Genomic DNA, 120175 nt, shown 5'->3' with positions numbered 1-120175 from the left:
TTTTGCTACACTGAATGTAATCTGGAATGACAGAATTAGGATCTAAAAGCAAACAGGCAAAATGGCATCCAAAGGTTAAACAAGGGATTGAACTTAACAAGGCAAGTTTGAAATGAGACTGGAGAAGACAGCTGAAAATAGGCAGAAATGGGTCTTATTCACCCCTATAAGGAGCCAGACAGTTACTGACATTTTGGGAGGGACAGTTCATCATTAGGGCATTCAGGTTAGGGTTTTTAATGACAGTGTTAGGGATGAAGGCTGCAGGGGGCCCGATCAGCTTGTGGACCTTCTTCTGATTGGCTGGTGGAGGGGTAACAGGGTAATGTCTCAGGAATCTCAGTCATCAACCTTCTGGTTCCAACCAGTCTGGGGTCTAGATGCTCGTGGTCAGCATGTGGTCACCATCCTCCACTAGGTGGGAATGGTAGGAGGGTCTTAGTTTCTAAAGAACATCTCAAGATCTGCATCAGATTATTATCTCTATCCCTTCAGGAGGCACTAGGGGTCCTGTGACGCTACTGTTCCATTCACTACTGGAGTCTGCTCTTTGGAACTGGGGAACACCTAGGATATGAAAGCCTTTCTTCTACAAGCAAGAAACAGGGGGACACGGAGGGGCATTTGTACCCAGGAAGGCCCCTCAGTGTCCTGCTTGGTTTCAAGCCAAGTTCAATTTTCTCTTTAAAATTTTTAATCAGATTTTATTTGGGAATTTTAAACAGATTCAATATTTAACATTTTCCTGAATACTTATCATTTTATTTTTCTTTTAATCGTCCAATGCAGAGAAAATGCAGTGGTGTTTTCACCAAGTCCATCCGGACGCCATCTCCTCATCCCCTGCAGGTGACCCGTGTGTAGATGACTATGCTACTTTCCATGACCACCGACCGGGACGTGAAAGGGCTGAAGAGCACAGATTTCCTTTGGTTGTTAGATAGAAACTTGACTGACGCATTCTGCTCCCAACCCTTCCATATGGCAGGCCCCAGCTCTACGCTGGAGATGCAACATGTGGATGTCTTCTGCTCATGTATTTTTCAAGGGTTGATGGTTATTTTTGCCTGCAGACCCTTTACCCCCGCCCTCCTGGTCACTTCCCATGTGACTGAGCTGCCTCACCCCAGGGCCCCTCCCTGGGACAGCCTGAAGCAATGGGGTTTTGTATGAACCTCACTGTGGATGTGATCCCTGCCTGGAAGCTGCTGACCTGCTCTTCTTCCAGCCATGAAAGCAAGGGCCCAGGTTTCCAAGAACCTGCAGCTGTTGGGAAAATTAACTCCTCTTTTCCATGGTGCACACATGCCCTTACTGTGCCAGGAGTGGTAAAAAACTAATTCCCCTAATTCTCCTCTTTGGCTAGGAATTTTCTCTTCCTTTCCCACTGGGTCTCTGAAGGGAGGGGAGGTGGCAATGAATTTGCTTATGTATTTATCACCAGTTGCAAGGCTGAGCTCTGTGAACCATTCATCTGGCAGGATGACTACACATTAGGATCACCTGGAGAGCTTTAAAACCTTACCAATGCCTGGGCCAAACCCCAGACAAATGGGACTGGAATCGCTGAGGGTGGAGTTGGGGCGTCAGGAGATTTTAACAGCTCTCCTGGTGTTTCTAGTTTTCAGCCAAGGTTGAGATCCTCTGCTCTTAGGGGATCTCAAGAACTAACTTAGAAAGATCTAAATTTCAATCTCCATATCAGTAGCGTAAGATTACACTTTAGAACCCTCGTCAAAAATGTTTACAGAGGGACTTCCCTGGTGGCGCAGTGGTTAAGAGTCCGCCTGCCGATGCAGGGGACACGGTTCGTGCCCCGGTCTGGGAAGATCCCACATGCTGCAGAGCGGCTGGGCCTGTGAGCCATGGCTGCTGGGCCTGCGCTTCCTGAGCCTGTGTTCCGCAATGGGAGAGGCCACAGCAGTGAGAGGCCCGTGTACTGCAAAAAAAAAAAAAAAAAAAAAAAATGTTTAGAGAATTCCCCTTCTTGAGCACCGTGTCTTTTTTTTTAATTAATTACTTAATTAATATTTATTTTTTGGCTGCATTGGATCTCCATTGCTGCATGCAGGCTTTCTCTAGTTGCGGTGAGCGGGGGCTACTCTTTGCTGCAGTGCACAGGCTTCTTGTTGCGGTGGCTTCTCTTGTTGCAGAGCACGGGCTCTAGGTGCACAGGCTTCAATAGTTGCAGCTCGTGGGCTCTAGAGTGCAGGCTCAGTAGTTGTGGCACATGGGCTTAGTCGCTCTGTGGCATGTGGGATCTTCCCGGACCAGGGCTCGAACCTGTGTCCCCTGCATTGGCAGGAGGATTCATTAACTGCTGCGTCACCAGGAAGTCCTAACTGTGTCTTTTTCTTGTCTCTAAACCTTGTAGGGGATTTTTGCACACCTCCCTTACCTTGCAGGCCTAGTCTTCTGAGATAGACACAAGGAGTATAACTAACCTAAGTTAATGCCAGGGCAGTGTCAGACGGGTAAGACATTCCCTTTTTCAATTCATTCATTCCCTTTTCCAATTTCACTCATTCCCCTTTTCAAATTTGTTATCAGTTTATTCCACGAATATCAAATTATGTGCAAGGAAGTATTCTCATCTAGTGTGGGATAAAAAAGATCCTTGGGACACTTCTGTGGTCTTCAAGGGTGCTTCTGGTCCAGCTTTCTACAACTAGCTAAACCCACAGCAGTGTGTGATGGCTTGAGTGAGGTTCAAAAGTTTTCTACTTTAGGAGTGGTGGAGTGAAGATAATAAGTAGAATTATGACTGATAACATTATACGAGGACATCAAAATTTCAGGAATTTTATAGTTTCTAGAAAATTTATATTAAAAAAGTCACCCTTATACTATGACCTAAGAAGGTTTATCATTATTTATTTTACAATACTTCCCATGTAATTCAATATACCAAGTAAGCTAGTTTAACATCTCTTCCCCTCCCCCTCCTTTTTTTTTTTTTTTAAATAAGGCAGGAGAACAAATCCTTTAAGATGTTCCAAGGGCCTTCTGGAAATCTCAAATTAGTTCAAGGGCAAAAAGACTTCATTTAGAATTTGAATTTGGGGAATTTTATCAAAAATATCAAAAAGGTTTGCACACTTGACGAAATAGGATCACAGACTATTATGAAACAATAATTATCCATTTAACCAAACTGACAATAAAAGATTTCAAAGGCAAATGCAGAAGGTTACATAATTATGAGTAAAACCAATCAAAGACCTGATAAAGCACAGAAAATAATTTTGATAAGACACAAAATCTTTGCTTTCTAGGCAGATCACTTAAGAGGTAAAGAAAAACTTTTAATAATCTCTTATCAAGACCAGACCAATAATCTAAAAAAACTTTGTCCTTTTACAGAGAGAGAAACTAATTTTAATTTTGTACCACCTTACTTTTGATATTAAACTCATTTTTTAACTTAAATACATTAATTCCAATCTTAGCCAGCTTGACCACACATAAAATTCCTATCCCAAGATTTCAAAAAATAAGCCTTCTGTAATTTTCTCTGTCTATTTTAGTTTGTTCTTCATTTTCTTCCTTCTCATTCTGAAATAACTGGCTTTTAGGACAAAATCACTTTTATTTCCTCAACAAAAATGCGTCTCCATTCCTTACACATTTTCTTGCCAAAAACACGTACCCTACTTTTCTTGCATACAGAGATATTTCCCTTATTATTTCTAGTAGTTTTGATTACATATATTAATTAGAATTTTTAACCCTTAGAAACCTTAATTTCTAGTGAAAACTAAGAAGTAAGCAATTGTGTACTGTCTGTTATACCAGCATTCTTTAGGTGGACAAATTTATAAATATATTTCATAATTTCTAGAAACATGCCTTTTCACGCTGTGGGCTTTCAGTGTAGCACAAGACATGTTTACTAATAAACCCATATATCTTTAGTTTCTCTGTAATAAGACAAGAAAGAGTAGGTAATTAATGCTTCATTATTTTATCTTATTTGGAAATGATCTAGATATTTAATTACTATTCATCATTTAATCTAAATTAGCAAAAATTCTAAGGTTTCAAATTACCAAAGAGATGTGGAAAACTATTTTTAAGTACGCATACCGTAAAACATAATTACTATTAAAAACTTCACCTAAAAACTCTTATCCCACTTACATTTATCTAAATTATTTGCTCCCAGCAGTTATGTTTAAACTACTCACGAAAACTTCATGAGTCATTAGACAGAGTCAGCTATCATCCTAAGCTATTTTTCCTGCAGAAATATTTTTGCAACGGAAATAACGTGAACTTATTTGCCTAACAAACCCAGGTAGACTGTAAGTTGTTTATCTGCATTATATTGAATGCTGATAACTTTGAAAACATGTTTAATTAAACCAACAAACTTAAACTAGCTTTTATTTACCAAAGATTATTAGGGTTAAGTTGTTTTTGTTTTTTTAATTTTAATTTTATTTTTTTGGCTGCGTTGGGTCTTTGTTGCTGTGTGTGGGCTTTCTCTAGTTGTGGAAGGACCTGGGGGTGGTTTCCAGCTTTTGGCTATTAGAAGTAAGCCCGTGTGAACATTTAATTGTTTGCTGAATTATTTTTATGGTCGATGCTTTACAATCATGGTCAGATCATTCTGACACCTAATTCACTTTGGAGTTAGTGTCACTTGATCGTCTTTTCTCATTCAGGTTGTGAATTTCCTGGTTCTTTGTATGAAGGATGATCTTCCACTGTGTCCTGGACATTTTGGTGTCGTGTCAGGAGACACTGGGTTCTGTTGGAGCTGGGTACTGTAGCACAGGGGTCCCCAAACCCCAGGCCGAGGACCGATCCTGGTCGGAGGCCTGTTAGGAACCGGGCCGCACAGCAGGAGGTGAGGGGCGGCCGAGGGAGCGAAGCTTTGTCTGCGGTTTCCCACGGCTCCCATTACCGCCTGGACCACCCCCGCTCCCCCGTCCGTGGGAAAATTGTCTTCCATGGAAACCGGACCCTGGAGCCAAGAAGGTTGGGGACCGCTGCTCTAGCTTGCAGTCCCCCTGTTGAGGTTTGGCGAGCAGGCCCTGGCCTCCTGCCGTGGGCTGCGCTTGGGAGGACAGCATGAATTTCCAAGCCTCTGCGGTGCTGTTTTGGTTTGCTTGGTTTACCGCAGGCTGCTGGGGATGCTGCCTGGGGAAATGGAAGGAGCTTCCCCAGGCCGGGCCACCTTGGGATTCTAGGCGGGGGAAGGGATTCCACCTGCTGCCTCCACGAAAGGGATGCTTGCTGTGTGGGGAGCTTCTGGAGGCAGGAGCCCCTGCCAGTGGGCAATGGGGAATGTTTCCTGGGCCTGGGCTCTTTGTGGCCGGTGCCTCCCAGCAGTAGAGTGTCTCTTGGGGGCGGAGAGGGCAGGTTCAGGGCCAGCAGAGAAGCAGTGTGCTTGCTTGGCAGGCACTTTATTGTGATCCAATCCCCCCTTTGTGTGTCTTTGCACGGAGGAATGGAGTCTCAGCTGTGAAGGAAAGAATTTCCCAGGTTGGGTGCTCCTTTTGGTGACCCGTCCCTTGCCAGTGCCCCCAGTTACAAGATTTCTCTGTGTGAGGGAGGGGAGCCTCAGACCGGGTGGGGAGAGGAGTCCTGTTCAATGTGGAGGGAGGGCCCCTGGATGACAGGAGCCCTACAGCCAGCAGGGAAGGATGGCCGCTATTCCTTTACTGTGACCTCACCATTTGGGATATTATTAAGCCCCAGTTGCCTTCTCTTTTTAGAGTGTTTAGTCCTAAGGAGCAGGGACTGGGTTTGGGCGATGCTGTTGTCATTGTGATTTCCGTCGCCTTCAGCATTTTCTGTCCCCAGACTTCCTCTCCTTCCTCCTGAGGGAACCATGGAAGACAAAGTCATGATGGCCCCGGGTGGTGTGACAGATGCTACTGCCTCCCCGCAGTGCCCTTCCCCCTCCTGAGTGCTCCTCTTGGGGGGTCCTTCCTGCCACTTGCAGAGGGTCCTTCTTCTGTCACCCACACGTGTCACCCCACCCTCCTTGTTTGTCTCCCCCCATCTCAAATGCAGGCCAGGCCTGCTCCCCTTCTCCCCCATGAAACCTGTTCTCGGCCCAACCATTTTGTCCCTTTACCCCCTGCCTCTTTTATAGAACTGTTCTTGATGGATCTGGAGCTGAAGGGGACTTTGTGCTCTTTCCGGTGACTATGTACTTCTCCCAGGAGCCATGGGTTGTCAGGGTCCCAGCAAGAGGGTCCTCTCCAGGGACACGGTACAGGAGATTAATGGGAATGTGGACTCAGTGGGTGAGGACTTCTTTTCCAGGGATGAAGACTGGGCTGTTTCTGACCAGGATCCTGTCCTTTAGACACCCACCTCCTGACATCAGCTCTGGGTTGGGCCAAGAAAGCTCCACAGGAGGTGTCCCTTGATGTGATGTCCCCTTGACTAGGATCAGTTCAGCATCAGCTAAGCAGCACAGTAGCCTCAGACTCAAGCCCCAGCCACCAGAGCCCTTTAGATTTTACATAGTTTCTCTTTTTTATTTTGTGTTTCAACCATATTAGCCAAGACATTACTATGGATGGGATCTGGGTGTTATGGGTTTAAATTATAAACCTTTAATTTTGTAGAGTTTTATAAAAGAAAACATGACTCAGTGCATGCTTTTACCACTAACCATATTAACAATATGTGATGAAATTTGTTTTAAGTGAATTACAACTTGTCTTCCTGGAACCTCTAGTCCTTCTCAAGAATTTTCTCTTTTCTTTGAAGCGTAAAAGCCATAGTAGGCTACAAGAAAAATTGAAGAGATCATTATATTTATGTCCATATTCGTTCTAAATGGCTAACTATATAATCTATAGATAATTTCTATTGAAGACAATTACAAGGGATAACTGGCAGATTAATATTAAACTCCACACGGTTTAAAAACCTAACTATTTCAAATAAAAAGGAAAAAGAAAACAAAAAGAAAATGCCTTTATCCGACCGTCCTCATTGGTTAGTGACTCAGCTGAAAGGTAAGCCTGGGAATTGTCCAGAAGCAACAGTGCTCTGACTTCCCCTTCATTGTCCTAAAACATTCGGTTGACAATGCCTGACCTCAGGAACAGAGCTTTGAAGGAATCATTCTGAAAATGATTCTCTGGTGAAGCAAACATCTTTACTAGGTTTACAATCACAGACAACGCAGTGTCCTCTCGCACACTTCTGGGCAGCTTTACTTTGCAAATATGGATTGACCTTATCTTCTTAGAGTAATCTTCATTTGCATGTAAAAAGGTGGACAGGTGATCCTTGTTTATTTTCCTCCCAGGCATGCAGAGCTCTTGTCCCCTAGCCTGAGTGGTTTCTCACACTGATTTACAAAAGACGTCAATTTCATCCCCACTGTACAATTGAGCTACATACAGTTTCTCCTCTTTGATTCATACGGATAACTTCTGTCCAGATGGCTCAACACTAGGTAAACACTGAAAATTTGGAGACACTGACAACCCGAGATATTCGGGTTCTTAGAAAGAGGCCTTCTCCAGAGGACTATGCTAAGCATTACAGAAGATATAAGACGAAACAAGGTTCCTCTCCTTCAGGGAAGCATAATGTAGTAGCAGAAACACGGGGTATGCCAACAGGAGACCAAAATTGGTCTAAAATCTGCCACCGGTAATCCAAGTGACCCTGCGGACGTCGCGTCCTGCATCTCAATTTTTTTATATGTCAAGGAGAGATATAAATGGAACCCACACCATACGGTTAAAACCTACCTAACAAGAATAAAATAATAATAGCTGGGAAGGAAGTGCCAGCGAACCAGACAAGGGATTTAAAAATATAAGGGGCTGTTATTCCTGATCTAGCGAGGGGTCTGACTAGGAGGACCAAAGGCCTCTTAACTTAAGGAGTCCCGGGACAAGCCTAGGGATGATTTTCGGGGTTGGTGGCCCTAACCAGGCGAACTTCCCGGGAGAAAGGGAAACCGACTGCCAGAACGCGACGCAGGAGTAATCTGGACGCCACTCCGCAAGTCGGGGGTCCGAGATCACGGCGTCGCGCGTCAGCAGGCTGCATCATTCCCAGGAGACGAGACGCCTATTGTGGCATAGCTAGGCCTCCCGCGGGCCCGAGACGCGGTGACCAAAACTCTTTTATTTGCATCCGGGGCTAAACCCGAGATGGGAAGGACCCGCGAGCCCTTCCGGACTCGCTAGGCTGCGACTCCCCAGACTGAGGGAGGGCGAGGTTGGGCGTGGCTGTCACGGAACCACCGGAAATGCATTCTTCCTTTTCCGGTTGGGGCCAGTCCACAGCCCGCGACCCCGAAATGGCGGGTTGCGGAATGTTCTCGGACCGCTAGTGGGATTGGGCTGGGGACTGAGCTGCCAAGGCCCCGCGCTCCCGGACCCCGGCGTCTTGGCGCGCCGCTCGCGGGGCCTCGCGCTTTCCCGACATCGCCCCCGGGAGCGCGGGAACCCGGACTTTCCTTCCTCCCCGCGGGGGCGAGAGGCGTGGCGACTTCATAGCCGAGCCCAGAAAGAGGGAAGTGGCGTCCACGGAAGCCGGAGCTGGGTGGAGGTAATTTGATTTTCCTTCTGGGTTTGGTCAGGAGGGCCCCCGAGAGATGCCGGCCGCACGCGCCAGCTGCGTGGTGGCGAGCTGGGGTGCGGGCGCGCAGCCTTTTCCTTTTCGCGGTGGCGTCGCTGCTGGGCGGCGGGTCGGCCTGAGAGCCGGCGGGACCTGTTCTCAGCGAGGCCGGCACTCAGTCTCCTACAGCCACATCTAATCTCTGGAAGCAACCTCTTTGTACCCTGTGTGCAGATATAACCCAGGGCTGCTGCTGAAGCACGCTCGGAGGCTGCCGGTGTGCTGAGTGCACGCGGGCGCCCTCGCGGTCGGTCCTCACATGTAGGTGTAGATGGGGGATGGGGCGTAAGGCCTACCAAGGAGCCCAGCGAAACGCCCGTTTCCGCTGGCTTATGAGCATATCCCTGGAGAAAGGGTCATTTCAGCTTCCTAGACATTAGTTTTGGCTGACAAAGAAAAACAGGACGTGTCCCTGTACCTCCTGAGCCTGTACAGGCAGCAAGGAACCAGCCAAATTATTTCTTTGAATACCGGTGACATCCTTGAAAGAACTTTGTTGTTTCTGCTGGATCACCTCCGAGAAAATCAGACTCTCAAGGCCGTCCTCAGCCTTGCTTAAAGATCTCTATGACCCTGAGGAAGTGTAAAGTCAAGAGAAGGCTTACGTTTACAAGGACCCTTCCTGTCTCTGAAGAACCTTAATCGTCACCGTTTCTCCTTTCCTTTTTTATAGTTTGACGTTTGGGTATCTTGTAAACAAAGCCAACTGTCAGTTTTTCCAGTAAAGTAAGCAAAAATTTTCAGACACAGGTACAGAGCTGCTCAGTGCCCTTTATAAGTCTTCCCCCAGAAAAACAATGTTGATGCCATCTTATTGCTTAGTGGGGGGATACTTGCTGAGAGGAATAAGGTTGCTTTTTCTCTAATTACTTCTTTTCTGATCTGGCCGCCTCAGTTTCCTTTCCAATATTAATATGAAAAGAGAATATCAAATGTTCCATGAAGCAAAGGCGTCAGTCTCCATAATAGGATGAAGGGGCAGAGAAGTTGTTTTCACCCTGACTAAAGACAAAAAACTGGGGTGATCTATTACAATTTAGAGAAAGTCAAATATGCCCCATTTGTAAAGGTGGGACAGGAAGCACACAGATTAAGTATTGGATAATATCAAAGCTCGTTTTAGTGAATGGGTGCCAGTTTTTTCACCCATCAACCTTAAAAAAAAAAGTGATCAACTGACTTTTGTCTTCCCTGAGCTGTGCTTTGTTTCAGAGTTGGGTAACAAAGGAAAGGGGAAAAACATGTCCAGAAGTAGTCTTGAGTCATCCTGAGTGGCAGTTGATTTTAAAGGCGAGGCAGGACAGGAACTTTTCTGTTCTTTCTTCTCTGATAACTATAAATAGCAAGTAAATATTTGTCATGTGGCTTTCTTCTTGACGTTTACTTTTTTTTTCTGCCCTCCCTCAGTGACCTTGGGGAGAAGATCCACTCATTGGTTTTGTACCAAGCCTGACAAGGCCTCAGTTGTCAAAGGTGGCACCAGGAGGATGTCACACATAGGAGTAAAACTATTCCTAGAGCAAATGATGATGAGACATCTGAAGGTGAATGCATGCTTGTACCCACACGTGGAGGCTTTGTGGGAGACTAAGGGGTCTGTGAAAGAGAGCTCCAGTCAGAGTAAGAAATCCAGCCCACAGATGGACAGTCTTGGTCCTGAGAGCGCTCGCCAGCACTTCCGGAGCTTCTATTATCATGAAGCACCTGGACCGCTTGAGGCTGTCAGCCAACTGCAGGAATTATGCCATCAGTGGCTGAGGCCAGAGATCCACTCAAAAGAGCAGATCTTGGAATTGCTGGTGCTAGAGCAGTTCCTGACCATTCTGCCCAGGGATATCCAGAACTGGGTGCAGAAGTATCATCCACAGAGCATCAGAGAGGCTGTGGCCCTGGTAGACCGTTTTCAGAAAGAACATGGTGGAATAAGTAATGAGGTGAGCAGAAAGATTCCTTACGGGTACACTGAAATAGGGTAAAGGTCCGGGGCGGGGGCTGCTAATTGGATAATGGGATGGATTAGGTCATTCTTCTGTTGTTGCTTTAGAACAGCTAAGTGCGATCTGAAATCACAGACTGGCAGCCACAGTCAGCCTCCAGGTTTCGGAGTTCCTGGGAGTCTTTCCTGGCCTTCGAGAAAAGAAATGCATTTCGCCCTCTTCAGGGCCAGGGTGAATTGAGGGTGATGGGCCTGGTCTAGCATGGCTGAGGAGACAGGACTTAGCAACAGAGAAATAAAAGGCAAGAAAGACTTGGGGAAGGAGAAAAAAACCTGAAAGCGTGGACAGCACTTAGAGATCAAAGGCAAGAGAGGGTAGCAACCGAAGTATAAATCAAACATCTCTGGGGAGACTGCAAAGGAAGAGAAGAGATAGAAAAAAGGGAAACAGGGATACGGAAAGAAGAAAAGTGCCAACAGAAAAATGGAGAGAAAGTGCTGAGGGGTGGTGCCCTCTGTGGTGGGAACACACATCTCAGGGCCAGGAGGAAAGAGCCCTGTGGCCTCCCTTAGTGCTTGGCCTTGGCCTTGCTGGTGAGTGGGGAACCAAGGTCTGTCCTTGGGAGATGGCAGCACACTTCCTTTCCTCGAGAGTCCACCTTGAGGAACACAGGTGTCTTATTACAACTGAAGCATATGGAGGAAAGTTAGAGTCCCAACTCTTCCCTCATTTTTTCCCTCCGCTGCATCCCCTTTCTCCATTAAATCGTTCCCTGGACATGGGAGGATTGGAAAATCTGACTGACAGGAAAACCTTTTTTCTTTGCGTCCTTATTTTGTTTTAGAGAAAACTAGAAGATACAAATCCACTAGGTCAAGGATCCAAGTCTAGAAAGCAAGAGAGTGGAGGCAGCAAAATGACAGGCAGCCTACCCCACCCTGCTCGTGGCCTGAGCTGTGGCCATCTGTGGAGGGGTGGAGGCCGGCAGCAGTCACAGCTTCTCTCATTTTATCCTAATCTTCCCAGATCACGTGTATAGTTCCTTGTGAGGAAACCATGGTGCAGTATCTCTTTTTAAAAATGACTTCCTGGGCTTCCCTGGTGGCGCAGTGGTTGAGAATCTGCCTGCTAATGCAGGGGACATGGGTTCGAGCCCTGGTCTGGGAGGATCCCACATGCCATGGAGCGACTAGGCCCGTGAGCCACAACTACTGAGCCTGCGCGTCTGGAGCCTGTGCTCTGCAACAGGAGAGGCTGCGATGGTGAGAGGCCCATGCACCGCGATGAAGAGTGGCCCCCGCTTGCCACAACTAGAGAAAGCCCTCGCACAGAAACGAAGACCCAACACAGCAAAAATAAATTAATTAATTAAAAAATGACTTCCTTTAACGTTACACGCTCCCCAAACCTGGGCTCTAGTCTTGTTTGTTCCTCCACCACCACCCCAAGGCCAAAAGTTCTTTGCTAACGAGGATGGGGATTATTTCTAGGTCACAGCCCATGAGCTGGGAAAGGAGGCATTGCTCTTGGGAGGAACAGCAGTGGCCCCAGGCTTTAAGTGGAAGCCAGCAGAGCCCCAACCAATGGGTGTGTTCCAGAAAGAATGTTGGAATACATACCGGGTACTGCAAGAACAGCTGGGCTGGAATACTCAGAAAGAAACCCAGCCTTTATATGGAAGAGGTGAGGAGCTTCATAATAATTCTCTTCTCCTGGGAGCTGTGATAGTAATTGGTTCAGCTAGAATGTCACGGAATTTTCCAGCTGCCCAGCCCTGCTGGCACTTAGGATGGCTCTCTGGTGGGAGTATAGTAGGCCAGTGGTGGGTGAAGGTGAGGGTCATTCTGTGGTACAGAAACATCCCAACCACAGAACCCTGGTATTTACAATGTGGACCTTGCTCCTTAGAAATCTGAGAGGAGAGAGGAAGATACAGCAGGAACAGGCGGGGTCATCTCACCCTTACAAGTTAAAGGAGAAATTGGGATCAGAAATGGACTGTCATTGGCAGAATGGGAAGATAATTGTACACCAGGAAAAAAGTAATAAATCTCCCACATTTCCTACCGTACACTGGAGGACCTGAGGCTTTCATTTTCAAACACCTCTAATTCTTGCCCAGCTCAGCAAACAATTTATTTTATGAGAGGAAAAACATAATGGATTTCCTTTTATTTCATGAAATCTGTGGAAAGAGTCAACTGGGAACCAGTTCTGCGGAGTGGTGGATATTTGGTTCTTGTTTGCAAGGAGAAGGCCACTTCTGGCACAGCACATCACACACGCACGCACACACACGTGCGCGAAGATGAGCCATCTTTACCGAAGGAGTCCTATATTGTAGAAATTGCCTCAGGGTATTCATAAATAGAAAAGAGAAAGTTTTTCTGGCTCTTCCCCCCACAGCTGTGCCTGCTCAACAGATTCTAGCCTTTTCTGAGCAGGAAAGCACCCCAAGCTGGAAGATGGCATCTGAGCTCATCCTGCCTGAGTCCCAGGTGAGCTGTACTTTCCAGCTTTTCCAGGCAGCCTGAACGTGACCTTGTCTGCTTTTCTCTGCTACCCATGACCCACCGTACCTGGCAGGTGCTCTGAGGTGCGTTAGCCCCAGGTGTTCTCTAGGCAACGAGGCTTGGCCCTGTGGGAATTGGGCACCTCCCAAGCTGTGTACTGATCTCTTTGGTGCCTTCCTTTTCTGCCATCTCACTTCTTTTCCCTTAAATATTATACTCTTAAGGTCTTCAGTGACTGGCCTCCCGTGTCATTCGGAGATGAGTGATAGGATGGCTTTTGTCGTGGCAAGTACTGAACTACAACTTATTCTCTTCTTTAGAGTCTGTTGACATTTGAAGATGTGGCCTTGTTTTTTACCGAGGAAGAATGGCAATTACTGGACCCTGCTCAGAAGATCCTCTACCATAATGTAATGCAGGAAAACTATGAGACTGTCATCTCTCTAGGTAAAGATTCTTCCTTTCCTTTGTGTAGAACTTGTGTAATCTGTCCCGTCCTCAGTTCATGAAAAATGAACTCCTGTGAGAAAGTCCCAGTGTTCCAGTGGCGGGTTGGTTCTCAGCTTGATGGTGTGGGGAAAAGGAAAGGCATATCCAGACCACCCGGAGAGCTTTTTACGAATACACATCTCACTTCTTTATTCTAGGTAGAGTTCTTAATCTCTCATACTCCTGCCCCGCCCTGCAAACCCACTCTTCCCATATCTTTTCCATGTCAGTAGCGGGCACCACGACTTACCCAGTTGCTCAGGCCCAAAACCTCTCAGTTATCCTTCTTTCTGGTCTTTTTGTTACACCCCCCAGCCGATCCGTCAGCAAGTGCCCTGAGCTCTGTCTTCAAAATAGGTCCTGCAACGCCGTTAATCAACTATACTCCAGTATAAGATTAAAAAGTTTTTAACAAAAGGTGCTGAATACAACCACGTCTCAACCTCTTCTGCTCTCACCATCTGGTCTAAGCCACCTCATCTCTAAGTAGGTCTGCTGGAATACCACTGCACTCCCCGCCCCCTCCACGTCGTTTCCATCTGTCCTCCTTATAGGTTTAGTTCTTCGCTTCCTCATTGCATATCCACCTACAACCACAGTAGAGTATAAAGAAGATGTGGAATCTAAGATTCTGCCCATTTAAATGTTGGGAGTAAATAAAAGTATAAAAGAGTCATTCACTTTTCCTGAAAATAGTCTGGAATTAAGATGGCAGTCCATGACCTCAAAGTTTTATTCTCAGAACATTATCATTGCACCCTAAACTTAAAGCGATCTGTTTAGCACAAGGGCAAGAACCATAGACCCGAGGTCCCCAAGAGTTCAAGGACAGTCTTAGAGAGTCTCCTTGAGGTAAGTGTATACATAGGAAGAGGAGAAGATTCCTTGATAGGAACCTTTATAGGAGCGTAACATTTTTAAGATTCTGTTCCTGTATTTTTTCTTTTTTTTTTTGTGGTACGCGGTCCTCTCAGTGTTGTGGCCTCTCCCGTTGCGGAGCACAGGCTTCAGACGCACAGGCCCAGTGGCCATGGCTCACAGGCCCAGCCGCTCCGCGGCATGCGGGACCCTCCCGGATCGGGGCACGAACCCATGTGCCCTGCATCGGCAGGCGGACTCTCAACCACTGCGCCACCAGGGAAGCCCTGTATTTTTTTTAATTTAACTTTTAATTGAGTTAATTGTAGATTCATATGCATATTTAAAATGTAATACAAAGAGAACCCATGTACACTTTACCCATTTTCCCTCAATGATAACTTTTGCAAAAGTATATAATATCACAACCAGAATATTAATACTGATATAGTCCACTGACCTTATTCATGTTTCCGTTTTCCCTTGTATGTGTGTGTGTTTAGATCTATAAAGTTTTATCACATGTTGAGGTTTGTGTATTCGCCCCCACAATCAAGATACTGGACAGTTACATAACCACAAGGAGCCCTCCTGTTGCCCTTTTATAACCACACACATTTCCCTCCCACATCCCACCCCATCACCAACCTATGCCAACCACTGATCTGTTCTACAGTTTTTTAATTTTGCTATTTCAAAAATGTTATATGAATAGAGTCATGCAGTATGTAGCTTTGGGGGATTAACTTTTCTCATTCAGAATAAGTCCCTGGAAATTCATCTTAGCTATTGCGTGTATCGGTAGTTCAGATGAACTGCTGAGAAGCATTCCATGATATTGATATGCCACAATTTGTTTAACCATTCACCCATCGAAAGGTATTTTTGCTGTCTTCAGTTTTTGGCTATTGCGAATAAAGCTGCCGTGAACGTTCACGTACAGGATTTTGTGTAGAGATAAGTTTTCGTTTCTCTGGGATAAATGCCTTTAAGGGTGCAATTGCTGGTTCATATGGTAATTACATGTTTAATGCCAAACTGTTTTTCAAAGTTGCTGTACCATTTTACATTCTCAGCCAGCAATGGATGTGATCCAGTTTTTCTACATTCTTGCCGTTATTTAGTAGTATCACCATTTTTTAAAATGGTGCCTTTTGCCTTTCTGCTAAGTATGTAGTGTTATCTCATTGTGGTTTGGATTTGCATTTCCCTAATAGCTAATGATGTTTTGTAGCTTTTCATGTGCTTATTTGCTATCTCTATGTTCAGTGAAATGGCTTTTGCCCATATTTTAATTAAGTTGTTTTTTAACTGTTGAGTTTTGAGAGTTCTTTATAGATTCTAGATTCTAGTGCTTTCGTGGATATGTGGTTTGCAAGGAGTTTCCCCAAGGCTGTGTATTTTTCTTTTTATCCTCTTCCCATGGGCTTCCACAGAGTAAAAATTTTGAATTGTGATAACCAATTTTTTATTTTTTCCTTTTATAGATTGTATTTTTGTTATCAAGGCTAGCAGTCTGACTAGCTATAAATCCCTAAAATTTTCTATGTTTTTCCTAAAAGTTTTATAATTTTACATTTAAGTCCACGATTCTTATTGAGTTGATTATTATATAAGGTATGAAGTTTAGGTTGAAGTTCATTTTTTTTGCCTATGGAGGTCCAATTGCTTCAGCCTCGTTTGTTGAAGAGACTGGCCTTCCTCCACTGAAATGCTTTTGCACTTTTGTCAAAGATCAGTTGGGCATATTTGTGTACATCTATTTTGTTCCATTGAGCTATGTGTCTATCCTACTGCCAGTATGGCACTGTCTTGATTACTGTAGCTATACAATTTAGGAAGCCTTAATATCTATCAGGTAGAGTGATTCTTCCCACTTTATTCTTTTGTCAAGATAAAATTTTATTTTAGCTATTCTAGGGCCTGTTCCTTTCCATGTAAATTTTAGAATAAGCTTATCTATGTCTACAATAAACTTTGTTGGAATTTTGCTAGAAATTACATTAAACCTATATATTAATTTGAGGGGGAGTGATATCTTTACTATGTTGATCTTTCTAATCAGAGAACACAGTATGTCTATTTATTCGGGTCTTCTTTGACTTCTTTCATCAGCTTTTTGTAATTTTCAGTGTACAGATCTTTTGCATGTTTCTTACGTGTATGTAGAAGCTAATTTTCATTGGAGCAATTGTAAATGGTATTATTTTAAATTTGGTTTCTGCATGTTTATTGTTTTTGTATAGGCGTGCCACTAATTTTGTTTTGTTCTCTTATCCTGTGACCCTACTGAACTCACTTATTAGTTCTAAGAAGTTTTTTAAGTCTTTCACTATTACCTATGATGTTAGTACAGGTTTTTTTGTTGATACTCTCATCAGGTCGATATAATTCCTTATTTTCTGAGTGTTTTTTATCGTGAATGGATGTGGGGTTTGTCAAATACTTTTCTGTGTCAGTTAATGGGATTATGATCTTTGAAAGCTCGTTGATATGGTGGGTTATGTTGATTGATTTCAAATGTTGAACCAGCTTTGCATACCTGCAGTAAATCCTACTTGATCATGGTATATAATTCTTAATTATTGTTACATTCAGTTTGCCAGTATTTCGTTGAGGATTGTTGTATTTAAGTTCATGGGAGATGTTAGTCTGTAGTTTTCTTTTTTAGTACTGTCTTTGTATGATTTTGCTATCAGGGTAATTACTGGCCTTATAAAATGACTTGGGTAGTATTTCTTCCTCTTGTCTTTTCTGGAAGAGATTATATACAAGTGGTGTTAATTCTATAAATATTTGGTAGAATTCTCCAGTAACACTATATGAACCTGGAGCTGTCTTTTTTAGCAGCTTTTAAATTATGAATTCAGTTTCTCTAATGGTCAGAGTGCTATTCAGATTATCTATTTCATATTGGTTGAATTATGGTAGTTTGTGGATTTTGAGAAATTGGCCCATTTTTCCTAACTTTTAAAATCCATGAACATAAGTTGTTTATAGTATTCCCTTATTATCTTTTTTTTTTTTTTTTGTGGTACGCGGGCCTCTCTCACTGTTGTGGCCTCTCCCGCTGCGGAGCACAGGCTCTGGACGCGCAGGCTCAGCGGCCATGGCTCACGGGCCCAGCCGCTCTGCGGCATGTGGGATCTTCCCGGACCGGGGCACAAACCCGCGTCCCCTGCATCGGCAGGCAGACTCTCAACCACTGCGCCACCAGGGAAGCCCCCTTATTATCTTTTTAATTGCTTCAGAATGTGTAGAGATATACCCAGTTTCCTTCTTGACACTGATCGTTTATATCTTCTCTCCTATTATTTTTGTCAGTGTTGATATAGGTTTATCAATTTTATTTTCTTTAAGAATAAGCTTTTTGTTTGATTGTGATTTCTTTTGTGATCTTTATTATTCCTTTCTTCAACTTTTTAAAATTTTATTTTGCTTTTTTTCTAGTTTCTTGAGTTAGGAACTTAGATTATTTATTTGAGACCTTTCCTCTTTTTTATTGTAAGCATTTAGGGCTATACATTTTCCTCTGAGCATTCCCTTAGCTGCATTCCACATATTTTGATATATTTTAATTTCATTTTCATTTAACTATGTATTTTTAAATTACCCTTGAGACTTTCTGTTTGAATCATGGATTATTTAGAAGTATACTGTTTCATTTCCATATATTTTTAGATTTTTCTGTTGTCTTTCTGGTTTTGACTTCCAGTCTGATTCCATTTTTGTCAGATTGCCTTTTCTCACTCAAGCTGTGATTTTTTTTTTTTGGTTCTAGGTGTGATGTGTTATTTTCTTTATTGCATCCTGATCATTTTGTCTATTATGTTAGGAGAGTCTGGGTCCTATTTAAATATTTTATTTTAATGGGCAGTCACTCTTTTAATTTAGCACACAGGTTCTTTCCTACTTTTGTGGAGTATGTGTCTAGTGACAGTTTAGTTTTCAGAGCCTTTATAGTGTTATTGTGGTCTCCTTGGTTTATATGGTACTGCTAGGGTTCCCTTGCGTCCCCGCTGGTGCTGCCTGATGGTGAGGAAGATACTTACCTAGGCCAGAGTGTCTCTCAGTGGGAATCTCTGACCTGTAGGGATGAAAAGGCTTCCTGGGCCCGGCCACTTGTGGCTAGGTCCCTCTTGCTAGTTCTGCATGCCTAATTTGGTGTCTCCTCACTGGAGTTCTAGTGTTGTCAGAAGGTTTCCCATTCAGATTTGGGAAGGAATAAGCCTATCCAGGTAGCCTTCTGTTGCTAGGTTGCGGTTTGGAAAACACTAGATCTGGTTTGCCTTCTTTTTTGGGTGTGGGGATGTAAGACACCTGCTGTGTTACTCTTGTAGTTCTGGGGTCCCAAACCATTTTGCCTTCTTGTTACCACTTTTTAGAATTCTCTGTTCATTGTGTCTTGCATTCTTGAATGGGTTTGTTGTTGTGCCTAGCAAGGAGGATCAGGGAGAAATGGGTCTATGCCATTTTGTCCAGATTGGACCAGAAATCACTTGTTCTTGTATTTTTTAAAAGCTGTCATCATTGATTTTTCTTTTCATTCCTGTAGTTTTCTTGTTCTGGGATCAGATGTCTGATTCTTCTGTTTATTCCAACAGGGTTAAAGCTCAAAAATGACACTGGAAATGACCAACCTATGTCTCTTTCTACATTAGAAATACAAGCATCAGGATGCAAAGTATTAAGAAAGGCCAGAATGAAAGTTGCCCAGAAAACAACGGGCAGAGAAAATCATGGTGGTACACACAGGGTACGGAAACGGCATCGAGCTTTTCCAGGGAAGAAAAGAAAGAAACTTACAACTTGCAGACAAGAGCTTCCAAAACGTATGGATCTTCATGGGAAAGGCCATGCAGGAGAGAAACCTTTTAAATGTCAGGAATGTGGGAAAAGCTTCAGGGTTAGCTCTGACCTAATTAAGCACCAGAGAATTCACACTGAAGAGAAACCCTATAAATGTCAACAATGTGATAAGAGGTTTAGGTGGAGTTCAGATCTTAATAAGCACTTACTGGCACACCAAGGAATAAAACCATATAGATGCTCATGGTGTGGGAAAAGCTTCAGTCATAACACAAATCTACACACCCACCTAAGAATTCACACAGGAGAAAAACCCTTTAAATGTTATGAATGTGGGAAAAGATTCATTCAGAACTCCCACCTTATTAAACACCAGAGAACCCACACAGGTGAGCAGCCTTATACTTGTAGCATATGCAGGAGAAATTTTAGCAGGCGGTCAAGCCTTCTTAGACACCAGAAACTCCACAGGAGAAGGGAATCATGTCCAGTGTCTCCAGTCTGAAGAAAGCCAGCAGCTAGAGCTTGACCCTAGAGGTGATAAAAGAATACAAAATGATGAGGCACCCAGTGATAGGAATCTATCATCAACAAAATTTGGGAGGGGCACATGTTATGTTTCATAAAAAGGAATCTAAACTCTCTTTTATTCAGCATTGTATCCTCAGTGCCTCCTAGCACAAGACTGATCCATAATGACTTCTTTATAAATAAAAGAGTGAAATAGTTCTCATATATCTAAAGTTACCTATCTATTTCTAACTATCTGTATCTGTCTGGTTACTCAGCTTCCCCACCCCCCGTGATCTAAATTCTTCAGGTATCAGGTGCTCAGCAAATATGTGATGGCCATGAGTCCTACTCCCATTCTTTCTCAGGAGAGACGGAAAATAAGAGTATTCAGGTCCTCTGAAGGGAGCTCAGAGAGAATTACTAAGTTTGAGGCAGTTTCTGTGGCTACCATTCTGGCTACACGAACAACCAAACCAGGGTTCAGGGAACTTCATTCTGGAATAGGAAGAGAGGGTTCAGTGTTTGCCCTGGGAGAAGTACCCCCATTCTAGTTGCCTCTCTCCTGAGCAGCCACTACTGCTGCAGTGTTTTCTGTCAAAGGAATTCCAAGCAGCACGCAGAGGCCTGAATGCCAGCACAGACCTAGGGACCCTGGAAGCACTTGATATCTTTCTTCCTGCTGGTCCTCTCAACACTGAGGTATTCAGAATGAAATGATGAAGGAGGTAATCGGGGCCCTCATCCAGGTATCTGTAGAAGGCAGAGGGCAGTGGTGAATGGCCTTTTTTTGACTTTCACTATGTGGACTGGAAGGCTTTCAAGTTGATGCCACCCTGCTCCAGGACCTAACAGGAGGCCCATTTTTATGGCTGTTCAGCCACAGCCCCATATACATGGATGCTTTGCAGGAAGGTCTGGAGATTTTGCAAACTGATTTACTAGAGTGGTAAGGAGAGCCATGTGGCCTCATGGCCTCGTAGCCTCGGTGAACATTGGATGTGAGGAGGGAGTGTCCAGTCAGAGCAGGGTGAGGCCTGTGACTTAGAGTGATGGCTCAGTGAGAGCCAGGTCAGACAGAAACTGGTTTGTTCATGGTGGTTCCTTTTCCTTCCCCATTGGCCTGAGGTTGCGCAGTTGGCCCTCTATATCCACAGGTTCCACGTGCACAGATTCAACCAACCGCGGATCAAAAAAATTCCAGAGCTTAGGAAAGGTAAAACATGAATTTGCTGCATGCTGGCAACTGTTTACATAGCATTTACATTGTACTAGGTATTGTAAGTAATCTAGAGGTGATTTAAAGTATATGGGAAGATGTGTGTAGGTTATATGTAAATACTGCACCATTTTACATAAGGGACTTAAGCATCCTCAGATTTTGGTAGCTGCAGGGGGTCCTAGAACCAATCCCCTGCAGGAGAGACAACTGTATCTCCTGAGAAGACGATGTGATGTCAAGGGAAGGGCAGGGAAGTTGGAAGACATGGGTTTATACCTGTGTCAGATCCTAGTTCAGGATGTTGGTCAAGCCTTCTATATACTTATTATTTCATAAAATTTTACTTTTTAAATGAAAACGGCATTTTGTTTCACATGAGATTTAAACATCAGACAAAATTCCATTGTTTCCATATTACCCAGAGATGACCAACGTTCACTTTTTTAGAATAGGTGTCTTCATATAATTTTTCTCTTTTTTTCTTCTTTTTTTTTTTTGGCCACACCGCACGGCATGCGTGATCTTAGTTCCCCAACCAGGGGTGGAACCTGGGCCCCGGCAGTGAGAGCGCTGAGTCTTAACCACTGGACCACCAGGGAATTCCCCAGATAATTTTTCCATGAAGAGTCCTTTCTAAGCTTGTTCACATGTTTATAAAATGGAGATAGTGATTCCTTCCTATCAGGGCTGCTGTGAGAATTAAGAGAGACTGGTGAGAATGCCTAACATTGGTTACAGAAGATGGTCCATAAACATTTGGAACAGTCTATGTTCATGGTCCATAAACCATGTTACAGAAGATGGTCCATAAACATTTGGAACATCTTTCATCTTGTTTTAAAAAATCAACTCTGTCTACTTATTCAGCTTTTAAGCATCCTTACTGAGTTTTCCATCATTTCCAGCTGTTTTTTTTTTTATAAATTTATTTATCTTTGCTGTGTGCGGGTCTCTCACTGTTGTGGCCTCCCCCGTTGCGGAGCACAGGCTCCGGACGCGCAGGCTCAGCGGCCATGGCTCACAGGCCCAGCCGCTCTGCGGCATGTGAGATCCTCCCAGACCGGGGCATGAACCCGTGTCCCCTGCATCGGCAGGCGGACTCTCAACCACTGCGCCACCAGGGAAGCCCTGTTTATTTATTTTTGCCTGTGTTGGGTCTTCGTTTCTGTGCGAGGGCTTTCTCCAGTTGCGGTGAGCGGGGGCCACTCATTGTCGCGGCCTCTCCCGTTGCGGAGCACAGGCTCCAGACGCGCAGGCTCAGTAGTTGTGGTGCACGGGCCTAGCCGCTCCGCGGCACGTGGGATCTTCCCGGACCGGGGCTCGAACCCGTGTCCCCTGCATTGGCAGGCGGATTCTTAACCACTGCGCCAGCAGGGAAGCCCCTCCAGCTCTTTTTAAAGCTGGCTCATGATGGTCAGAAGGGTAGCCTTCTGGTGTGACATTCCTTTCTAGAGATGCTCCTCTCTAGTCAGTGGTAAGCAATAAGCTAATGTCCCCATTCAGCTAGATACACTGCTAATGAGTAACAACCACAATATATTAGATTCCTTAAACTTGAGATGCTTGAAAAAGGAGGGCAAGTGATGGCTAGGGGTGGAATTTTTGTGGACAGTATTTACACTATTAGGTGTATCCTCAAACTCATAAGAGGTGGCTGTAGAACGGCCACTAAAAAGAATGAAAGAGTTAATCTCACAGGAGGAAGTGACCCGGAAGGAAAGGAGACCATTATACTGCAAAAGGCTTGGAGAAGGACTGCCCCACCATCCCTTCCAGGTCTCTCTGTGATTGTGCCCTTGGAACTAAGGGGAAGTTCAGCTTCCTGCAGAGGGCACTTTCTGTGTGAATCCATGTTTGGTAGCACCCTAGATAGCTGGTATCATGCTGCCACGGAAAGGGCATTTATTTGTGTAGCTTTTTTTTTTTTTTTTTTAGCCGCGACACGTGGCTTGCGCGATCTTAATTCCCCGACCAGGGATCGAACCTGCGTCCCCCTGCAGTGGAAGCACGGAGTCCTAACAACTGGACCGCCAGGGAATTCCCTGTTTAGCATTTAGAAAGAAGAGATGGATTCAAAAGTTGAAGGAAGTACCGCGTGGATGGAGCCCGCAGTTACTGCCCCTTCATGAGATTCAGCAAAGTTCCTGAAAACGGGTCAGCAAAAGGGCACTCTGTTTTCCCAAAGCTGCCATCCTCAGTTACAACACCTTTTAGCTTCAGAGCTCATCTTCCAGGTCCTCGTCTATGCTGACCTTCCCAGGAGAGGTCAGAAGCATGGAACATGGGTCCTGTTTTAGAGATTTTTTTTTTAAGGCAAGTGGCAGGAAGACCTTTAGATGTGAATGGGCAGAAACAGGAAAAGAATCGAGGATTCCTGGTTCCAAGTTCAGATACTCCAGCACCCTTTGAACACAGGGGCTCCAGGAAGAATGGACATTCTTGTCCCAGCTGTTGTGGCACAGGATGTAGAAGTTGGGGCTCCTAGCTGACTCATTAGTACCTCTTCTTCCCTATCAACCCTCTGCCACAGCCTCGCAGGGGCTCCTTGCTCATGCATCCTGACCACTCACATCAGCCCTCATCATCTCAGACAAAGAAGAGACGTGGGCACTAAGGAAGGAAATGGCAGGAGGGAATGGAGGGGAGATGTCATTCTGCTTCATACTCACCTGCCACCTCCCCAGCATGTGGCTGAAAGACGAGAACTCTGATGCTTTTCTGAGGACACAACAGGAAGACATCACACAAAAGCCCAGGGGCTGGAGACAGAGGCCGGATATTCACTCGGGACAGAACGGAGAGGCAGAGCACTCCAACTTCAGATCCCACAGGCGGAGATGGCACTGAGGAGACGAAAGCTGACCTGAGCCAGGTGTGAGGGGTGTGGGCTCCTATCCCCACCCCTGTGCTCCGGCCCTCAGCAACTGAGGGACATCAGGGAAAAGATGGGCTGAGCAAAGAGGATGAGAAAGGAGCCAGGAGAGCAGAGGCCAGCGGTCCTCTTGCACTCTGATCGGTCTGCGTTTGTGATGCCTGAGGTTGGGAGTCAAGGGGTCGGGGAGCAGGGGGCCACTGCCTGCTGTGGCCGAGACGCTAGGGCGTGTCCGCGTGTCCAGGCCAGATCTGTCCAGCCGCGTGCAGGGCCTGGCTCTTCAGCTTCTCCCTCCCAGAAAACAGCGAGGTGACTGCTACTCAAGAGCCTGTTGTGTGTGTGTTGGGGGGGGGGGGGTCCCTTCCAGCCCTTCCCCCACTCCAGCGGCCTCTTCCTCCTTCACTGCCTGGCTCCCTCTGCCATGGCCACTGCCAATAGTGAGTGTAAACTGTCCCACTGTTCCCAGAGGAACGGCCACGGTGACTGAGAATGGGCAGGCAGGGCGGGAGAGAAGAAAAAAGGAATCATGGTCTCATCTTCGTCAGGAGATTTAAATGCTCTCCTTGCTACCTTCTCTCTGTGTCCGTTGAAAATCATTAAATGTTAGGTTGTCGGTCACGTAAAGGAGGGGACTCCCTGCCAAAGTCTGTCCCAGGCTCGGCAGCCGGACGTAGTCGCTTCTAAGCCCTTCCATTCCCGTGGCCGTCTTTGCCTCTCTTCCCTCCCTCTGTGCCCCCTGCTTCTTACTACCATCGTGGTGCCAGGCAAGGGATGCAGCTGTGGACAAAGTGACAGGGAGTCAGGGAAGCCCTCCCCAGGGTCAACAATCATGAGCGTATGAGGGGGAGAGGGCGGGAGGCGAGGTGAGAGGAGTGGTGGTGAGCACCCTTCACCCTCAGATCTGGACAACCCCGGGGAAGGAGGGAGGGAGGTGGCCAGGCCAGCTTCCGGAGGGAGCTCTGCTCCAGGGTTGGGATTTAGGGGGGAAGTGGAGAGGAAGAGCCACGAAACACCAAGAAACATTTCCCTCGTCCCTCCTTAGGCTCTGGTATGGCCGTGTGCGACTTGGGGTGACAAGAAGGAACTGACTCCGACCCAAGGACTGCAGACACCTCAGAGGAACTCGAGTTTGGTAGCAGAAGATGTCATGGCTGGGAGCATTCTCTCTTCAGGTAGTACCCATATATCTGCCATCCCCAGGCCTCCCTTGGGGAGGCTCTCAGCTTTCCTAAAGGGTGTTATTCTGGGTTTTCTTCTTCACCTCGTGCCCCATTCACTGGAGTGTCAGCACCTTATATTTTGGGCATTCCCCCTGTTGGAGCTGGTGCAGGATCTCACACAGAGTAGAGGTAGTATGGGCGAAAGCTGTCTGCAGATTTTTGTGTGTGAGAGAAATAAACCTAAAGGGATAAATGTAACCCCCTGCCAAGATTGAAAAATAATCATCTCAACTCTATACATTGTTTGCTTTTAAAATCCTTGCTACAACAGGGCATCGGGAATGTGAGCTGAGAAAAATACAGCAGCATAGGGCGGTCTATATGGATTATACTCTGCTTTGTCCAGTCCCCACTCCCACAGATCCTGACACAGTGGGTGAAATCTTCCTGAAAATTCTCAAGAATGGAGAAAATTCTCAAGTCTTCAGGCTCAGTGGACATAGGCCTACCCAGGGCCAGGCTCCTAATGGTCCTTGTGCAAAGACTCTCCCCCTCCCCTGCCAAAGGGATCCAAAGCCTTTTCCACCCATTTTGCTGGCAAGGGCCCCTCTGGGAGCTGGGCATACCCACGGGATAGATCAGCACACAAAAAAACATTGGATTGGCCAAAAAGTTCGTTCGGGTTTTTCATAGCATCCTATGGAAAACCCGAACGAACTTTTGGGCCAACCCAGTATATCAATATCTTTCCTTCAGTGGTCTTTGACCAACCTGGGAAGCAAGGCTTCCTCATCTGGGGGTCCATGGATGACTTCAAAGGGCCTTCAAAGTTTTGAGTATGTGGGCAATTGTCCAAAAAGCTAGCCCGTACCTTTTTGGGGTTATCAAAAGTCTTCGTGACCCCCAAGCATTTAGGCACAATTACAGCTGCAGTAACTTAAAGCTGTATCCCCGACTCCCTCAAGTCTTGTAGTGCATTAGGGCTGAAAGAGCCCTTGGAGAAGCCGTTAAATGGGTTAGGGTTAAATGTGATCTTAATCTGCGCTTTATTTCTTTCTTTTATAAATTTATTTATTTTTATTTATTTATTTTTGGCTGTGTTGGGTCTTCATTGCTGTGCATGGGCTTTCTCTAGTTGCAACGAGCGAGGGCTACTCTTCGTTGCAGTGCGCGGGCTTCTCATTGCGGTGGCTTCTCTTGTTGCGGAGCACAGGCTCTAGGCGCGCAGCCTTCAGTAGTTGTCGTGCGTGGGCCCAGTAGTTGTTATGCATGGGCTTAGTTGCTCTGTGGCATGTGGGATCTTCCCAGACCAGGGCTCGAAGCTGTGTCCCCTGCATTGGCAGGCGGATTCTTAACCACTGAGCCACCAGGGAAGCCCTGTATTTTTTAAAGTTATTTTCTAAGTGTTTACCCTGGGGACTACACTTGACATATTAAACTTTTAACAATCTAGTTTGAATTAATAACAACCTAGTCTCAATAGTATACAAAAGCTTTGCTCCTATACAGCTCAGTCCCCACTCTTGTAGTTATTATTACAAGTTAAATTTCTATTTATTGTTTCCATTAACATAGATTTGTAAGTATTGTTTTATGTGTTTGCATCTTAAATAATGTAGGAGAAACAGAGGTATTACAAACCGTAAATATGATAAAAGTGGCTTTTATATTTACCTGTATTGTTATCTTTACCACTGTTCTTTATTTCTTCATATGACTTACATTTACTGCCTAGTATCCTTTCATTTCAGCTGGAAGAATTAACTTTAGCATTTCTTCTAGGGTAGGTCTACTAGCGATGACTTTTCTCAGCTTTTTTAAAATATGGGGATGTCTTAATTTCTCTTTCCATTTTTTTTTTTTTTTTGGTACGCGGGCCTCTCACTGTTGTGGCCTCTCCTGTTGCGGAGCACAGGCTCCGGACGTGCAGGCTCAGCGGCCATGGCTCACGGGCTCAGGCGCTCCGCGGCATGTGGTATCTTCCCGGACCTGGGCACGAACCCATGTCCCCTGCATCGGCAGGCGGACTCTCAACCACTGCGCCACCAGGGAAGCCCTCTCTTTCCATTTTGAAGCATAGTTTTGCCAGATATAGAATTCTTGGTTGAGAGATTGACAGATTTTTTTTCTGTCAGCACTTTAAATATGTTATCCCATTACCTTCTGGTCTCCATGGTTTCTTCTGAGAAATTGACTGCTAATCTTATTGAAGATTCCTTTTACTTGATGAGTCACTTCTTTCTTGCTGCTTTCAAGATTCTATCTTTATCTTTGTCTTTTTACAGCCACTGTGTCACCATGAGAGAGTTCTGAGTTGGGTGAAAAAAAACTTGCACGTTGTATCTGTCCTTAGGGAAACCCTAGACGGGTCAAAATAGACAAATACAATTCCTTGGGAACAAGGTCTACGCTGTTCCTCCAGAACAAGATACCTACATCAGGAATGAGGGCTACTGTCTTCAAGACTATCACCATGGAGGGGAGGGGAAGGGGGCAAGGCTCAGTTAAAACACCACAAAGCCCTCCTGTCGAAGGCTTCTTTTTGTTGATTCAGCATTCATTTGGTTGCTTCAAACCTTTATTTCCTAGAGTCTGACCAATTTAGTTCTGACAGTGTTTGCTCATTTTGGTGTTTCTGTGGAAGGACAGGCCCTTCAAATTCCCTACTCTACTACTTTTGTTGATGTCACTCCTCTGTATTCTACCTGTCTATTCTTGCCTGTTGTCTATTTTTTTTCCATTATAGCCCTTAACATATTAATCATAGCCATTTTTAAATTTTTAAAATTTTTTTTCTTTTTGCTGTACGCGGGCCTCTCACTGTTGTGGCCTCTCCCGTTGCGGAGCGCAGGCTCCAGACGCGCAGGCTCAGTGGCCAAGGCTCACGGGCCTAGCCGCTCCACGGCATGTGGGATCTTCCTGGACCGGGGCACGAACCCGTGTCCCCTAGCATCGGCAGGTGGACTCTCAACCACTGCGCCACCAGGGAAGCCCAATCATAGCCATTTTTTTTTCTTTTGCAGTATGCGGACCTCTCACTGTTGTGGCCTCTCCCGTTTTGGAGCACAGGCTCCGGACGCGCAGGATCAGCGGCCATGGTTCACGGGCCCAGCCGCTCCGCGGCATGTGGGATCTTCCCGGACCGGGGCACGAACCCATGTCCCCTGCATCGGCAGGCAGACTCTCAACCACTGCGCCACCAGGGAAGCCCAATAGCCATTTTTAATTCCCTGTTTGACCATTCTAAACTCTGTGCCATATCTGAATGTTGTTCTGATGTTTGCTTTGTCTCTTCAGACTCTGAATATTATTTCATTCTAACATGGATTGTAATTCTTTGTTGAAAGCTGTAATGATATATTAGATAATAGGAACTAAGGTAAATAGGCCTTCAGAGTGAGGTTTTATGTTAATCTGCCTAGGAGTTGGGCTTTGTTTAGTGCTTGCTCTAGCTGTAAGTGTCAGACGCATCAATTTCCTCTAGCATCCTTATTTTTATCTCCCTTGTTGGCTTGGTTGTCCCTAAAAACTCCTTCTTAGAGTCTGGACCTTGCAGACTTTTCCACTGCAGTGTAACAGTATAATAATCCCCTGTTATTATACTAGAGCCTGTTACTGTGGTGTCATTATGTGGGGGGAAGCGAAGTATTATGTTATCAATCACCAGATCCTATGGATTCTGCTTCCTTATGTTTTCCTTATCTCTTTTCCCTCTTCATCTGCTGTAGCACTATTTTTTTTTTTTTTGTGGTACGTGGGCCTCTCACTGTCGCGGCCTCTCCCATTGTGGAGCACAGACTCCGGGCGCAGGCCCAGCGGCCATGGCTCACGGGCCCAGCCACTCCACAGCATATGGGATCTTTCCGGACCGGGGCACGAACTCGTGTCCCCTGCATCGGGAGGCGGACTCTCAACCACTGCGCCACCAGGGAAGCCCTGTAGCACTATTTTAATTCAGGTTTTCACTCTATTTTCTGTCTAGATTAATGTAGTGGACCTTATCTTAATCAGAACTCCGTGCTTTTAGTCTCAGAAATCAGACTGTGCATAGTAGTGCACAGAAATCAACCACCTTGTTTTCAATGGCTGCAGTGTAGTCCATGGAATGAACTCACCATGACTCATTCAGACAGGCCCCTATCGAGAGACATTGTATTAATCCCAATTTATATCTCGCTGGCAAGAGGGACAGGCAGGTTCCAGGAGGACGGCAAGAATGAAAAAAGAGAAAGTGAACACAGTCTAGTTTTTTCATTGAAGAAAGTAAACAAGGAAAAAGCATCTCGAAGGGTAGAATTCTTACTAATGTTTTGTTGAAAGAGATAACACAGAGAGATCCTCTAACTTGGTGTTTCTAAACTATTTTCTGGGAGAGTGGGGCCCACAACACACTTGGATCAAATAAAATCTTTCTTGAAGGTCCAATATGCAAAAATAGTGGACAATAGGAGCTGCTCTGGCAGAAGGATGGGCTAAGCTTAGAGCCACCCCTACCAGCTTCCTGCAGATAGACTTCAGGTAATCTATGAAACCTAAGAGAGAGATAGGAAGTTATTGGTGCATGTGCTTTTTCACTAAGGAAATTCATAATCCCCATGGCCTATAATTTTCATTTGATTTTAACAAGGAACACTGATATGCTAAAGTTTAAGGATCTGTTCTCTAGGGGTTCAAGGGGCATATTTTGAAAACCAATACTCTAGTCCAAATCTCTACCCATTTATAAATTAGAAGGCTAATAATGCTTGCATTTGGGTTGAATGGCTTATTTCGTTCATAGCTCTTGCTGTAATTGGAAATTGCTGTTTCTTTATGTATGGTGTGTGACCCCCCTCCTCGCCCTAGCCTGTGTGTTAAGCTCACTGGAGCAGGGATCTTGCCTATCATGTTCACTGTTAAACTCGTGGAACATACAGCTGGCAGTGTGAGGGGTACATAGGAGACTTTCAATAAATATTTGAGGTAAACGTGAATGAATAAAGGGCATTATCAAGAAAGTGAAAGAGCAACCCACAGAATGAGAAAATATATTTGCAAATCATATCTATTAATAGAAGCAAGGGTCTAGTATTCATAGCATTATTATTTGACGAGATTGGGGTGTTCCCTGGAAGGTTCCATTTGCAAACCTGATTTTATTTGTTCTGACTTGGAGTTAACCCAGGGTGAAAAGCCTTTCCTGAGGCCATTTGTCGAAAAGAAAGTTACTGGCAATTGGCTAATTTTATGGCTGCCTGAGGCTATGGTACACTTGAGAAGGCTGATGCTTTTGCTCTGGCTGATCTTGAGTTTCTGTGTAAGCAAGAATTGAGACTAAAGTAGACTTGTAACCGGTCTACATGTGCATTGAAGGTATGACCTAACATGAACACAAAAGTTGGGAGACTTATTGATTCAAGATATTTAATAAAATCTATTTCCAGTTGTTGGTTCACCACAAAGGTAACTGAGAAGAAACTTCAGTGACCGCAAGTGACAAAGAATACAAACAGTAAAAATTCATTCGGGAAAGTCACTAAACAAACAGCAACAACAAAAACGATAAAACAAACAAACTCCCAACAACAACAAACCTGGAAGAAGGGGAAAATGTGACTTCCAGAGTTGGCACATTATAGTATTTGAAATGTATAATTTAAGCAAAATGATCGAGGCATGCAAAGAAGCAGTAATGTGTAACCAATACAGAGGGGAACAAAGCAGTTCATGGGAACTGTCCCTGACAAGGCCCAGATGTTGCCTTACTAGATAAAGCCTTCCAAGAGCTGTATTGAATGTGTCCAAAGGTATAAATTAAAACATGCTTAAAAATGAAAGGAAAGTAGGAGAGCAATATCTCACCAAACAGAGAATATTAATGAAGATGGGGAAATTATTAAAAAAAAAAAAGAACCGAGTGAAAATTCTGAAGTTGAACAATACAGTATTGGAAATGAAAAGTCCCTAGAGAATCTCAAAAGCAGATTTTTGCAGGCTGAAGAGAGAATCAGCAAGTGTGAAGACAGCCTAATGGAGACTATCCAGTTTGAGGAATGGAAAGAAGAAAGGATGAAGAAAAATGAATAGACCCTCAGAGCACAGCAGAAGTGATGCTTTATGAATTCCAAGGTGAGGTCATGTAAGACCATGGAGTGTGCATTTTATTTTTCACTAGGTATACAGTGGAGAGATTTTGTGCCCCAATTAAAGAGTCTGTGGCTACATTAACTTAATGCCTGTTCTTAATCTGTATGTTTATATTTACTTTGGAGGTAGAACCACACTGTTTTGATTACTGTAGCTTCGTAGTAAGTTCTGAAATCAGAAAGTGTGAGCCCTCCAACTTTTCTTCTTTTCAAGATTGTTTTGGCTATTCAGAGTCCCTTGAGATTCTATAGGAATCTTAGGATGACTTTTTCTATTTCTGCCAAAAAAAATGTATTTAGGGTTTTGATAGGGAGTGCCTTGAACGTGTAGATCACTTTGGGGAGTACTGACATCTGAACAATATTAAGTCATCCAGCCCATTTACATGGAATGTCTTTCCATTTATTTCTTTAATTTCAGCAATGTTTTATAGCTTTCTGTGTACAAGTCCTTTGCCTTCTTGGTTCAGTTTATTCCTAAGTATTTTATTCTTTCCGATGATGTTGTAAATGGAATTGTTTTCCTGATTTCCTTTCTGGACTGTCCATTGTTAGTGTATAGAAACACAATGGACTTTTGTGCTTTGGTTTTGTATCCCGCAACTTGGTGAACTCAGTTATTTGTTCTAACTGTTTTGTGGGGGAATCGTTAGGGGCCTCTGCTTTTTAACTGTCTTCATATACTATACCTTCAAGAGAGATTTCTTTGACCCAAGTGAACTGCAGCCTTTACCCATCCAAAAAGTAGCTTAAAAATACCCACCTAGATATATACCCACCTATCCCTCTCTACTTATAGTTCCAACATTCCATTTGTGAAACTCCTATGCAGCAAGATATTTTCTCTATTTACTTTCTTCTTTTAAAAAAAAAGATTGTGTTCACCTGCACTTTTTCAATGGCCTAATGGCAGTCTCACTGGCACTATTTCTCTCAGATCACTCATCCTGCTAGAACATGCAGCTGCCCACCACCCTGGCCAATGTGTTACAAATTGGAAACACTTAAGTGAATATCAACAGAGGCCTCCCTGAATAAACTATAGTGAATCCATTCCACAGACTACACTGAAGACACTGCAAACAATGTGATGGATTTCTGTGCACTAATGTGCAAAGATGGCCATATATATTAATGAATGAGAAAGCAAGTTTGGAAGACAATGTACATAAAATAATACCATTTTTCTTATACTGGAAAAATATTTTTATGTTGAAATATCTGCATAGATACCCAAGATATAAAAAGGGCCCCTCTAGAGAGTAGAATTGGCAGGGGTGGGGTTCAGCTTGTACTTTTCACTCTGTGTTCGCTACACATTTGATATTTTTCAGAGCTACTGAAAGTTTTATGTCATGCTAAACATAGCCCATGAATATACATATATTCAGTGTAAACCAAAAACTATAGCCAGCTAAATGTCAGAGGGGACCTTTGATGTTTTTCTCTGTAGCTCATATAGCCTTAACTTGTTAAAATCTCATTAACTGAGATATTTGCTGCACTAGGATGCAGAGGATTCAGAAAGTGATTGTGAAAAGCAGACAGTGCCCATTGAGAAACAAATTTGTGAAGTTTTCAAACTAGGATGTAACTGCGTCTCAAGCTCAAATAAGTGACTTTGAGCCATATGGAAGTAAACAGAGCACACACCTACCTCCAAATTGTCAAAGACTCTCCTGTGTCTTTCCGTTGGTAAAAGGGAGGGTGGCAGTTCGTGGACGCTGCAGTGAGAGATGTCAGCTAAGAGCTCCGCAGCAGCCTCGCGTCGCAAACTTCACTAAGCCTCAGCCACCTCTGCGGGGCTCCAACTCCTCGAGCTCTGCTGGCAGAGAAGCTGCAGGGAGATTCCGGCACCTGGAAGCCGGGGCCCTGCTGAGGGAATAATGCTTCTCAAAAGCTGTCTCTGGGGGCTTCCCTGGTGGCGCAGTGCTTGAGAGTCCGCCTGCCAATGCAGGGGACACGGGTTCGTGCCCCGGTCCGGGAGGATCCCACATGCCGCGGAGCGGCTGGGCCCGTGAGCCATGGCCGCTGAGCCTGCGCGTCCGGAGCCTGTGCTCCACAACGGGAGAGGCCACAACGGTGAGAGGCCCGCGTACCGGAAAAAAAAAAAAAAAAGCCGTCTCTGGCAAACTGCCATCCTGAGCAAAAGTCCGGCGCACGGACTCCCGCGCAGTAGGCGCCTGGGGCGAAGCGCAGAGGTCAGGAAGCGGCCGTGGGGCTTCGGGACCGCGTGAGACTGGCCTGTGCCTGCCCTTCCCTGCCTGCGTCTCCCCGACCCCGCCGTCAAATGGACTCGGAAACACTGCGACTTGTCTCCGGGAGTTGCTTGAGGGTTAAAGGACGTGGATGCCTCTCAGGCCCTGAGCCCAGTGGTTGGCACAGACGAGCGCTCAGCACCCACGGAATCAATGCAACCAGAGCACGGACGCCACCCTCCCCAGCAAACCTCAATTTAACAGACGCCCGCCAAGAAAATGACGTCTTCTCAGTGTCCCCCGAGTCATCCCCTCGGTGCCAGACTCTGGGGCAGGTTTCTAGGGCAGAAAGGTGAGCAAGTTAAACACGGCCCCTGCCCTCCGACCGGGGACAGGTACATGATTCCTCCACTTGGCTTCAAATACGCGCGCGTTTGTCAAGTAAAATCAGGGTCACCCTCAGATCGGGCCGATGCACCGTAGGGGAAATCTGGAAAGGCATCTGCTGCAGGAGCAGCTGGGGAAATGCAGGGTCGGGAAGCGCCCCCATGGGCCTTCTCTGCGAGGGTGCTGTGGGGGGACAAGGGGACTGAGAGGTACCTGGTGGGAGCGCTGGCTGGCCGGGGCACTCCCCCTCCGCGGGGTCCCCCTCCTCCGGAAGACGGGCACCGCCCTAGTCAGAGGCCTGAGCGTGGTCACCGCAGCCTGGGCACGCGCCACACGAGATGATGCACGAGGCTGACGCCGCTGCCTCGTGGATGCCCTCTGGTCACAGCGACCTCTCGCGGCCTGAGCCTCCTGCTGTCTGTCCTCAGCCTCGGTGCCCCCAAGGGACCCTGCTTCCACCCTAGTAGGTGACACGGGCCCCGTGCTCCAGTGTGTGGGTTCATCACATGCAAGGCCCACCCCTGTGGCCGTCCAGCCAATGAGGGTGCAGCTGGCGGGCTCCTGTGGCGGCTCTCTGGAGCTATCCAGATGCAGGAGCAGCCTGTGCAAAGCTTCTGAGGCCAGAGTGTGCCTGATGTATTCAAGGAAAAGCCAAGTGCTTGGAGCAGAGTAGGTGAGAGAGAGAATAGTAGGAAATGTGATCAGAAAGAGAATAAGGATTCAGGCTTCTACTGTGCATGAGATCTGAAGTCCCTGGAGTGTTTGGATCCTTAGAGAGGATTCTGTCTTATGTTTTGGAAGGACGCCTGTGGCTGCTTGACTGTGAACAGGTTATAATGGGCTGAAGAGTGAAGCAGGAAGGCCAAGTAGAAAGGTACTGCTTCATGCCTGGGCACAATGGCGGAAACTGTGTGCCCTTCATGCCCTGCAGAGGGAGACGGCAGAAGAGCTGCAAAGAGGATCATCTGATGGAGGAGATGGAAAGGGAGACGCCCGAGAACCAGGGGAGAGCAGTGTTCGGACAACGAGGGGAGGTCTATGGGGCGTGGGGGGCATGGTGTTGAGTACGGGGGGCTAGAAATGTCTACTGGGCTTAGGTGATCACCAGTGGCTGTGGGATGGATTTGGGCAGCAACAAGTCACAAGGGGAGAATAGAGAGTGTGGTCTGTCCTTTCAGCAAGTGTCAGCATGAAAAAAAAATGAGATGGGGAAGAATGAAGGCAAGGTTTTTCCTTAACGTACTAGTCATGGTTGAGCCTATAGAGTGTGTGCTCTGTGCTGGTACCGTGCTGAGCACTTGACGTGCAGCCACTGATTTCATCCGCCAAGTTTTTCATGGTAGGTGTTATTATTATTATCCCCACTTTATAGATGAGGGTCCTGAGGCTAAAGGAAGTGGAACAACTTGCCTGAGGGTGCCAGCCAGGGGGAAATGGGATGTGGGCCTGAGCAGTCTGGCTCCATCATTGGTGCCCATGAGCACAGGGTCACGCTCAGCGGCCAGAGCCTGGAGACACCCATCCTTCTACTCCTTCCCCCTTCATTCCAGAAACACTCCCCAAGAGAGTGGTAAAGACCCGGGGGAGAGGGGTTGGTTGACAGATCAGGAGGAGGTCTGGGGTGTGTGCTAGCATCTTTCCCTGGCTTTCTGATCCTTGTAAGCTGTGAGTTGGTGCATTTGCTTCTTGCTCCAACTTTAGGGGCAGTGGTTTTCCTTTAACATCTGATGTATGTGAAAAGAGTTGTTGATTTTCAATTTGTTCATCTTTTTTCTTGTTATGAGGATGAGAGTCATGACTTCCAAGCTCCTTACTTGCTGGGCAGGAAACCTGGTTTTATTTTTATGTCGGAGAATGTTCTGGTTTTTAGGAGATATGTGCTAAAAACAAATTTAGGAATGAGGTGTCATGAGGTTAGAACATGTCGTTGAAAAGGTTCAGCATGTTGGGGAGGAAGAGATTTTCCTCTACCCTTCTAGCTTTTTGTGGCTGGTCTAAGAATTAAACTTTTTAAAATTTTAATTTTATTGGAGTATAGTTGATTTACAATGTTGTGTTAGTTTCAGAAGTAATAAGACTTAAATTGACGTGAGACTGATTAACAAGAGAAAATCACAGAAAAGTTTAATAATGTGTATCCATGGGAGAGACCCCAGGAGAACTGAGTAACTCCCCCAAATGGACAAAACCTTCATCTTAAATACCAACTTCAGCTAAAGATAGAAAAGGATGTTGGGGGTAGGGGCTTGGAATGTAAAAGGGGAGGAAGGCATTTCACATGAAGATGGAAAAGCAAATGTTTGGTAAACAAATGTTTGCTGGGCCCTGCAGAGACAATGGGACCCGGGGTGGACTCTTATCTCTAAGAGTTGCCCCCCCAGACCCAGCCCATATTCTTACAGATGTCTCTGGTGATAGTTCTATTCTGAGAACAAGCCCTGTACCTAAATTCTTTAGGTGGTTAGGGGGAAAGTCAAAGTTTCTTCTTGAGTCTTTTGGACCTAAGAGACATTTTGGAGTGGCAAATTTTGCTCTCCTATGTGCACAGTGTTCATGGCAAGAATGTTAATGATAGTTGTGTTTAGATGGTGAATATTTGGGTGTTCATGGTGCTATTCTTTCAAGTTCTCTGTATATTTAAAATTTTACATATCATTTTGAATTTAAAAATCAAAAGGAAAATAGGAATCTAATCATGTGAAGGAGCTTGGTAGTGACTATTTCCCTAAGGGAAATTGTCAGCCCGGTGAGGTTTGACATCCTTAACCGACAAGGTGAAAGAAACCAGAGGCACACAACATGGGGATTCTAACTCTGCCAGAAATGATCTGGGCCCCCAAGTTGTTATGGTCTAACGGCTGGGAGGAACAGGAAGTGGACTTAATATCGGGTGGAATTATAGATTAGTTTCAAATACCCTGGTTTGTGTAGGGGCCTCAAGTTTTGCACTTGGTTTTCTTGGCCCCCATCTAGAATGACCCCAGGCATCTGGCAGAAGCAAATGAAAATCCTCTCTGGAGTAAGCTGCTAGCATTCTAGGTCTCAAGTTATTCTTACAAATATATTTGAAACACAGTGGACAGCAGGAGTGCAAAAACACGTAGGCACAGATAGAAACAAGTCTCTGTGAATGCAACCCAGCAGAAACGGAGTCACTCTGCCCAGTTTGACAGGCACTTGCCAGTAGGTTTTGGTTTAGTCTGTTCAGGCTGCTCTAACAGAATATCATAAACTGGGTGTCTTATAAACAACAGAAATTTATTTTTCATAGTTCTGGAGGTTGGGAAGCCCAAGATCAAGATGCTGAGAGATTCGGTGTCTGGTGAATGCTCACTTCCTGATTCTTACACAGAGGTCTTCTTGCAGTGTCCCCACATGGCAGAAGAGAGCTCTGGTCTCTTCAGCTCCTTGTATGGGCACTAATCCCATTCATGAGGGCTCTACCTTCATGACCCAATCACATCCCAAAAGCCTCACCTCTAAATACCATCACACTGGGGGTTAGGATATCAACATCTGAATTGGGAAGAGGGGGAACACAAACATTCAGTCCATAAGTTTGTTTTGTTTACTCTGTGAAGGTCTCTTTGCCCCTAATATTTTATTTTCTCATTATCATATTCTGCTTCACAGCAAATAGTTTGCATAGTCAAAGAAGGAATTACTTTGATGATTAAAGGCTGTTTGAAAATGCAGATTTTAAGTAGGTAAACATCAGGTAGATCTGGGCGGGCCATATTCCAAGTCTGGCAAAATCCACTATTAGACAAATTGTAAAAGAGGCAGAGAAGAAAAAGACATTAGGTAATAAACTTCTAATTGCATATTAATTACATGTTGATCATATGTAATATTTACTATGCCTGGAAAGCATCTCCAAACGACTTATTCTGTAATGACTGAGTAATAGTGATGTGGTTAGTGCTTTCATTTGCAAGAGCGTATCTCCAATACTAAATAAGATAAGCCTGTTCTAAACTTTTAAGGTATAAGTAATATTTTAAAAATATTATACTTGATTATACTTACCAAAGGAACATTAATTTTTTTATAATTCGTTTTTGAATTTTATTTTTTTATACAGCAGGTTCTCATTAGTCATCCATTTTATACATATTAGCGTATACATGTTGATCCCAATCTCCCAATTCATCCCACCACCACCCCACCCCACCCCCCGCCACTTTCCCCCCTCGGTGTCCATACGTTTGAGGAACGTTAATTTTTTCCCTTTGTATTAAATATGGGTTTAGTCTTTTACCTAAAAAGGAATTAATGTGATCAAAATGATTAACTCCCGGGACTTCCCTGGAGGTCCAGTGGTTAAGACTCCGCACTTCCACTGCAGGGGACGCAGGTTCCGTCCGCAGTCGGGGAACTGCAATCCCTCATGCCACGCTGCAAAAAAAAAAAAAAAAAAAAAAAAAAAAGATAAAAGAAAGATTAATTCCAGCCATCACTGTTGATTCATAGCTAGTATCCAATCAGTCTCTGAAACTTTTGCTTCTGTCCTCCTCATTGCACAGTTGCCGGAGTCAATGCGTTCAGGTGAATTTGGGGGAAGACCAGTAGGAGGCTCCACAAGAGCTGCAGGAGGTCCTTTCCTCAGGCTGCCCTGGTGTTCCAGAACCTCTGGGTCTGCATAATGGCTCATGGCTGGTAATCATGTGTAAGGATGATTCCAGGGCAAGGTACACTTAGTCCTTGTACAGTTGACTTATAATTTGCACCTGACTATACTCAGCTGGCAGAAAAACACGGACACAGTGGGTTAATACTTCCACATATTTGGGGGGGGGAGTCAACCCATAACCCCCTGTTTTAATTTATATTGGGCTGTATTAACTATTTATGTGGGATTGAAGGTCCAAGGGCTTGCATTTTGTAAAACCAGTTGTGCCAAAGACTTTATCTTTCATTGAATCAGAGCATAGTTTTGGGTAATTTGACTATGGGGGAATTTATGCAAGGCAACAGTTCTGATGTCCTTTATTTTGTGTTTGATAACTCTCTCCTAAAAGTATAATTGGTACCTTTTTAAGATCTAGTGAGAATCTCCAGGTATAACTGTATTCGTGTTCTAAGTCTGATGCTGATTAAGGCTATGAAGCTTTGCCAATTGGTGCATATCAACAGATGCTAAAGTTAATTCAGAACCTCTCTTGTAGAAGTACAAAAGCCAGTTAGCATAATTTAATCTTTTGTTGCATAAATTCTTTTAGTAAATTTTGGATTTCCAATTGGGTAAAACTATGAACCTCTATTTTAGTTTTTTGTCCCCCTCACCATCCAGTGTTTTGCTTTTTGAGTAGTTACTGGATACTTCCAGGGTCCTCTCTGTTCTACTTAACCCCAAATTTGGTTTAGATATCAAGACAGGTTATGCCTTACATGCATTAAAGCACTAGTAACAGGATCGTTACTCACATATTGAGGCTTTCTTGGGAGACCAGGGCAGCCTCCCCAAGTAGGTCTGAAAATGGCTTGAGTGAACAGGGAAAGGAAATTGACTTTGGGTGTTTATTATGCTTAGGAGATGGAGCTGGGGTGAGGGATTTTGCTTCCACTGGGTGGGGCTGGCATGGTTTGAACTTCTGGCTTGCATCAAAGGAGGGAATATATGTACCACATCTTCTTTAAAATGATGTGGTCCATATATACAATGGACTATTACTCAGCCATTAAAAAGAGTGAAATAATGCCATCTGCAGCAATATGGATGGACCTAGAGATTGTCACACTGAGTGAAGTAAGTCAGACAGAGAAAGACAAATATCGTATGATATCACTTATATGTTGAATCTTAAAAAAAAATGGTACAAATGAACTTACTTACAAAACAGAAACAGACTGATAGACTTAGAGAACTGAACTTATGGTTACCAGGGGGAAAGCGTGGGGGGAGGGATTGGCTGGGAGTTTGGGATGTACACACTGCTATATTTAAAATAGATAACGAACAAGTACCTGCTGTATAGCACAGGAAACTCTGCTCAATATTATGTTTCTAAGTGGGAAAAGAATTTGAAAAAAAGTTGTAATAAGAGGGAGAAATTGGGAAATGTATTCCACAATGAATGCATAATCCATGTACACAAAATGCTAAATAAAAACTAAGAAAAAACAGAGACATATAAAAAAAGGAGGGAGTACTCAGGCTCTCTTATCAGCTTGCCCACATGTAGGGTAGAAGGGGAAGGGGTAGTAGGAGGGCTTAAAATCTCTCAGCAAACATTAAAACCGAAGTAAAACACGTTACTACAGACGTTTCCTTGACAAACTCTGGGGTAGGAGCAATTATGACCTTCACTTTACAGATGAAGAAATGTGGCTTAGATAAATCATATTCTCACGGTGATGGGATTTGAGCACACATTTATTTTATGTCAGTCAGTGCTTGTGTCTTTAACTGATATAAGGTAAAGTGGGGAACATTTGCACTAACAACAAGTTGATTTCCAAAGCAAGTGAGCAGAGTGTTCTTATTTTGTCTGGATTCCTGTAAATTAATGAAAAATGTTGCACCAGTTATGTACAGTATACAATTATCCTTTAAATTTCAGGATGTTGCTGCTGGTATATGAATCCTTATTCCAGTTGGACATGAAGTTCACCTTTACATCAGTGCCTCGTACTGCATTAATGAAAATGTTCTGGCCTGAGGACACACATGTCCCTCTCTGCCACCAGCAATGCTGTAGACAGAGGCTGTAGGTTGGTGTGTCTGTAGGCTATGGAACTTCACAGTCTTGTGCCTGACTTGGGGCAGTGACTCCCTGAGCACCATTAGTATCACCAGCAGCAGTGCTTCTGGCCTAGATGCCCATACTGGCACCCATCCTGGTCACAGGCAGACCTCGGGATCCCCAGCGCCAGCGAGAACTGGAATTGAGGTCATGCATGGCTGCAAGAGTAGTTGTCCTAGCTCTCTGGGAATATGGCACATGCCGAGTTATTCCAGCAATGCTTCTCAATAGCAGATGCTAGCAGAACTTTCAGGGATACAGATGGAATGTTCTCTCCTGAGAGAATACAAGTAATTTCATAGCCAAGGACCTGACCATCAGCGTGATGTGGAGACCAGCTCAAGACTCGGGAGCCCCAGGCCTTCTGATACTGCAAGGAGCATGAGCTTTGCCTCACTCCAAGACCTCTTCTTTGGAAATGGGCTGGAGAGGAGGGGAACAGTGCCACTGGGGAGATGAACTTTGAAGGGATTGAATATACAGTAGATCCAACCAAGACTGAGCCAAATCAAAGAGGTTGGCTGAGATGAGCACAGTGATGAATGCTAAGGTCATCTGAGCACTCCCTGCATGCCAGACACTGTTCTGAGCACTTTAGTAGTATCGTCTCATTCAATCCTCACAAACTCTTAAGGAAGGAAGTGTTGTCCTCTCTGTTTTACAGAGGAGGAACTTGTGGATCAGAGAGTTTAAGGGACTTGCCCGAGATCCCACAGAACCGGGATTGGAAATTAAACAGTCTGTCTCCTGAGCTTGTACTCCTAACACTTCTGTGTGCAGCGTCATTTTCCTAATGTGGACAAATGGTACTCACATAACTATTACCGAGCAGGGCTGGAGTTTATCAAGCCGATTCATTTTGTGATGGCAGATAAAGATGCTACGTTAGCTAGATGTATCTGAGTGTTTTATCCCAGGAGTTGTTCTGATAAGCCACATTTCTCACAGCAGTAACAATTGGTCTGGAAGAGAGAGCAAAAAAGGGGAGAAAAATTCTTTTGCCCCTTCTCCCACTACCTTTCTCTAAGTCCCAGGACCTGATTCATTAGACACCAAGAGGAGTCATGGTGACGCACAATGGCTCAGAACACTGTGGCCACATGCAATGGCAAGATCTGACAGTGGCTGCCACCACCTGAGTTACTCCATGTTCAGGGCTGAATACACTGAATTAGAGGTGCTGGAAGGCAGGGCAGACATTACCTATGTTTGGGTACCACCTGTGTATCTGTTGCCTGGACACTCAGCTCTCTTCTCTCAGGCTTTTCCTTGACTTGAGCAAAATCTCTCCATTAAAACTTCTCCCATGGGAGGAATTACAAAAAGTGTCCTAACAGTGTTCATTGCATTTCAACAGGTCCACTGGGTAATGTCAGCGATTGTGGTCTCAAGATCCAATTACCCCATGAAAGCTGCAAGGCAATTCAGTCCCAGGTAGGATTCTCTACACTTCCTTGATCTCTGGATCCAGCCTTGGCAATGACTCTCAAATGACTGCTTTTTGTTAAACACCAATTCACATAAATGGGGTGTTTAATTGTAGAAAATATGGCTGTGAGTGGTCAGACTTCTCACGCCATATTACCTTGTGAGTGTCCGATATAGAACAAGTATATAGTTAACATTAAAGTGTGTGACCCATGTGGATATTGTCTAGAAGTAGGACATGGATTTTTACAGGATGTTTTTACTAACAGTGAGGACAGGGCTTTGTGTTTCTTACAGTGCTGCTGTTTAAGGAACTAAAATGACTATTATGATGAAATGTGCCTTGCCCCCATTATGGCTGTCCTACTCAGTCTCACATAACAACTGAGGAAATTGAGACACGTATGTGGAAGAGGGATCCAGGTCACACACCCCCTTCCTAGAGTGCAGGGAAGGCTCAGTCATCCAGGTTTCTTCTCACCCATGTAGAACCATGTAAAGGCACTAAGATACTGTTTTCAGTGTTCAAAACAAATAGAAGGAGGGGAATTGTTTCTTTGTCTTCCACAAGGATCAAGAGGAGGCAAACTGAAGGGGTGGAAGGCGGGGGCTCTGAAGCCAAACAAATTGGGTTTACACCCTGGTTCTGCTACGCACTAGCTATGTGACCTTGGGCCAATTACATGCCTTTCCCGTACCCCAGTGCCCTGCTCTGGGTAAATGGGCATGACAGTGGCACTCACCAAACCTGTTGAGACATGAAATGAGCCAGTGTATGTTAAGCCCTTTGGAGAAGTGCCTGGCAGGCAGACTCCCTGAGCAGACGTCTGCTGCTGCTGCTGTTGCTATTCTTATCATGAGTGTATTCCTGGTAAAATGGGGAGGACAAGGAAGCCTAAGAGACTGGAGAATGGGTGTCATCACCTCCACTTTCCCTCCTGAATGAGAACCTCTTAAAGCCACAGACAGGTAGAGAGTCTTCCCTGGCTAAGTCTGTGCTCTTATAGGTTGGTTGACTGTTTGTTTGGGGGTTTTGATGTCACTCTTCTGAGCCCCAGTGCCCTTCCCATGGAGAAAACAGGCTGAATCTGCGTCAGTCTGCCTTGGTGTTTGCACCTGTCTGCGTCTCAAATGTATGCTTCTGAGGAATCTTGTTTTATTTAAATAATTTTACAGAATTGACTTACATTTTTACATTCCTATAGAAAATACAAGTAAGAATTACATTTATAGAGATCAACTAATAATCCATCTTCCCATTCCTTTCTTATATTCCCCCATCTTACACACCTACACCAGAAGAACTGCCGTTAGCAGTTTGCTGTAGAATTTTCAGATCCTATTCTTTGCATTTACTTTTATTGATATAGATGACTCTGAAGAAAGACAAATGGGATGATAAGACACATTGTTTTTCGAGTTTCTTTCTTCAACTACCATTTCTTGGAGATCTTTCCAGGTCAGTACGTAGAGGACCCCTTTATCATTTTCAATAGCTGTAATTTATATCATATTATTGATATACTATAATTTATTTACATAGGAAATTGAAAAAATTGCCTTTGTCTTCTTAAGTGAGTGTCTCTTTAGAATAACAAGTCATTCAACCAGATATTTTGCAAAAAAGTAAGATTGGATACAAGTTAAACACAGAAGATATTATATACTTGAAGAATAAAATATGAAATAACAGAAATGATATGTCCATTTCACACTGGCCCCAAAACACATGTGAATATCATTTTTTAAACTAGAGGGAAATATGCTTGAAATGTTTTTATGTTTCCTGTTTTGAGACTAAAAATACCATTTCTTGCAGGATAGGAAAACTAATTATTGTCATCCTATCAATTCTTCCCAAAATACATCTATGAATTCAGTGCAAACATAGTCATGAACCTCAACAGGATCTTGCCATGAAATGAGCCGACTGAAGAGACTCTATGTGGAAACAGCCATGATGGTGAGCTGTTTCAAGATATGAAAATCTACATTATAGATTTAGCAATTAAAACAGGAATCAAAAATTTGTCCATGGAACAGAACAGAGATTCTCGACACAGACCCATGTATATGACAGAATGAAAGAAATGATAAGGTTGACATTTCAAATCAGACTATGCCCCAAAGCAAGGTCTTATGACCACTGCTGGAAACAAGTGTGTGTGGTGGGGAGGTGGCCGGGGGGCGGGGCAAGAGGCCCCAGGGTCCACTGGATTAAGTGGGTTTCATCATCTCTTTCAGGCCACCTCGGTCGGTCGTGCTCTCTTCCTGAAGCCATCTGTGGCGTCAACCAGTCGTGGATAAAGGAGCCTCTGAAGTCAGTCCCAGGACGCCCTACCCATCGTCAGAAGGATGGCAGATGAATACCTAAAACCCTCCCTGGCCTCCAAAAACATAATGAGTGTTTTACTCGGTAGGCAACTGGGGAGGCACAGATATGATGTGGATTTGTCCAAATGGCTATGGATGCTGACACGAGCTGCACCAGGATGGAGCTGGCCATTGCCAAAAAGTTGTATAACCTACCTGCTTATGCCTATCTGTAATTTTGGAAAATGAAAAAAAAATGTAGAGGACTTCCCTGGTGGTGCAGTGGTTGAGAATCCACCTGCCAATGCAGGGGACACGGGTTCGAGCCCTGGTCCAGGAAGATCCCACATACTGTGGAGCAGCTAAGCCCGTGCACCACAACTACTGAGCCTGAGCTCTAGAGCCCACGAGGCACAACTACTGAGCATGCATGCCACAACTACTGAAGCCCGTGCACCTAGAGCCCGTGCTCCACAATAAGAGAAGCCACTGCAATGAGAAGCCTGCGCACCGCAATGAAGAGTAGCCCCCGCTCGCTGCAACTAGAGAAAGCCCGTGTGCAGCAACGAAGATCCAACACAGCCATAAATAATAATTGTAGAATAACAAACTCTTCCCTTGTTTCACCTGTTAAAATAAAAGGTACCTGTCACTCCTTTTCATTTGATATGTTGTTATGTCGATACAGTTTTCCTGGGTTACACTGGAGAGGGGATTCTATTCCTCCTAACAGTCTATGCAGGGGCTCTCAGACACAGCGGAGATGGTGAGATCACACTGCATGTCAGATTTCTTCCACCTTTAATCTGAAAAAAAAAATGGAATAGTTATGTAGTTCTAGGTCACTCAAGGAAGACATCCACTGCAAAGCAAGCACACTGCTTCTCTGCTGGCCCTGAAACTGCCCTCTCCGCCCCCAAGAGACACTCTACTGCTGGGAGGCACCGGCCACAAAGAGCCCAGGCCCAGGAAACATTCCCCATTGCCCACTGGCGGGGGCTCCTGCCTCCAGAAGCATCCCTTTCTCGGAGGCAGCAGGTGGAATCCCTTCCCCCGCCTAGAATCCCAAGGTGGCCCGGCCTGGGGAAGCTCCTTCCATGTCCCCAGGCAGCATCCCCAGCAGCCTGCGGTAAACCAAGCAAACCAAAACAGCACCGCAGAGGCTTGGAAATTCATGCTGTCCTCCCAAGCGCAGCCCACGGCAGGAGGCCAGGGCCTGCTCGCCAAACCTCAACAGGGGCACTGCAAGCTAGAGCAGCGGTCCCCAACCTTCTTGGCTCCAGGGTCCGGTTTCCATGGAAGACAATTTTCCCACGGACAGGGGAGCGGGGGTGGTCCAGGCGGTAATGGGAGCCGTGGGAAACCGCAGACAAAGCTTCGCTCCCTCGGCCGCCCCTCACCTCCTGCTGTGCGGCCCGGTTCCTAACAGGCCTCCGACCAGGATCGGTCCTCGGCCTGGGGTTTGGGGACCCCTGTGCTACAGTACCCAGCTCCAACAGACCCCAGTGTCTCCTGACACGACACCAAAATGTCCAGGACACAATGGAAGATCATCCTTCATACAAAGAACCAGGAAATTCACAACCTGAATGAGAAAAGACGATCAAGTGACACTAACTCCAAAGTGAATTAGGTGTCAGAATGATCTGACCATGATTGTAAAGCATCGACCATAAAAATAATTCAGCAAACAATTAAATGTTCACACGGGCTTACTTCTAATAGCCAAAAGCTGGAAACCACCCCCAGGTCCTTCAGTGGATGACTGGTTCAACAAACTGTGGTACATCCATACCATGGGATGCTACCCAGCAATAAAAAGGAACAAATAATTGTTACACAGAAGGATGTGGATAAATCTCCAGTGAATTATGCTGAGTGGGACAAAAAAAGCCAATCTCAAAAGGTTACAGACTATATGATTCCATTTATAAAACATTCTTGAAATGACAAACTTCTAGAAAAGGAGAACAGATTCGTGGTTGCCAGGGGTGAGGGGTCTGGGAATGGGCAGGAGAGGAGTGGATGGGAAGGACAAGATGTGGGTGCGTCTACAAAGGGGCAGCAGGAGGGCCCCTTGCAGTGATGGACTGTTCTGTATCCAGACTGTATTCATGTCAATATCCTGGTTGTGCCTTGTGCTATAGTTTTGCAAGATGTTACCTACCACTGGGGAAAGGAGGGAGAGGGGAAAGGAGACCTCTCTATTTCTTTCAACTGCCTGCCACTCTACAATAATGTCAAGATTAAAAGTTTAATTTAAAAGAGGGACTCTACTAAGAGATATTCCCCAGCCCCCTTCCAGAAAAACCCCAAACCACCATTTCTGAGGTCTTTCTCTCCGCACTGAGGAACCTTGACTTCAGAAACTCTTTCTTGTTAGCATCCATGCTCCACCCTCTCGGTGTCAGTGAGGCCATTCCACAGCCCTGACTGCTGACCCTAATATACAGCTAAAAGATTTGGCCACGCGGCTTGTGGGATTTTGGTTCCCTGACCAGGGATCGAACCCGGGCTCTCGGCAGTGAGAGCGCAGAGTCCTAACCACTGGACTGCCAGGGAACTCGATGGCTAAGAGTTTTGTTTGTTTGTCAGGGCAGGGGTCTTGCTCTGTTGCCCAGGCTGGAGGGCAGTGGCTAGTCACAGGCGCCATGTGGCTACTGATCAGCAGGGCAGTTTTGACCTGCTCCATTTCAGACCTGGGCCTGTTCACCCCTCCAGAGGAAAGCTGGTGGTCCCCCGCTTCCAGGAGGTTCCCAGATTGAAGCTGAACTTAGTGCAGACACGCGATCACAGAGCGCCCTACAGCCCGGAAGTCCAGGGCTCAAGCGGTTCTCCCGACTCAACCACCGGAGTAGCTGGGACCACCGGCGTGTGCCGCCGCACCCGGCCAGCTTACAGTTTTAAGCACTGACTACGTGCCAGCAGTGTGATCAAAATGTACGCGCTGCTCTCCCTTTAATCCTCAAAACAATACCAGAAGCCATTTTACCAAAGGGGAAACTGAGGCGCAAAGAGGAAAGTAACTTGTCCCAAGCCACGGAGCCAGTGGGCAGAGCCAAGATTCGAACCCCTGTGATCCAAGCTGACACTGGCTATTGCAGCAGTGACCTGCCTCCCTGTGGAAACAGGCCCTCTTCACTGTTCCCTCTGTGCGCTTGGGGGGAAATCTGGAGGATGGAAGTTCCAGACTAAACTACAAAGTCACTTGCCCGTGTAGGTCTACTCAGGGCAATCAAGAGACTCCGGGTGGGGAAGTACGACACCGTGATGTCCCAGTCGCGGCCACCAAACCGCACACAAAACATCTCTGTCGCACTCACTCACCTATTCCCTCCCCTCCGTCTCGCAACCTCTGTCTGCATGTATTTTAAAAGACTCACAGCTTCTTGGCAAGCTGTGCGGGTGCAGCTTCTGCACGCTGTTGTGGATCTCCTGGGACAGGATAGTCGGCAGCTGCTCCAACACCAGCAGCGCCAGGACCTGCTTCATGGTGCGCATCTCAAGCCAAAGCCACCCAGCCGTGGCAAAGCTCCAGAAGCCGCCTGAGGGTTTCTGGGGGACCAGCGGCAGAACACATAGAAGCGCAGATGACACGCTTCCAAGCTGGGCCTCGCATGGCTCCAGGCGCAGAAACTACTCTGCTATCACAATGAGGACTACTTTTTGCTCCTGGGAGTTGGGGTCAAACGCAGACCATCTTGGTCCGGAAACCAGCTGCGACAGCTGGCGAAGGCGCCTGGCGCCTCAGCCAACAATACACGGAATCCGCAGGAGTCGGCGTACCCCTGGGGCCACCCAGTCCATGAGCCCAACTCCAGCCCAGGCGGAGCAGATTCAAGTGCCTTGGCCTCTGTAGGCTCGCGACAGCGGGGCGCCTGCCCCAGGTCTCACTTCCACCAGAGCCTCTGGGAGGCACAATCGCAGGCAGCTCTTTCTTCTCTGTCTTGGACCAACACTAAACTTTGGCGTCCAGAGACACACACACTCACAAACTAGCTCGGGACGAATGTGAGGACTACATCTCCAGAATGACATCATCGCCTCTGGCCTGGCCACAACTCACGGCTGACCACCCAGAAGGGAAAATTTGACTCCAGGGGCGGGACCTGCGGACGACCAATTGGAAGACAAGAGGAGGGGCCATATGGGCTAACCTAAAGACCCAAGAGCCCTCTGGTGGCGGCCGAAAGCAGAGAGGAATGCACGGGGTAGTTTCGTCGAAGCTCGGTTCTTTACGAGAAGAAAATACAAAGGTAGCTAGGCCACTGTGACCCGGGAGCGGAAGATCAGAGTCATTATCCCCAGAAAAGTTTATTGAAATGCAAATTCTCGAGTTCATGCGAGATCCAATGAGTATGGGTGTTGGGGTAGAGCGCAGAAATCTGAATTTTTAAGATTCTCGCAAAAAAATTCTTCCTAAAAAGAGAGGTTTGAGAATCACTGATACAGTCATAACAGATTTAAGGATGTCCCCAGTCGCTCCGGTTACTCTAGGGCTGACGGGAGAGAAGCCCTCACTAGGATCTAGAACTGGAGCACGCCCCACCCAGTCCCCGGGAATCTAGAGTCGCTTAAGACCGGAAATGGGATCGCTTCCAAAAGCGGCCTCAGGCCGAGGGGAGACCAAGGAAACTCCCAGCCTCTCCCGCGTCAGCATCCTTAGGGGCCGAGATCTTTAGGCGAGTGGCGTGTAGCCTGCCGGGGGTTGTAGTCCGCAGCCTGGCCGCGCGCCTGCGCCCTGGGCAGCTGCCCCCGGTGAGCCTGGGAGAGCCGTGGGCGCTGAGGCGGTGAGTCCCGGAGCGGTCAGAGGGCGTGGCCGTCCCTGGGGCGCGGGCGCGGGGAGCGGGGCTCCCTTCCCGCTCGGGCTGCGCTAACCGGCCGCTTCCAGCCCCGGTCCGGGTGCGGGCACGGGAAGGAGCGACGGGCGGCGGGCCCCTGTCCGGCCCGGATCCCCGCCGCCGCTCCCTGCGACCCGGCCGGGCCTTCCCGGGCTTCTCCTGGGCGGGGAGCGCCCCTCCGGGCGGCGGGACATCCTCCCCGGGGAGCACGCTCGGGGCGCGCCGCGGCCCCCCGATTTTAAGCCGGTTTTTAGGCTTGTCCCCCTATCCTTTCCCCGAGTGCCCTCTCTTTACACCCTTCTTCATCCACGGGCCCTGTGGGCCGGCTTCATTCAGGAGGCTTTGAGGAGAAGACATCAGCCCCGGGGTGGAGTGAAGTTTTCATCCGGAAGGGCCGACGGGGAGAAAGGCGGAGGGTCAAGTCCCTGGTCGGTGTGGTGGAAGGTTGGGGACCGTCCGCGGAGGGCTGCCCAGCTGTGAGGCTGGAGCGCATTCAAGGCGGGTCCATAGCCCAAACCAGCACGGTCCCTGGATGCCCTCCAGCGACGGTTAGGTGCCTTGGCGGGGTGGGGTGGGAGGAAATAGAAGCTTCCTAGGAAATGAGCTTTCCTGAGCGCTTCCTCTGTGCCAGGCACACTGCTGTTCCTTTCCCTGCGCTGGGATCCGCCTCAGGAACTTCTATGAAAGAGATGCCGTGATTATCTCGTGTTAGCGACAGAAGCCCTGGGCGTCAGGGACTCAGAGCTAGCATGTTATCACGAGATGGGTCTGCCGCTGAAGCCCAGGCTGCCATCAAGATAACGGTGCTATGGGGGCAGTGCCCATCTGGCATGACTGGGTGAGATCATGAGCATATTTTTCCTTGTCCCACCACCCCAAGGAAGAGGACAGGTACATGAGGCGTCCTGGCAAATGCAGACAGAGTGCAGCCACAGCACACGGGGCAGTGGGGGGAGTGGGCACCGGTGCTGAGACCTGTGGGGACATGTACGTGACGGCCTCTGTGACCTCAGAGGCTGCACTCAGAGAATATGTGGATGTTTGGGACGTGAGCAGTGCGGGAGTCTGTAGATTCCAACCTCCTCCCCACTTCCCTCTGACGTTTACTGTGTGACTTGGGACAAAGTTATTCCATCCTCCTCAGGTTCACCTCAGTCCCCTCATCTGTATTCAGGGCACAGTACTAGAGCCCACCTCCTAACGTTGGGTGAGGGCTAAATGAACCGATGCGTGTGGGAGGCTTAGAACAGTAGCTGGCACAAGGCGTGATGAATGTGACAGATGTTCTTGGTTATTAATGTAGAACTGATTCCTGCTGGCCTGCCCTGTTGCCATGTGTTTTGCTCATGAGAAAGTCACTTAGAATGCTGTTTCAGGATGAGTGTCACGGTGATGTTGCCTGAACTATGCATAACCTCCAGTGGAGAGGAATTAGGGACTGATTGGTGGTTTGTTGTCTTTGCAAGGCATGGCCCTAGCCAAGATGCCCATGGTTGAAGGTGACTAAGGGTTACTCAAAGGTAGATGGACTTTCATGGTTCTTCACCATTGTAAGTATTGCTCCTCCATTTCTTCTGTGGCCTAGCTATATTCAGAAACACAAGACATTTGAAATTAGGCTGGGACTGGGTTTAAAGGCCACTAAATCTGTAGGGGTTCACTGGGTCCATGGAATTCTAGAGCAGAGCTGTCCAATAGAACTTTCTGCAAAGATGTCTCTTTTTTAAAATTTTTATTGGGGTATAGTCGATTAACCATGTTGTGTTAGTTTCATGTGTACAGCAAAGTGAATCTGTTATACATATACGTATATCCACTCTTTCTTTAGATTCTTTTCCCACATAGACCATTACAGAGTACTGAGTGGAGTCCTCTGTGCTATACAGTAGGTCCTTATTAGTTATCTATTTTATATATAGTAGTGTGTATGTGTCAATCCCAATCTTCCAGTTTATCCCTCCCCCACCCCTTACCCCCCGGTAACCATAAGTTTATTTTCTACATCTGTAACTGTATTTCTGTTTTGTCCATAAGTTCATTTGTAGCCTTTTTTTAGATTCCACATATAAGCGATATCATATATTTGTCTTTGTCTGACTTACTTCACTAAGTATGACAACCTCTAGGTCCATCAATGTTGCTGCAAATGGCATTATTTCATCCTTTTTTATAGCTGAGTAATATTCCATTGTATATATGTACCACACAAAGATGTCTCTTGAGCACTTGAAATGTGGCTAGTATGAATGAGAAATTGAATTTTTAGTTTTAATTAATTTAAACTTCCACATGGGACTATTTTATTTTTACTGAGGTGTAGTTAATTTACAATGTTGTATTAGTTTCAGATATACAGCAAAGTGGTTCAGATATATATGTATTGGGTCAGCCAAAAAGTTTGTTCGGTTTTAAGTGAAAATAAAGGACACATTTTTCATTTTCACGAGAAACCTTATGGAACAACGTATTCACTAACCAAACGAACTTTTTGGCCAACCCAATATGTACATATATGTGTGTGTGTGTGTGTATATATATATGTTCTTTTTCAGATTCTTTTTCCATTATAGGTTATTATAAGATATTGAGTATAGTTCCCTGTGCTGTACAGTAGGTCCTTGTTGTCTACTTATTTTATATATAGTAGTGTGTATCTGTTAATCCCAAACTCCTAATTTATCTCTCCCCCGACCCACACGGGACTATCGAATACCATATTGGATAGCACAGTTCTAGAGAATCCGTGGATGGTCTTGAAGATTTTGTAAACTTTTTGAAATTGAATTTGCTGTGTAGTGTATCTTTCTAGAAATTGTCCATGACTTTCATCAGATTCTCAAAACCCCCCAAAAGATTATGATCTGCTTCTTTAGGGCTTTGGAGAAAAGTAAGCAAGTTAAGGGAGGTTAGTCTACCCTCTGGTAACCACTGCTGTTTCTCCTTCCTCATTTTGTCCCGTCCTTAGCTTGTAGGTGGCTCTGCCCGGAGGATAACACAAAGAAAGAAATTGGAATCTGCCGCTTCGGGACCCAGATAAATTGTACAGTGCTGGAAGTTGGCGATGGCTGTGGCCCTGGGTTGTGCAATCCAGGCCTCCTTGAATCAGGGCTCGGTGTTTCAAGAGTATGATACCGACTGTGAGGTCTTCCGCCAGCGCTTCCGGCAGTTCCAGTACAAAGAAGCATCTGGGCCTCATGAAGCTTTCAACAAACTCTGGGAGCTCTGCTGTCAATGGCTGAAGCCAAAGATGCGTTCTAAGGAGCAAATCTTGGAGCTGCTGGTGTTGGAGCAATTCCTAACGATTCTGCCCACAGAGATAGAGACCTGGGTGAGGGAACATTGCCCGGAGAACAGAGAAAGAGTTGTGTCACTGATAGAAGACTTACAGAGAGAACTTGAGATACCAGAGCAGCAGGTGAGAAAAGAGGTTGGGATCTTGGGAATTAGACCAAAAGAAGTAGCAGAGGCAGCTGGGACTGGATCAGACGTTCTGTCTGGTGCCTTAGGATTTCCCTGCAGGGCTTTCCATTTTTTCCTTTCTGCTGGAATTGGCATATGTTTCCTTCTGCTGGAATTGGCATATGTTTCAACTATTAAACCCAACTCCACTTCTATAACAGATATTTGGTAATGTCCCCTTTACTGTGCTAAAATGAAATTTATAGATAATATAACCTCCTTATATACACCGAATTAGAAAAAAAATCAATATAATAAGTGCTCTATGGGCCAAATATTGGACAAAGCCTGTTTTTATACAACCCATGAGCTAGTAATGGTTATTACCTTTTTGAAGAGTGGTTTAAAAAAAAAGAAGAGGCAACAGACCAATACTACCCACAAAGCCTAGAATATTTACTGTCTGTCTCTTTACAAGAAAATTTTGCCAACCCTGAGTCAAGTAGAGTCTAGAAGGAATATAAAGGAAAAGGAGTGTGATTTCTTATGAATTAATAAGCATGTGAGCGTGCACATATTTGGGCTTGACTGCACCAAAACTTCAGGAGGTTGTCATTTGCTTGAATCTATGCACAGATACATTGGGAAGGCGACAGGCAGAACTTCTGACTGATGTGATACAGCTCAAACACTGTGAGCGGTGTTGCTGTTGGTCATATGATTTCTCAAAGTGGCAAACAACTCTTGGTCAGTCCAAACAATAAGTAGTATAGTCTTCATTTGATTTCCAAAGTAATGCTTTCCTAGAGCATTCAAGTCATGCTAAAATATGCAAAAATATTTTGTGTTTATATGACCAACAGAGTGAGGTCCTTGAAAGGTTCTTTTTACGTACATGAATGTTTGAGGTAACATTCCTAAATTGTTTGGGAGGTGGAACAATTCTGCCCTGTGAATTATTGGGTTGGCCAAAGAGTTTGTTCTGGTTTTTCCATAAGACGTTACAGCAAAACCCGAACGAACATTTTGGCCAGCCGAGTACATAGACTCCCACCTCTGGCTCGTTACATTCTGATAGCCACCACCTGCCATCATAGGCAAAATGCCCCATGGGGGCGGTGGCGCTGGCCTCTGTTCAGAACCATCCAGTGAAAGCCATAGCTGAGCACGGACAGAATCTTTGGGAGAAGAAAGTGTTTGTTGGTGGGCATTAGGGGCACTTCTGCCTGGTGTGTTGATGGGGTCAACTCTCCTTGGAGTCATCCAAGGGTCCCTGTCCCCCTAGGATAGAATGAATTTATGGTTTCCCTTCCTTTCTCCATCTTCTCGGTTTAGCTTACTTTGTATGGTCTAGTCGCGCACCACCCAGAACAGCCACTAGCCAGGGGTGGCTCTGGGGCACTTGCAATGTGGCTAGTCCAAATCGCGATGTGCTGTAAGTATAACATGCACAGCACATTCCAAAAACTTAGTATGAAACAAAAGTCGGTGTAATATCTCGTAACAATTGTTTATATTGATTACATTCTGAAATTATGATATTTTAGATATTTTTGGGTTAAATACTGTGTGTTATTAAGATCAACTTTACCTATTTCATTTTTTGTTTCATATGGCTGCTGGTACATTTAAAAGGACATGGGTGGCTTGCATTATATTGCTACTGGGCAGGGCTGGTCTGGACTTCAGTGACGGTTCTGGCATTTCCCCCAGCTCGATAGACAGGAAATGCTCTTGGAAGAACTGGCACCAGTGGGAATGGCACACATACCGCCAAACATCCACCTGGAGTCACCCCCACTCCAAGTAATGGGACCTGCCCCGGAGGTCCCAGTGGCAGAGGCGTGGATCCCACAGGCAGGGCCGCAGGAGCTGAGCTTCGGTGCTGCTGGGGAAGGCCAGCCCTTTCTGGACCCTGGTAAGGCAAGGGTTTTATTTCCTTTCTTTGGTTTCCATTTTGAGAGCTCAAGAGCTCTCCAGGGTTGAGGTTGCTTAGAATACCGATAACCTGATGGAAACAGGCCACTCTGATCAAGAGTAGAAGGAGGAGGGACTTCCCTGGCGGTCCAGTGGTTAAGACTTTGCCTTCCAAATGCAGGGAGTGTGGGTTTGATCCCTGGTCAGGGAGGTAAGATCCAAATGCAGGGAGTGTGGGTTCGATCCCTGGTCAGGGAGCTAAGATCCCACCGGCCCCGTGGACAAAAAAACCAAAACATAAAACAGAAGCAACATTGTAACAAATTCAGTAAAGACTTTAAAAATGGTCCACATCAAAAAAATCAAAAAATAAAAAAAGAGCAGAAGGAGGAAATATCTCTCTGGGGATAGCTGGGCACAAAGCACCTTCAATCGAATGGGATTGAAAACCCCTTAAGCTAATGACCCTGCTCAGGAAGCCTATTTTTCTCTTTTCAATTTTTTTTATTGTGGTAAAATACCCACGACCTAAGGTTTGCCACCTTAACCATTTTTATGTGTACAGTTCAGTGGCATTGAATACATTTATAATTTTGTGGAGCCATTACCAATATCCATCTCCATAACTATTTTCATCTTGTAAAACTGAAACTCTAGACCCATTTAAACAATAACTCCCCATTTTTACATTCCACCACCGCCCCCCACCCCCGGCAACCACCATTCACCTTTCTGGCTTATTTCACTTAGCATAATGTCCTCAGGGTTCAGAATTTCCATCCTTTTAATGGCTGAATAATAATCCTTTGTATGTATATATCACATTTAGCTTATCCATTTTCCATAAACGTATACTTGGGCTGCTTCTACATCTTAGCTATTGTGAATAATGCTTCTGTGAACATGGATGTAAAAATATCTGTTTGAGACCCTGCTTTTACTTCTTTTGGGTATATAACCAGAAGTGAAATTGCTGGATCATACGGCATTTCTAGTTTTAATTAATTTTTTGAGGTACTTCCATTCTGTTTTCCACAGAGACTGTACCATTTTATGTTCTCACCAACTGTGCACAAGGTTTCCAGTTTCTCCACATCTTCACCAACACCTGTTTTTTTTTTGATAGTAGCATTCCTAATGGGTGTGAGGTGGTATCTCACTGTAGTTTTGATTTGCATTTTCCAAATGATTAGTGATGTTGAGCATCTTTTCATGTGCTTATTGACCATTTGTAAATCTTCCTTGGAGAATGTCTAATCAGGTCCTTTGCACATTTTTGATTTTTTTTTTTGGTGTTGTTGAATTTTAGAGTTCTCTATATATGCTGGATATCCATCCTTTATCAGGTATATGATTTGCAGATATTTTCCACATTCAGTGGGTTGCTACCCTGGGGTCTCTAGTACACAAGACAGAAAATCAGTCCCAGGCATCTTGGAGCTTCAGCTCCTATGGATGATTCAGATATGAAAATAGGACTGTAAAATGATGTATTGGAGGGAGTAGGATGCTATGGGAGCTCATAGGATTGCCACCTAACCAGCTTTTTGGCAGAGAGGGAAGGCATCCCTGAGGAAGGGGGATCTGGGTAGACACCTACAAGATGAATTGCAGTAAGCCTGCTGAGTGGTGGAAGTGGGGAGGGGAGAGGGCTTTGGACAGAATGGGCAGCCTATGCAAAGGCTCAGAGGGCTAGAGAGCATGGCATATTTGAAGACTTCCTGCTGCAGTTTGAGGGCGCAGAGGAGAAGCAGAGGAGCCAGAGTTGCACTGAAGAGGCTGGAGAGAGAAGCAGGGTCCTGGATCTTGAAGAACTTTGTCAGCCTTGTTGAGAAGATATGCTTTATTACCAGAACAGTGGGGAACCACTGGATGTTCTTAAGTAAGGCAGGGATATACACAGATTTGCATTTAGAAGGTCACTCTGGCTACAATAATAGAGGGAAGACTGGAAACAGCTATCCTGCAATCATCCACCTTAGAGAGCATGATTTTCTGGTCTAAGATTGTGTCGGTGGTGGTAGAGAGAAAAAGACCAATTTGAAAGATAAGTAGGAAATAGAAATTATGGGACTTGGTGATTGACTGGGTGTTGGATGAAGAAGAAAAAGAGGTTAAGGATGGTATCCAGGATTCTGGCCAATGAACTGGGAAGATTGATAATATTATTCACTGACACAGAGAACAGAAGAGAGGATCAGATTTGGTGGGTCAATGTGAGTTTAGATTTGACCATGTTGACCATGTGGAGTTTGAGGTGTTTGTGGGTCTCTAGATATTTTAAAATAAAGGTGACAAAAAAGAAAAACCGACAACTACATATGTATGTATATTATGGTCAAAGCAGAACTATATAATATTGGCATTTACGTTCCAATCTTTACATTACCTATAGTCTATAGTCTGTTTAAAAGTTCTAAAAAATCTGTAATTTTGTATGTATGCCAGCAACAAGTAGTGAAACTTAGCTAGAAATATTTAATGATAAATGTTTTTGCACATGCACTCTCATTCCCCATGTTAATTTGCTCCTCTTAGCAACAGTCCCAGGTACAAAGATCACAGATGATGCAGAACAGCAATGTTGCTCTTGATTGTAATACTTTACTCTTTAAAGCACGGGAATGTCCAGTGTGTTCAACAAGGAAGAGATAGAATGAATTAAACAAGTAAAATATACCAGTTTGGAGGAGAGGAAACTACCCCTTTTTCATCACTGTTAAAGTGATATATTATGCTTTGCAAAATGATGCAAGACTTATTGTTCTATAATTTAAAGGTTGCTTATACTTTTACTGGTTTTTTTTTAAATGAAAACATCTTCGGTATATTACATGAAGCACATCATATTGTAGGCTGAGTGAGTGAAAAGCACAGGATGCTGGCAGAATAGAAGAAATTTCAAAGTAATGGAAGAGGTCAGTTGATTTTATATTAAAGTTTGGAATGTATTCCCTGTTAGCAAAACATTAAGTTGTTGGGTATATAGAAAATGGAAAAAAATATATGTATATACACACATATATTCACCTAATGATATTCATTTAATGTGAATACAGAGGGGGGTGGGAAGAGAGAATAAGAGAGAAAGAGGGAAAAGAACTTAAGTAGAAAATATAAAGAGATCTAAGAAATACATAAGCTTTAAAAAATCCCTTATTTAAAAAAAATCCCTTATTTGAATTCAAGCCAGACACGCCAGATGTTAGAGATAGGCAAAAATATTAGAATGTCTGCAATAAGAAAGAAAAGATGTGCTGGTCCTAAAAATATAAAGTATACCATGCTTATCTTTGAAAGTCTGGAGTTCAAAATTAGTACACCAAATTTGGAACAATTTTCATTTGCCAAAGCCTCAGGTTTTTTTAATTTAACCGCATGAACTTACACTAGGAAATTGTATACAAAATGTCAAAGGTCACATCTTTTTGGTGATGCAGGATATGAGAGATGAAAATTTAAAGTAAAAAGTAGGGCAAAAAATGCTGTCCGCAGAGCAACAAAAGAGTCTTGTAACTTAAATTTCTTTATACTAAATGATGTATCATTAGCTAATATCCAGCCCTAACAATAGTAATGATATTTCTTGGTACAGTGGAGACTTTATGACACAATGTTTGATAATGGGGCTTAATGAAGTCATTCCCTGAGCCTGGGATGGGGGGAACATTCATCAATCAAGTACCTTCTTTGTTAACCTCAAGTTGCTTTTTCCCTCTTTGTATTAGATAGCTTTTGCTGAATAACAAATTACCCCCCAAAATTTAGTAGCTTAAAAGAAAAAGCACTTATCACTTCACAGTTTCTGAGAGTCAGGAATTTGGGAGTGGTTGACAGGGTGTTTCTGGCTCAGAGCTGCTCATGTAGTTGCTGTCAAGATGTCAGCAGGGGCTGGCAGGAGACCTCAGTTCCCTGCTAAGCAATCTTCTCCATAGGCTGCCTGAGTGTCCTCACAACACAGCAGCAGATTTCCCCCAGAGCAAACGAATCAAGAGAAAGCAAGGAGGATGCCACAATGTTTTTGATGAACTAGTCACACACCATCACTTCTACCATATTCTATTCACTAGAAGAAAGTCACTAAATCCAACCCACACTTAAGGGGAAGAAAATTAAACTCCACCACTTGAAGGGAAAAATATCAAAGAATTTGGAGCTATATTTTAAAACAAGTATGCACCTATGCTTCCCTGTCCCTACTAGCCTTTTACTTTATACTTCAGTTTTTTTACGTCAGAAAGTAGTTTTTAAATTGAAGTGTAGTTGATTAACAATATTGTGTTAGTTTCAGGTGTACAACATAGTGATTCAGTATTTTTATAGACTATACTCCATTTAAAGTTATTATAAAATATTGGCTATATTCCCTGTGCTGTGCATTATATCCTTGTATCTTTTTTTTCTTTTTCTGCAGTCAATTTTTCTTGAGTAAATTTCTTCAGTTAATTAGGTCAAATAAAATATACCCATGATGAGTCTCTTGGCTATAACCATGAGGTGAGTTTAACATCCTGGACAACACATTATCATCACTTGGAAACTAAGGTCTAAGGTTCTAGACTATAGTCTAAAAGACAGAAGCAATGGTTAAATTTAAGGTAATAGACTTTGGTTTCTATTTGTAGGACCCTCTTATTTTATACCAACTGAATAGCAATTGATGTTTCTTCTATTGCTGTAAAACCACTCATCCAATGGTAATAGCAGCTACACAGACTAGTCTGCATTGAGGATGAAGAGAAGAGCCCCCTGACAGAAGTAGAAATTAGAGCCTGCTTTCTGACTGCCATTCAACATTGATTCAAAGCCCTGGAGCCAAGCTATAAAATATACAGTGAGCATCCTTGTGTATATGCAGGTGTCAATAGGCTAAATTTCTAGAAGTGGGGTTGATTGGTTAATGGGTATTTAAAACTTTAATAGATATTGTCAAATTGTCCTCCAAAATTGTTGTACCAATTTATTCTCCCACCACAGCGTATGAGAGTGCCAAATTCTCCTTGCCTTCACTTATTCTGTATCATCAAAGTGTTTGATCTTTGCTGTATAAAAGTCATAACTGTTATCACCATGTTAGCAGATAGAAGGAGGGCTGATATCTGTGAAAACCTTTTCAATAAGCGTCCAATTCATTCAGCATCTGTGATGGTATACTATGGAGTGTGTAAGAGTAGAGGACAGGAACTAACGTCAGAAGGGTGGAAGATGGGTCAAGGAATGGTCAGTAGCCTCCGCTGACATGGGTCATGAGCATAGGTTGGGAAATGCAAATTGGTTATAGTGTCAGGAGCAGGGCTCTGAGAGTCCAGGAAGTGGAGGCTGAGTGCACCAGAGGCACAAGGATCTGAATGTTATGTAGGATGTAGGACGACAAGGTGAGTGGGGGGCGAGGTTGGTAGATAATTAAGAAGTTCATCCAAGAAGAAGCTCAAGTATGAGCACATGTTCTCTGTATCCAGAGATGGTGTAAGGTGCAAAGTTAGGTTATTGAGATTTTTCTTCCTTTCTAATATAGGTATTCATAGCTATAAATTTCCCTCTAAGCACTGGTTTTACAGTCCTAAGTTTTCATTTTCATTTTGTTTCCATTTACCTCAAAATACTTCTAGTTTCCCTTTTGATTTCTTCTTTGACTGATTGGTTACTTAGGAGTATGTTGTTCAATTTTGAAATATTTGTGAAGTTCCCAGTTTCCTTTCTGTTATTTATTTATAATTTCATTCCATTTTGGTGGGAGAATATACTTTGTAATTGTGATCCTTTAACATTTTTTATAAATTTTTATTCATTTATTTATTTTTATCTTGGGGCTGCATTGGGTCTTCTTTGCTGCGCGCGGGCTTTCTCTAGTTGTGGCGAGCGGGGGCAACTCTTCATTGTGGTGTGCGGACTTATTGCGGTGATTTCTCTTGTTGTGGAGCACGGGCTCTAGGTGCATGGGCTTCAGTAGTTGTGGCACGTGGGCTTCAGTAGTGGTGGCACGCAGGCTCTAGAGCGCAGGCTCAGTAGTTGTGGCACACGGGCTTAGTTGCTCTGCAGCATGTGCGGGCTTCCCAGACCAGGGCTTGAACCCGTGTCCCCTGCACTGGCAGGCGGATTCTTAACCACTGCGCCACCAAAGAAGTCCCCTTTAACATTTTTGAACACTTGTTTTACGGTATAGTATCTCAACTGTCCTGTAGAATTTTCTCTGTGCACTTGAGAAGCATGTATACTCTGCTGTTGTTGGTTGGAGTGTTCTATAAATGTCTGTGATGTTTAGTTGGTTTATGGTAATTTTTAAGTCTTCTGTTGTTGATCATCTGCCTAAATTTCCTATCCAATAGTGCAAGGAGATATTGAAGTCTCCAACTATTACTATTCAATTGCCTATTTCTTTTACTATTTCTGTCCATTTTTCCTTCATGTATTTTGGTATTCTGTTATTAAGTGCACGTATGGTTATAATTGTTACATCTTCCTGATGGATTGATTCTTTTATCATTATAAAATGATTCTATTTATCTCTAATAACTTTTTTGTTTTAATGTCTATTTTGTATATTAATATAGTCATTCTAGCTGTCTTGTGGTTACTACTTGCATGATATATCTTTTTCCATTTTTTTCCATTCAATCTATTTGTATCTTTGAATCTGAAATGCGTCTCCTTAGACAGCATATAGTTGGATTTTTAAAAATCCAGTCTGACAATCTCTGCCTTTTGATCAAGTTGTTTAATTCATACCATTTAATCTTATTTTTTTTTTGATATGGTTGGATTTATATCTGCTATTTCACTTTTTGTTTTTGTATGTGTCTCATATCTGTTTTGCTCCTCTATCCCTCACTTACTGCTTTCTTTGACACTAAGTAAATATTTTCAATGTAAAATTTATGTACTTTAATGAATTTTCACTATTTTTAAAGCTATTTCCTTAGTGATTACTCTAGGATTTACTATGTACATCTTAACTTATCATAATCAGCTTCGGATTTATACTAACAATGTCAGTGAGCCATAGAAATATTTCTCCTATGTAACTCTATTCCCTTTTTCCCCTTTTGGGGTGTTACTGTCATACATATTATATCAAAAATGTTACAAACTCAACAATATCTTGTTATAGTTATTACTTTATATAATTTTAAGACTTTTAAAGGAGCTGGGAGAAGAAAGGAAAACAAGTATATGTTATAGCTTTTGTTATATTAACATTATTTATCATTTCTGATTTTCTTCATTTTTCCTGTGGATTCAAGTTCTAACTTCAGTTAGAAGTCATTTCTTTAGCCCAGTACAGCTTTCTCCTACCCACTTCATTTGTGCTGTTATTGGCAAATAGAATACATTTCTATATGTTATTTGCCCAACAATATACTACATACATACTGTTTTACATAATTACTTTTAAAATCTTTTAAGACAAGAAACAGAAATTTGTATTTGTACTATCTTTTATAATTAAATAATTACCCTTACTTGTGCCCTTTGTTTTTCCATGTAGATTCAGGTACTGTTTGGGATCACTTGCTTTCAGACTAAGGAACTTCCTTTAGTGTTTCATGTTAGGCAAGTCTGCTACCAATGAATTCTCATCAGTTTTCGTTTATCAGAAATGTTATTTCATATTCATTTTTGAAAGATAGTATTTCTGGATATAAGATTCTTGGTTGACAGTTTTTATTTTTCTTTGAACACTTTGAATATATTATCCCACTGTCTTCTGGCCTCTGTTGTTTCTGATGAGAACTCAGCTTTTAATCTTGCTAGGGTTCCCTTGTAAGTGGCAAGTCATTTTTCATTTGCTGTCTTTCAAGGTTTTTTCTTCTTATTTGGCTTTTAGGATTTTTACTCTGATATGTCTGTTTGTAGATCTCTTTGTAGTTATTGTACATGGAATTTATTGAGCTTCCTAGGTGTGTATATTGATATTTTTAAATACATTTGGGGAGTTTGGGGCCATTATTTCTTCAAATATTTTTTCGGCTCCTTTCTCTCACTCCTCTCCTTCTGGTTCTCTCATTATATATCTGTTGGTGCACTTAATGGTGCCCCACTTTTCTCTGAGACTCCATTCATGTTTCTTCATTCTTTTCTGCCTCTGTTCTTTTCATAGCATAACCTCTATTGATATGTCTTCGAGTTCAGCAATTCTTCTGACAGTTCAGATGTACTCTTGAGCCACTGTAGTGAAGTTTTCATTTTAGTCATTGTACTTTTCAACTCCAGAATTACCACTTGATTCTGTTGTCAGACCCAAGTTTTTGTGCCTGGCACACAGTGAGGCCAAACAAACAGAAATGTCGGAGTTTGGAGCAAGGAAAGGTTTATTGCAGGGCCAAGCAAGGAGAACAGATGGCTCATACCTAAAAGACGTGAACTCCCTGATGGGTTTCAGGGAAGAGTTTTTAAAGGCAGCATTTGGAGTGAGGGCTGCAGGGTGCATGACTTTCTTCTGATTGGTTGATAGTGAGGTAGCAGAGTGATGTTTCAGGAATCTCAGTCATCAAGTTTCTGACCAGTCTGGGGTCTCAGAAGGTAGTTACCATCCTCCACCTGGATGGGGAACCTTAGCTCCTGCAGAACAACTCAAAGATATGTATCAGATTATTTTATACACACACACACACACACACACACACACGTATATCTCCCTCCCTTGAGGAGGAACTAGGACTCTGTTTACTGAACTATTGTTTCTTGACTGCTTTTCCTTTGTTTCTGCACTCCCTCACTTCCCTAATTAGTAACTGCTTGAATTTGCTCTTTGGAAGTCAGGGAAGGCCTAGGAGGCTAAAGCCTTTTTCTACAAACAAGAAATGGAGGACACAGAGAGTCCTGCTTGGTTTCAATCCCCCCTTTGCATTGATACTCCTCAATCCTGAGGGGAACAGGTGCCAGACAAGAAAGGGAATAAAATTTTGGATAGAGGGGTTAATCATAAACTCAGCAGAGGAACTCAGTTTTAGGGGGACTCGATTTCAATTATTTTTTAAATAATTTCTATTTATCAATATTTTTTAAATTTAATTATTTATTTATCTTTGGGCTGCGTTGGATCTTCATTGCTGCGCACGAGCTTTCTCTAGTTGTAGCGAGCAGGGCCTACTCTTTGTTGCGGTGTGCAGGCTTCTCATTGCACTGGCTTCTCTTGTTGTGGAGCACGGGCTCTAGGCGCTTAGGCTTCAGTAGTTGTGGCACGCAGGCTCAGTAGTTGTGGCTCACGGGCTCTAGAGCACAGGCTCAGTAGTTGTGGCGTACGAGCTTAGTTGCTCCACAGCATGTGGGATCTTCCTGGACCAGGGCTTGAACCCGTGTCCCCTGCATTAGCAGGCGGATTCTTAACTACTGCGCCACCAGGGAAGTCCCTGTTTATCAATATTCTCTATTTGATGTGATGTAATGCCATCATAATTTACTGTACTTCTTTAATCATGGTTTCCTTTAGTCCTTGAAACACATTCATAATGGCTACTTTGAAGTCTGTTAAATTAGATATCTAGTCAATTTCATAGGCAGATTCTGCTGCCTGCTTTTTTTTTTTTCCAGTGTAGGGGTCATACTTTCCTATTCACATACATGTCTTGTTTTTTGTTGGAAACTGGACATTTTAGATTACATTCTGTAGCAACTGTGTGTCCTTCTTCCCACTCTCCAGAGTTTGTTTATTTGTTTGGTGAGTGGCTGGATTATTTTAGTGAACTCTAGTTCACCCTGCAATATTAAGCATTTGATATTGCCCTCATGGAGCACAGCCTTGGGTGTGCGCATAGTCACCCTGGAATGACAGTAGTTTTTGCAGGGCTTTCTTTGGCTGTCTCTTGCCATGACCAGCCCCAGCTATTAATTACCAGCTAATTGTTCTGTTGCTTCAACAATGCCCTGGAGCATAAATTGCTCTGTAGACTAATTCAATCAAATTCAGACACCTTAGATGGGCTAGTTCCTGAGGTCAGTTTTTGAGATTTGTTCTGATCCCAGGAGGGCTCCTCCCAGCTGTCTCTTTCCCCAGTTCTCTTCTGCAAACTAGTCAGCCTACAGTTTAGTGTGTATATGCAATAAATCTATCACTCTTTCCAATTGCCTTTCATTACAGCCTCCACTCTTTTTGAGAGTATCCTTAGGCTTGAACGTCTCCTCTCTCTCTTGGAAATGAAGTCAGTTTCTTTGAGAAGACTTTAGGAGCTACCTCTTTTAAGGCCTGCTTGTCCTCTCAGGCCAAATCTCAGATGCATTGCTCTGGAGCTGGAGGTGGGGACAGTAATGTGCTTATCTCTGAGTCACATTGCCACTTTAGGAGCTGAGCACTAAGTCTGAGCCTCAGGTCTCCTTGACTTGCCTTTCCAGGCAAGAAACCACTGCCTTATAATCACAGTTGCCTTACAAAACCACAACTGCCTTGCAAGGGCAATCAGGGCCCTAGTATTCTCAGCAATACTACACCCAAGGTAGATAGATCCTCTATCCCACCAGTGGAGACTGGGTAGATGAAAGGAGCCCTCACCTCTCAGCCACAGTGGCCTGGAATTTAGACTCAACTGTAGATAGCTAAGGGTAGGGTGACAAATGCTGGGGTCCTGCCCCTCCCAGGAAGATATCCCTCTGAATGGGAGCTGGGGGAAAGAGTGCCCCAGGCTCTTGGCTATGCCAGTCTGTAGTGGAGCTGGGAGAGGGCCCAAAGAGAACAGTTTTGGTTTAAATACGTAAGACTCTTGCTGTTCTCTGTAAATTTTAGCAGATTTTTAAAAATATTGGGCTGGCCAAGAAGTTTGTTCAGGTTCTTCTAGAACATCTTATGGCAAAACCCGAACGAACTTTTTGGCCAATCCAATAGATGTTTCCTAATTTTCTAGACTTTGAACATTTCTTTGTTATTTTTAGTAATTTTCACCAGTTTCACTAGGAAATAGGTCTGCAAAGCTCCTCATGGTATCGTGTTGGAAGTCTGTCTCCCTCCCTGCATTTAGATTATAAATTAGTGTTTCACACCTAGGCCTTTGCTACTCTCTCTGCTTATTTCAAGTTTCAGTTTGCTCCTACTTTTATGTAATTGCAGCTTTCCTTTCATCTATGACCTCCATTTTTATTTGACCTCGGTCTCATTACCCTCTCATCCTATTCTTAGCTTTGAAACCCAAACAAAAACAATATAGTGAATTTAAACAGAATTTTATTCGCAACGCATTTTTGCTTCTTAATCTTAAAAGGTCCTTTTTTCCATGAAAATATAAAATAAGGTATTTTAGTCCACTTCCTCCGTTTTGATATGTTTTAAATTTTAAAGTTTCATCAAATTAACTTGCTGATATTATTTTAATGATGCTAATATTTAAACATCATGCTGCATTTTGATCTCAGATGAGCCACTTGCAACCCAAACTTGATGGCGGACCGGTTAACTTGGCCAGAGCTGAGGAAGGCGAGGAAGGGGCGTGGAGAGAGGATGGGAGTCAGAGTGGCTCTCCTCAGTGAGGAGAGGGTGGTAGGACACAGCAGAGCACTGAATGTAGAAACTTCTCTGGTTGTCCTTAGCTTGACAGTGAGAAACACCCTTTGATGGTTACTTGGGTTAATTTCAAGAGGATCCACTTCTAGTCTTCAGCTGAAACAAGCATAGAGACTGCTTTTCTGGTTGCTAACCCAGTCCGTTTCCATTATAATTTGAAAATCTCAACTGAAATTATTCCAGTAAGCAGTTGTATAACTTCTGGCTTTACCTCTCTCTCTTTACGTAGTACTCAATATCAGCATTTCTCAGTTTTAATGTGCCAAAACTTTATGAAGATTTACTTCATAGTTTGGCTCTAACCTAAATAAATCTATTATCAAAATAGATACGGTAGCAGTTTATTGTATTGATTTCTGCACAGAATTGATTTACTCCCTTTCCATAGGTTAGAAGAGAATAGCCTTGTTTTGTTCTTGTCTTAAAGAAAAATAAGACTCTTGCAAGAGATTCCAGATGACATAATAGTAGTTGAGGAGGACGTAGATATTAAGGGCCATATGTCCAAGATATCAGCCTCAACTCTGGAAAAATCTTTGGTGACCTAAACTATTATGCTTCTCATCTTTCTTCTGGCCAGGATATCCAATACCAAAACTCGACGTGAGCTTTCCATTGGAGCATAGAGAAGAGGCATGGGTGAAGGAACTACAAGATTCCAAAGAAATTAAGCAATTACTCGATTCCAAGTTAGGTAAGTAATCATTCGTTGATAACACAGAAGAAAGAAAAGAAAAAAATCAACTTTGAACAAGGTAAAGAGTTTTGGATTCTATTGTACTTAAGAATATCTCTATTTCTACCAGTGGTTTAATATAACTCATTTTCCTTCATGTTCTTTTCAATGTGGGACACAGTGACATCTGCATTCTGTTTCTTCTCTCAGGTTTTGAGATCGGGATAGAAAATGAAGAAGCTACTTCAGAAAAACAGAAAAAAATGGAGAATATGTATCCATTTATTGTTACTTTAGAGGGGAATGCTCTTCATGGCCCCATTTTGCAAAAAGACTATGTACAGTTAGAAAATCAATGGGAAACCCCCCCAGAGGATTTACAGAGAGATTTAACAAAACTTGTAGAGCATCAGAACCCCTCAGCAGGAGAGAAACCTGAGAGCTCCAACTTGGAAGAACCCCTCAACGCTAGACCCCATAAGAAAAAGAGTCCAGGAGACAAACCTCACCGATGTTCTCAGTGTGGGAAATGTTTTGCTCGGAAGTCACAGCTTACAGGGCACCAGAGAATTCATTCAGGAGAGGAACCTCATAAGTGCCCTGAATGTGGAAAAAGATTCCTTCGTAGTTCAGACCTTTACAGACACCAACGACTTCATACGGGGGAGAGACCCTATGAATGCACGGTGTGTAAAAAGCGATTCACTCGGCGGTCACACCTTATAGGGCACCAGAGAACCCACTCTGAAGAAGAAACATATAAATGCCTTGAGTGTGGGAAAAGCTTTTGTCATGGATCAAGTCTTAAAAGACATCTGAAAACTCATTCAGGTGAGAAACCTCATAGATGTCATAATTGTGGGAAAAGTTTTAGTAGGCTGACAGCTCTTACTTTGCACCAGAGAACTCACACTGAAGAGAGACCATTTAAATGTAATTACTGTGGGAAAAGCTTTAGACAGAGACCAAGCCTTGTTATTCATTTAAGAATTCATACAGGGGAGAAGCCATACAAGTGTAGTCATTGTTCTAAAAGCTTCAGACAGAGAGCAGGCCTTATTATGCACCAAGTCACTCACTTTAGAGGTCTTCTTTAAGGATTGTTAAAGGAAACAAGTCCTACAGAGATTGACAGTAACTCAAAAAACAAAATCTTAAACCTGCAGCATCCTGTTTGTCTTGGAAGAATTTTTTTGTTTGAGCTTATAAGAACAGCTTTTTTTTTCTACTTTAAAAACCCATCTTCCAAGTCATATGAATTCTAGAGTATCTATCTACTCTTGCAGTTTTCCTAGATTTGATTTATTCTGTCTCTACAACTCTTATTTTTTTATTACATTGAAAAATTTTGTGAACCAAGCCAACCGTATCATAGATGTAAGCATAAAAATAATGGCAATCCTTTTCAGGGTAGGGTCAACATAATGGATAATCATATTTATCTGACATATCTATTATAGCAACACTATAATTATTCTGCTGTCATTATTAAAGGTGATTATATTAGTTTAAAGCTTTATATGTGTCCCAAGTGGCAAGAAAGGAGACAGTGTATTTTATGAAATAATGAAAATGTGTTAGGAACACATGGATGAAGACGATTTCATTTGCCTGGTATGAACTGGGTTCTTTCCATTGAAAATTTTATTTTTGAGGAAATTAGAATTTTAATCTTTACTTTTGAATTTTGCAAAGGTGGCTAGTCTGCTTAGTTGCAGCCTGGGGTGATGCGGCTTAGAGCTGAGTATTGATTTGATGATTTATTTTGTTCCCAGAATAAGTCAGCTCTTTGTGGAAGAACCCATTTGACAGTTGAAGCTATACAAGTGGAATCTAATTTAATTTAGGTTGACTGAGGAACCAGTGTCCATTGCTTTTCACTCTCCTTTGCTATCCAGCTATGTATCTCTCAGTGCTTTTAAATTTTACCCATCCTTTAATTCAGTGTCTCCCTAAGTGTGTGTCATAGAACACCTAGTTATACAAGATAGTCTGCAAATAAGTTTGGGAATCACTTCCTGCTGTTTCTGCTTTGTAGATTCACAGCGCACATCAGCATATAAGAATTCTGAGAGGTCCTCTGGTAAAGGCGGAAAAAGCACCTCTTTTGGCTCAGTGTTTTACAATCCTGTTTGAGCCCAGAACCCTTTTTCATGTATACCCAGTAATGACCCACAAAGCTAGTATTCTGCAAATATGCTTTGGAACACACTGCCTTTAACAGATATTTCTATAGCTATCTGTATAGTCTGATTGTTCCCAAGCCTAGTTATCTCCAGTTGTCTCAAGGGTGTTATGAAAAACTCTTTAAACTTATATGTTTTTTATGTAACACACACACACATTATTTAAGGAGGTGAAGGTCACTAATTCAGATATTTATACGTTGCTCAGTGATTCACAGCCTCTTTGAATTTTACTTATAATCTCACACACACACATTGCTACTTATATAAATGTTCTCATATAATAGTGGTAATGACTCAAGTTCCTGTAGCAAGGGAAGAACTCTCTTTGTCAGTTAAAGCTGTTAATACATGAAAATATTCACTCAGCCTAGTTCCTTGTAAAATACAAGAAATAGGACATTCAAGTATTTCCCCTTTATGAGGATACCAGTCATCCTTTCCTTAAACTAGAATTACAGAAAGTATATTTTTTTCTATTCCATTGAAGTTCTTGGAAGTGATATTTAATAGAAGCATTTGGGGGGTATCTACTATGTGCCTAACTAGTCCTGTTCTAGGCTTAATGAAAACTAGTAAAGAAATTAATTCATAAAGAGTTTATAATATCTTTAGTTAAACAAGAGTTGGGAAACAAATGGAGAGCAATGCAAGAGAGTTTGTAGTTAAGTGCCAAATCATATCAAGTGCTAGAGCCAGGATGTGTCTTTCATTTTTGTCATCTAGGTCCCAGTATGATGCTGCTATAAGTTTGGGGTTAAAATTGAGATCCCAGTAGCAATAAACATGGAACATGGGAGGAGTCTGAATGTAGAGGTGAATAATACCGAATGTAATGGCTTCTCTTTTCTCTCTTGTGGAATTGCATTCAAACCAGGACAGTGCCTTAGAATGGATGTGCCCAACTGCTCTGTATCTATGCAATATTTTAATAAAGTGGAAATGTATGCCCTTCCTGCTTCAATCACATTAACTAATTGTTTGAACAACTTAGAGATGCTTCCCTGAGCAGTGGCAACAAGCACCACGATGGACTCCTGCCCCCAACCTCAGTTGGAATCACTTTACTCCCTGCAACCATGGTGCTGGGTTTATGTACCAGTTTTAGCATTTAATACAATCAATTTAGCTAGTAGTGTTAGTTGCAATCATAATATGAGCTGTATCATCTATATCATAAACACACATGACTGGATTTTACAGGGTAGAGAACATCTATTATTCATTTCTTTGTCATAGTGTCTTGTATATAATAAGCACTAATAAATATTTGTGGCATTGAATCAAGAATTATGTGAAATAGTCCTTGGAAACATATCATAGTTAAAACATTGTGTGGATGTGCCTAATTATACTTCTGAGCATTTCAAAAAGATAAGGGCAAAATATAGTACGTACCTCCTAAGTATTATGAATAGCAAAACGCAGTACCCACCTCATAAGTACTAAGAAGATTAAATGAAATATATTTTTTTCAGGCCTCACACAGTGTACACTTTCAATAAATATCCAGCATATCGTATCTTAAGTATTTGTTGTTTAATGATAAAAGCATTTAAGGCTATGGATTTTCCTCTAAATATGTCTTTAGTCACATTCCATACTTTTTATATATAATGCTTCTATTAGCCAGGATTCTCCAGAGAAACAGGTAGGATGGGTAGATGGATATATATATATATATACACACACACACACACACACATACATATACATATGTGTATGTATTTATATATATATAAAATTCGATTTATTATAGAACTTCACTCATACAGTTATGAAGATTGATACATCCCATAATCTGCCGTCTGCAAGCTGGGGGACCAGGAAAGCTGGTGGTGTAATTCAGTCCAGGTCTGAAGATGTAAGAACCAGGGGAGCCAATGGTTTAACTCCCAGTCCAAGTCCAAAAGCCTGAGAATGGGGGATGGGGGGAGAGCTGCAGGTGTAGGTCCCTGAGTCTAAAAGCCAGAGATAGATAACTAATGAGAACCTACTGTATAGCACAGGGAACTCTGCTCAGTGCTCTGTGGTGACCTAAATGGGAAGGAAATCCAAAAAAGAGGGGATATATGTATACGTATAGCTGATTCACTTTGCTGTACAGCAGAAACTAACACAACATTGTAAAGCAACTATACTCCAATAAAAATTTAAAAAATAAATAAAAGCCAGAGAACCAGGAGCTCCAATGTTCAAGGGCAGGAAAGGGTGGACATCCCAGCTGAAGAAGAGAGCGAGGGAATTCGCCCTTCCTCTGCCTTTTTGTTCTATTCAGGCTCTCAACAGATTGGGTGATGCCCACCCACATCGGTGAGGGCGGAACTCTTTACTCAGTCACGGAATGAATGCACATCTCTTCTGAAAATACTCTCACAGACATGCCCAGAAATAATGTTTTACCAGCTATCTGGGAATCCTTTAGCCCAGTCAAGTTGGCACATAAAATTAACCGTCACAATGTTATTATTGATGACTTCAAAATTATTTATTATCACAGTTTTCATTATAATTCCTCTTTGACCCAAGAACTGTACAATATTGCTATTTTCCTCTTAATTTTTGGTTCTCCTGCCCTGTGATCGGAAAATGAGGTTCACTCTATTTCTACATTTAAAGTTCATTTAGGTTTTTTAAAAAGACACATATTTGACAAAATTTGCTAAGTATCCTAAAAACCCTAGAGAATCAGGATTCTATCTGTAAGGCACAAATTTAGAATACAGTCTTGGACCTCTAAATTACTTTAATGCCTTTGGCAATGCCCTTGGTGTGTGTGAAGAGGCAGTAACTTAGAGGAGATTGCCTTGCTCCCCGTTCGGCCCCCCTGCAATTTTGTACTCCCCATTCCCTTGGTAAGAGTTTTATTGGGTCCATTTTATGGATGTTATATGGTGATTCTTAACAGCTGTGCAGCTATCAAGACTGGCCCTAAAAGCAGGAGGCTAAAAGACCTCGGAGAGACTTACCCTTTCCCAGCCAGACTGAGAAAGCTCTCCCTCGGGATTCCACAGTGGTCTGTCCTGAAAGCAGCGAGAACCTGCGATGGGCACTTTGAGGTTTTTGCAACAGTGGCCCTGCTGAATCAGCAGGGATTGTTTCCCAGTGTGCTGGCGAGGTTGTCTAGGGAACATACAGGTGAATCAGTGCCCAACTGGCTCACCATCAGGTGGGTGAACAGAGACATGAAGATTTGCCCTCTTGCACCTGCATCACCATAACATTCTGAAAAGAAACCGTCTTAGGCACTTCCAGGAAACTGCATGCTCTTTCTTTCTGCAACCCTCTCTCATTTCTAGCCCAGTGTATAAACTGAACATTCTTAAAAAGAACCAAAGCTTACACTTAAGCCTTGGGCAGCTCCTGCTTCTTTTTGAGTCCTCTGTAACAGATATGGAACAGATGAGAAGACAGCTCATCTCTTAGTCTTTCTTCAGCATTAATAATCAGCTTAGTTCCCCATTTCTGGAAATTCAACTACTGGAATTGGGGGTGGGGGGTTAAGTTCTCTCCTCACCAAAGTGATGTGTAAGTTAGTCACTATCTAGTCTTTTTCAGCTTGCATTGTCAAACAGGACTTCTCAGAGGTCTAGCATGGCCTAGATTCACATTTTTTAAGGATCAGAAGGTATTAAAATGTCATCTTTCCTCTGAGCGAGTGAAGCCCATCACAATCTCCAACATGATACACTGATTTTCAAAAACAAAATTTTATTTCCAAGGATTACCTGGAAACCTGATTCGTATATTAGAGAACCAGTTTACATTCATTAACTCCTGAGTCCCTGAAGAATTCCTCTAGATATTTTTTAGAAATAAACAACGTTAGTAGTCCGGGTTGATTGTATGCAACCACTTGCTGCTGCACTCAGAGTTTCCTTTCAACACAACAATGATGAGTCCGTCCGTGGTCTTCCCTCTCCTGGATACTCCTACTGCTGTCTTAACCTTTCACTGTGGCCTGCATTTTGAAGTGCTTAGTGCTAAAGGGAATGTTACCGAAGTCAGGTTCGGCTGTTCACCACTTGAAAAGTCAATATTAAAGAGACAAGAGTTGGTTGGAAAGGAAATGTTGCTTTAATCAGGAAACCGGCTACCCAGGGAGAAGGTGGAATCCCAAAACCAACCCCAAAGACTCTGCTCAGTCATGAAAGTTTTTAAAGGGAAAAAGGGGAAATAATCTCAGTTAATCATTAAGGTAGAGGGTCAGATTCTTTGTCATTTTTCTGTTGCGTGCAGATCTGCTGACTCGTGATCTTCCTTTGGATGCTATCTTGTCCACGTGGTTCACCTGCAAATTTGCTAATGGGGAAATTAGGAGTAGAGGGTCAGTCATTCTTCAACTATTTAATTCTTCATTCTTACTCCTTAGAATCCAGGAAATGACTCAACACGTTAGGGAAGGCATGGTGTACATTCAGAAGAGCATAAGTCAGGAGTTAGGTTAAACGTTACCTAGTGATCTCATTTTTATAACTAAGGTCTGAGGGGAAATAGAGATAGACAAACAGAAAAGGGGCGAAAGAGCTGCTTACAGGAAGATTGTGCAGGATGAATAATATTCTGTACTTCACACCACACTTGATATCCCTTAAACCACTTGCTTCTTCATACTCCCTTTCAAAACGCAATACCTTTCGGCTCAGTCTTACCAAAGCCCCTGCTCTGACTCCTACATACACTGACCCAGATTGGATGCCCCTAGAGAAGTCAAAAGCATGAAATAGAGAAGCCGGACCACCCTTCTTCATGCAACTTCACGCTTATCCTTCAACTACTCCAGCTGCTGAAGAGCTATAGAAGTTAAAGAAATCTCCCTGTGTTGTGTGTGCAGCACCTGGCCTGAGAGCGATTAAGTCAAGCCAGGCTGCTTCCCCTGTCCAGCTCAGCAAGCTTCGGGTTCCATTCAGACCTCCTTCTTCACACACTGAACTCTGAACAATAGAATCTCCAAGCTTCCGGAATTCCCTGGCAATCCAGTGGTTAGGACTCTGCGCTTCCACTGCAGGGGTCACAGGTTCGATCCCTGGTTGGGGAACTAAGATCCCGCAAGCTGCGGGGCGCGGCCAGGAAAAGAAAGAAAAAGAAAAGAATCTCCAAGCTTTGGAGTCTGGTTTTCCACTTAGAGAGCATTATCTTAACTTTCCCACACCACTACATTCCGATTCACCTCTCTAAAGGCCACTGAGATTAAGAGCATCAGCTAGCTCTTGGATTAATATATATAGCTGTACCAAGACCCATATACAAGGGGAGAGGTCACCCATATTGGTAAAGGTGGGACTGAAAGTTCAATGCTATGTGATGCCAGGAAGCCTCTTAGTAGAAGTCATTTGGTCATAGTAAAGGTGCACGTCGCTACTAGATTTAGCTGCCTAACAGCTTTAATGTGGAGAAGTTGATTTACCCTCAAGAAAATGGCTCACTCTCCTTTCTTCTCTGCTAAAAGCCATTGGCTGTTGGTCGTCTGAACACAGTTGTCAGTTTGACCTTCTTGGAGGGGCACCAGCTTTGCCTCTAAGGGGTGTTGTTTACCACTCTGCATTCCACTCTACAAAATGAATTGCAAGGTTTCCCCTTGTCCGCACCTTATAGTGTGATGATGTTGCTCCCCTAAGGAGCAAACAATACATGCTTTAAAGTGGACTTGTAGGATTTGAGTGTCTTTCTCTTGATTTGAAACTACATCAGTAGTTTGGTTCAGGGTTTGGTAGTTGTCCTGATCCCAAGCCTGTGCCATCTTTGTTATTTTCTTTAATTGGAGTATAGTTGCCTGTGCCATCTTTGTAACCTAACCTTTTCCTGCCTGTGAGGCAGCCCACGGGTATGTGCCCTCTTAGGCACTGAGGAATAGTAGGGGTTTAGCAGCCAGTCTGGAGACCTGATCTGGGAGAGAGCCAGGCATTCAGTTTCATCTACAAATGCCCATTAGGATTCAAAGTCGACCATCCTGAAAAAGGGTAAGGCCAGCATGAAGCTGGCCTTGGGATAAGTTCAAGTTAAAAATGAGATAAGTATAAGGGTGTTCAGTGGAGTAAGTTTAAGGTTTATTGGGAGACAATGAGAATGATGATAATACCTGGAACTGTTACTGGTCAGGAGACAAAAAACATTAAGACAAAGATTCAAATAATGTTAATGTCGTGTGTGACAACAGCATAAAAATGACTGCTCGGGGTCCTGGCTCAGCGGGGAAGCGCGGTTGCACGTCAGAGCTGAGTGCGGCCGACACAGGGCCGCCTTCACCGGGTTGCTGGGCAGTGGCGTACCTCCCAAGGGGCAGTGGGTTCCTCATCTCCACACCCTCCCGTCCGTAATCAGTGACCAGGGCTACTGCAGAAATCACATCGCGGCAGGATAAATGAAGAAGGAAACGGGGAGGGGGCAAAGCATTGATTGCAAATGGCAAATGTCTTAATAATGAACAAATGTGGCAGGAAAAAAAAAATAGAAGACAACTGACCATGGAAACAGTTGAATCCCAGCAGGATGGATCAGATTCTGTGTGACAGATTCTGTAACAGGTGTAACAGATTCTGTGGCAGAGTGAATCTGCTCATATGCAGACTCAGACTGGTCAAAATTCAATCCCTGGTTTAGCTCATGTTTCTGTAGCTGCGTCAGACACCAGAAGAGCCTCCCCAGCTGTCACTCTAGTGCTGTCACCTTCTGGCCAAACGGTACATGCCCAGGGAATAATAAATGAGACACCACAGCCATCGGTTATTCAGTCACCACGAATACAAACTGTTCAGACAGCAGCGATTGCAGAGACAGATGAGTCTGCAGAATCAGAAGGTGTGATTGAATCTCGTAGAGGAATCCTTTCACGAAGACCCTTTATAGAAAAATACTGAATGAACTTTTCTCTGATGTGCCTAGTGTTCCCAAGATTGAGGAATAAAATGCAGAGGACCAAGGAATGTCCCCTAGCCTGACTACCATGGCAGTACCAACTACCATATATGAGACTAGCCAGCGCAATACAGTGTGTAAGATACAGTGTTAGGTTAGGCATCATTAATACCTAACCTGTGTATATAAAATTGAAAGTGAATGTTAAAGTGAGACATTTGCACTGGTAGCTGTCATATACTATTGAAAAGTAAAAAAAAATTATTACTGAATATAGAAGAAAACTGGGGGTAAAAATAAACAAGGGACAGTTTTTCCTATTTATATGTTATATCTACCTCTCATGAAAGTTTTAAACATGTTTTATGTTGTCTTTCTGATGCACGCAAACATGATAAGATGTAAATGTCTGTATTTCATTCTTGGTTTTGTTACCAACAATTACATATCATACATACTAACCTAAAATAAGCACATTTGATTTCAAAATTATGTTTTAAATGTAATTCTGTTTTCACTACTTTCTACTGAGTTACTTTGTGCTGCACTTTTTTCCTAAAAGAGAATGGAAAAATGATCTACTTTTTAAAACTATAGCAATTGGACAGATCATTTTATTTTAAATGTTAAGCACCAAACAGATACAGTCACATTTACTTTTCAGATGACTTACATGAATTATATTAAGGTTCAGAGTGAGACAACAAGCATAAGTGACACCTGGAATAAAGTTAAGGTTCAGTATTTGGTAACAGGAATATAGATCTTCTATGGTTCAGCATGAAACAACACACATAAAGGGGACCGCTGGAATAAAGTTTAAGATTCAGGCTGAAACCACAAGCACAAAGACAACTATTTGTTCAGTGTGAGACGAAAACAGGAAATTTTCACTGGGAAAAGTTTATGGTTCAGTGTGAAGAAACAATCCTGAAGATTGGATTGGAATCTGCAATCCTCATTCTGCTGGAATGAGGTCAAGGTTCACTAGGCAACGCAAGCAATTAGATGACTGCTCAAATAAGATCACGTTTCAGTTTAGTGCAGGAAGCATAACAATGAATGGCAGAATGTATTCTTCAGTGTGAGACCAAAAGCATCCAGCTGACTGCTGAATGAGGTGAGTTTGGTGTGCGACGAGAAAGAAGATCACCAGGGAAATAAGTATAAAGCTCAGTGTGCCACAGCATTCCTGAACATGACGCTGGAATTAGGTAAAGTCTTAGAGGATGACAAGCTGGAAGGTCACTGCAGCAATAGGATAACGTTCAGTGTGACACAACCACCACGAAAATGATGGATTATTGTTAAGAATAAGAGTGAGACAAGAGCGTGAAGATGACTCCTGGGAGAAGGTTAAGGCCCAGTGTGAGATGCAATCAGAAAGATAAACACTGGACGAAGGTTATTCTTCAGTGTGGGACAAAAAGCTAGAAGATGAGTGCTGGAATAAACTTAGAGTCAATGGGAGAAAACAGGCCTGTTGCTGACTGCTAGAATAAAGGTACACGCGGTTCAGTGTGACCTGACAAACATGTTGGTGACTGCTTCAGTAAAGGTTCAGGATGAGACCACCAACCTGAAAATGACTGTGGAAATATGGTTAGGATTGAAAGGGTGACGATGTGTATGAAGATGGCTGCTGGAATAAGGTTAAGGTTCAGTGTGCAACAATAAGCAAGTGGATGGATTACAAAAATAATTAGGCTTCATTGTGAGGCAACAAGCAAGAAGATGGCCTCTGGAATAAAGGTCAGTTCAGTGTGAGACTATAATTATGAGGAAGACCACTGGAATACAGATAAGGTTTATTGAAAAACATCAAGCATGAAGCTGACCACTGCTATTCCGTTACTGTTCAGTATGAGTCAACCAACGTGAAGATGACCACTGATATAAGGTTAAGGTTAAGTGTCAAACATTGTCAGAAACATGATTGCTTGAATGAGGTTAAGGTTGAGTGTGGGATGGCAAGCATGGTGTGACTGCTGGAACCAACTCAAGATTCAGTATGAGACAAAATGCGTGAAGATGGCTGGTAGACTCATGTCTTGCTATGGTGTGTGATCAAGCATTCAGTTGACTGCTGGAAGAAAGTTAAGGTTCACCAAGCCAACACAAACAAGATGAGTCGTGGAAAAGTTAAAGTTCAATGTGACACCAACAAACATTAGCACAGCCACTGGAATAAGAATAAGATTTAAAGAGTGTCAACAATCTAGAATGTTACTGATGGAACAAGTTAAGGTTCAGTGTGACACAACTACCAAGAGGATGCCTGTTGGAATAAGGGCAACATTCAGGTGACTTAAGAAGCATAAAAACAACAAGGTCCTACTGTATAGCTCAGGGAACTATATTCCATATCTTGTGATAAACCATAATGGAAAAGAATATGAAAAAGAATGTATATATCTATAACTGAATCACTTTGCTATACAGTAGAAATTAACACAAAACATTGTAAATTAACTATACTTCAATTTAAAAAAAGATGCATGAAGATGACTACTGGAATAAGTTTAAGTTTCAGCATATGTCTGACCACAAGCATGATGATGAATGCTGATAGAAGGCAATTATTCAGGGTTTCCCTGGTGGTGCAGTGGTTAAGAATCCGCCTGCCAATGCAGGGGACACAGGTTCGAGCCCTGGTCTGGGAAGATCCCACATGCCGCAGAGCAGCTAAGCCCATGAGCCTACAACTACTGAGCCTGTGCTCTAGAGCCCGCGAGCCACAACTACTGAAGCCCACGCACCTAGCGCCCGTGCTCCACAGCAAGAGAAGCCACTGCAATGAGAAGCCCGCGCACTGCATCGCACACTGCAACAAAGAGTAGCCCCCGCTCACCGCAACTAGAGAAAGCCCGCGCGCAGCAACAAAGACCCAACGCAGCCATAAATAAATAAATTTATATTAAAAAAACAAAAACCAAAAAACAAACGGTTCAATTAGAACATGACAAAAGACATTTCACTAAAGAAGACATACAGATAGAAAATAAGCACATAAAATGATTTTCACCATTATTAGCCATTAGAGAAATATAAATTAAAACCACAATGAGATATCACTATACACCTATCAGAATGTCAAGAATAAAAAATAGTGATAATACCAAATGTTGATGAGTATGAAGAGAAACTGGATCTATTCATAAATTGCTGATGGGAATGTAAAATGCTACAGCCACGATGGAAAAGTTTGGCTGAGTCTTATGAAACTAAACACGCACTTACCATACAACCCAGCAATTGCACTCTTGGGCATTTATCCCAGATAAATAGAAATTTTTGTTCACACAGTAACCCGTGGACAAATATTCACAGCAGCGTTATTCCTAATAGCCAAAAACTGGAAACCCTGGTGTGCTTCCTGGGTAAGTGGTATACGAACTATGGTACAACCATACCAAGGAATACTAACTCAGCAATAAAAGCAGTGAACTATTGACATGACATTCCCAGCAAATGGAGATGACTCTCCAAAGAATGATGTTGAGTGACAAAGCCAATCCCCAAAGGTTACATACTGTATGAGTCCATTTGTATAACATTCTCAAAAAGACGAAATTATAGAAATAGACAACAGATTAGTGATTGCCAGGCATTAAGGAGGAAGGGCAGGAAGGAAGTGGGTGTGGCCGAAAAAGGGCAACACAAGGGATCCTGACAGTTATGAAACTGTTTTATATCTTGAGTATGATGGTGGATGCATGAATCCACACGTGATAAAATTGCATAGAACTAAACACACACACACACAAAAAATAAATTGGGGAAATCTGAACAAGATAGATAGATTTGTGACAATATCCTGATTTTGATATTGTACAGTACTGCAGTTTTGGAAGATGCTACCACTGTGGAAAACTGGGTAAAATGTACATGGGATCTCTCTATTTTTTCTTGCAATTGTATGTAAATCTACAATTATCTCAAAAGAAAAGCTTTAATTAAAAAATCAATTGCAGTTCTATATACTAACAATGAACATGTGGAAACCAAAATTAAACACACAGTACCACTTACAGCCACTCTAAAGGAAATGAGATAGATGTAACTCTAACAAAATATCTACAGGGTTGCTGAGTAAGTACAAAGAGGTAGCCCAAAGCAGTTCTTTTGTGGTGATGGAATATTTTTGTATCTTGACTGTAGTAGTGGTTACATGAATCCTGACATGGGATAAAATTGCTAGAGCTATACATGCACACACACACACACACACACACACACACACACACACAAATTAATGCAGGTTAGAAAAATGGTGAAAACTGAACTAGGCCTGTAGTCTAGTCAAGAGTAATATACCAGTGTCAGTTTCCTGGTTTTGATATTATACTCTGTCTATAGAAAATGCCACCATTGGGGAAGCTGGGTGAAAGGCACAATGTCTTTTTTGTTCTATTTGTGCAACTTCCTGTGAGTCTATAATTATTTCAAAATAAAATGTTAAAAATAAATGAGATGAGGCCAAGGAGAGGTTTCAGAAATGATTGGAGGGAACAGGTTCTGCAAATGAATGACGCTGGATCCAGTCTGGAACAAAGGGTTTCTATAAAGCATAAGTCTATATTCCTGTGCCCCTTCTTTTTCAAATAATTTTTATTGCATTATACAAGTAATACGTATAGATATACATATGGATATACATACATATACATGGAGAATAAAAAGTATGTCCTCCTTCCTACTGCCTTAACCAGAGTAAACAATGTTCCGTAATTTGATATATATCTGCCCTGGTGTTTTTTATGCATTCATATCCATGCATGGTTATATTGTTGATAAAATCATGATGCAATCCAATAACCTAGTGCCTCTCAAACTTACTTTTCTTCCTTGATCATGCAGGTAGACATTTGCTCAGTGTATATGAATCTGCTGGGTTCCTTAAACACTTATACAGAGGCTACAGAGATATTCAGTGTGATGGTGAACAGGCATTTTGAGAGGGACTATTAAGGTATTAATTTAGGCCAGCCCTCCTTGTGAGAATTGGGATGAGGTCTTCGTGAATCAGCTTCATGCAGACAGCTTTTTAAAAGTCCTGACTATAATGAAGCATGCGCATTTCAATAGTCTTGAAAACGTGACGGAGTTTGGATTGGATGTGGTTTAGAAAAAGATTAGACGAAACCACGAAAAGGCTTTAAAGCCCAACAGCAAGAAAAAGGCAATGAATGAGAGCAGATTAATACCTGAGAGGACCTTGTGCGGTATCCAGGGCAAAGATAGACTAAGAGGAGTGCTTAGAAATCACTACGGAGTGAAAGGTAAGGAAAACGAGGCAATGGAGCAATTCACGAATAAAGAAATACGCATGACCAGCCAATATACCCGAAAAGAAAAAAATGCGCGTGTGGGTTTGGTGAAACTCCATAGTGCAGAGTTACCATAAACATGTGAATTCTTAGAAAAGTACAGTGGATTGGCTGGCCCGGTTTTCTGTGGAGACAGGCAGGGAGAGGAGATGGTGTAAACAGGGCAGAGGGTTCAAGGTGGGCCTTCTGTGCAGAATCAGCCCAGCGGTCCAGACCCTCACGGCCTCTACTCCTCTGCTCTAGCGCATTCTGCAAAAGGATCCCAGGGCAGCAGCGCCTCACAACGCGCTCGGGCCCTCTGGCCCTGTTCTTGGGAGTCGGGGAGGAGGCGGGGCTTGCCGGCGGGGCGTGTCCCGTGGGTGGGGCTGAGTCCGTGGCGGCCAGTCTGTAGCCCCAGAAAGGGGCACGGCCACGCTAGGGGCGGGGTTAAGCTGGCGGCCGCCACTCAGGGAGCAGGCGAGGGGGTGGAGCTGTCTGTGGCTGTGGCTGCTGCTGCCTCGGGAGACGGCGGAGCGGGCGGGGCGGGCTGTCGCCTCCAGGCCTCACGTCCACCTGCCCACCCGCTCCCACTGCGGTCAGTCGGCGGGGTGTGCGCCGGGCCGAACCCATGGCGGCGTCGGCGGCCCTGTCTGCGGCTGCGGCGGCTGCCATGTCGGGCCTGGCGGTGCGGCTGTCTCGCTCGGCTGCGGCCCGCGGCTCGTACGGCGCCTTCTGCAAGGGGCTCACGCGCACGCTGATCACCTTCTTCGACCTGGCCTGGCGGCTGCGCATGAACTTCCCCTACTTCTACATCGTGGCCTCGGTGATGCTCAACGTCCGCCTGCAGGTGCGGATCGAGTGAGCGCCCGCAACCACCGCGCGGCCGCGACGGCAGGGGCGCCGGCATGAAGCTCCGCGGGACCCAGGGCCGCCGGGACGCGGCGGGGGAAGGAGAAGGGGCGGCCCGGGCCCCCGGACCCTAGACCTCGGCGGAGGTCACGGCCACCGAGCCCCAAGCCCCGGTTCTGGTCACCCACGTCGCGGCCGGTGACGAACTGTACAGAAACTCGCGAAACGAGCCCTTTCCATCGAACTCGAGAAAATTACGAGTGCGGCCGACCTGTTGCCTCACCTTGGGCGAAGTGGGGAGCAGAAGGAAGAAATTCTGCAGCAGGAACGTGAATGACTGGCCCTGACCGAAGAGGTAGGAGGCCAGAGGTTGGACTTCGGGCTGGAGGGAGGCGGTTGCCATGACATGTAGATGTCCAGGCCCCTCGGTGGTTTGGGGGAGACGTGGAAGGCGCCCGAGAAAGCCAGCCCGGAAAGCTGCCGAGCCGCGAGCAGGCAAGGCAGGGCGGGCGCATGCCCTCCGGAGTCCCTTGTCATATTTCCAAGATGGGGGTGAGAGGCGGCGGCCTCGGCATCTTGGAGGGTCAGCCCATCACCTCCCGGCCACGGCCCCAGTGGTGTCACCTGAACACGGGGGAGTGGAGGGAAATGGGCTCGGGGAGGCCCAGGGAAGGCCCTAGAGGAGAAAAGATGCTGCTACCCTTGTCCTCTACACGCTGGGGGGCAGCCTGGAAGGGTGGCTGTGTTCTTGGCCAAAGCCCAGGTCTGTTTCTCAGCGCTTTGCAAACCGGCCCCCTGCCTGGTCTCTGCGGCCGGGGGACTGCTCTCTGCCTGCTGCTGCTGGCCCTGTTGCTCCCCTCTCCGCTCTCCTGGGGCATCCTCCAAAGCTCCGCATCTGCGGCCACGGAAGAGCAGGAAAGGTGCATTCCTCCCCGGCCCTCCCGCCATCTCAGCCACGCTCCCTCCAGCTCCTCCCCGTGCCCTCCCGGTGTCACAGCCCTGGACGGCCTCCAGCAGCCCCCGTGTCCCAGAGGATTTGGGAAAGGGGGGATCTCCTTGAGCGGAGGGCAGCTCTCAGGCTGGAGGGGAGATGGAGAAGGGGCTTGTAGAGGAGGTGACACTTGGCGAGACAGGGACCTCTCTGGGTGGGGAGGCAGCTCTCAAGTCCCCATCTCTTTCTTTGTCTCAGGAGCTGGTGTTATAGGAAGTGACCTGCCCCTTCTCTGGTCTTGTCAAGAGAGTGCCTAACCCTAACCCTGACCCTGACCCTAGAGCTGCCTGGGGAGCAGCCTAGAGAAGGGCCTGACCCACGAGGACAGGAAGGGACCAGGCACAGACCCCGAGGGGTGGGGAGGCCCAGTGCTCCGGTTCTGACACGGGGAAGGAAGGACAGACCTAGCGACACTCTGCGGGAGCTCTGTCCTCCCCACCTACTGGGGCTCTGGGAGGGGAGCGCTTTGCCCTTATCACACAGGTAAGAAGTGGTGGAGCCGGATCTGCCTCTGGGCCTGCACTCTCCCACCTTCTTCTGGAAGACCTAGCGCCGAGGGATGGGGGAAGGGAGCAGAGGCTCCCAGGGGACCTAGAGACAGAGGGGCCCATGGTAGGGAAAGTGGAGTGTATGGAAAGTCACAGGGAAGACCGGGGGACAGTCTGAGCTGAGATGGGCACGGGAGAGATGAGTCCCAGCACCTCCAGGGAGCAAGGTCCTCACCCACAAGCCGGACCTCCCCACCCTGCTGCAAATCCCACCCAAGGCTGGACCAAGAGCTCCTCAGTGTTGAGTGGCACAACCCTCTCAGTTTGGGTGGCGGGACGGGAGGGTGGGTGGCTCCTGGGGACCGTGTCACCAGGAGGGGAAGGGACAGTGGTGGGTGGGGTGGGGCTGAGACCCACGCCTGACCCCATGTCTCTGTCCCCAGGCTGGCCCCTGGGCCCAGCATCTCACGGAGAGTCTCCTCTGGATGGGCCTGCATTGGTCCTTGAGGCCTTGGCTGCGCTGCTGACTGACGCCCCAGGAGCGGTGCAGAGGGGAGGCAGGACAGACCCTGGCCCTCACCCCGCACCGCTGCCACGTCTGCTCGGGCGGTGGTTGCTCATGGTCGATGCACTCAGAGTTCCTGGGGCTGAGCACCCCAGCAGCCTGGTTGCCCCCAGGACAGAGCGGCCGAGCCTCACACCATGTGCCCTCGTCAGCTGCCCAGCTGGAGCCCGGGTCCCAGCTGAGGATCTCTGCCTGCCTCACCCCGGGGCCGGAGGCTGCACCGCGGCCACCACGTGCCCCCCACAGATGCCCACCGACGGGGCCTGATGGCTTCCTTCCTTGTGCCAAGTCACCCGGGAGCCCTGGTCCTGGTGGCCCTCCTCCAGCCCAACTGTGCCCACCCAGGGCCACTTCTGGGAGCCTGCCAGCCTGCGGACTGCATCCCCGGAGCTCTGGGGATAGCCTCTGAGAGACTGTGCCGCGGGGCTGCACGGGAGGAGAGCAGCAGAGGACGAGGGGCCTCCTTGGGGCTGATTCGCAGACGTGCCCCTTTCAAGCCCAGCTCTCACCCTCCGGGTGGCTCGATCCCCAGCTCCAGCCTCTTGCTGGGCCAGCCTGAGAGGGCCTGAGAATGGCACAGGGGAGGCTCTTCACTGACCGCGTGGGTGCCCGTGTGTGAGTGCGCATGTATGAGTGTGTGCGGGTGTGCGGGTGTGAGCGCGTGTGTGTGAGTGAACGTGCGGGTGTGAGCGTGTGTGTGGGTGCTTGTGCACACACACGAGTGGCTGTGCGTTGCAGCGGGCGCGGAGCTGTTGAGCAGAGTGAGCTGTGCAGGGTGCCCTGTCCTCCCTGGGCTCCGGGCTCAGCCGGAGCTGCCTGGGGCTGCTTCCCAACAGGGAGAATGCGCGCTGGAGGCCCAGGGGCCCGGGCTCAGAGACCCCCTCCCACCCATCGTGGGAGGAGCACGGCGGTGGCCCTGGCTGGGGCTGTCTGCGCTCTGAGGGGCTGGCCGTGGGAGGGGCTGGGGACGCGTCCTTAGCATGCGCTCCTGCCGCGGCTGTTCTTACGGTTCTGGCCCTGAGTCCTGAGCTGCTTCCGCTTCCCCACCTCTTCCTCGTCTCCCCCGCTGGGCCCTTGCTGCTTGACGGGCTCTCAGAGCACTTTATTTATTTGCCGTCTGTTTCTCAGGCAGTGGAGCTTTTACGATATCAGACACCGACTTGAATAAGACAACTTCCACTTTGCTGTGTGTGATGTACGCTGCACCGGGCAGCAGCGTCTGGTCAGAGAAAGGTTCTTGTCTCGGGTGTTGTCAAATCTTGTTGTCTGTCTCAGTTAAGAAGAAAGTCCTTTGAGTTCAATCAAATAAAACCTGGAGGCCTCCTGTTTCTGCCGCCTCGGAGGAGAGAGGGGCGGCGAGCTCACCCCACTCTGGTGGCCGGGAGCTGGGGGAGGGGAGCACCCCGAGGGCTCTAAGGGGGCGGGGCTGAGGGCGGGGCTGGTGCCGGGTCAGAAGATGAGGCGAGACCCGAGCTGAGCCGGACCACTGCTCCCGTGAGGGGAAGGCAGCAGCACAGGCCTGGCCCAAGAGGTGGCACTTTGTCCCATTCACAAACTTTATTTGAATCAACTGACGCCTAGGCCTTTTCTTCATCTTAGAGGCTGGTGTTAGAAGGCGCGTAATTCAGCTGAACCCCGAGGGTGGGCTGCGGTAGGTGAGGTGGAATGGGCTGTCTGCAGATCATTTTGTGTCCCCGAAGGCCCTTCCGCAGCCGCAGGTGGCAGGGTCTCCATCACCTCCCAGCTGGCCAGGTGGTGTCTGAGTTTCGGAGAAGATCAACCTCTGGGACTGGAAACCTGCCTCCCTTACTCCCACCTTAGACGCAAGCTGTCCCGGCAGAGAAGCCGGGGCGGGGGCTCTGAGGCTGCTGCAGGGGGAGGGTGGGCCGAGGACAGAGGGCTGGGGGAGGGGCGCCTGCAGGGGAGGGCAGCACCCCCCATCGGAGGAATGCAGGCCCATAGGACCCAGGAGAGGGGTGTCCTGAGGACTCGGGGTGTGGTCACACGAGGAGCGCAGCCTGGGGTAAGACACCTGTCGCCAAGAGCTCCGCAGGGGTCAGAGCAACTTGACAAGAGGGCCTCTTCCAGCATCCGCCAACCTAGGAGGGAGGGGTAGACTCCAGTCCCGGCCAGAGCCCCGAGCTTCCCGTCCCTTGGTCCAGATGGTCCTGTTCAGTCCCTGATGGTTCTGCACCCACTTCAGGGACCAGGTAGCCTGGCACAGCCAGATGGGAGAGAGGATCCAGCACCCAGGGGCCAAGGGACCGTGATGAGGGAGGACCGTGTTCCCCCGCGAGGGAGGCAGGCAGGCTGGCGCATCACACTCTGGTTAAGAGGGGCGCCTAGGACACCAGAGACCTGCGCGCTGAGCCCAGCTCTTCCACTGACCACAGCGGAGCCCCAGGCCAGCCACGGGCACTCGTGCATTTTCAGAAAGGAGCCTTCAGCGTGCTGTGGGCCTTCAGTGTGAGGCTGTCTCTTCAACAAATGGCCCCAGGTCTCAGCCAGAGCAGCCCTGTCACCATGAGGAAAGGAAACGAACTGGCAGGTGACGAGAGCCTGCCGAGCTCCAGGCACCATCCCTTAACCTCATCATCCCCATGGCCACCTTCTGGAGGAGGTCACCACTAGGATGTCACTGAGGTTGAACCTCGAGTTGGCCTCAGGCCGTCGGAGGCTCCTCACCCTTCCCCGCTCCTTGGGATGCACGTTCTGCCCACTGTTCCCACAGCCAGAGCCCTTTTGAGGACGTGGCCTTGAGAGAGTAAGGCGTCTCTGGGACTATCTGGACTGAATATGTGACTGAATTCCATTAAGACCTCTGTACAAACTTTTAAGATTCTGCCAGGTGGGTGGGGAGATCTGCTTGTCTTGTGCACTCAAGACAAGCCTCATCTGTAAGTTCACTTGCTTAGTAACCGTGCCCCCTTCCCAGTCTGGAGTGGTCTGCTTCTTTCTAGGTCTCTCCTTGCCTTCTGTGTACAGGACCAGTTTGCAAACCAGCACCACGGTTATCCCCATTTTTCGGAGAAACTGAGTCTCGGAGCCCAGTCTGAACTAGAAGCCCAAGCAGAAGCTGCTTTCCTGAGGCCCCAGTACCTCCTGGAGGGGCAGGGAATTAGGCTGGAGGGGTGGTGCAAGGACACAGTCTGAAGGCGACCCTGGTCTTTCTGGGTAGGGGCCAGGGGCCAGATAAGAAACCCAGGGCTTGGGGGCGGAGCTGGGAGCCTTAGCAACGTGGAGCTCCCCATTGGAGCAGCTGGGGCCACGCTGAGGTGGGGCCACCTGTCTTCTTGCGAACCTCCCACCTCTGCAGACTGACTGGGATCCAAGCAACTGAGTCAAGGGAGGGCGAAAGAGCAGCTGAGAGGGCAGTTCCAGGAGGGCCAGTCAGAACCCAATACAGTCAGAACACGAGAGAGAGAAACGGCGTACAGAGTCCCAGCCCAGCCCACCCCGAGGGAAACTGCCCAGTTTCGGATGAATTTTCACTTTGTGTGCATGTCCCTTTTATACGTAAAATTAGGAACATATGACTTTTTTCACTTTATGACATAAACACTTCCTGCTCATCTTCCTGTGTGATTAAGTACGCTTCTGCTTCCAAAGCCACAGAGTATCTCTGGTATGAAGCTCTCATCATGTATTTCGCACTGCCTCTTGCTTGTTTTCCTTTGTTGTTTGGGGGGTTGAGTTTGAGGTTGTTGTTGGCTTTGGTTTGCTTTTGTGGTTTTTATTGGGTTTTACTGATGACGCGGTGACAGGTGTCCTTGTGGATAAATGCTGTGCTGCAGTCATGGTCGATCTTTTACCATACACTCCTGCACGTGGGCCGCAGGGTAGGCATGCCTCAGGGGTTTGACACCCTCCAGAGCAGCGGTGCCACGTTACTGTGCTCATGCCACTCAGGAGTGAGACTGTTGTCAGACGAGGGTGGCAATTGTGGGTCACAACACGTTTCAAAATCTGTTACTGCCTTTCCTGCCTCAAGCTGGGTGCATTTCTCTCTCCTCAAGATCAGTGTAATCGTTCATTTAACTCATCATTTCCCTCAAACTCTTCCTTTCCCATCATCCCCAGCTCACGGCTAGAATTAAATCCACTCTCCAGTTGTCCTGGGATAAAGTCGTGGTTCCTTTCTTTCTGCTCCTCACCTTTGCCTGTAGCGAAGTCTCAAGACAGGTTTTGAATCTCTCAATTGGATAAGCCAAATTGTTTATTTTGATATTTTATTTTGCATGCCTTTCAATACATATCAAGATTAAAATTTTTCATATGTCCATTGGCCATTTGTAGTTTTCTTTTAAATTGTAGGGACTAATTTTTTTATTGAGATATAATTGACATATAAATTGTCTACCTTTAAGGTGTACACATGTTGGTTTGGTACATTTATATATTGCAATTTGATTACCACCAGTAGTGTTAGCTCACACCTCCATCACATCACATAATTATCATTTCTTTTTTGTAGTATGAATCATTAAGATCTAGTCTCTTAGCAACTTTGAAGTTTATGATACAGTATTGTTGACTATAATCACTATGCTGTGCATTAGATCTCCAGAACTTATTCATCTACTTGTTGCAAGTGTGTATCCTTAAATAACTGATCCCTGATTTTCCCGCCTCCCAGCCCCTGCTAACCATCATTCTACTCTCTGTTTGGCTTTCTTGGATTCTACATAATGTAACATCATATAGTATTTGTCTTTTTCTGTTGTTCTTGTCTCACTTAGCATAATGCCCTCAAGGTCCATCCGTGTTGTCACAATTGGAAGGACTTCCTTCTTTTTCCACTACTGAATAATATTCCTTTGTGTGTGTGTGTGTGTGTGTGTGTGTGTATCTCACATCTTCTTTATCCATTCATCCACTGATGGATAAGTAACCTTTTTTATTTTTAAATGGCCGCACCACGTGGCTTGTGGGATCTCACTTCCCCAACCAGGGATTGAACCCGGGCCATGGTAGTGACAGCCCAGTATGCTAACCACTAGGCCACCAGCGAACTCCCCACTGATGGATACTTAGATTGTTTCCATATCTTGGCTATTGTGTATAATGTTGCAATAAACATGGGAGTTCAGATATCTTTTTGATATCCTGTTTTCATTTCCTTTAAATATATACCCGGAAGTGGAATTGCTGGACCATATGGCAGTTCTGTTTTTAAAACCTAGAACCTAGGGACATGGAGTTGTCCTGGTGCTGAGGCCAGCCTGCCTGTGGTTCAGGGTGAAGTCGGGTGCTCACTTCCCTCTCCTGCCAGGGCACAGACAAGTACTCAACAAACAGTAGAATTAATGCAATCAGCACGGACGCCACCTTCCCCAGCAAACTTTCTCAGTTTAATGGATTCCCACCAACAAAATGACGCTTTCTCAGTGTCCCCCAAGTCATCCCTTCAGTGCCAGACTCTGGGGCAGGTTTTCAGGGCACAAAGGTGAGCAAGTTCAACGTGGCCCCTGCCCTCCGACCGGGGACAGATCCATGGTTCTTCCACTTGGCTTCAAATACACAGGCGTTTGTGAAAAAAAATCAAATTCACCCTTAGCTCAGGGTGATGCACCGTAAGGGAAATCTGGAAAGGCATCTGCTGCAGGAGCAGCTGGGGAAATGCAGGGCCGGGAAGCGCCCCCGTGGGCCTTCTCTGCCCCCGTCTTGCCCACTTGGGATCAATGCACACAAGACGGAGCCGCCTCTGCCGCCCAGACCAGGGGTGAGGGAGCCCCTCTGGCGAGGGTGCTGTGGGGGGACAAGGGGACTGAGAGGTGCCTGGTGGGAGCCCTGGCTGCCTGGGGCACGCCCCCTCTGCGGGGTCCCCCTCCTCCGGAAGGTGGGCACCGCCCTGGTCAGAGGCCTGAGCGTGGTCACCGCAGCCTGGGAACGTGCCACAGGAGATGATGCACGAGGTCTGCTTCTGTCGAAGCCGCTGCCTCACAGATGCCCTCTGGTCACAGCGACCTCTCAGGGTCTGAGCCTCCTGCTGTCGGTTCTCAGCCTCGGTGCCCCCAGGGAACCCTGCTGCCACCCTAGGAGGTGACATGGGCCCCATGCTCCAGTCCCTGGGTGCGCAATGTGCAGGCCCACCTCCGTGGCCGTCCAGCCAATGAGGGTGCAGCGGGTGGGCTCCTGTGGCCGCTAAGAGGAGGTGGGCGGGGACATCCTGGTTCCTCCCATCATTGGTGAGGGTGCCAATTTGGTGGCCATAGGGAAATGGGCTGGGGTCTATGCCCTGTGTGTGCTTCAGGGGGATGAGGGGCTCCTCTGTGGGGTCCTTGGGAGGATGGGAGACTGGCATGGAAGGTGTGGCTTTTTGATCAGAGATACAGCCCTAGAAGAAGCTGGGGGATCTGCACCCTCCTCACTATGATTCTCTTTTTTCTGCTTCATGGATCACATCCTCTGTGAATGGGAAGTAGGGAGACCAGCAAAGACCTGGTCCAAACACCCTAGACATACATACCATGACCAAGTGGCATTTATCCCAGGAACGCAAAGTTGGTTTAACATCAGAAAACTAATTAATGTTATACTCCATATTAATAGAACAAAGGGGTAACACATGATCATTGAAATAGGTTTAAAAAATGGATTTGATGAAATCCAACACCCATTCATGATTTTTTAAAAAATATTTATGTATTTATTTAGGCTGCGCCGGGTCTTAGTTGCGGCCTGCGAGATCTTCGTTGCGGCATGCAGACTTCTTTGTTGTAGCAGTCATGCAGGATCTAGTTCCCCAACCAGGGCTCGAACCCAGGCCCCCTGCATTGGGAGCGCAGAGTCTTACCCACTGGACCACCAGGGAAGTCCCTCCATTCATGATTTTAAAAACTTTTTTTAAAATAAATTTTTAACGTTTTTTATTGATTGCTGGGAAGATGTTCTACTTATTTATTTATTTATTTGGTTGTACTGGGTCTTAGTTGCGGCTCACTGGCTCCTTAGTTGTGGCAGGCGGTCTCCTTAGGTGTGGCATGTGAACTCTTAGTTGTAGCATGCATGTGGGATCCAGTTCCCTGGCCAGGGATCAAACACAGGCCCCCTGCATTGAGAGCATGGAGTCGTAACCACTGTGCCACCAGGGAAGTCCCTCATTTTAAAAACCTTTAACAAATTTTGAATAATAGGAACTCATTCATCCCAGCAAATAGTGTCTACAAAAACCTCAGTGTGCATAATACTTAATGGTGAAAGAATGAGTATTTTCACTAGTACTGGGAACAATGAAGGGTGTTCACTTTTGCCATTTCTATTCAACATTGTACTGGAGGTTCTAGCCAGTGGAATAAGCCCCCTACCTCACTGAAATAAAGCCATCCTGATTGGAAAGGAAGAAATAAAACTGTATTTATTCACAGGTGATCCTATATGGAGAAAATCCCAAGAAACGCACACACACAAAACAGCTAGTAGACCCACAGACAAATTTAGCAAGGCCATGGGACACAATACCAACATCAAAATATCAATTGTATTTGTATATACTAGCCACAAAACTCCAAAAACGAAATTAAGAAAACAATTTGATTCACAATAGCCTTTAAAAAAGAATAAAACACTTAGGGATAAATCTGATAAAATATGTACAAAACCTGCATACTAAAAGTTACTACAAATTACAAAACATTGCTGAGAAAATTTAAAGAAGCTCTTAATAAATAGAGATAGTTCGTAGATTGGGAGACTCAATATTGTCAATTTGTCAACCTTCCCTAGATTTATCTGTAGATTGAACACAATATCTATCAAAATCTCAGCTGACTTTCCTGTAGAAATTGACAAGCAGATCTTAAAATGTGTGTGGAATATACATTTATATTACCTTAAACAGCCAAAACATTTTGAAAAAGGAAAACAGTTGAAGGACTTACCATACCTATTTCAAAACTTATAAAGCCACAGTAAGTAAGACAGTGTGGTACTGGTGGAAAGATAAGTGTGTAGATCAGTGGAACAGATTGGAACGTAAATCCTTAAATTTATGATCAATTGGGTCTTTTATTGTGGCAAAATACATATAACAAATGTTGCCATTTTAACCATTTCAAAGTATAGAATTCAGTGGCATGAAGTACATTCACAATGTTGTGTAACCATCACCATTATCTAGTTCTAGAACATTTTCATCACCCCAAATGAGAACGCCATGCCCATTAAGTGGTCAGTCTCCATTCCCTCCCTACCCCAGCCCTCGGCAAACACAAATATGCTTTCTGTCTCTATCTATATGCTTTTCATGGATATTTCAAAAAAATGGAATCATACGATATGTGACCTTTTATATCTGGCTTCTTTAACTTAGGATAATATTTTGGCAGTTCATTCACATTATTGTATTATCAGTACCTTTTTCCTTTTATGGCTGAATAATATTCCATTTTATGGATATATGACATTTATCCATTCATATGTTGATGGACATTTGTGTTGCTTCCACCTTTTGGCCATTGTGAATAGCCCTACTATGGACATTCAAGTACAAGTTTGTTTGAACACCTGATTTCAATTTTGGGGGTCCACATCTAGGAGTGGAATTGCTGGATCACTTGGTAGTTCTATATTTAACTTATTGAGAAACCACCAAACTGTTTTACATAGAAGCTGCGCCATTTACAGTCTCACTCAGTAATGTATGATGGTTCCACATGCTCTCTAACAGTTGTTATTTTTCTTTTTTTAATTTATGGTTATCCTAGTATGTGTGAAGTAGTATCTCATTGTAATTCTCATTTGCATTTCCCTAGGGTTAATGATGTGGAGCATCTGTTCATTTGCTTGGTGGCCATTTATACGTCTTCTTTGCAGAAATATTAAGTACTTAGGGATAAATTTGACAAAAGGTCTGCAAGACCTGTACACTGAAAACTACAGAAGAAATTAAATAATACATACATAAATAAATAGAGTGATATACCATGCTCACAGATTTGAAAACTCAGTGTTGCTGGATGTCAGCTCTACCAAACTGATCTATAGATTCAATGCATTCCCAATAAAATCACAGTAAGACTTTTAAAAGAAATTGACAAAGTGATTCCAACATTTCTATAGAAATGCAAAAGACTAAGGACAGCCAAAAAATTTTGAAAAAGAACAAAGATGCAGGATTTACACTACATTTCAGGACTTAGTATAGAACAACAATAATCCAGGCAGTGTGGTATTGGCATTAAGATAGATTTAGAGATCAATGGAACAGAACAGAGAGTTCAGAATATACTCACAACTATATGGACAATTGACTTTTGACTGAGGTGCCAAGGCAATACAATGGAGAAAAAGATAACATTTTCAACAAAGTACTGGAAACATTGGAAAAGCACATCTTTAAAACCAAACTTGACTTAAAATTTTTTTTAAATTTATTTATGTATTTATTTTGCTGTGCTGGGTCTTAGTTGCAGCACGTGGGCTCTTTGCTGCCATGTGCAAAACTTGACTCTTAACTCACATCATATACAAAAATTAACTCGATATCATGACATACATATGAGATAAAACCATAATACATGTCACCTGCGAATTACTGGAGTTCAGTATTGCACTGCTGGGTGCCCTTTCCCCGATGCCAATTTTAATAAAAAGTTAGATTCTATCACCCTGGGGATCACAGCGGAATGGCTAAAGCAGAGGCTCTACAACCTCACATTGACACCCACTCCCTCCACTCCCTTCCTGTGTCCCAAAACCTCTCTTCTCTTTCTTCTCTTCCCCTTATCAAAACTGGCTGTGCACGGGTGCTGTCCCCATGTCTGAAGGCCTTGGCAGCACAACACCCTCCAGTGGTTTCTGATGTAGTTCACGGAATCCACCAGGAGATGGCGCTGCTCCACTAGCGCCGGCCAGCCTCGGGCTGGAGCGTGGAGCTTTCACCCAGCTTTGGCAGAATTCGCTTTCTGTAAATGAACAAACCATGAGGACGAGATATATAGGTTTTCGAGTTATACGAGGTGCAAGATCTTGGGCAAATAAGAACCTATGAACTGATTACGTGCTTCCGATTTCCATGCACGCTACAACAAGACTTGCAGATGCATCCGGCGGGCAGGGCATCCCAGTAAGTCACCAGGGACTTTTCAGAACACCATCAGTACTGGAGATGGGCCGTCCCATCTTTAAACCAGACGCACGGCGGGTGGAGCAGGCTTGGGAGGGGGAAACCAGCTGGGCTCGAACCCGGCGTCTTCAGGTTACGAGCGGAGTCACTTTGGCCAGGTCCTTCAGGCTCTCTGCGCTTCGCTTCCTTCATCTGCGAGATGATTAGTAATTCCCAGGTTCTCTGAGGAGTCGGTGAACTAACGCACGTCAGTCAGTGAACACCGAGCACGGTGGCTGACACGTGGGAGAGGTTCGAACACGAGGGCTCGCCTTTATTAGTGATCAGCCTGATTCGGAGCTGGTCGGACGAGCTGCTCAGTCTCAGGACGTCAAAAGGCAGCACTGCGTCAGGGTCAAGGGCGCAAACTGTCGTTGGACACAGCAGCTCTACCACTTAATCAGGGCGGCGGGATGGCCCTGGCATCTCTGAGCCGCAGCGCCGTGACCGGTCCAGTTGGCGTGGGCAGCACCCAGCTGGCGGGCTGTCGCGGAGTCCTAGGCGGCCGCGAGCGTGGGGAGGGCCTGGCTCGTGGGAAGGGCTGGGTGGGTGGCGGCTGCCGTGGGAACCCGGCCGCAGGGGCGGCGCCGCCGCGCATCGCCCGGAATCAAAGGTCTCCTTGCGCCCGGTCCGCGCCTAGTTCCCCCAGTTCTCCTCTGCTCGCCCTCAGCCACACAGAGGCGGTAGCCGAGCTCCAAAGGGAGAAAAAGAAAACGGGAAACAGGCGATTCTATCCATCAACATTTCCCCGGATTTGGAAAAGACAAAGCCACCCTGTGACTTTGATGGCGGTACTACCACTGAAATCCGCGGTGAGCCTCCCTGAAGCTCACAGCCTGCCTCTGCTGCCTCCCAGCTTTGCTGGAAACGTCCAGAGGCCTAGTTCGCCGGAACCTTTAACCTCGCACCGCCTCTTAGGGCTGTCTCTCCTCGCCAGTGCCTCTGGGAGGACAACTGAAGGACAAGAGCCCGGCCACATTCCTGTACCCACTCCGTCCTTCTTGTGACTTCACCTTGTCAGGGAGAAGCCGGCCTTGTAATGCTTTGTGCAGTTCCCTGTCCCTGCTTCCCGAGGTCGCTCCAAACCGGGCCCAGTTGTCCATTCAGTCCAGCCAGTGAGGCTCTGGACCTTGTTGGTAGTGCGAAGAATTTTGAACCCCAGCATTTCAGAAACCAAAGATAGTCTTCAGGTTCGCTTGTAGTTGCTTTAAACAGAAGGCAACAAACAAACAAATCAACCAAACAGATTTAACAAAAAGTCTGGTTTGGTTTCATCGTCATCGCTAATAGTATTGTGTCCACCTAGAGGGGTGGGATAAGGAGGGTGGGAGGGAGACGCAAGAGGGAGGAGATATGGGGATATATGTATATGTATAGCTGATTCACGTTGTTATACAGCAGAAACTTAGACAACAACATAAAGCAATTATACTCCAATAAAGATGTTAAAAAAAATAATAATATTTATTGGACCCTGAAGAGGAACAAGGTTCTGGCCTAGGCACCTCATAGTACTGGATTCTACAACACTCTTTATAGACAATATAGATGAAACAGAGCAGCTGTGTCAGATAAACATAAGGCATTCAAGGAACAACCAAGTTTTTTTTTAATCTTGAAAGCTTCCCCCCCCCAATCTTTTAAATCTGGCTTCAAGCAGAGCAATAGAATAAATGTATTAAAATTATGCCAGAAAGATGGTAGTTGGAGGGGAGGAAGTAGGCTAGACAAGGAGAGGCATTTTATAGCCACATCCTCAATCATTTTCCGGGTCCAAGCTGTCCTCATGTCTTGCCTGGATGATGGCGACAGCCTCCTCCTACCTGGAAGCCTTTTGCCCCTCTACACAGCAGCAAGGTTGAGTTTTTTAAAACGTGAATCACGTTTCTTCCCTGCCTAAAGCCCTAGGATTCCACACTTAAACTACGCAGCAAACACCATCCTTGTGTTCTCTCGTGCTCCCCCAATGCTCCTGCTGCATGTGCCTTGGGAGGAGCTGTCCCTTTTGAACCCCGATCATCTCATGGGACCTCCTTCTTGTCATTCAGACCTCAGCTTAACGTGACATCTCAAAGAGGCCCTTCCTGACTACCCTCTGCTTCATTTGCTCAGTTCTTTGTCGCACAGGACTTATTTGAGATGAGTTATTGATCATCTGGCTCTCACTAGAGAGCGTGTATCCCAGGAGGGCAGCGTCCTTGTCTGTCCTGCCCCCCAGCTGTCCCCAACACTTAAACGGTGCCTGAGAAACAGTGGTTTAATGATGATCAAGATAATCCCACCACCTTTTCCCCTTTCCCTAAACATACAGTGATTTTCCACCTGGTTTTGTGACACTTCACGGTGACTTTACGCTTGTAAGTGGAAAAGGGAGCAGGATGTGAACTCTTGTACTTGAGAAACCTTAGATAAGTGCTTTGACTTTTTGAAACTTCAACTTGACTTACACTCTACTTACCCTGTGGGCTGTGAGGATTAGATAATAAATGTGAAAGCTCTTATGAACTGCAAAGCACTGTACTAGGACACCATAGTCGAACTGCTCCCTCATTTTTTTTTTTATTGAAGTAGAGTTGATTTCCAATATTGTGTTAGCTTCAAGTGTACAACATAGTGATTCAGGGTTTGTTTGTGTTTTTTGCAGATTCTTTTCCATTATAGGTTATTAGCAGGTATTGAATATTGTTCCCTGTGCTATACAGTAAATCCTTGTGGCTTATCTATTTTATGTATAGTAGTTTGTTAATCCCAAACTCCTAATTCACTCCGCCCCCCGCCCCTTTCCCCTTTGGTAGCCATAAGTTTGTTTTCTATGTCTGTGGGGAAAGGAAGCCAAGAAAAAAAATTGTTTTAAGTGATAGCAAGTCAACAGAGATCTGCCTACTGCACCCAGCTATAAAGCACAAATATTAAACAATATGTAAATGCATTGATTTTAAGGAGACAAAATTCCAATATGCTTTTAGGAGAGGGAATAGGTGTTGAACAGTGTTGAAAAACTTCTTTCAGTGGATATTTTCCTTTTTAAAATTGCTCTCTCCTGTTTGTCAAATTGCTGGGCCTTGAGAATTTTAAATGAGCTCGTAGCAGCCTTGTTTCCGTGTTTTTCAGTCCTTCGCCTTCCCTAGAGTCTACACTACATGAACTGCCTTCAAACAGACAATAGTATTGCTTATCATCTTTGTCTTCTGTAGTTTTTTTAAACCTGGGATAGAATTTTTTGAAATTCTATTCACATAATCAATTACCCCAATTATTTTAAATTTCAATAGTGACTACAGAATTATGTTATAATGTAATGGAAATGTCTTGATTCTTTTAGACATTTGCGGGTTTTCATAGAGACAACCTAGTGGTTCCAGCACTGTAAGCTCTGGGGTGAGGTGCCCTAGGTTGGAATTCCAACTGTCATGTTGGGAGGATTCAGTGAAAATCATATATGTGCAATGCCTCAGACACAGTAAATGCTCAGTCATAACTATTCTATGGAATTTTGCCTCATCTTAGAACCTTAGATCAATAAAATGTTTAATGTTCTCCCAGATACATTCTACATGTGTCATTCAGTAGTTTAAACATCTTAACTTACCAGAAGCATAAAAAAAACCAAACACATAACTAGTTTTTACTGCATAATAATGTTAAAGTGTACTTAAGAGTTTTGAAGGACACTGTCCCGCATGTGAGAAAAATCAAGTTTACCATGAAACCTGAATTATATGACATTGCAAACTGAAAAAAGAACTACCCCCAAACCTCCACTCACTCATTTGTTTAACTTGCCATTATATTCCATTTCAGTCAGAATAATCTTTATTTCAAAATATCATTTTAATTATACAAAATTATAAAAATCTAGCAAAACCAGAGATATGGATATATTTTCCTGGAGGTTCACATGTCAATTTTTATTCACAATCTCTTTTTCAATACAATTTACAACCTCATCCCCATTTCCAGTCTGATTATACAAATGCTAAGTGGCAGAAAGGTCTGGAATAAATATATCCAAAAAAAGTGGGGTGGGAGGGAGCTGTGAAACTAAGTTGCATTCAACAGGTTCTATGAGGGTGGGGTTAAGTGTCTGGGAAATAAAAAAGCGTAAGACACATAAAATAAGCTACAAGGATATATGTAACAATACAGGGAATATAGCAAATATTTTATAACAGTAAATGGAGTATAACCTTTAAAACTTGTAAATCACTATATTGTACACCTGTAACATATAATAGTGTATATCAACTATACTTCAATTTTAAAAAAGAGTAAGACAAACTACTATATATAAAATAGATAAACAACAAGATCCTACTGTATAGCACAGGGAACGATATTCAACATCTTGTAATAAAGTGTAATGAAAAAGAATAAATATATGTATATTTATACATATATACATATATGTATAACTGAATCACTTTGCTGTACACCAGAAACTAACACAACATTGTAAATTAACTATAGTCTAATAAAAGCATTATTTTTAAAAAGTAAGATATAGTAAGTAGAAGTTGGTGTTTTGTTTTTTGTTTTTTAAAGATTTTTTTTGATGTGGACCATTTTTAAAGTCTTTTATGGAATTTGTTACGACATTGCTTCTGTTTTATGTTTTTTTGGTTTTGTGGTCCCAAGGCATGTAGGATCTTAGCTCCCTAACCAGGGATCAGACATGTACCCCCTGCATTGGAAGGCAAAGTCTGAACCCCTGGACCGCAAGGGAAGTCCCTGGAAGTTTTTTGGTTTTTTGGTTTTTAATTTTTTAAAACCATTTATTTATTTAGGCTCCTCCGGGTCTTCATTGTGGCATGCAGGATCTTAGTTGCAGCACGCGGGCTTCTTAGTTGCGACATGTGGGATCTAGTTCCCCGACCAGGGATCGAACCCGGGCCCCCTGCTTTGGGATCACGGAGTCTTACCCACTGGACCACCAGGGAAGTCCCAGTAGTTGGAAGTTTTTAGCTAAAGTTCTTTCAATGTCTTCTTTGCCTTTTGCTCCAAGTTTAAGAATGCACGTGAGCTCAGTTAAATGAAAGTTTCCCTTTTTGTCAATTGTCTCTGAACAGCTCATCCACTTCTTCATCTACCAACTGAACTCCCATTGTCGTCAGATCTCTCTTGGATAATCCTCCTGAATGGTGCCTACTGCTTCTTTATCAAAGCAAGCAAGAGTGCTCGCTTCGGCAGCACATATACTAAAATTGGAACGATACAGAGAAGATTAGCATGGCCCCTGCGCAAGGATGACACGCAAATTCGTGAAGCGTTCCATATTTTTAAAAAAAAAAAAAAAAAAAGCAAGCAAGAGCATTCTTCTGGATCTGCACTATTTAACTTCTCACCAAACACCAGGAGGAGCAAGGTGAAATTTATGGGCCCTGGGACCTCATTCATCATGGCATTGAGGTATGCATCAGCTGGATTCTTCCCTGGAGAAACAAACACATCACGCAAGTTTTCCTTGATGAAACCATCTCTGTTCTGATCAATTACATTGGAGGCCTCTTTGAACACTTGAATCTGTCGTTGGTCAAATATGGCAAACACATTGGAGGTGGCGAATTGAGGACATTTCTTGGTGGTCTTAGTCTTTGCCATTTTGCTCTATGTGGTGGCTGTTTAACTCTGGGAATCGGTCCTTCAGAAGTTGCAGTTAATCTTGTCCAAACTCAGTCCCATTAAAGCATGAATGAATATCCCAGTCAGCCACTGTAGAAGTCTCTTCAACAGAGCCCGAGGCCAGACACAAGAGCTGCCCTGTGCCCTGTTTTTTTTAAGTTCCTATCAGTTGGATATGAAACGAGATTGACAAATTGCGGTACTTGTTGAATCTTAGTAATGGGTACTTGCAAGTTTGTTAGACTTTTCTTTTGAATTTGTTGTATGTTTGAAATCTTCCATAATAAAACTAGGTTAAATTATCCTATCCCCCCAAAGGGCTGCAATTCAATGGTTGTCAAGCTCTTAAAAAAATAAACAAACTGACTCCTTTTATTTTTCAAATAAAATCTTAGGTGGAACCCTAATGTAAAACAAATCAAAGGTGAGGTGCTCTGGCTGAAGCTAGGGTGTGGGGTGACTAGAGTCCTGCCTCTGGCCTTCCATCCACACCAGCAGTGAGAGCCCTTGAGCCACTTCTGTAATATATGCTTACTTGCTACTCAAAGTGTGGGTCAGGGCCCAGCAGCACGAGCATCACCTGGAAGCTTGTGACTCTGAGGCCTCCACCCCAGACCAACTGAATCAGGACTTGCACTTTCACAATGTGCCCAGTGATTCCAGTGCTCATTAGAGTTTGAGAAGCACAACTCCGTGGTAGCTTGAGGCTGGAGAGGCTAAGTGAGCTATATTTTACAAATGAACTAAGGAAGGCTCACAACCATGTGCACAAAGCCACACAGCTAGTGGGTGGGAGAGCCAAGGTTAGCAGCCAGGTTGCCTGACTTTCAGCTCAGCCATTTCTGCACTATTCTTGTCGATTGCACCCTATGGCAGATTCCCCTCCGGTCCCAGGGGACAAGTTCATGCTTTGTTTCTGGGACCAAGCCCCTGTCTCATGTCCTTGCATCTAAACCCATGGCTTGCTTCCTTACCTAACATCAAGGTGCTCCAGAACTGGGGTCAAGGGGCTTCCCTGGTGGCACAGTGGATAAGAATCTGCCTGCCAATTCAGGGGACACGGGTTTGATACCTGGTCCAGGAAGATCCCACATGCCGCAGAGCAACTAAGCCCGCAAGCCACAACTACTGAAGCCCGCGTGCCTAGAGCCTGTGCTCCGCAACAGAAGAAGCCACTGCAATGAGAAGCCCGCGCACCGCAATGAAGGGTAGCCCCCGCTCGCCTCAACTAGAGAAAAGCCCATGCGCAGCAACGAAGACCCAACACAGCCAAAAATCAATAAATAAATAGATAGATAAAAGAACTGGGGTCAAACCTGGTCCCCACTATTCCTCTCTCCTGACACATTCCTCACCCTGGTCCTTGCTAGAAACTGCCTTGGGAGTCTGACAGTCTGATAGGAAAAGGTGTAGGAGGGTAGGCATTTGGCACTGTGATGTCCCTAAGCTGGTGGGAATTCAAGGCTAGGATTCCAGTTTCTGGCAAGGACTGGCATGAACAATATGGGGACCGCTGTCCACTTCTTTGGACATGTGATCACCAATTGCTTCTGCTTCTGCTGTCAGGCAGGGCAGCTGCCACATACAATAAACATTTCAGCCTTGTTCCTTCTAAAGACCATTTTAAAATATAACAGATGCACCGAAATACTCTTTTTAAAAATTATACCTAATAAAATAATTTTATTTTTAATTTTTTAAATTTAAGTATTGTTGATTTACAGTATTAGTTTCAGATGTACAACATAGTGATTCAATATTTTTATAGATTATACTCCATCTAGCATTATTATAAAATATTGGCTATATTTCTTGTGCTGTATAATATATCCTTGCTGCTTATTTATTTTATACATAGTAGTTTGTACCTCTTAATCCCCTACCCCTATCTTGCCTCTTCCCCGCCCCTCCCCACTGGTAACCACTAGTTTGTTCTCTATATCTGGATACACCAGAACATTCTTAAATAGAAAGCCTTAGTTTCTTTTTTTTTTTTTTCACGGCTTGCGCGATCTTAGTTCCCTGACCAGGGATTGAACCCGGGGCCATGGTAGTGAAAACATGGAGTCCTAACCGCTGGACCACCAGGGAAGTCCCAAGCCTTAATTTCTTAATTCCTGATCCCAAAACCACTCTCACTCAGGCTGGGAATGCTTGATGTAGCCCTTGTCCTCGGCCACCCTGGCCTGGGTGAAACAAGGAGTAGGGTTTCATGGTGCTTGTGGTGTGTCCTGGCCCAGGACTGCAGGAATGGATTCCTCTGCAGAGCCTTGGCACCTTGTGACCAGCAGTAAGTAGGCTGGCACTATTTATTTAATTGGACTCTGCATACAATCTGAAATGCAACAATCTACCAGCAGATGGCGATGAGGAGGGAAGGAAACAAATCCCAGGACTTCTTCCTTCCTCCTGGGCTTTATTCAATGAAAACTAAACATCTGAGTAATGATGGCTTTGCCCACCGAGTAGAAGGAAAGGCTGGAAGGGCAGGGGAGCCTTCTGCCTAGTACTAAGGTATATTTTTCTCAGCATGAATAGGATGTGGGTATGGATCAGGGGAGAAGCACCCTACATTTTGAAATGACTTAGAGCTTTTCTGGACATGACTTGCTGAAGATGAAAGATTTACTGATATGTTAAAGAACTGCTGTGAACATTTCCAAAGCTCAAGTCCATGCACGTGTCCGGTTGTGGGAGTAAGAAAAAAGGCTGGAAAACTGGAATGTTCATGGGTGCTTTTTCTATACCTTTCCTGGCCAGCCTGATGCTGTCTCATGTACAGTACCCATGAATGTAAAATGCATGACTTGGACTTCCCTGGTGGCACAGCGGTTAAGAATCCACCTGCCAATGCACGGTACACGGGTTCGAACCCTGGTCTGGGAAGATCCCACATCCTGTGGAGCAACTAAGTCCGTGCGCCACAACTACTGAGCCTGTGCTCTAGAGCCCGTGAGCCACAACTACTGAGCCCACGAGCCACAACTACTGAAGCCTGCACGCCTAGAGCCCATGCTCCACAACAAGAGAAGCCACCGCAATGAGAAGCCCGCGCACAGCAACGAAGACCCAATGCAGCCAAAAACAATAAATAAAAATAAAAAAAGTAAATTAAAAAAATAAAATATTAAAAATAAATTCTTTCCTCACCACCTGGCCACTTTCCAACAACTACCAGGAATGAAAGACTTCTGGTTTCTGTGGATCCTAGAAGATATTTGTGAAAACTAACTCCATTAGTGCAAGCCCCTTAATTGTCCTTGAGGAAGGGTGTCCACTCTGAACTGGGGCCTTGGCAGGGAAACGGGCAGGCCAAGGAGAAGTAGGGCAAGAGTCAGGAGTCTGGGAACAGGTTAGCTGGGTCCTCTGCTCTGGGTTGAAACCAGACTGCTATTTTCATCTGAGGCTCAGGGTCCTCTTCCAAGATCCCTGGTTGTTAATAGAATTCCTTTCTTTGTGATTTTATGACTTTCTTGCTGGCTGTCAGTCAGCTGGGGGTCGCTCTCAGGTTCTAGAGGCTTGCCACAGTTCCTTGCCAAGTGGCCTCCGTACTTTTTTTTTTTTTTTTTTTTTTTTTTTTTGCGGTACGCGGGCCTCTCACTGTCGTGGCCTCTCCCGTTTCGGAGCACAGGCTCCGGACGCGCAGGCTCAGCGGCCATGGCTCAAGGGCCCAGCCGCTCCGCGGCATGTGGGATCTTCCCAGACCTGGGCACGAACTCGTGTCCCCTGCATCAGCAGGCGGACTCTCAACCACTGAGCCACCAGGGAAGCCCTCCATACTTTTGTAAAAAGAGAGAAATTAAAAAGGCCTGGATAGTGATGGGAAGTCCGGAAAGGCAGGGTGAGGACGTCCATAAACCTGCTCCTCCATAAAAGCAAAGAAACGCTGGCAGAACTTGTCAGTATCCACTTGTTCAGAACTCTGGAAATTAACCAAAGGCTTGCAACACTCTGAGATGCTTCTATTCAAGCAAAACTGCTGAATCTCATAAGAACAGTGAGAACAACAGGCTTTATGGCTTTTTAACTTGGACTACTCCCATCCCCTTCTCCCCAGCTCCACGGGACCCTTAAAATCCAGCAGCCTCAACCATCAACCTGAAAAATGAACCAAAAAAAGCCCAAATGGAAACAGCCCAAATGTCCTTCCATTAATAGTGATTATCTATGACTGGGGAGTGAGATTTGAGAGACTTTTGCTTTTTTACTTTTTTTACTTCTATACAATTAAATTGTTACAAGAGTGCTACTTTAAAAATAAACAACAGTAATAAAGATAAAACAGAGGAAGAGAGGGTTCCTAAAAATGCTGTAATGATCGAGGAATGGTAGATGGAAATTGTACAGAACTCTTCATGGCTCTTTCTAAATTAAAACCTATATAAAACATTGACGTTCTTTTTATTTGATGTGCCGTCTTTAACATTTCATTTTAGTGAAAGCCAAAAAAAAGTTTCTAAGAGCTTTTATAGACACAGATTTGACTTCCGGTTCCTGATTCTACTTTCCCTGTAAGGTTCTAAGTTCATCAACTGTAAATTCTCTTACCATGATGGTTTTCAGGGACGTAACCATAGCAAGTGGGGAGAGACTATGGTACAGGACTTTATCTGGCAAGCTTACTTTACTACTCTGCAAAAATAACTATGTGTTAACTCGGCTATAATCTTAAAAGCTAACCCAAAGCAATTATAAGCAGCTTTTTGTTCCCAATGTTAAAGCCCCTCCTGGAGACTGAAACTATTTTTGACAGTCAGTGCAGGATAATGTATCCCGCGCCCAAGAGGTACATTAATTAGCAGGAAGACTTCGGGTAGCCACCTACTGTGATAACATCCCTACAGTTCTCTAGGAGGCCATCCGTGTGAATAAGCCTAGGAAAAAAACCTGCCACGAAAAATGTCCCCCACCTTCCACTCCAGACACAACAATTATCCATGTTTTGTTTGAGACAAGGAAGTAACCTGCAGGGTTCAAATTCTCCCCATGATTATTAGAAAGTATCTCTGCTGAAAACTAGGATGTAACCACTGTGATCGAATCTCTTACCATTACCCATTGACCTTGGATGGGATTCGGATGGTCTTTGATGGCCCTGAAATTGTAGGTATAATTTTGTGCTAATGTGAATTTGAGAGAGTGTCTGTTGCTTTCATCAGTTTCCTAAGGTGGCCTGTGGCCAAAAGAAATATAAGATCCACCGATCTAAGGGTTTCCTGGATTGAGACTAGAAGTAACAGACTGATGAAAGGCATTCCTTCCCCCCCACTTCCCTCCCCCCCGCCCCCTCCCCTGCCGATTCTTCAAAGACAGCTCTGAGTCTGGGGTTATCCCTGTACCTGCAGTTTCCTTGACACTATATCCGGGCAGAGGATGGAAGCCCTGAGGGGAAGGCTGGAGGAGGGAAAACATAACAATGACAGAATGGTATTTGCAAGCTCCTGAACTGAAAGGGTCTTCTGGGAGAAAAATCTGTCCCAGCTTTGAGAGTAGCCCCAGTCTTAGCCAAGCTGTGGAGCCTAGAGGAGAGGGAAGCTGGATGTTTCCGGATGTGAGGACCAGGCAATGAGTAATGACTGCCATGTTAAGAACCACCATAGTCCCAGTTTCTAGTGGCATCACAAGTCCAGAAATCTCAGTCCTTGGCTAACTGTGTGCACTTGGGCAAGACCCTTAAATTTGGAGATCGTATTTTCTTCTCTGCAGACTGTGAATTTTGGACTAATGACACAAGCATGTATCGTTTTGAGTTTAAAATTTTGTTTATGTTTCCAAAACTTGGAAAAGCCTGACTTAGAAGCTAATTTGAACCAAATAAGATGTGACTAAGGTGATCACCTATATAGGGTACCTACCTGGGACCATGAGATGCCTCACACCACACTAGAGTAGATTTTGATGTCTCAATTGCTATCTTAGAGTGTTCGGCTTTGAATGAGATGCCAGGAGGAAAAGGCAGGAGGTGGAATGATGCTCTGAGCTGCAGCCAGAAAATCGCTGTCCGAAGAGAACTACGTGCACGAATCCCTCTGGTGGCAGCAGAATTGATCCGAGGGAAACGACGAGAAGATTCTCTTTGGGTGTGCAGCTTTATCACGTGGATCACAAATAAACTTGGAGGGATGATTCTTAGTCAATCTATGTAGAGGATAACCACAGAGGCTTGCCTATTCCCTCAGAGCTCAAGGCTATATTTGCGGAGCATTAAATTTCAGAAGTAGTTGATGAAACATATAGGAACACTCTCCTATGTTACTGGTAGGAATGTCAATTGCTCTAACTCTTTTTGGAAGCAGTTTTCAAACATTTAGTAAGAGCCATGAAACTATTTGTACCTTCTGAAATTCCAATTTCGGACACTATCCTTAGGAAATGATCCAAATGATTGGAAATTCGTCGTGCGCAGATTGTCAGCAAGGCGCCATTGATCCTACTAGAATATGGGAAAATGATGCATAAAGTCTGTAAAACAACTGATGTTCACTGTCGTCTAACCTCTCCCCCCTTCCCCAGCCCCCAGCAGCTGCCTAGCACCCACATGCACACTCTTCTTTCCATTCATTTACTTGCAAAAATGCTCCTTATCATAATGTCACTATGTCACATGCGTTATGCCAAAGGCACTCACCCCCCTCTCAAAGGAGACAGCCCAAAGTCTCATCCTTGTTTTACATCGAGCTTCAAGTGCAGTACCTCGGGGTGATTATCCTCCTTCTTGATCCTTTCTGGATGCGGCACCTCATAATTCAAAGACCTACAGTTAAAGGATAACATTAACCGTCCCTAACAGTCACAATACAAGATGAGAATAAGATAACAGAATACCTGCAATACAATATCCATTTAGAAAGGGGGAGGGGAGAAATCATCCTCGGTGGTCCCCAAATGCTCACATATCTCACGTTCTGCTGGACAAGAGAAGCAGGGCCTCCCCACTCTGGCAAAGGCGTGAGTTTCTTAGGCGACCTTTCTGCTGCTCCTGGTTTCTGCTCTCTGGGAAGATCAACCTTGTCCATCTTTTGTCGTGGCCACATCTGAGGAAGGCACGGGGAAGCAGTCCCCTTCTGGGATGCAGCACCCACTTCCAGGTGGTAAGCTATGTGCGTGGTGGGGTAAGCACTCACACGTCCTTGATGGTGAAGCTAGAGGTTTCTCCAGCAAGATGACCCCTTTATCAACTGAGGAGGTTAGGCATCTCTTTGCTTCTGATCAATTCTATAGACTGATGACAAAAGCAGACAGTTACCAAGCACTAGATTCCAGACTGGGTGGTTTTGTCTCTTAGCATCAATCTGTGTTGGCTAAGCCCATTCCCTTGTCTCTGAGTTTAATGACCTCCTTGGTTTCTGCTTTAGGATAATACCCTGGGATGGAGAGGCCCCGTGAGGATAATTGGTATCTTTCCCAGGCCTAAGGTGTTTGGGAAAGACTGAGACGATCAGGCTCTGGCTCCCCCGAGGTCTCTGCCTTCACTGGTCCTACTTCACCTTGGGGCAAATAATTGGGCTTTGTTCACCTTGTACAATAGTCATCACTCAGCCATCTTGGAGTGTAGGCTACAGGGCTTCTATTAGGAGAGCTGTGTTTTCTTCCCTCTCTGCTTTCAGATGGATCAGTTTCACCACCCAAAATTTGTCTCTTGCTTGTAGAACCTTTCTGAATGCCACAAGGAGCAACTAAATCAACACCAGTATCTCGATCCTCTACAAAATCCCATAAGGCCCTAGCCTTACTAGGCACACAATTTACAAAAAATGACCACTTTGAGGCCATATAACTGGTCTGCCCATTTCCCAACTCAAGATAGAGGGCTTTTCACTGCCATTCACCCAACCTTGCCTTAGACAATTCCACATTATTTGGCTTGTTTCTTTTCCAGGCCCTACTTCTAGGGACCAATTTCTGCATAGGAACACTTTAGTTGCCTGTGACAGCAAAACCTAATTGCTGTGTTCTTGTGATAAATTCAGCTGAATGGGTGTCAAGTAATGCTGGCTTGTGAGATGGGGATGGAGGAGTGAAAATTTTCCATACTTCATTTTTAGTCTTTCTGATGCCTATCAGCGCTTCTTATGCCCCAATGTTTGGGTAACTTGAAAGTGTCATGCCCTTCAGGCAATGGTCACCAGGAGCACACCTGCAGTCAGATGAGTTGGGTTTATTACTCACTTTGCAGTGAGGAAGAATGAACACCATGGAGAAAAAACGAGGTCTTTCAGTAAAAGAAGTGTGATGGAGTTCTTCCAAGTATGTAGGACTGAAGGGTAAAGGGGGCCAGAAAGTGATATTAGCAAGAAAGTAATTGAAGGGTTGGACCTTGCAGTTCAGGCTAAATAAGAAGTCATGTGTGAAGGATAATTTTGAGGGCGGGGGAGAGGAGGACAGCAATCAACAATATCCAATACTAGGGAGATGACCAGAAAGAAAAAGACCATTTTGTCAAGACCGTATCAATTGAATGATGGGGGTAGAAGCCAGATTGCAGTAGTTGAGGAGTACATAGGAGAGTAAGATGTGAAGGCAGAAAATATAGACAATTCTTTGGAGAAGCATGACCTTGAAGGAAGAAGAAAGGGCAATAGCTAAAGATGGACAGAGTCGACGGTGCTGATTATGTTGGTGTTATTTTAATGGGAAAGACTTGAATTTGTTTAAATGTTGATGAGAAACATTAAAGGGTAGAGAAGGGGTTGAAAATAGAGAGTACAAGGGAGGAATGGAGGAAAGGGGTCAGGAGAGGATTCCTTCAAATGTTTGAGGGGCTACCATTTCCCTCACACTATATAGGTCCTGAAAATGCAGTAGTAATCAAAACCCAAAGCCCAGGTGGAGAGACTGGGCTCAGAAGGAGTGACCCCTCTTCCTCTGTGACAAAAAGAGAGGAGGCAAGGCTGGCTGCTGAAATGAGTGGGTTTTAGTGGCTTGAAGGTAGAAAGCTGAGGGGCTTCCTGCTTTAAAACATCCATTTTCCCTGAAGAGTAAGAAGCATCTTTTACTGAGGGTTAAAAGTGGGACATGGAAAAATGTGATGGTTAATTTGATGTGTCAACTTGGGTGGGCCACACTACGGTGATATTTGGTCAAACACTAGTCTAGATGTTGCTGGGAAGTTATTTTTCAGATGAGATTAACTTTTAAGTTAGTACACTTTGAGTAAAGTGAGTTACCCTCCATAAAATGGGTGGGCCTCATCAGTTGAAGACCTTAAGAGCAAAAGACTGAGATCCTCTGAGGAAGAAGGAATTCTGTCAACTCAAAGGAACTGAGACTGTGGACTCAAGCTGCAACATCAACTCTTCCCTGGGTCCCCAGCTTGCTGGCCTGCCCTGCAGATTTCAGACTCGCCAGCCCTCACAATCGTGTGAACTAATTCCTCAGAATCCTGATAGATAGGTAGACATATGTTTACATAGAGATATATCCTATTGGTTTTGTTCTCTGGAGAAGCCTGACTAATACAGAGAGAGACTGAGACTGCTGGCTTGGGATACAGAGAAGACTGCTAGATGGCATCCAGGACTGAGTTCGGGGTGGTGACCAGGAATTTGTAGTGGCCAGCACCCATCCACATGGTGGCAGGGTTTCCTCTTGCAGCACTCAGCAGCCCTCCAGTAAGAAAGCAGAAGGAAGGCAGGTGCAGTTGGATTGATCCAGGCTTGGAGTTCTTCTGGGGAAGTGGAATGAAAATATAAGAGGATATGGAGTCATTGGATTATGTACCACAGTCTGTTCTGGATCGGGAAGGAATTGAAGACAGAGGTTAATTGACTACGAGAACATGGAAGCGTCAGAGGACTGAAATCTGCTGAGATTAAAAACCAAACCAAAACAACAACAACAAACACGTATGTTATGTGTTGAATTGTGTCCACTCCAAAAAAGATACGCTAGGGGCTTCCCTGGTGGCGCAATGGTTAAAAATCCACCTGCCAATGCAGAGGACACGGGTTCAAGCCCTGGCCTGGGAAGATCCCGTATGCCACGGAGCAATGAAGCCCTTGCACCACAACTACTGAGCCTGCACTCTAGAGCTCGCGTGCCACAACTACTGAACCCACATGCCACAACTACTGAAGCCCGCACCTAGAGCCCATGCTCCGCAACAAGAGAAGCCACTGTGATGAGAAGCCTGCACACCACAACGAAGAGTAGCCTCTGCTCACCGCAAGCAGAGAAAGCCCGTGCGCAGCAATGAAGACCCAACGCAGCCAAAAATTTAAAAATTAATTAATTATTTTTTAAATATGCTGAAGTCCTAACCTCCAGTGCCTCAGAGTGTGACCTTATTTGGAACTAGGATCTTTATAGAGGTAATCCAGTTAAAATGAGGTCATTGGTATGGGCTCTAATCCAATAGGACTTTATACGTCCTTATAAAATGGGGAAGTTTGGACACAGAGACAGACACGTATAGAAGAAAGACAAAATGTAGACACAGGAAGAACATCATGTGAAGAAAGAGGATTGGAGTGATGAATCTACAATCCAAGGAATTGCCAAAGATTGCTGGCAAGCCACCAGAAGGTAGTAAGAGGGAAGGAAGGAATCCCTTAGAGGTGTCAGAAGGAGCACGACCCTGCCAACACTTGAACTTCAGACTTCTAGCTTCCGGAAGTGTGAGACAATAAATTTCTGTTATTTTAAGCCATCCAGTTTGTGGTACTTGTTATAGGAGCCCTAGCAAGCTAATACTAGCTATATGGAGAGTAAGGGAGTCAAAGAGCCGGAAGGATCAGAGTTGAGTAGAGAGTAGACGCTAATTGAGTTCAGACCCCTGAAGCAGTTAGGACGTTTTGAGGGGATGTACAGAATAATCAGTTGCCCCAGAGTTTCTGAAAAACCCAGATTTATAGAAGGTGATACCAGGTAACTAGGGGGCTTCACTGGAGCCACTGGACTCTTTCTTATCTCAGCCCAAATCTTGCTGGTGGTCCTAGGTCACCCCAGAGAAAGCCAGGGGTTCAGAATGTAGCCTCCCCAAGGTAACCATTTGGGGATCAAATGATCACTCTCTTGCTTTCACCAAACATTGCTACAAGGGCATTTTGTGTGAAACTGTAATGGCAAACAGACTTTCGTTTCACCAGAGGGTGACTTCCTTTGGCCGTCACTAGGCAACAAATCAAGATGGATCCATCTGTAGCCAATTACATGCTCTCCAAAAAAGACACTTTCTTTAGGAAGCAAACCTACAAGTCCTGTACAATACCATACCCACAGCAGAAATCCTTTACTTTGCTAAAAGCACTTTCACCTTTTGGAGTTTCTTCAAAATGAAGACGAAAACTTCACGCCGTACACTGGCTTATATGTGTAGTTAAGACACTCGTTATTGTATGAGGAGTGTCTGGTTTTGTTTTATAAAGCGAGGGTGGCAGGTGACCCATTTCATTGACCTACTTTCAGTCTAAATCGAAAGTGTCAACTAACACCCATCTCATGTCAGTTGCAGAGATCTGTCTTTCAAAATTGAAGTACTAAAGAAAAATATTACTTCAGGTTTCCTCATAATCAACAACAAATGTCTACTGGACATCGACTCCAAAGATGAATGGCACACAGTTCCTGCCCTCAGTGATATGTGCTACGACCTAGTTGGGGAGACAGTATATGTAAATAGAAAGATAATAATCAAAAGTAGCATAGAGATGATCTCATTTAATCCTCAGAAGAATCTTGTGAGGGAGGTACGATTATTGTGGCCATTTTACAGATGAGGAAATCAAGGCACACAGAGGTTAAATAAATTGCCTAAGAAAACATAACTATCATGTAGTACCTCCAGTGTTTGAGTCCAGGTAGTCTGGTTTCAGAGTCCACACTCTTAGAACCACATGACAGTAAAAATGAATGACTCTTTTAATGGCAGCCTCTTAGGTATTCTAAGTCTTGGACTAGGACAAGAAGATGGATTATTAAGAGAGAAAAGCCTTTTGAACAAAATTTCATATTCAGGTTCACAGGAGCTTTAAAATATGCATAGCTTTTTCAAAGTACACTAAGTTGTTATAAATAGAAAGTCAGCCAGTACTAATCAATTATAGAAATCATAGGTGAGTGCGATGAAGGCTCTGGCTTCTTGCCTTAATCATGTCCATCACTGTCCTCTAACTCCACTGTGATGGTTGGCCATCTGGCCACTTGAGAAAATACTACCACCAATAAGGAACATGCAACCTTCCATTTGCATTTAAAGAACAATAGCTATTATGACTATGTACAACAGCCAAGACATGGAAGTAAGCCAAATGTCCATTGACAGATGAATGGATAAAGAATATGTGGAATATATATATATATATATATATATATATATAATGCACACACACACACACACAGTGGAATATTACTCAGCCATAAAGAGAATGAAATAATGCCATTTGCAGCAACATGGATGGACCTAGAGATTATCATACTAAGTGAAGTAAGCCAGACAGAGAAAGACAAATATGTTATATCACTTATACGTGGAATCTAAAACAATCATACAAATGGACCTATTTACAAAACGGAAATAGACTGACAGATATAGAAAACAAACTTATGATTACCAAAGGGGAAAGAGGGAGGGGTAAACTGGGAATTTGGGTTTAACAGATACACACTATTATATATAAAATAGATAAACAAGGACCAGCTGTATAGCACAGGGAACTATATTCAATATCTTGTAATAAACTATAATGGAAAAGAATCTGAAAAAGGATATATATATATATATCTGAATCACTTTGCTGCACACCTGAAACTAACACAACATTGTAAATTAACTGTACTTCAAAAACAAAACAATGGCTCATGCATTGAGCACCATCATGTATCAGCCTGTTTGTATATATTATTTCAATCTTCATGAGAAACCTATGGAATTAGTATTATCATTACCCTACTTGATGTCTGAGGAAACTGAGGCACAGAGAGGTTAAAGTACACACAGCTAGTGAGTGGTGGCTGGGACTTGAACCAGGTCTGACTATGGTCTGTTCTCTTAAACACTGCACCCTAATCAATTCCATACAATATTGAACGAGAAAATTATGTCTACGCGGCAATTGACTGTGCTGTTTTATATTCCTATCAATGTTTATATGTCCATTCTGCATGCCTCTTTTTAGCTTATTTTGAATATCATTGCTCTAGGACTTACGGTCATTAATTTTTGTGGAGAAACCAGAACTCCCCTATTTCTATAATGTATGGCAAACTTCTCTAATTTGGGCTAACTCATTCAATTCATCCACTCTTTCTATTTAGGGGTGTGCAGGTGCATGTGCACCAATGTGTGTGTGTGTGTGCGTGCATGTGTGTGTGAAGCAACAAGTTAGCTCAGCATATCTATCAAATGAAGGACCGTACCTATAACAGCCTTGCATTTCTAGATGCTATTGCTGTGAGAGAGCTACTACTGCTACTACTACTGCTACTACTGCTACACACACACACACACACACGATGTGCCTCAAGTTAGCAAAGTCATCCCCACCTTAAGGTCAGTTGGGGAAGTGGCCTTGGGAGCCCCCCATGCTGGGACTCATGTACAGGGAGTGCTGGGAGAAAATAATAAGTGTCTGACATAGAAAAATCAAACTTACCTGAGGCTCCCTAAGTGAGGTTGTAAAGTGCTCAGAGACCAGCTTCTCTGGCAGCCGCTCTTCAGCACCCACTGTCCGTCATCGTGCTCTGTGACTCCTTTCCCCTTTAAAACAATCTTGGCATGCATTTGAACTTGACTTTTTCTGGATTTGAAAAACAGACTGCAATGATCAGAGATGGCATTGCGAGGTGATTTTCTGAGGCTCCTGGTGATGGGGACTTAAAATGTTCTGTCACCATCTACTCTTCTCCAGTCCCACCACCTCCACCACAGCCCGGGCTCCCATTTTCTCCTGCCTGCTGGATCACTGGGTGGCCTGGATAACCACAGTGACTCCCCGCTTCAATCCATCCCACATACCAGATACCTGAGTAATAATCCTTAAATATCCACACGTGACACTTACTCCTCTGAGCTACACTTTTCAATGGCTCCCCTGATTTCCAATAGCAGAAAGTCTAAACTTACCTGTTAGTGGGAACTCTGCTCAATGTTATGTGGCAGCCTGGATGGGAGGGGAGTCTAGGGCAGAATGGATACATGTATATGTATGGCTGAGTCACTTTGCTGTGCACCTGAAACTATCACGTCATTGTTAATCAGCTATACTCCAATATAAAATATATACATATATATATATATATATATATATATATATATATATATATATATATTTGCTTTGAAAAAAAAAAACTTACCTGTTAGCCTATCCAGACCTTCCCCCATCAGGCCTCATCTCGGCCTCCACCTACTCTCACTTCCCAGACTCCTAACACGCCTCTTCTACTCTGATCAGGTCTGTCCCATCAGTGTCCCATGAACCCGGCAAGCACATTCATTCACAGGTTGTCATATCACAATGAGATGCTGTATTTGTTTCATTCAAAAACATATTGGAGGCCTGCTCCGTGCCAGAATCTCAATCAGCTTCTAGATCACAAAGTTGAGCAAGATGGTCCCTAGCCATCTGGTGGAGGTGACAGACAGCTAACCAGGCAATCAGATTGCAGCGTGATGGGTGGTGTGATGAGGGAGGTCCAGGGAGCTGTGGGAGCCCAGAGGAGAGGCCCCTAACCCAGGCTTGGGAGAGCAGGGAAGGACCCAAGTTCCGGAGGCATGAAGGATGAGTGAGAGCTCACCAGGCAAGGAGCTGGAAAGGGGAAAAGGCATCCCCAGAAGAAAGAGTAGCATTGACAAAGGCCTGGAGAGAGATCCTGACCTGTTCCCAGAACTGCCAGTAAGTAGTTCAGCCTGGCTGCAGGGTTGAGAGTGAGGGCGAGGAGAAAGGGTTATGAAAGCACACAGGAGGAAGCATTCAGTCCTGTCCACTGGGTAGCCAGGGGGATGGGGGCTAGGCAATCAAAGAAGACGCCAGAGGCAGTGAGTTTGAATATGTTTCAGACATCTTTGCACTGTGCGTGCACCTAGCCCTCTCCTGGGCACACAGGAATCACTTAGGAATTAATTCTTAGTTGGACATCAGCCTCTTCAGCCGATAGGCCATATAACGTTCATTTTGGCCAAGGGATGCTGTATTAGTTATGCCTTGGTAACGAACAACGCTAAAATCTCAGTGGCTGACGTCGATAAAATTTAATTTCTTGCCCTCACAAAGTCCATTGCCAGTCCAGGTGACACTCTGGAGCAGCCTTCCCCCATGTGGTGACTCAGTGATACCTGCTGCTCTGATTTTGTGACACCTGTGTCTCTACCTACGCTTCCACGATCACTGTGGGAGGCAGAAGAGAAAGTGGAAGGGCTCACACCGAAAATTGAAATATGTCATGAAATATGTCACTTCGTCTCACAAGTCATTGGCCAGAGTGAGTGACATGGTCCCTCCCAACAGCAAAAGGGCATGGAGAAGTGGAACCTTCCAGAGTGCTCAGAAGAAGAGAACCAGCTCAACTAACACCGGCTAGGTGAGGGCGAGACTTCTCCTAAGCATATTACTTAGGATTATTGTGTGCTAAGTGGGTCTGTTGGCTTATTGTTTTCAGAGAGCCAAGTACCCAAATGTTTGGGCTTAGACGGTTTTGTTACAGTTGTTACTTTTCCTAGCTGGAATCTATGCCATCATCTGCTCTTGGGTTTGAGCCAACAATGCTAGGCCATTTGGCAAAGTGATACATTACTTGAGCCACAGTATTAGTGAAGTTGTTGTCACCATTTGGAAAATGCAATTTGTCCATGGTGTGAATGAAGCAAGACAAAGAGGTAAGCTGCAGACCCAGGACAGATGCTCTGCACTCGCTAGGTATTTATTGCCTGATGAAGATCTTCTTCATCTATGGCTTTTGACGGGCAATTCGGCTGTTTCCTTGGATCAGGCTAGTGTGTAACCTATGTTACACTTTTATCCATTTTTATCTATATTTCCTATATACAAACTCTATGAAGTAATATGTACAAGGCATATGTCTGGTGTGTGCTCCCAGAGTGGGTACCTAACATGGCAGCTCCTGGAAAACGGCCCTCAGAACTTTCTGAAGACATTTGCAACTTATATGGAAGAATGATAGAGACCAGTTAACACTAGCTTCCTAATTCACTCTAAAGATGGATGCTTACCATATATGCATTGATTGTTGGAACAGTAAGATATCATTTTTTGTCCATCATAGTAGGAAAGGTTTAAAAGTTTGATAATATTAAAGAGGATGTGGAAAAGCTAGCACACTCTTGCTGAAAGCGAAAATTGGTATAACATTTTCAAAGGGCAACTTGATAGTATCTATTAAAAGGTAAATTTCAGACCCAGTGATCCACCATTTCAAGTGCTAGAAATTTATCCTATAGAGACGTCGCCACAAATGTGCAAAGATTTATGTACAAGGATGTTTATGGCAGTATTGTTCATAAGAGAAAAACAACCCAAATGTCTATTAATAAAGGAACTGAGAAAATATACAACAGTGCATTAAAAAAAAACACCTAGATAGATCTAGTGTACTAATACGGAAGAATGTTCATGTTGTACAGATCAGTGAAGAAAGAAAGTTTAAAAATAGTATGGGACTTCCCTGGTGGCGCAGCGGTTTAGAATCTGCCTACCAATGCTGGGGACATGGGATCAAGCCTTGGTCCAGGAATATCCCACATGCCGCGGAGCAACTAAGCCCATGCGCCACAACTACTGAGCCTGAGCTCTAGAGCCGCGAGCCACAACTACTGAGCTGGCATGCTGCAACTACTGAAGCCCATGCGCTCTAGGGCCTGCGTGCCACGACTACTGAGCCCGTGCACCTAGAGCCCGTGCTCTGCAACAAGAGAAGCCACCGCAATGAGAAGCCCAGACATCGAAACAAAGAGTAGTCCCCGCTCACCGCAACTAGAGAAAGCCCGCACGCAGCAACGAAGACCCAATGTGGCCAAAAATAAATAAATAAATAAACAAATAATAAATAAAATTTTAAAAATAGTATGAATAGGTTGTTTAAAAAATTGTTTTGTCTTAAAAAATGCTATTATACATACAAGAAAAATGTTTGGAAGAATAGATACCAACTCAACAGTCGTAATCTTTGTAGTGCTGGGACTGTGGGATACTTTCGCTTTCTAGAATACTTGTATGGCTCTGTAATGATTTTGGAATCAGGAAATGACATTATTTTTTTTCTAATTTAAAAGACAATGTAAAAACTTCCTCTGAGAAGACATATAATAGCATTCTTTGAATAAAACCTAACTTCTGAGAAAATCCTGGTTTACTCTAGATCAGGGAGTAGATTTGACAGCACTTAACTTGACCAGTCATGTGTAACAGAGTAGAGTTTAGCAAAAGGCTCTGAGCAATTAAAGCTGCAGCATAATTACCAGGCATCAGAGCTTCTGATGGAACCCAGGCCTTTGCACTGTTGTCTTTGATCTGCTCTCAGGGCCTAATGTTCTAAGCACTTAACACTTTGGGGGATGAGAGCACAGTTCACATGAGACTACCTTCCTTAAAACCTTCCATGGCTACCAGTTGCCTACAGACTAAATCCAAATCATTTAACATGGCATTCAAAGCCCTATGCCATTTCCCAACCCTAAATTCCCAACCCAGTCAAAGGGCTTATACAGCATAATGTTTAAGAGTTCAGGCTTTAGATCTCCAGCCAGATCTAGGATTGAATTTTCTGCCTCAGCTCCCTTTCAACAAACCCTAAACTATTTGTAGCTCAAAGCCAAGTTCACCCATCCTTTCTCCATACGCTGCCCTTCCCAGATCCCCATCGGAAAGCATTAAACTGTTTTCCCCCTAAACTCTTGCATAGCTGTAACTGCACTACTTTCATGGTATGCACTTACACTATCTTACAGAGTGGTTTTTTTTGTGATGACCTCCCTTAAAAAGGTCAGCCCGATGAAGTTAAACCCCATAGTGCACAGCATATTGCTTGCACATGCCAGGCTGATAGCAAATATTTATGGAATTGAATGAATAAACGAATGAATTTCCCTTTTAATAACCACCCGGCGAATTCATACCTGCTGCCAGCAGGTGGCGGTATTCTCCGTTGGCTCGTACCATTCAGCACACTGCTGTTCATCAGAGCCTAAAATCATTCTGCAAGACGAGCAAATCCCAGTTTAAGATAGTTTGGCAGAGATGAAAGTTCTGAACTCAGGGTTAGGTAACCTGGCCTTTTAGCTCCATATCTGCCACTAACTACATATGTGACGTTCAAATCTGTTCCTTCACTTCCTGGATCTGTTTCCGTGTCTCCAAAATGAAGTAGTAGGATGGGATGATTTGCATAGCTTGACATTCTGTGATTTTCATACTCTGCAAACTCAAGATAACTAGAGGTATGAGATCCTTGGATAGTTGCCACCATTATTTCTCATGTATTCTAGAATGTTCTTGTGATAACAATATGGTCAGAGGCATTTCCTTAGAAGTCCTCTCCAAATACTCTTGCCTTGTTTGGATATAATGGGCTACACCAGGGCCTGATCATCCTGAGTCTCTGACTAGTGTTGACTCTCAGGAAGAAACTGGGTAACGATCCTTAGAAGTGGGGGAAAGAGGTGGATGAGGGGAGGAAACTCAGTTCAAGAACTGTGGAGTCAGCCAAAGCCTCTAATAGTGGGAAGAAACTCTGTTGCATGTATTTTGAAACTGCTTTTCTTCTGTATAAATGTGTTTCAAAAATCAGATTTTTGGGGAAAGGAGTAGTTACTTCTTATCATTACTATTATAATTCAGCTGTTTAAATTTTTTAAAAACCACAGTTCTACATCAATTAAGCACTGTCCCTGCCTTCCCAGTTGGGGAGTAGACAGGAGGCCTAGGGAAGTACAGGTGGGACTAAGGAGAAGAGAAATTCTTATTGTCCAGGTCAGGTTTTAAAGGCAAGAAAGGACAAGGGGCTGCCAAGTTATTTAAAGAAAAAGATGTACATAGACAGGGTTTTATATTTGGTTACCAGAGTTAATGGGCATTGCATTTAAAGTTTTGGTACTTATAAACTTGTCATAAAGAGATATATATTTTTTTAATTTATTTATTCATTTATGGCTGCGTTGGGTCTTCGTTGCTGTGCGTGGGCTTTCTTTAGTTGTGGCCTTACGGGCTTAGTTGCTCCACGGCATGTGGGATCCTCCCCGACCAGGGCCCGAACCCGTGTCCCCTGCATTGGCAGGCAGACTCCCAACTGCTGTGCCACCAGGGAAGCCCAAGAGATATATTCTTTTGATAAAAAGTTGAACTTAGTGTAGAAGTCCGATTCTAGATCCAAGGGAGAATCTTCACCCTTGATGAAATTTGGAATAAGGATCTCCTCTGAGAAGGAAACTAACAGGTAGGGGAAAAAATGCTTCCTAATTACAAAGAAAAATTGCTTAAACTTTAGCTGAATCAATGATCTTAATGCATCTAAAGAAATGATGTCTTTATAGATGACAGCAGGAGAGAGAGAGAGAGAGAGAGAGACAGAGAGGTTTTTTTTGGTACATGTGCAGCATTAAGGGACAGAGAGAATGAATCTCATGATATTAAGTGAAAAAAAAAACTAGATTTCAACCTCTATACACAATATGATCCATTGTCTTTCATTGTAGTGTATACACACAGAAAATGAATGGCAGAAAATATAAAAAATGTTCATAGCAATTATGATGGAATGACAGGTGATAAGCAATTTTTGTTTTCTTCTGTATAATTTTCTGTATCTTCTCAATTCTCTGTGGAACTTGTAGAATCTTTACAATGTGAAAAGTGAAATGAACATCAAGGCCTATTATGTTAAGAGTGGAAAAGGCAGGTAAGGTTAAAGTTCTGTGGATCCTTGAAGCCCATCTTATTGCCCAACCCCACAGATTCCCAAGGGTAAGATATAGTCACAAAGATGGTCCGGGAAAGAGCCTACTTAGTACTGAATCACTAAGTAGTTACGTATCCTGCTAAACTGACCTGCATTACGTGTGAGGTGAAAAGAGCCCTTTTGTCCCTTGAGCTTAAGGAACTTAGGTCAGAAGCAGGCCTCAGCAGAACTAAGGTAGGCCTACTTTTTTCTCCTTGGTCCACCCTGCTTTCCTCTTTGGGCAAGGTCAAAGGTGCCTGCTCATAACAGGAGGTGACCCTGGTCTGTCATGTCATAACAGCCCAGAAGATGCAGGGGTTAGGGCAGTGGTCCCCAACCTTTTTGGCACCAATGACCTGCTTTGTGGAAGACAATTTTTCCACGGACCGGGGATGGGGGCTGGTTTCGGGATGATTCAGGCGCATTACGTTTATTGTGCACTTTATTTCTATTATTATTACATTGTAATGCATAATGAAATAATTATACAACTCACCATAATGCAGAATCAGTGGGAGCCCTGAGCTTGTTTTCACTTGTCACTCACTGATACAGTTTTGGTATGAGTCTATAAGCAATGGATTTATTATGGTCTCTGTGCAGACAAACCTCTCTGCTGATGATAATCTGTATTTGCAGCCGCTCCCCAGCACTAGCATCACTGCCTCAGCTCCACCTCAGATCATCAGGCATTAGATTCTCATTAGGAGCACGCAACCTAGATCCCTCGCATGCACAGTTCACAGTAGGGTTCGTGCTCCTATGAGAATCTAATGCAGCTGCTGATCTGGCAGGAGGCGGAGCTCAGGCGATAATGTGAGCGATGGGG

The 120175-nt window shown here is 44.6% G+C and overlaps 3 protein-coding genes, 1 long non-coding RNA gene, 1 other non-coding gene and 1 pseudogene across 15 annotated transcripts; 4 read left to right on the top strand and 2 right to left on the bottom strand.

Annotated features, from left to right (window-relative positions):
- Positions 1 to 8398: 8398 nt before the first annotated feature.
- ZNF75D (zinc finger protein 75D) lies at positions 8399 to 19975 on the top strand. 4 transcript variants are annotated; one of them, XM_067723216.1, is made up of 5 exons: positions 8399 to 8538; positions 10015 to 10541; positions 12035 to 12227; positions 13378 to 13504; positions 19009 to 19146. In XM_067723216.1, the coding sequence occupies exons 2-4, from the start codon at positions 10095 to 10097 to the stop codon at positions 13392 to 13394; spliced, it is 657 nt and encodes a 218-aa protein (XP_067579317.1). In that variant the 5' UTR covers positions 8399 to 8538; positions 10015 to 10094; the 3' UTR covers positions 13395 to 13504; positions 19009 to 19146. The 4 variants fall into 4 exon arrangements, with proteins under 4 accessions (XP_067579317.1, XP_067579314.1, XP_067579313.1 ...); XM_067723213.1 differs by lacking the exon at positions 12035 to 12227 and having other exon boundaries at positions 10015 to 10151; positions 19009 to 19975; XM_067723212.1 differs by lacking the exon at positions 12035 to 12227 and having other exon boundaries at positions 19009 to 19975.
- A 17895-nt stretch (positions 19976 to 37870) lies between these two features.
- On the bottom strand, positions 37871 to 48222 carry LOC137217018 (uncharacterized). The gene is made up of 3 exons (XR_010939976.1): positions 47502 to 48222; positions 44821 to 44980; positions 37871 to 38085 (listed from the first exon to the last, which is right to left on the bottom strand). It is a non-coding gene; the product is annotated as an uncharacterized lncRNA (long non-coding RNA).
- On the top strand, positions 44420 to 69964 carry ZNF449 (zinc finger protein 449). 7 transcript variants are annotated; one of them, XM_067723206.1, is made up of 6 exons: positions 48767 to 48964; positions 50482 to 50565; positions 51981 to 52430; positions 54128 to 54332; positions 66400 to 66513; positions 66706 to 69964. In XM_067723206.1, exons 3-6 carry the CDS (start codon positions 52077 to 52079, stop codon positions 67590 to 67592), a joined length of 1560 nt encoding a protein of 519 aa, XP_067579307.1. In that variant the 5' UTR covers positions 48767 to 48964; positions 50482 to 50565; positions 51981 to 52076; the 3' UTR covers positions 67593 to 69964. The 7 variants fall into 7 exon arrangements, with proteins under 7 accessions (XP_067579309.1, XP_067579310.1, XP_067579307.1 ...); XM_067723207.1 differs by lacking the exon at positions 48767 to 48964 and adding an exon at positions 49215 to 49853; XM_067723208.1 differs by lacking the exons at positions 48767 to 48964; positions 50482 to 50565 and adding an exon at positions 44420 to 44816.
- An 11370-nt stretch (positions 69965 to 81334) lies between these two features.
- LOC137217148 (small integral membrane protein 10-like protein 2A) lies at positions 81335 to 99015 on the top strand. Of its 2 annotated transcripts, none has more exons than XM_067723656.1 (2): positions 81335 to 82049; positions 98910 to 99015. In XM_067723656.1, exon 1 carries the CDS (start codon positions 81474 to 81476, stop codon positions 81705 to 81707), a length of 234 nt encoding a protein of 77 aa, XP_067579757.1. In that variant the 5' UTR covers positions 81335 to 81473; the 3' UTR covers positions 81708 to 82049; positions 98910 to 99015. The 2 variants fall into 2 exon arrangements, with proteins under 2 accessions (XP_067579757.1, XP_067579756.1); XM_067723655.1 differs by lacking the exon at positions 98910 to 99015 and adding an exon at positions 83617 to 88829.
- Positions 98759 to 117572, bottom strand: LOC137216564 (myosin regulatory light chain 12B-like; annotated as a pseudogene).
- On the top strand, positions 99015 to 99121 carry LOC137217700 (U6 spliceosomal RNA). Its single transcript, XR_010940202.1, has one exon. It is a non-coding gene; the product is annotated as a U6 spliceosomal RNA (small nuclear RNA).
- Positions 117573 to 120175: the final 2603 nt, after the last annotated feature.

The sequence above is a fragment of the Pseudorca crassidens genome, chromosome X, assembly GCF_039906515.1.
Source record: "Pseudorca crassidens isolate mPseCra1 chromosome X, mPseCra1.hap1, whole genome shotgun sequence".
Classification (NCBI taxonomy): Eukaryota; Metazoa; Chordata; class Mammalia; order Artiodactyla; family Delphinidae; genus Pseudorca; species Pseudorca crassidens.
Note: the sequence above shows the minus strand (reverse complement) of the source record. Positions and strands in the feature narration are given on the sequence as shown.

Excerpts from the sequence above, each read along its gene's own strand:
- ZNF75D (XM_067723212.1), top strand. The coding sequence starts at position 10,095 with ATGTCACACATAGGAGTAAAACTATTCCTAGAGCAAATGATGATGAGA. Across the intron at positions 10,542-13,377 it reads ATGGTGGAATAAGTAATGAG|AGTCTGTTGACATTTGAAGA; the intron begins GTGAGCAGAAAG and ends TCTCTTCTTTAG. Across the intron at positions 13,505-19,008 it reads TGAGACTGTCATCTCTCTAG|GGTTAAAGCTCAAAAATGAC; the intron begins GTAAAGATTCTT and ends TTATTCCAACAG.
- ZNF449 (XM_067723208.1), top strand. The coding sequence starts at position 52,077 with ATGGCTGTGGCCCTGGGTTGTGCAATCCAGGCCTCCTTGAATCAGGGC. Across the intron at positions 52,431-54,127 it reads TTGAGATACCAGAGCAGCAG|CTCGATAGACAGGAAATGCT; the intron begins GTGAGAAAAGAG and ends CATTTCCCCCAG. Across the intron at positions 66,514-66,705 it reads ATTACTCGATTCCAAGTTAG|GTTTTGAGATCGGGATAGAA; the intron begins GTAAGTAATCAT and ends TTCTTCTCTCAG.
- LOC137217148 (XM_067723656.1), top strand. The coding sequence starts at position 81,474 with ATGGCGGCGTCGGCGGCCCTGTCTGCGGCTGCGGCGGCTGCCATGTCG.